This window comes from Carassius auratus, chromosome 3 (assembly GCF_003368295.1).
Source record: "Carassius auratus strain Wakin chromosome 3, ASM336829v1, whole genome shotgun sequence".
In the NCBI taxonomy this organism is placed as follows: Eukaryota; Metazoa; Chordata; class Actinopteri; order Cypriniformes; family Cyprinidae; genus Carassius; species Carassius auratus.
Window position 1 is genome coordinate 7652814 of NC_039245.1, and position 144179 is coordinate 7796992.

At 37.3% G+C, this 144179-nt stretch overlaps 7 protein-coding genes across 10 annotated transcripts in view; 5 read left to right on the forward strand and 2 right to left on the reverse strand.

The window, feature by feature from the left end:
- The window catches only part of limd2 (LIM domain containing 2), a 14000-nt gene extending 1297 nt beyond the window's left edge, over positions 1-12703 (forward strand). Inside the window, exons 2-4 of the mRNA XM_026206852.1 lie at positions 7847-7891; positions 8266-8402; positions 8878-12703. Coding sequence (XP_026062637.1) covers positions 7847-7891; positions 8266-8402; positions 8878-9037 — 342 coding nt within the window. The 3' untranslated portion in view covers positions 9038-12703. The remainder of the gene's footprint in view (positions 1-7846; positions 7892-8265; positions 8403-8877) is intronic.
- A 505-nt stretch (positions 12704-13208) lies between these two features.
- map3k3 (mitogen-activated protein kinase kinase kinase 3) lies at positions 13209-38051 on the forward strand. Its single transcript, XM_026206865.1, has 17 exons — positions 13209-14709; positions 21826-21920; positions 23211-23341; positions 23426-23466; positions 23871-23970; positions 25536-25649; positions 25874-25994; positions 28279-28412; positions 29437-29510; positions 29613-29680; positions 29770-29865; positions 29951-30112; positions 30222-30370; positions 30823-30954; positions 31770-31899; positions 32109-32286; positions 35281-38051. The coding sequence occupies exons 2-17, from the start codon at positions 21917-21919 to the stop codon at positions 35507-35509; spliced, it is 1863 nt and encodes a 620-aa protein (XP_026062650.1). The 5' UTR covers positions 13209-14709; positions 21826-21916; the 3' UTR covers positions 35510-38051.
- An 8707-nt stretch (positions 38052-46758) lies between these two features.
- LOC113046040 (glial fibrillary acidic protein-like) lies at positions 46759-52814 on the forward strand. Of its 2 annotated transcripts, none has more exons than XM_026206885.1 (9): positions 46759-47380; positions 49766-49826; positions 49900-49995; positions 50239-50400; positions 50537-50662; positions 50806-51026; positions 51116-51159; positions 51252-51332; positions 51656-52814. In XM_026206885.1, the coding sequence occupies exons 1-9, from the start codon at positions 46884-46886 to the stop codon at positions 51661-51663; spliced, it is 1296 nt and encodes a 431-aa protein (XP_026062670.1). In that variant the 5' UTR covers positions 46759-46883; the 3' UTR covers positions 51664-52814. The 2 variants fall into 2 exon arrangements, with proteins under 2 accessions (XP_026062670.1, XP_026062662.1); XM_026206877.1 differs by having other exon boundaries at positions 46763-47380; positions 51252-51337.
- An 8364-nt stretch (positions 52815-61178) lies between these two features.
- kcnh6a (potassium voltage-gated channel, subfamily H (eag-related), member 6a) lies at positions 61179-101220 on the forward strand. Its single transcript, XM_026206896.1, has 16 exons — positions 61179-61793; positions 68862-69092; positions 72344-72496; positions 73369-73472; positions 73558-73807; positions 75719-75921; positions 89629-90054; positions 90883-91300; positions 91957-92156; positions 92441-92693; positions 94115-94308; positions 94434-94530; positions 94614-94907; positions 97283-97466; positions 97555-97753; positions 100013-101220. The coding sequence occupies exons 1-16, from the start codon at positions 61718-61720 to the stop codon at positions 100295-100297; spliced, it is 3567 nt and encodes a 1188-aa protein (XP_026062681.1). The 5' UTR covers positions 61179-61717; the 3' UTR covers positions 100298-101220.
- Positions 101221-101775: 555 nt separating this feature from the next.
- LOC113046065 (DDB1- and CUL4-associated factor 7-like) lies at positions 101776-105825 on the reverse strand. 2 transcript variants are annotated; one of them, XM_026206916.1, is made up of 7 exons: positions 105313-105825; positions 104884-105042; positions 104341-104452; positions 103958-104076; positions 103660-103869; positions 103439-103556; positions 101776-102819 (listed from the first exon to the last, which is right to left on the reverse strand). In XM_026206916.1, the coding sequence occupies exons 1-7, from the start codon at positions 105448-105450 to the stop codon at positions 102647-102649; spliced, it is 1029 nt and encodes a 342-aa protein (XP_026062701.1). In that variant the 5' UTR covers positions 105451-105825; the 3' UTR covers positions 101776-102646. The 2 variants fall into 2 exon arrangements, with proteins under 2 accessions (XP_026062701.1, XP_026062693.1); XM_026206908.1 differs by having other exon boundaries at positions 101776-102822.
- A 795-nt stretch (positions 105826-106620) lies between these two features.
- Positions 106621-115973, forward strand: LOC113046077 (coiled-coil domain-containing protein 47-like). Its single transcript, XM_026206929.1, has 13 exons — positions 106621-106725; positions 112285-112577; positions 112652-112744; positions 112821-112995; positions 113069-113190; positions 113280-113345; positions 113440-113541; positions 113823-113933; positions 114240-114325; positions 114435-114493; positions 114593-114702; positions 114782-114949; positions 115045-115973. Exons 2-13 carry the CDS (start codon positions 112293-112295, stop codon positions 115123-115125), a joined length of 1458 nt encoding a protein of 485 aa, XP_026062714.1. The 5' UTR covers positions 106621-106725; positions 112285-112292; the 3' UTR covers positions 115126-115973.
- A 3652-nt stretch (positions 115974-119625) lies between these two features.
- mylk5 (myosin, light chain kinase 5) lies at positions 119626-134154 on the reverse strand. Of its 2 annotated transcripts, none has more exons than XM_026206942.1 (17): positions 133803-134154; positions 131229-131378; positions 130681-130833; positions 130201-130398; positions 129693-129728; positions 128052-128179; positions 127814-127967; positions 126735-127043; positions 124413-124512; positions 123818-124021; positions 123469-123686; positions 122884-123007; positions 122637-122789; positions 122444-122564; positions 121608-121692; positions 121300-121422; positions 119626-121199 (listed from the first exon to the last, which is right to left on the reverse strand). In XM_026206942.1, exons 1-17 carry the CDS (start codon positions 133996-133998, stop codon positions 120988-120990), a joined length of 2664 nt encoding a protein of 887 aa, XP_026062727.1. In that variant the 5' UTR covers positions 133999-134154; the 3' UTR covers positions 119626-120987. The 2 variants fall into 2 exon arrangements, with proteins under 2 accessions (XP_026062727.1, XP_026062738.1); XM_026206953.1 differs by having other exon boundaries at positions 119628-121199; positions 133842-134154.
- Between the last annotated feature and the right edge of the window lie 10025 nt (positions 134155-144179).

Consider the following 144179-nt stretch of genomic DNA (forward strand, 5'->3'; position numbering starts at 1 on the left):
TGAATCAAAGTTGAAGAGCATCTTTAGTTTTTTTTTTTTGGACTCTTGGTTGCTGTCATTAGTGATAGTGGCACTGTGTTTTGTGGTTAGGGATCACCATCTGGCAGTGGATTGTCTTATCAAACATATGTACGTTCTCAGTTAAATTGGGTCCATTGGGCATTCAGCAGCACAAGGAAAATGCGTTTCAGCAAACGATATGCTTGAGAGATTGCGAATGCTTAAGAAGATGAGATAAAATTAAATGTGATCTCTTTTGGAGTGTTGCTTTTTAATGATGCCTTCTTTAATTAGAGGTGTCAATCTTTTTTGCTGGAGTTCCTCAGGGTTTTTGGGTGAAACTAAGCCCCAAAGATAGTATACACGGAATATTTATGTGGAGATGACAGCCTGCGGCGTCAACGTTCATATATATATATATATATATACACACATATACAAACACACACACACACACACACACACACCGTGTAGGCATTTCAGACCGTTGTAAATTGCAGGAGCTTAAAGGTATTTTTGTGAGATGCTGCAAGAAAACATCCGGAGTTTTTCTTTTTTTCCTTTTCAAAATCTCATTCATAAAAACATCAGATTATTTAATCATGGGCATAGGTGTGTTGATTCATTCAAGTCTGTTCAAGTCTAGCATCAAATGCAGTGTTTTCTTTTGTACAGTGTTTTTGCATGCTGGGCATCAGTAATTGTTCATGTTTGAGCTGAGTCACACACTGAGGTTCTAGTCCATGGTCTCCTCTTAGTCTCTTGACTATTCTTAGATCTTCATGCTAATGAAATTATGCCAACAAGGACTCTGGGACAGCCTCTGCAGAGTGATAATGGAACCCGTTTTTACTCACAAAAAAATATCTCCTTATATGGAGAAAAATAAGAAATTAGGCTCGATCCAAAGGCCTAAATAGAACTTTCCACTGAGTGACTAGCTGTAGTCAGGGTAGTGGTTATCTGTGGTGTCCCAGCAGAACTTCTTTGACTTCAATATTGGTTCATGTATGTGAAATTTGTAAAATGTATTTTTTATGTAAATGCCGGGATTTTAGTGTCAGTTATTACTATATGTTTGGCCTGTCAAGCTCTTACTGGCATTTAGTTTGACGCAACATGAGACAAGTCACGTTAGACACCTCTAGGGCTCTTTTGTAGCAGTTTTTTTCCATTGGTAAAATAGCTTTCCAGTGTGAAAATGAGTGTGTGAAATGTCCTATGAAAAGGCAAAAGACAAGAGGTTGGCCACCCCTCATTGTTTGTCAAATCCCATTGAACAGAGCAGTGTCTCTTGGCAATTCTGTCGGGTATGTTTCATGATTTCTGATTGCAAAAGGCACTCCATTTAGTGTGATGAGATCACGGTATGTTAGATGTTGATGGCTGTGTTTTGTGATGTATGACAAAGTGCCTAGATCAAGTTTCGAACTCCGTCTGAACTGGTTTGAAAGGCTTAAAAAAAGGGATGTGTCCTAGCAGTACCAATCTAAGTAAAGACTTTTTGCAGCTGTGTTCTAGAGGCGCCACTTCAGCTTTAACAGGTGAAATTGTACACCGTGCACTCTCTCTTGGTCAGAGGTGTGCTCTGGAGTCAAATGAAGCATTAGACTGTTTCTCTTCAACCCTACCCATAAACAATCTCTTTAAAACATACTGAGCAGGTGTCTTCAGATTGTTTTTCTGCCTCAACACATTTAAAGTTTCACATCCATTTGTAGAGTCCAGTATCAGCTCCTGTCTGCAGCTCAACACATTATTTCAGATTCTTCTTTAGAAGTGTTTAAACACTAGTGTTTTCTGCACACTTAGGCAACTCCTTTCACAGTCTGACACAAGGTCTTTCTGATCTCAGCAAGTGTTCAGTCAGTTCTGACTTACGAAAATGAGAAATATATTGGTTGTAGAAGCAGTTAAAGCCCAGGAAATAGGCCTAATGATGGGACAAAACAAAACATGAGGTAGAAATTTGACTAAGCCAAACTGAAGCCTTCATTTAAAACAAATGCAACATGTCATACATCTGTAGATCCAAAGAGTAATTGGCAGGCGAAGGCTATGAGTATTTGCATTTTGTTTGTATCTTGTGTGACTTATCTATCTAAACTGAATGCAGTATAGGCACTAGTGGAGGAAGTCTAACTCTAATTAATTAATGTATGTGTTTTGGTGCCTGAAGGTTAATTTCATTTTCAGTCATAGCTTGACGTTTGCAAAAATGGGCGCTCCAGCATCTTTTACAACATTTCTTCTCATTCATGGAGGCCAGCCAAACTCCCTCAGGGTTGCTTGAATGTCTTGAAATCTGTTTTGCCAGGAGTTTTGTCTTGTAAACACGACTCTGTTCTCTTGTTCTTTTGGGAATTGTTAACATGGCAAATTGTGGCAAAAAGGACATCAGCCAAAAGGTTCACTTTTTAGGTTGCCCTGTTTTTACCTAGTATTCCAGAGGATCCATCCACAAGTGGTCGCCCAAATTAGATTGGCTTTTACACCTAATATTAACTGTCATCTAATAGGCATGTCACCGCATGTTGGTCAGGCATACTGACGATATTCTGTGGGATTTTGCAGTTGTACTACAAATGCAATTTGGTCCTGTGCATCCCAGATCACATCTGAAAGTTGTTTGAATGATCACAGGATGCATTAGACACAAGGCGAACAGAGGTTGTGTGAGTTGATGACCACATGATGGTTGTTGCCTCCTCAGTCGACTGAACTTCTGCAGCTGATGGGATTTTGTCCAGTTAATAAGATTAAAAGACAGTCTGCGGTCAGGTACCAGAAAGGAAGAGTAATGGAGAGGGAATGTTGTGTTTGCACCGCTTGTGGCTGTGGGAGAGAAAGTAAAATACTGACTTTTGGTAACGGCAGGGCATCACAAATCTGTCAGTGTCTGAGGAAGGAGCAAAGGTTCAAATATGTATATGAACTGGGCCATATTAGGGGTGGAACTGTTCAACATTTTCACGGTTCGGTTTGTTTCATGGTTTTAGAGTCACCGTTTCACTACAGTTCAGTATGTGCTATGTTTATGGAAAAAACGAATAAAAAAAAAGAAGAATATTCTATCCAACTACAAGCAACAGCACAAATAAATACATATTATGTAAATACATGCTATGTCTGCTGTAGTATACTTACCAAGACAAGCATTTTGACCATATTTTTGTCTGAATTTGTCCATTTAAACGCAATACTTAAGACAGAGCTTAATATTTGTGTGCGTTCTGAGGCGCAGGTTTGCGCACTTTGGATGAGCGCACGCACAAATCTTCTCACTGCGTGCAAGCACAAATGCGTTTCAATGTTTAAACTGACAAAGCTTAAATTAGTTTAGTTTAAACCTATATTAACATGTGCTGTTCAGATCTCTTCTGTGAACGCGTGATATCACCACCCGGGTTATGACGGATTAAATGACTGCTCATATTCCAGAATACGGGATTTGCGTTGAACAAAGGTGAATGATTTGTGCAGGATTTTTTTTTCTCCCTTCATCGCTGTTGTTGTAATGTTTGGGAAGCCAGAGTACACATCCATCAACAGAAACCCATATTAGCTGAACCCTGTTTGTTTTAGGCCTACATGTTATTTATAGCAAACCATATTACAGATGCTTTGTCAGATTTAGGTTGAACCGCGGTCCCAGCGTGTGCCAAACCGTGTGTGGTGAACCGAACGTTTTTATTTTTATTTATTTTTTTATTTTTTATCAGTGAACCGTGCCACCCCTAGGTCATAATGTTGTAATTTTAAATATTCTAAATACTGTTCAAATTTTTTTAATAATTATATTTTTATTTTATTTTATAATGTCCAAAACACCCGTCCTACTACAAATATATATATATATATATATATATTATTCCACACCTCAATGATTACTTTATATCTAATGGCGTGGTTGCATTTATTTCTTTTAAATGACATTTACACGCAATGCAGTATTTTGAAACAAGGGAGAACATGGTGTTTTTTTTCTTTTCTGAGAGTGTTATTGTGAAACACAGAGATTCTGTAAACTGTAATGCAGTGATCTTCAGGGTCTTATGACTGCATATATGGCATACTGTACATACAGCACTCAAGCTGTGTCTCAGTTTGCAGGTCAGCTGATGACTGACTTTTGAGGGTCTCTAGGGAAGGTGGATTGGACCCCATCATCATAAAGTGCATCAGAGTAGAGCACAGGAAGAAGATGTGTCATCACTCCTTCCTGCTACAGTGCAGACGGTTGGGCAGCAGTGCTATCTGTATGTGTGTGCTGAGAGAGTGCGTTTTTCTCCATCTTATGTACAAATAAGGCAATAAGGGACAGATGGCACACGCTGAGATAGTACCCTGCTCCATTACTTTGTGTGCTTCTATTATGTGTGTAATAACACACTCACACATCTCTAATCCCGTTTTTGACACCATTTCAACTGTGACTGACATGAGCATCTTTGTTTTGGATTTATTAGTTTGTGGCATTATTTTATTGCACTTTTGCTAACTAGAAGACAGAAAGTGCCTAAAACTTTTTTTTTTTTTTTGTAGTAATAGAAATAGAGTAACAGAAAATGGCTCCTTTTGCACCATTTTCTTTAAATGTAAATGGTGTTTTTGATTTTCTTTGATTTTAAATACAGTTCACACAAATATGTAAATGGCTCGTAAACAAAAATGTTACACAAACGTTCTGAAACAGGAAGTGGGCTGAGGGTTGTCTTGCACTCAGGGTGTGTTGTGACTTTATCAGATCTGAAGTTGAATCATGTTGGCTTCTCGTTTTACTGCTAAGCACTGGCCAATACATAGTAAATGGTTCTTTCTTTATTGACTTCTAGGGGATGACCACATTATATAATGTATAATAATACACTTCACAAGCCAGTGCATATACACATTGCACTTCCCTTTGTGACACATGCTTTGAAACTGCATTGCAGATCTATTGAAAGCATCTTTTTCACAGCAAAACTGGAATGAAATCAAAAATGTTGTTGGTATTATTGCGTGTGATCTAAAGAGTTACGAAAAACGGGAGAAAAAAAGTGCTTATTTTGGCTTTTCATTTTACTGCACACACACACATACATACATGCATGCATACATGCAATAAATATTTGATACTTTTTTTTCTCAAAATGGAATAAATCCATTGAATCAATATGAAAGTTTTTCAACATTTTTCATGTTGAAACTGATGAAAATACATAACATAGTAAGTTGATCCACATATGAAGCCTCTGAACTTGGTCAATACTAATCTCATATACAGGTACTGGACTAAAAATACATTTATCAGTCATCGCTTCCAACATGAATTCAACGGGTCATCTTGTTAATGCTATCAATTAATTACAGCAATAAAATTTAATCATGAACATGAACAACATTATTACATTAGACCACATAAATTCCAAAATTAAATTTCCCTTACATTCAACCTTCAAAAGTGCATTCATCTTTGCCATTTTACATTGATTTAGTTGACTGGTGCTATGTACTTTATTAACAAAGACATAAATGGCATTAATAAAAAGACTGACAAGCTTCACAATATCGCATTCATAATCAAATGTGATTAATCTAATGAACGCGATATTGAGTAGCTTGTCACTGATCTACAGCTCTGTGTAGTAAATGCATCTGAATAATTTCCATCTGAAAGCACGTGATGGAGATTTTCTGGTACTATTACTCCAGAACCAGCTTTACTGACGAGATGCGCATGACAATCACATGCGATTTATCGTGAAGCCCTTATTTGTTGATCACAAAGTACAAAGTAAATGAGGAAAACTAGGATGCCAGGTGGATTCAAAGCGTCGCCATTACGGTTTACAATGCGTGGAATTGTGCTATGTGAGTGTTTGTTACCGTCACAGTGCGTGGAATGCACTCTGTTGCAATGCTAAACAAATCGTGATTCATTTAGGGGTAGGAGTTTAAATGAATGCATGTTTGAGGGGAACTTACTGTCTTTACAAAAATTTAGATGGTATTTTTTCTCTTCATCTTTCCTTTGTACAGTATAATGCAGATTAGACTTCATAAGTACAGGATCACTACGTTTACAGCAGAAACCAAGGAAACACTTTAAGCGCCACCTGCTGGCAGAGTGAATCCGCATCTCATGTAGATATTTTTATGTATGGTTTCACAAAACCGAAGTCAAACCATTTCAAAATTATTTAATTTAGATTAAAAACTGCTCATGTTGCATGTGTGCAGCATCTTTGTTTGTATTATGATTTAAATGCAGTGGTTGCCTTTAATTTTAAATGGAAAAAGCACAGGCAAAGCCTTATTTTGTTTATATGAAGAGATTTATTTTATTTGTGTTACTTTTTTTTATTTGATTTGGGGCTTGTTTTAAAATTTCAGTTTAGTTTTGTTATTTACATTTTCATTCTATTTAAATTTTGCCATTTAGCAGGTGGTTTTATCCAAAGCGATTTAAATCGAATCATGAAATCAAAATCAAGAATCGAATCGTGAGTTGAGTGAATCGTTTCATTCCTAATATAAATTATTGTTTTACAAAAACTTGTTTTTGAGTGTTAAAAACAAAAGTAAAATTTTTTAAATCAGTGGTTGTTTGACTAAATCAAATCAGATTTGCCCATAAACTATTTGTTTTTAATATGATCCTTTTTCCGTGTGTGTTATTTTGATCAGTAACTGTCCGACAAAATAGTTTGAACTTTTACTACACTTTGCAGCCAATGAATCACAAATTAGCTCACTTTCGCATTGAAAAATGAAGTGGATGATCCTAAGCAAATAATTAATGAAAAGATGCAGTATTTCAAGAGCATTTGTTAGTAGCTGATACTGATAATGTTTTTTCTCTGATTCTGTTTTTAAGCAAATATTATCATGTTGAGGCTGAGAGGTTGTAATCTCATTTCCGGGCTTTGATAGTATAGGAGTTGAGAGCCTGAAGTCCGTCTCGATAATGGCTGTTATTTGTGAAAAGTGGTGTTAATGCATGTCTGGTGTGTTATAATGGTCATTACTGATACTTGCTCTGCCTGTCTGAGACAAGAAAATAATATTACTCCTTCTTTTATTTATTTTTTACTACTAGAGAATACACCAACAGTGGGCATAAGTGTGTGCCGTTATACCAGCAGATTTGTTTGCTGTTCAAGCTTTCCATGAAAGAGATGAGTATAGATGCTGTAGTGGAGGTGGAGAGCTGCTCTTGGCTTACTGACAGACCTGAGCAGTTACATAAAAACCTGTCGGTTCAGCAGATGATTCTTAGACTGCACTGCATTAACATTTTAGACTGTTTTCAGAGTATTTTGTTGCTGCTTCAGTATTATGCAGGTGTGTCCCAAACCCGGACCCTGTCAATAGCATTTAGTCTGAAATCCATCATAAAGGCTTGGTTCTTAAGTTTCCTATCTCTCCTGTGCATAATTTGGTGCCCTGTTCAGGCTGGCAGCTGTTTTGATTTTAAGCGCTACCAAATATTTGGTGCAGAGTTGACCGTGGGACATGGGCTTGTGTTATGTAATGTCATTTTGTAGCTTTAGACTGGCTGAAACTGAAAGCATGTGTGTGAGCAGGGTCTTTATTTCAAAGGTTGATTGAGTTCGAAACGTTCACCAGGCTTCATTGATTCCTTTTCATGCATTTATGTGTGTGGATACACAGAAAAAAAGTGCTTGTAAGAGCATACAGCCAGATGGAGGGCTATAGAAGAGACTGGAGGAAGTGGTTGGAAAGGAACATTTTTGGAGTTAGTCAGGTGAAAAGAACAGTAGTGATGTTGGATGGATAATGTGACAATCTTAGGACCACTGGCTTCATTTTTCTTTTCTTTTTTGCTTTTTGTTTGCAGGATAACAGGAAGACATCTGATGACAAGCCCGTTCAGCGTTCTAAGGTATGCCACTTTATGTTCAAATCCTTCTCGTCTCTTCTTCTTTTTTTTCAATCCTATCTTAACACTCTTTTTTTGTGCAGTAAATCAATCCGTTTTGTTCCTCCATGGGGTTTTGAACTAAATTCAATGTGCAAAACCATTTATTATCTTATACATATTATTTTATAATAAATCTAATGATTAAAACATGAAATGTATGCATAATAAAACGGAAATATGTGGTGATAGAGTATTTACTTTATAAAACATTAAGATAGGACCGATGAAGCTCCAAAAATGAAGTACCTTAATGTAAGTATTTCTGAAGTCATTAAGTGATATTTTGAGCTGTTCTTCGATTGAAAAACCAGTGTTTTACCTGTGCTTCCTACCAGTCTTTCAGTTTCAAGACACAGAAGGAGACGTGTGCATCATGTGAGAAGACTGTTTATCCGATGGAGAGATTGGTGGCCAACAACCTCATCTTCCATAACTCGTGCTTCTGCTGCAAGCATTGCAACACCAAACTCAGGTTAGTCACTTCCTCACCAGCATAGCCTGTGGAAACACCAAAAACGAGAGCAGTTAAACGCGCCTTGTACAGTCTTCTTTCGAAAGAAATCCATTTTCTCACCAAGTGTGCATGTATCTGATCAAAAATACAGCACAAACAGTAAAATTGTGAAATCTTATTATCATTTTAAAACAACTGCTTTCTATTTGAATACGTTTTAAAATGATGATTTTTCCTGTTGATGGCAAAGCTGAATTTTCAGCAGCCGTTACTTCAGTCTTCAGTGTCACATAATCCTTCAGAAATCATTCTAATATGCTGATTTGGTGAGGAAAATATACTTTTTTTTTCTAATAGAAAGTTCAAAAGAACAGCTTTGAGACATTTATAATGTCACAAAAGATTTGTCGCTTGACTGTCAATTTAATGCAGTAAAGCATTTATTATTTTTCCTGTATTTCTAACGTTATCTCTTGGCTTCTGCGCTCTGTAGTCTGGGGTCCTATGCAGCGCTGGCGGGGGAGTTCTACTGCAAACCACACTTCCAGCAGCTATTCAAGAGTAAAGGGAACTACGACGAGGGCTTCGGACGCAAGCAGCACAAGGAGCTCTGGGCCTCCAAGGATGCAGAGAGCATCACCAAGACGGCATAATCCTCAGTGATTTCCAAAGCACATATCCCCTCCTCTGGCCAGTGATGACGACCCTTTATATACTCTGCCCTCGTCAACAAACACACACATCCACACAAACACACTTACACAGCCAACAAGCAGTTGAGCCAGGCTTTCTTGATATAACACCACAATCACAGATATACCACCATGTGATAGGGTCGAATAGCTTCCCTTTTTTGTTTGATGTTCTTTATTTTTTCTTTTTTTCTTTATCCCACCCTTTTCCTTCTCTGTTTAGTTTATTTAGCATTTTGTGTTTGTCTTTTTTTTTTTTTTGTGTTATGGAGTGAACAGTTAGTTGATTGTGACCAAAATCTTTGTATCCTTATAGGTGGGTTGATTCACTTACTAGCATGATTACGATCCTGTCTGGCAGCACTAGTATCAGTTGATTTTCTGTCATAAGAGCTTTCAAGATGGTTTAGATTATACACTCAGGTAAAGATTTTGGGTTGTTGCATCAATATTATACAGCAGTCTTTTATGTACATGGTGAACTTAAATGTTTTGTTTTATGATTGATTTTTGTCCCTCACTTCAGTTACAGCAGTTGGTACTGTTTTCAGACTTAATGGCTTAACAGCCTTAGTCTTTTATTTTGTCTGCTTTGCTAGCGCAGGGTATTTTATCTGAGAATCTACAGGGTACACATTACTGTAAAGAACTCCCTTTTTCATTCATTTTTTCATCCCTTTTTTTATATTCTTTGAACATTAAGAATTGGTATTTGACAGATACTGTAAGACAGGCCTCTGTGATCTAATTGGACAATATCGTTCTTGTTAAAGGTATAGTTCACGCAAAATTGAATATTCTGTCATTAATTACTTACCCTCATTTTGCTCCAAACCCGCAAAACCTTCATTCAAGGAAACTACCACATTAAGGCACAGAAACATCGTGGGAAAAAAAATGCAACATTTGAACCACATATGTCACATGGACTGTTTTAACAATGTTTTTACTACGTTTCTGGGCCTTGAATGTGGTAGTTCCCTTGCTGTCTGCAGGGTCAGAAAGCTCTCGGATTCATCAGAAATATCTTAATTTGTGTTTGAAGATGAATGAAGGTCTTATGAAGGTCTTATGTGACATGAGGGTGAGTAATTAATGACAGAATTTTCATTTTTGGGTGAACTATCCCTTTAAGAATCGGTATCTTTTACCAAATGTAGTTGTGTAAACAATATTTGCTTATAGTATTTGAGTTTATATTCCCTTTACCGAATATTAATCACTCTGAGTTAATCTGATTACAAATTAAGATTTAAACTTTTTAAATTTAGTCTTATATCAGCCATCTTTCTGGCGCCATCTAGTGTTTTGGATGATATTTCTTATTTTACCTAATGTTGTTTATTCTTGGCCATCTTTTAATGCCATATAGTAATATCTATGCTAATTTTATCAAAATAAATATACCTTATGTGTTATTTTAGTCAAATTTTTAAGCAGACTGCACTGCAAATGTTTTTTTTTTTTTTTCATATTGTTGCTCCGTGATTTCTTGCAAAGGCATTTGTACATAAGTACCACTTAGCAGAGTGAATGTACTGTGATGCACTGTACTTTATACTTGCTGCATGGGACCAAGCTTGTTTAACAAATTAAGATATTCACAGGGAACTAGATCTCAGAGGAAATTACATATCTGATGCTTTGCACCGTTGTCTCCCCCCACCCTCCACCACTTCCTGTCATCACATAGATTTTCAGCTGTTTCCTGTGGGCTTCTCTGTGTCTGTGATGGGGTTTCGTGGGACTTTGAGTACATAAGTAACTGTGTGGCTCCGAAGCATTGCTCAGGAATATGGATGTGTTATGATACAACAGTGTCACCCCTAGCCAGTTTATCATTAATCACTTTTAACTCTAAATTGACAAACAGTTAGCAAGAGGTTGAGTAAAAAGGGGGTACTGTACATCTAAATGAACACTTTCATGCCAGGTTTTATATGCACATGTCAGCGTGAAACTGTGACTTGTGAATTGTCACTGTGGCCATAAGCTGTGACCTCTCCGGTGGTTAATGTATTTGTGTACAAACATCATTAATGCCATCATGTTGTTTCTTTTAATGAATGAAATGCCTCTGTGTTTTAATATTGCTTTTTGCTTTTATAGTGTAACATGGTAAAGCTATTCTGATATTTCTGTATTTGTTAAAGGGGTCATGAACTGCCATTTCTGACGTACAAGCATTCGCGCCGATTCTGACATGAAAGAGAAACTGATTCACGGCATAACGCAACAGCCCTCCCACTCGATCTAGATAAGTTAGGATTGCAAAGAAGGCTATTTTTCTTGTAATCTTGTAATGTCATCAGTAATCCTCTGTTTGGTTCTCTCTAGTAGGCAATTTTTTCTCCTTCAACAACAAGTGTGAGTAACAGTGGGCGTGGCTAAAGAGGTAGTGATGTTGAAGCAGGCGTTGATGATCTTTTGCGGAGGCGGTGCTTAGCCACACTATTACATCATAAAGTGGCACATTCCACAACGAGTTGTTTTCTGGCCTTGGTTTAAGTAAAAGCTGTTTTTAAACTAACAAGACATTTTTGAGTTTTGAAACTTAAAGGACGTTTTTATAGTACAGTGACCTGTTATATGTCAAAAGATCAAGGGAAATTGGATTTCTCAGTTCATGATCCCTTTATTAAATGCCATAAAGAAGTGATTTGTAAATAGTTTTGCCTTTAGTTTTATTGCTATGATAGTAGCTTGTGTTTGTTGTGTCTGCCTTCCAGTGCAATGGCCTTTTGTTTTTTATGTCTGAGGAGATTCTCCATTAAGACTTGCTAAGCCATTGAAAATCATCCAAAAATTTTCAACAACTTGAACGTCACAAAAGTCCCTGTGTATGCATGGATTTAAGATGACAGTGAAATCAAAATGCATTGCGAGGTTTAGATGAATCAATGAAAGCTCTTGGCAGGAACAGAAATTATTTTTTTCATATTAAGCCTTATCATTTTTGTTGCATTTTTGCTTCAGATCCTTGAACAAGTTCTTTCCAGCTTATGAGTTTCCCCCCCAAATTCATCAGCTTTTTAAAATTTCATAATCAATATCGTTACTTTCTGAAAATGTTGCACCTGTAAATGATTTGGACTTATTTACAATGCATTTTCTTTTCTGACCAAATGTGATTTTAAATTTGGAACAAACTTTCCACAGACACAAATCACTGTGTTTTACGTTAGTTGTGTTTGCACACAGTAAGACAAGGTACAAATGACACAATATCCTGCAAACACTTGCTGTCTTTTATAAACTACAGAACAAACAGGTAAAAGGTACACTCTTCTTTGCTCTTTTCCAATGGATTTGTAGTTCTTGAAATGTGAGTGTGTCTTTGTAAATGTATGGATATTTAAGGTTCGAAAAGATTATTTTTAAATGCTGTTGACACTGTCTGCATACTTAGAGTGAGAAAAGATGTAAACAAATGTACGCAAAGTGTATTACTCTATATCTAAAACTTGATCAGTGGAACAAGGTGGCCTTAAAGCAGAAGGAGGTCTTGGCTCTTTACTTGTCTTTTCTGTCCCCCATCAGGTTTATTTTTGTCTTAAATACTTTTATCAGCCCTCTAGTTCAACTGCTACAACAGTTTATAATAAAATGTAATTTTGCTTTCTTTCACTTTCCACGTTGTTGACTCGTCCTTTTCTCCTCATATTTCTTGATTTTTTTTACACACCTTTGGAGTAAAAAAATAAATATGTTGGTGTTTCCTTACAGTGAATAAAATAAAATGAAAATGTTATATAAAAGTTAACTTTTCTTTTTTATAATTGATTTACGAAAATAACTAACCTTTTTTTTTTTTTTTTTTTTTTTTTTTTTACATATTTAGAAAAATAAAAATTACAAACACGGACAGCAAAAACTTCCAAAAAACTGTACGGAAAACAATTCTCAATGGTTTTATTAAGTGATGATAAAAAAAGACTAAAATATGTTCTTTAAAATGTCAAGAAAATCCAGCAAATAGATATAACAGACGGCAGAGAGAAACGAATATGTGGATAATTTAGTTTGTCTCGCGACTGTCAGCGCTTTCATTGTTGTTAAAAAAGTCACGTGAATGTTGTAAATAAATGCTGGACCCATAAGCCCCAAAACAAATCACACTAAGAAATATTCGGCATGAAGAGTTATGGTGTGCATGTGTTAAATACTGTCTATGGTTAAATGCATCACCTCACCTTTGCTAGCTCACGTCTGACTCCCACGTCATGAATGTGTGCGCGGCACGTCACCGAGCAAGAGCTAAAGAGAGGAACAGCGCGCCCCCGAGCGTACGCAAAGTCCGTGTGCTCTCCACAGTTGTCATTTCGAACACGTTACGGAAACTACAGATGCTGTGCAATGCACTGTTTTTCACCGAAGACGATGGAAAAATCGTGAACGCAATTCCATCCGTGCACGAGCAAATTAACACGAAGAACTTTCGCTTGGCTTTGAAGGAAAAGCGAGCTCATGGGTTCCGGTGACGAACTGCTTTTTCGCTGTCAGGAAACTCGCTGCGCTAAAGATTCATTCTGGCATCTGCTGTTTATCATCATCAACATCATGAGAATGCTTGGACTAATGTCGCCTAAAGGTCCCATCCCCTGCTTATTATCACCAAATTTGCTTGCACGGCCATCTGGGAGCGCATTTTCGCACTTTCTCTTGAGTTTTCACTGAGTTTAACCGTCATCAGCGGAAAGGGGAATTTGTTCTCGAAGTTCAAGTAGCCGCTGACTGTAACGCGCACGCTCTTTTGTCCAGATCTTCGACAGAGCGATTCCTGTGCAGTTATCCTCACGCGTTTTTCGCTTTTACTTCGGTAAAGTGGATACACGAAGGCTGATTACACAGTTCCATGCCTTCATTCATAATAATTTGTCTCATAATAATGCGGAGATTGTCCAAGCATCGAGCTGAGGGCTCCTTTTCTTCTTTATTTGGCTTTACAAAGTTGTTACGCACAGAATCCATTAACGCGTACGGACTGTTACCGATTCGCCTTTCAATAGAAAAGTGAAAACTGTACGTTCGTGCATTGAGCTGGCCATCACATCCACATCGACGGAGGGGGAAAATACGCAAACCTTAGCAGGAAAAGAAGCCATCAAAATTACGGAAATCCTTTTTTTCCCTCCAGTCGGCTATTACAAATGCATTCTGTGTGAGCAACTCGCTTATATTTGCACGATTTGGGTTAACGTTACTTTAATAAATTTTTATCCCTTGGACGTTAAGTTTATTATTCAGATTTATTATGAACTCCATGCATTAGTTATTATGTCTACACAAAGCTATACCGATGTGTCGCGTGACGAAACGTCAATATTTCCTTCCTAGTCACTAGGTCGCTACATTCTCTCAGCATAAACTGGAAATTACGTATTTTTTGTGTGTTTAAGAGGTATTTTCTCTTTACTGGTCTGAGGAATACGTTTGATGGATGTTGTGGGAGACCCTCAGGGGTCCGCGCGCCTGAATGCGCGTTAGCAATGGCAGCGGCCTGGATATATGTGGACAGGAATAGTGTATTAACTGTACCTGTAACGGTTGTCTTCACGATATACATCGACTTTCCGAAAACAGGACAGAAAGTGACTCTGTGAAGAGCCCTCCATCACCTGCGTGCAGTTCGGGTAAGTATTTTAATTTGGGGTTCAGTATGTAATAACATAAACATGCTTGAATGTTTGCAAAGTGTGTTAAGCTTAGAAACAGTTTTTGATATCGTGTTTTGGGCGTATGACAGTCTTGACCAAAGAAACTAACATCCCCTCTTGTCATTCATAATGTGTTCACCAAATCTGCACACAAATAGCTGGTGTCTGTATGGCAGATGTGTGACTAACAGCAGGTGTAAACTGCATAGCAGTTTAGATGATTCACTACAACTGAAAATCATAGAACAACATCCATTATTTGCCATGGACCTAAATGAAGGTCTTCATGCTCATATGTCAAGTCAAGACAAGTCACCTTTATTTCTACTGTGCTTTATACAGGACAAATTGTTTCAAAGGAGCTTCACAGTAATGAACAGGAAGATAGCAGAATCAGTTATGGAAACTTGTCTATGGAGATCATTCAGATTTTGCTGTAAAGCAGCCCTTTAAGACAGTAGTTTCATTATTTAGCTTATTTACAGTGAGGAAAGAAAAAAAAGCATTTAAAAAAAGTTATAAATTGATTTGCATTTTAATGAAGGAAATAGGTATTTGATCCCCTATCAGTCAGCAAGATTGGTGTCTTTTATACAGGTAATGAGCTGAAATAAGGAGTACGCTTTTAAACTCCTAATCTCAGTTTTTTAACTGTAAAGACACCTGTCCACAGAAGCAATCAATCAATCAGACTCCAAACTCTCCACCATGGCCAAGTCCAAGGATGTCAGGGACAAGATTGTAGACATCCACAAGGCTGGAATGGGCTTCGAGACCATCGCCAATCAGCTTGGTGAAAACATGATAACAGTTGGTGTGATTATTCGCAAATGGAAGAAACATAAAATAACTGTCAGTCACCCTCGGTCTGGGGCTCCATGCAAGATCTCACCTTGTGGCGTTTCAGTGAACATGAGAACGGTGCGGAATCAGCCCTGAACTACATGGGAGGATCTTGTCAATGATCTCAAGGCATCTGGGACCACAGTCACCAAGCAAACCATTGGAAACCCACTACGCCGTGAAGGACTAAAATCCTGCAGCGCCCGCAAGGTCCCCCTGATCAAGAAAACACATGTACAGCCCCGTTCTGAAGTTTGCCATTGAACATCTGAATGATTCAGAGGGGAACTGGGTGAAAGTGTTGTGGTCAGATGAGACCAAAATCAACTCAACTCGCCGTGTTTGGAGGAGGAGGAATGCTGCCTATGACCCCAAGAGCACCATCCCCACCGTCAAACATGGAGGTGGAAACATTGTATTTTGGGGCTGTTTTTCTGCAAAGGGGAAAGGACAACTGCACCATATTAAAGGGATGAAGGACGGGGCCATGTACCATCAAATCTTGGGTGAGAACGTCCTACCCTCAGCCAGGGCATTGAAAATGGGTCGTGGATGGCTATTCCAGCATGACAATGACCCAAAACACACGGCCAAGGCAATGAAGGAGTGGCTCGAGAAGAAGGTCCTGGAGTGGCCTAGCAGTCTCCAGACCTAAATCCCATAGAAAATCTGTGGAGGGAGCTGCAAAGAGGAGTGGGACAAAATCCCTCCTGAAATGAGTGCAAACCTGGCGGCCAACTACAAGAAATGTCTGACCTCTGAGATTGCCAACAAGGATTTTACCACCAAGTACTAAGTCAAGTTTTGCAAAGGGGTCGGATACCTATTTCACTCATTAAAATGTAAATCAACTTATACATTTTTCTTTTCAAATTTGTTTTTATGGATTTTTTTTGTTGTTGTTCTCTCACTGTTCAAATAAACCTACCACTAAAATTATAGTGGTTCAGTGTTGGTTCAGTTCAGTAACAATGTCAAATTAATCTATATCGAAACAAGTAGCTACAATTCATCTAAAAGTGGTTCTACAAAAGCCAGCAATATTGTTTTTCAGCTTGAGTTTTTATGATGATTCAGTTCAGTTGGATAACAGTGTCAATGCTGCAAGATGTGATTTCAGCTATAAATCACGTGTGTGTGTCTGTACAACATATTTATATTGTATTATACATTAACATTCAAAAGTTTATTGTCAGTAAGATTTTTAGTGTTTTTAAAAAAAGTCTCAAGTGCTCACCAAGTCTGCATTTATTTGATCAAAAATACAGTAAAAGCAGTAATATTATTAAATATTATTGCATTTTTAAATGCAGCTGTTTTTATATGAACATATTTTTAAATATAGTTTATTCCTGTGATGGCAAAGCTCAGTTTTTTTTAGCAGCCATTAATCCAGTTATCAATGTAACATGGTCCTTCTTATGTCAGATTCTTTCATTTATAACATTATAGATCTCTTTACAGTCACTCCTGATCAATTTTGATGTAATTCATTTCAGTATTCATTTCTTTAAAATTAATACAATTTTACTGACTCCAAATGTCTTAATGGTGTGTATATTAGTATTATCATGGCCAGTCTACTTTCTAGATACTAGTGTCTGCCATGGAAAAAAGCAATATCGATTAACCACTAGTGATTCACATAACTGAAATATTTCCAATGCCAAGTGCCCCTGGAAGCTGGTAATCACTGTTATAGATGAATAGACCATATTTGCCCACACATCTGTTAACATTTCTACAGGAACACTGGTCTACATTTTATGATTTCCCAACCTTAGAGAACACTTCAGAATTAGAATTGATGATTGAAAACAATCAATATGACTATCAAGTCAAGTCAATTTAGGAAGTGCCTCATGACGAAAGGACTCGGAGACCAAAGTAGCTTTGTTTAGAGTAGATACAAGAAGTGGTATGGTACAGAACTGAGAGTCAGTCTATTTTCTGTGCTGAGAAAATCCTTTACAGCTCTTAAGTGTCAATATGTTTTGTCACAACTTTGACTTGAAAACACTGCATGGACCGATGGTGTAAGATCTGTTTATGTATGATGTAACAAGAGCTTTTTGCCTTCTCATGACCTAGTGATAAAACATCCTTTTTCCACCATCTAGAAAAATTTGTCATGTCTATCCCAAAGGAGACAAGAACTGTTTTAGTCCGGTCTCTCTAGAGCGTTGGGAATCCTAGGAGGGTTTGTGCCATAAGCCTCTGAATCTCTTGTACGGTGCGCCCCTACATGAGCAAAAGCCAACAGCCTTTGCTCCAGAGCCACGGCTGGGAAAACCAGCCACAGACTAAACAGCTGAAAATCAGGCGAGAGGTGATTGGGGGCAGGAACGGTCAGGGAAATTTTTTGCGATTCTGGCAAGTACTGAAAAGGGATACAAGCAAAACAAAGCAGGTCCAGCTGACAGGGCCCATGGACTGCCTTCTTCCCTCTCCAGATTCCACACATACTTACCACAAGGTAATTAAGAACAGGAGAAACCGAAAATGAGACCATGAAGGGGCCAGAGACTCAGTAAAGACTGGATGAGAAGGAGACCGTTTTACTAACCTTTGTACAGGAGCTCTAAATCATTTTTTTTTATGGTTTAATATTTTTTTGACCCCCTGCACCAACACCACAACTGTCATATCCAACTTTTATAATACTAACTTAAACACTGCATCAAACTGGCAAACTAGCAAACAATACTGGCAATGTGCTCTGTCAGTTTCTGTGAATGCATCCAAGTTGTGAAAAATCACAATACAACAAAAACGATGAGCAAACACAGCAGTGTTTCCACCAGATAGCTGCATCTGAAATCACATGCTCTTTTGATTAGGTACTTGACTAGGTGACCAATTAGTATGTGTTAGTTGCATCACTTCAGCGTCTTTCACAAATCCTCTCAAGTGGCCCTGTTGAATAGTAAAGTGTCTATCACATGCACAGGCAATGTTTGATAACACTCTTATGAGTACTGTGAATTCAGACATACTTATTCCCGACCCGTACCTCTCATGAAGTTTTTCGCCAACTATGTAGTAGGGGGGTATGCAATTTCGGGCACAGCCTATGTATTCAAGAGAACAAAATAGTCTCTCCAGGAGAAACTGGTAAAAAATATTAATCGAAATTGAAGTTGGAGCCTCTTTGGAAACCACTGCACAGCTTATGGAATAAGCGAGTTTATGCTTTTTTTGTGATTATTTCCAAAATGTACTTTTCCCAGTATTTTATATTTGCTGTCGCAAAATTTTCTTTAACGTACATAGATAAAAAACCAGAAAAGTGTCTTTTCTGCGTATTCAGCCTTTGCAACATTTCCTCATTACAATGTGTTGTAATTTAAAAAATATGCTATAGATAAGAAACAGTTGATAGTCTCAATGTATTGTGTGTGTGTGTGTGTGTGTATATATAATTGTACATAAAAAAATAATACATTTGTTTTGATAATATAATGAAATTATAATAAATTGAAAGCAAGTAAGGGTTAAAATTATTGCACCTTGGAGTTTAGAGAGAATTGAAAGTGGTTTGATAGGACAGACATAAGGAGATTCTAAAGTCAGGTAGGTCACTGAGATGGTGTTTTACAAACTAAGATTTCCCGTGGTGTAGCAACACCCAAGCATGAATCCATTCTGACCTTGCATAAAGGAAAAGCATGCCCTCTCTCACCAAACCCTCTGTGGAGCATTCTGGTGAGGGTCTGTTTAACTTCGACTTGGATTTATGTATAGCGAGACGTCAGATGGGTCCGTACTCGCTCGCTGCTCATTGAGTGTGTTCATACAGTCAGTCAGGCCACCTGGGTGCCACTCAGGATATTTGGCTGAATGAGTGAAAATTAATGATGTCTGACCTCTAATTTCCCATGGTTCAGTTGAAGCTGAATGGCTGGAGGTGCTGAAACAAACGCACACACGCTCCTTACCTCATCTGTTTGGTTAATCATTTCAGCACTGACTGTAAGCTTGGAAGGATGAGCAACTCTCAGCAATGTCTAGTTAGTCCTCTCGCCTCCGGTCTGATGTAATTAGATCAAAAGGTCTGGTGAAGCCCGGCAGTGAAGCACAGGAAGGTAATGCCATTAGGAATGATGCAGATCGATTTGGAGCTCTGCTTTTAAAGGTCAGGATATGCTGATGGAAGCAATCTAATGAGTCTGTGCTGAATTTGTAGAGCGGCCATTGGTCGGTTTGCCCCTCAACAGCTCACCTGGTCTAGGAAGTTAAACTTATTTAAAAAGAATGTTAAGTTTTAAATTGGTAAAGGAATTTATATCACATCTTTACATGTCTTTCATGTTGTGTTTCAGTAAAAGTAACTAAGGCTTATTCATACATATTTCATGATTTGTTGTCAATTTAATCTTTATTTGATTTTGATTCTGATTAATTTGAGTACATTTTATTTATAATGTCCATTTTACTAAAATTTGAGAGAAATTCTCAGCTAATGCTTTAAATTATGTAGGGAGATGTTTTCAACATATTCAATTAGTCTTTTTGAAATATTCATAAACTTATTGACTCATAACAAGGATTTTATGGAATAATTTAGGCTACACTGGTCGCCCTTTGTTTTTGATTCATTAAGGAGAACTGTTCATTAGAGTCATTGGTTTGGGATTCTCTCTACACTGGTCGTGCTATACAGTATATTTGTTTTTGCATCCAACCTGCAAGGAGAACTCAATGAAAAGTCATTTCTTAACATTGTTTTATGATGCATGGCCTTTTGCATCACTATAAAAATAGACCGCAAACTCACATTCACAGATGGAATAAATTATTTATTTGTTGGACTGGTGGCACTAACTGTTCAGCAGGATGGAATGACAGTGCTGTACAAATACATTTTCATGCAGCCCCTGAACATAGACATGGATCAAAAGATTCAGCTTTGGATTCCAGGAATCAATATCAGGTTCATTTGAATTAAGATCTGTATTTTGAACCCAGTTTTGAATTAAAATAGATTTTGTTCATCAAATACATTAGAATATGCTATAATTCATCAAATGTACTAGCCAAACACTGAAATATACTGAAACATGTTTATTAAGACAGTCATAGCTGAAAATCACACTGCTTGGTAAATGAATGCCGACACTATACATTCCATCCAGAGTTTAGCTGTTGTTAAATAGTTTTCTCCAAAGAAGTGGCTTACATATTATGTGAAAATCATTGACACATTTGGGGAATTTGTCCCCCCCTTTCCAGTAAGAACAGATAACGTCTTTTAAGCACACCACAAGGTTACTAAGTAATTTTTTTATTATTTCTATAAAATAGCTAAGTACAGTGATCATGGCCAGTGATATTATTATGGACTATATGATCTGTCATGTATTTGAGCCTTGAAAAATCGGTCAAAATTTCAGAACATTCGATGTAAATTCCAGCCAGTTTCGCAGTCGTGGCCTAATGGTTAGACATTCAGACCCGCAATCCAAAAGTTGTGAGTTCGAGTCTCGGGCCAGCTCTCTCCAGACTTAGGTGTCCTTGAGCAAGGCACTGAACCCCCAACTGCTCCCTGGGCGCCGCATCATAAATGTCTGCCCACTGCTCTGGGTGTGTGTTCACAGTGTGTGTGTGCACTTTGGATGGGTTAAATGCAGAGCACGAATTCTGAGTATGGCTCACCATACTTGGCTGTATGTCACCTTCATTCACATTCTTTTTATAATGTGAGCCGCCTGTATTCATGGACAAAAGAAGTACGAAAAATTACAGTCATAGTGTTTATTTATTAGAGCATTGTTGAGAGGGGCCGTTATGGCTGGAATGAAGCTTGGAGCTGAAAATCTGGCATGTTTTAAATGGTAAATATTTTCCTCTGCTTTTTACCCTTGGCTTGAAGGTTTGTGCCAGGTTCCCCAGTGCCAGCAGGGATCAGGTTACAGTCCTTCAGGTTTCACATGCGTGCACAGACGGCACACATTCTCTCCATCCTGTCACACACGCAGAACATTCCATATTTAGCTTATTGCCTGTGATATAGGTGGAGTTTTTGAGCATCTAGCATCAGTAAATTTTAACATGTCAACTGAACACTGAGGTGGTAAACAGTTTGCTATTAAAATATGCTCACAAACGAAAGCCCCTTGAAAGATGATGATATAATATATAAGTATCTGTCTTGTTGTTGACTGCTGTTGGCTTTGGAATCATCAATCAATGTTTGTTGGCTTAGCTGATGACAATATGACATAATGATGTGTCCACTCTGATTTTTAGGCCATTGATGGGTGACACTAGAGGACAGTGTGTGTGAGGACCTTCAACCCTGAACTCCGATCAAGAGCACACACACATTCATATCGCCAACATGAGTAAGTCCTCATTTCCCCCCACCCCCATATATCAAGTGTCTTCAACGTGTTAACAATTGTGGTTTGATCTCAAACATTTTTATGAAAAAAGTAAACTATACAATATTAGGATGATTTCAACCAAAGCTTCATAAAAATGTACACTGCCATTCAAAAACTGCTTACAAGCTGGAAGCAACTTTAAGGCCTGGAATGAAAAGGATGTTTTGAGTTGTTTGTTTCTTAAGAGCGAAAGAGTGAAACCTGGAGACAGACAGTGGTTTATGTTCTCACTGGTCACATGAAGGCACAGATATTCAACATTTGAGTGCTTGAGTCTGTTGCTTGGGTTGATCTGCCATGTTCCCAGTATTGGTGGGTAGACGAGGCTTCTCTGTTTCTCTCCCTGTCTGGAGATGTGTGAAGTCCGTCCAAACAACACACTGCGAATATTTTCCCTCCGTAAGTGAGCTTAGCCAAGACACATCCCGTCCTTACATCAAACATGAGAACAGAGTTCTCGAAAAACACGGTCATCTCACTCTCACAGCTCTCACTGCGTTGACGCAGGTCTAGTCGTCTGGCTGTGAGTGTGTTTATTCATGAAGGAGAGCAGAACATCCTCTCAGTTCCTCTGCACCTGTGCTGTAACTGTATAGCAAGTTCATAGTTTCTGCAACTTAAGCTCTGTTTAGTTTAAAGTAAAGTAATAAGCCACTCAAGGACATTCATTATAATAATTACCCACAATTAAGGCTTGGCAGGAGAGAGGGTGCACAAATAATGTCAGAATGAATACATTGAAAAAAGTATCTACTGAATTAAGAAATATATTTATAATCAAATTAATAATTTGAAGCCAAACAGAGTAGTTCATTAGCCTTTTTCTGACCAAAAGCTGCCAGCTATAACTTTTACAGGAAGAGAGTCTTTGACCGACATATAAATGACCAATGATAGATTGTTTCATTTAATTTGAAATACATTTTACAGCAAAAATAAATTTTAGTAATGGAACAGTAGTCTCCTCAAAAAAGTTAGAAAAATTTGTGGAAAATGAATATTGACAAAGTAAAAAATACTGATTATATGAAAGGATGCACAATATATCCATATCATATAGGTTATCGTCCAATATTATGGATTTTTTTGTAATCTGTATTGACTAATATTGGACATTCCAAAATAAATATCTATTGTTCGTACTGTACAATATAATATTATGATGTCTAAATTAGCCAAAATAGTTTTGAATGTTAATATTGGGCATTTTTAGCTCTGCGGCCATAACATCCCTGTCTTTCTCCTCAGATGAGAGACAGGCTCTCCATTCAATTATGAAGGATCTGGTGGCCCTGCAGATGACCAGGCGCCAGCCGGCATCAACTTATGACACAGCAAAACCTAAACCAGTCAGCACTGCCAGCTCTTCCAAAAGAATGGTAATAGACTTACTTACAGGAGAACATACCTTGTGACTCCTGTATGACCCTGTCGAGGCCTAACCACGGTTTCTTTTTCTTCAGGAGGATGTCAGGATTAAGTTTGAGTTCTGTGGTGAACGAAGGTGAGTTGGAGTTGCTTTGTACTGGAATGTGAGTGTCTGTGTGTCTGAATGTGTGCGTTAAAACAATGTTCAAATAGTAATGCAAACACACATACAACAACATGTACACCAGACATTTTGAGTGTGTGGCATTTTCAGACAGATGCACAGGCGTCCTGTCTCTCGGCGCTCAGACTTGTATCACAGTGGAAAGGGAAAGGACTGTGGTTAGTCTGTGGATGCCAGCACAGACCACAGCTATGCTAGGTGTGCTTGCAGGAATGTGTGCACTCTGCAGATCCAACTGTGTGTCTGACTTGACTTGACTGGCTCCGATTACACATCTAAAGAAATCTCAGCTTCCTGTTTAATGTCCCCCCCTCTGTGTGCGTGGCGTGTGTGTATGTTTGTATATGTTTGTGTAGGATTCTGATGTTTGGGCGGCCTGTGCAGTTTGAGGAAGTCCAGCAGAAAGTCAAAACATTCTTCGGTCAGCAGTTAGACCTGCATTATATGAATAATGAGGTATTGATTCACATTCAAATGCACTCACTGACACTCACTTATGTCTGATCGCTGCAATCTTAACAGAAATACTCAAGACTTTAGTATCCACTATTTTAGTACTATTATGCTGAATTACTCATTTTATAAACTTCAAAGTCCACACAAAGGTTAACAATGATGCATAAATTATAAGCTTAATTTAATTTTTTTGGTAATACTTTATTTTAGAGTCCTGTTCCACATGTACATACAATGTACTTTACTTATTATAGTATTTACTATAATTGTGTAATAACTAGGTATTAACCCTGAACCTACCACTAAATCGAACCGTAACCAATGTAGTTGCCTTTTATTGCCCATTACTTTCTTAGGTAAGTACACTGTAAGTACAGGTAAGTGCACATACTGTAAAATAAAGTGCAACCCATTTTGTTATTGTAAAATATGTAATAATTACACAAATATATTAGCAACCTTTAAGTAATAATACTGATGTACACAAAACTTGCTTCACTGTAAGATGGGAAAATAACAAGCTAAATTTAACTTAAAATTTTTCGGTTTTGTAATTAATTGTACTTTAATAAATGAAATAAAATGAGCACAATAAAATAACAACATAAATTAGCAACCATTTAGTAATAATACTGATGTACACAAAAAACTTACCTCACTTTCAGATGGACATCACTGAATGCAGTTCAGTAAGGGGCCGTTCACACAGAATCTGTCTTTGCATTTAAAAACGTGAGACACTGCTCTCCGGAATGTTTTTTTTATAAACCGATCAAAACGCAACAGTCTTGAGATGTGCTTTTGAGTGATATCACCGTGATATCACAAGATGTATTCAGTGACAGAGACATTTCTCTCCAGACTCTTTTTTAAAGAAACGGGTTGTGTTCATTTTAAAAATTATTTAATTCAGGGTATCCAGACACAGCAACTCCTCCTCCATGTTGCCGTCAAATAAAACAGCTGCCATGTCAACTTGCTTTTGTAAACAAAAGCTTGCAACGCTTGCCCTGCCTCTGCTGTCTTCTGATTGGTTCACTCTTTTGAAACTGACATTGATGAGCGGCACTGTGTGTAAAAGTTTACATTCTTTTAACTTGACAGGCGTTCATGTTCAAGATGCTGCGAAAACACAAGACATGAGTGCAACGTTCATGCATGTCCGTATAGTGCTTGTACATAGAAAAACTATGGAAAAGAAGAACGTGTTAACTAAGTGCGTCAGATGTTGATTCAGTAACTCATTTAGTGTTATTCATTGAATGATTCATCAGACTCATTCAAACCAGCAACTCCTGAGTTTGTAAGTCTCTTGAATGATTCATTAAAACAACCTGCGTATACAAATCTGTTGCTGTGAATCAGACTACACTGCAATGGTTGAGCAATGAACACAGATGATAACACAGATCGCTTGTTGTATTCCTCATTTGTAAGTTGCTTTGAATAAACCATTTTTTTTTTTTTTACAAATTGACAAAAGATAGGTTTATTTCTTTGTTTAACTAAGGGCTAAAAATACTGAGTGACAGCTCTTCTTAATGCGTTTGTGTTTGTGCACACAGCTGTCCATCCCTCTGCGCAATCAGGACGACTTGGATAAAGCCATTGATCTGTTGGACCGCAGCTCAAACATGAAGAGCATCAAGATCATGCTGCTGACACAGGAACAAAGCAATGTGAGACTTACAATTAATATTTTAGGTCACTGAGAACCAGTTCAGTTTAGAAAGTAGTCTAAGAATCTGTCTTTTTTTTTTAATGTGTAGTGCAAATTCTAATAAATCTGTTCACTAGAAAGAGGTTTGAATGCTGAAAGAGCAGAGATGTGTTGAGTCATTATAATGTGTTGTTTCTACACATAAAATGATGCTTTTGTACGTGTGTGTGTTTGTGTATGCAGGCCTCTTCTCCGTCTCATCACACAGTGTGTAAGCAGGTTCGCATCAAAACCTCACAGTCCACCGGTGATGTCAGTACTGCCTACCAATCCTCCGAATCGAGAGGACGCCACCACTCCACCAGTGAGTTCATACACACACACACGCATGCACACACTGCAGCGCTTAATCAAAAACCCCTCTGTATTTCTTATCAATCTTCTTGTCCTGGTCTTTTTCTCTCTCATACTCTTTCATTTTCTCTCCCTCTCCCTCTGTTGTTTCTCCTGACTTCCTCTGTGAACAGTGGGTCCTCTTCCTTTTCCTGTCCACCATCACTGGCTGCTGCACAATGGCTTGCTGGCTCCCAGCCAATCAGATTGCGAGACACTATTAGCATGGTGGGCCAATGGCCTGTAGTAGAGATAGTGTGTATTTTAGGGGGAAGGGAGATTGCTACAGCTTTAAAGGCATCTGGAGAAAAGTGTGAGCTCTTTGAGCTCTGTAACTGAATTTTTTTTTTTTTTTGTGATTTATTTTGTTTCAGTCTCATGATTCATCTTTTAGTTCTGCTTTTAGATTATGCTCTTGTCATAGTGTAACAGTGCAGGGGTGGGACTTTTTCTTCATTTGTATTGTGAATGCAGTATTTTTCTTTGAGCTCGACATACTCTAAATAAATGCAGATGGAATCGTGAAATGTGGTCATAAAAATGTGTATAAAATCATAAATCCTGAAAAATCCAGAAACCCTCGTATTGTAAAAAATATTAATAAATGACTTTATTGTTAGTGTTTTTAATTAAATCGATTAACCATGCTTTTCTATTATTAAAATTAAATTAAACCGATTAAACAGAATCCAGAAAATTTCAAACAGAAAACACTGAATTTGGCTGGATAAATAAATCTTATATTTTTAAATAAATATAAATATATGTATTATAGAAATATATATTTATTATTAAATCATAAGTTATTTAATTTCATTATTTTAATTAATAAGTTTTTTGATTAGTACAATTGTAATCATTAAAACACAATCAAGAAAAATTTGAATGGAATAGGGGTGTCCCCGACTAAGAACATTCAACAGTCACAATTACATTAACAAACAAGGAAAACGTGTAATGGATGCCTTGCAGATATAAATGGGGTAAATAATGTTTTATGTTTTGATTAAAATATAGTGAACATTAAACATCAGCAAAACCCTAAGACTTCACAACATTTTTCAGTAGTGCTGTCATTATAACGTTATGTATATGACAGTAGTTATTAATGTTCTGTATTTCTGATTTAATATAGAATAAGCTTCGTTATTTATAAAAATAATGTTAATATTGCAACTTATACTAGATTGGTAGTCGAATCAGACTCCTTCTATCAAAGCATCAAATCTTCAACTATTCGCGGTCACCCCTAGAATGGAATAAACACAAGGTGTGAAAAGATTAAAAAATTTTGGAAAAAAATACATCCGATTTCATAGTTCGCTAAATCTACTGTCTGATTACATCATGCAAACCTGTATAAGCATGTAAATCTAACAGAAAGGCCATATTTGAAAAAGAGTTATTCAGATGTTTTATTTGACAGAAGCATTAATGACTATTAGCAGTGCAATTGATTAAATATGTGCAAATTTGTACCTTTTATATTTTTTTAAATATAAATATCATATATAAGTACTCACTGTACTGATTGAAAGAAATCAAAAATACAAATAGACAAAATGGTGAAGTACAAGATGTGAATATGTGAACAAATTTTTGCATGTTTATACTCTCAATCTCATACCAAAGTGATGTAAATAACTGACAGAGATCTAGTGGTAGACAGATATGTGTTTTTTGACAGCCGATGCTGATATCTTGGAAAGCAGGGGGGCTGACAGCCGATGTAAAACTGATATAATTTTTTTTATTTATTATTATTAATATTTAAGAAATTTGAAATCATTTGACAATGAATTAAAATGTAATGTGCAAAATAAACATATACTTTAGATGACAAAGTATTTTACACAAATAAATATTTAAGAAAAATATAATTAAAAAGGAAGTAAACACTGTAACCAACAGGGCACTCAGTGTTCTTGGAAGTTTGTCTGCACTGGGAATCATATTTTTCAAATAAAGCCAGGGTAACACACATTTTACATACAGCACACATATGTTTTCACACAGCTGCTCTCAGCGCTGTCAAAATAAATGTCCTGCCTCGAACACGGCGGCCAAGAATTTATCGGCCGATGCCGATATTCAAAAAATTGCAAGTATCGGCCAATATATCGTCTCTGGCGATATATCATTCTACCACTACATGTTTGCCACCATAACCGTATTTCTAGAAAAAAAAAAGATTCTTGCAGATGTTGAAAATTATTAGTTGTAACATTAATGTCCATTGTCTTGTCCTTCCATAGGCTCTCAGAACACTGGCCGAAGTTCTCCACCCCCCGGTTACGTTCCAGAGTGCCAACAGCGAATCGCACGTCAGGGGTCGTATACCAGCATCAATAGCGAGGGGGAGTTCATACCTGAAACCAGTGAACAGTGTGTGAGTTTAAAATCACAGACTTTAACAGATTTTTAACAGATAGCAGATTTTTTTATGTATTCATTGTATTGTAAATCAGAATTAAATTGATATATCAGTTGATATTTATATACAATACTGAGATTTTTTTTTTTAAACGAAGTCTGAAAGGCTGAGTTTATTTGACCGAAATACAGTAAAACAATAATATTTGGAAACATAATAATAGTGGAAAGTAACATCTTTATACTTTATATATATATATATATATATTTTTTTTTTATGCAATTTATTCCTGTGCTGCCAACACTGAATTTTCTGCATCCATTACTTCAGTCTTCAGTGTCACATGATCTTTCTGAAATCATTCTCATTTAAATGTTGAAAACAGTTTTTGTGGAAACAGAAACTTTTAAATAACAGCAATTGTTTGAAATATAATGTATTAACTGGTACTTTTGTTCAATTTAATGCATCCATGCTGAATAAAAGTATTAATTTTCAAAACAATCTTTCTCACCCCAAACTTTTGAACAGTAGTGTACTTATAATTTATTTTTCTATTCTATTCTATTCTATTCTATTCTATTCTATTCTATTCTATTCTATTGTGCTCTTTTCTGTTCTGTTCTGTTCTGTTCTGTTCTATGTACATGCAATATGCTGTGTCAGTGCTTATAAGTGTTATTTATAATGCTCCAAAGCAGAAGTGAATGATCAAAATAATAGCAATTTGTAATTTGGCAACATGCTGCTATCATTTGAGGTTCCTGTATTTCCTTCAATTCATATATACATTGCTAACTTGGATATTCTCGCAGCCAGTGTGTAAAAAGAGCCACATGTTTAGAATAGACTTCAAGTACAGAATAGGTGTCAGGGTTATCTCAGAATGGTGAGATGTTCCCATAGAAATGCCACATGTTCTGTGAGAGAATTCAAGTATTTGCCACATTATATACCACTGCTAAAATGAAATACAGTCACCTAATCACCTGCAGTGCCGCCTGAATCCATTAAACTCATAATTCACCTGTATGTAAAGGTGCTGGATCCTTGGAGCAGTGCAGAAAACTCAGTGTCCGGCAGCTGTCAGTCACTTGACAGCAACTCTGACAGGTGAGGAGACAGATACTGTATGAAATGTATTTGAATGATACTGTAATTGTAAGCACCTTTCACTGTGTTATTTTGCATTTATTGGTGTCTCTTGTTTCGTAGTCCCTCACTCAGGAAACCTCGTACACACAGGGTTAAGAGTTACCCTGACAACAGACAGGACTGTGCAGGTGCACCTCAACAAACATTGCTAAAGTTTTCAAATCTGCTTTTTCATTGAGCCCAATATCCATCCCCTCTGTGTGCTCCCCTCTTTTAGACCGGGAAAACCATGTATATGATAAGATTGTAGGGAAGGGAGGGACATACCCTCGCAGGTATCACGTATCGCTGCATCATAAAGACCACAGTGAAGGTACGAAGCTCTCAAAACTTAGTATACTCACACACACTCCAGTCCATCCACTGTCAGGATTTATAGAAATAATGCTGCTCCTCAGGTCGACGGACCTTTCCACGGATCCGTCGTGCCCAGGGAAACTTATTCACGTTGGTGCCATCCCGGCGCTCACTGAACGGCAGTGAGGAGAGTTTGGGGAGCTGGCAGCTGGTTGATACTCAAACCAGACTCCGCCCACAGGAGCGCACGGTCCCACATAAGTGTGAGTGTGAGATAGATCCTGATGATGTATTTAAATGTTTGTATTTGTGTGAAATAGTTGGTCCGTTTGATTCAGATAGCCAATCATTGTTGTATCTTGATGTATGCAGCCCCTACAGCTCCAGTGACGTGGCGTAGGGGGAAGCTGCTGGGCCAGGGTGCGTTCGGAAGCGTTTATCTGTGCTATGATGTGGACACCGGCAGGGAACTTGCAGCAAAACAGGTTCATTTTGACCCTTCCAGTCCAGAGACCAGCAAGGTAAAGTTTTTGATTTGTTTTGTTATCTTTTGTTGCCTTTTTTTCTTGCACTTTTCTTTCTAGTTCTTTTTCTCTTTGTGTTTGCCAGCATGTTTTTTTTTTCTTCCATCTGAAACTTTTCCCCAACTCTTTAAATTCCTTCCTGTCTGCCATTGCAAAAACATGCGCAGTCACTTCCTGTATCTGTGTGTGATTGTGTGGGTCAGCCAGAGGGGGGTTTTGAGGCGAGGGCAGATGTGGTAGTCTAACAACGCATTTCTCATTGATCATGCCCTCACTTGACACGAACACACACATATGCTTACACACTAAAAGCAAAAGGCCTCTTAACCACACAGAGGAATGTTTGGCATTAGTGTGTTGTGGTTTTTCTTCTCACTCATACCCCCCTCTGGTCACAGCCAGCTGGCTCAGCTGTGGTCGTGTCATGACTCTTGCCCCTCTTTCTGCAGGAGGTGAGTGCTTTAGAGTGTGAGATACAGCTGTTGAAGAACCTGCATCACGAACGAATCGTTCAGTACTACGGTTGCCTTAAAGACCATAATGAGAAGACCCTCACCATTTTCATGGAGTATATGCCCGGAGTGAGTTTGCCAGAGCACTGGCTCATGTAGTGTTAGGAATAATAACCAAAAATGAAAATTCTGTCATGATTTACTAATCCTCATGTTGTTTCAAACCTGTATACTGTAAAATAAATTTAATGCACAAAAATAATCTCACATTGATTTTTTTTTCACAGTGACCACTGGCTGTTAAGACATTTTTGTCAAAAAAAAAACAAAAGCCAACCATAACATACAAAAGTTGTGCACATGACTTGCCCACTGTATTTTGAATATATACACTACTGTTAAATAGTTTGAGGTCTGTAAGTTAGTTTTAAATTTTTTCTCATGTTTTTGAAAAAAGTCTCGAATGCATTTATTGAATTTTAATTTTAAATTTGAATTTGTTCCTATTTACTTTTTTTGTGGAATAAGCTTTTCTTTAATGGATGATTAAATTATAGTTATATAATTATTATAATTATAATTATAAATAATTAATATTATAATTAATTATAATTATAGTCTTTATTAAAAATAATCTTTGAATGAGACTTTTGTAGACTCCTCTGTAACTCTTGAATCAAATATCAAATATGATTACAGTTCATATCAATACAAATTATTGTTTTATGTAAAAGATCTATGGAAACTACTTTAGTGTTCCAGTGAAAAAATAAAAAAAGAAAGGGTTGAAATGACATGAGGGAGAGGAAATGATGCTTTCTTACAAATATATATTTTTTTATTATAGGGGTTGTAATGTGTCGTCACACACCTGTTTTTTAGCAATACTGTGGTTGTGCTGTAGAGTTCAGTGTGACACTGGTGCTGTGCTCTTTGACCCTCAGGGTTCAGTCAAAGACCAGCTGAAGGCTTATGGGGCTTTGACGGAGAATGTGACACGCAAGTACACCAGACAAATTTTGGAGGGCATGTCCTACTTACACAGCAACATGATCGTCCACAGAGACATCAAAGGTACCGTCTGGCATTAGACCTCACATAGTCAAACACTATCTCTTGTGGCTATTTGAGGACAGCTTTCTTATGTTCTAATAGTTTTGGAGCACCTATTATAGCTTGTAAATCTTTTTGTAGTCATATAACAAGAAGAAAATTGGATCAAAGATCTTTCAGTCCGTTGCATGCTAACTGCTCTCCCTGGTCACTTCCTCCGGTGCGTTCAGGTGCCAACATCCTGCGAGATTCAGCCGGCAATGTGAAGCTGGGAGATTTTGGCGCCAGTAAGCGGCTTCAGACCATCTGCATGTCCAGCACTGGGGTGCGCTCTGTTACTGGAACGCCGTACTGGATGAGCCCAGAGGTCATCAGTGGAGAGGGGTACGGCCGGAAGGCAGATGTCTGGTGAGAGCATTTTTTGGGTTTATAAATAAAAAACAAAGAAGTGTAAGTGGTAACTATATTTCACGATATAGTTATTTTAACGTGTGTGTGTGTGTGTGTGTGTGTGTATATATATATATATGTAGTAGTTATTCTAAAAACCTGCAAACGGGTTTTATATAATAAGTAAACTCAAATACTTAATACAAATATCAATACAAACCTTGATGTTGTCGGATTGATACCAGCCTGGTTTTTTTTTTATACTCCGTACATTGCTCCCTCTTCATCAAAGAGAATAAATGTCTGCAGAGATGGGCAGTATTTTAATTAAATGTATTTAAAATAAGTGTTTAACTACTTTTGAGCATTTTGTCATTTGTATTTTGCTGGATTAAAAAAAAACAAATGTAATTTGTAGTTAACTACTTTGAGAGACAGTAGTTGGTATCTGAAATACTAAAAACACTCAATCAAGGAGGTAATTGTATTCTCAGTTAATACAATATCTTTCTTCACCTGTGTTAATAGGGTTAATAGGGATAGTTGACCCAAAACTGAACATTCTATCATTAATTACTCACCTTAATGTCGTTCCACTCCTGTAAATGCTTTAAAAACCTTTATAACATTTTACTGTAAACAGGGTTCATCTTTGGAACACAAATGAAAATATTTTTTTATGAAATCCCAGGGCCCAATATCCCAATATTTTTTTCTGTCCCCCCATAAGGTTCAAAGTCCAGAGGGTAGGAAAGACATCAAGTACTCCATGTTACTCCAGTGGTTATAATAATAATGAATTATGCATAAATACATGCAAGTAACCCTAAACCAAACCCTAATCCTAACCCTAACCATATAGTAAGTACATGTAGTTAATTAATATTACTCACTACTTAAGTGTATAATTACAGTGTAACAAAGACATCTTAAAATAAAGTGTAACGATAGAAGCTGTTTGATTATGAAACTGGCTGATTATGTACTAAAATATATACTATCAGATATTGTTTAATGAATGTCATTACAGGATAGAAGAAAAAGCTGTGCTGCTCTAGAACTTTGCTTGCTTGCTGACAAGTGATGTTAGCTTTCTAGCTAAATTTAGCTACTTGACAGCTGCACCGTTGTTGCGACAACATCGTGTTAACAACCCTTTAGAAAACTGAATAATTTGTGGATCCTCCTGATCTTTTTATTTGTCTTTCACCAAGTGTCTCAGTCTCATTCGTTCTGCATGTAAATTAACCACACCCAGTTATTAACATGTCACCATATACATGGAATAAAAATAAAAAAAAATCTGTTATAGTTGACATTTTATACTGCGGTAACAATATATACCATCATACCGCCCAGCCCTACACACATTTTTATGGGGTGAAATTCTAAGACATTGAGAGAAGGTGATTCTGGCTTTTTTTGCCACAGAAAATAAATGCTTTGGAACAGGATTTTCCATCTTCATCTTCACCGTGGGAACCTTAAATACCTTTAAAACATTACAAATATTTTCAAAATCTCATCTTACTACAGTGAAGAAAGCAGCTAGGATTTGTGGAAGTGAATGATAGATGGTATGATGCTCTTGTTATCGGTGTTGCAGACTCTAAAAAAAAAAACATCCTCTAAATTTGAAGAACCTATTTAAAAAATAAATAAAATGAAATACCAACAAATGCATGGGAGAAAAAGAACAGGGTTATGTTTATATCCTTTAGAAGTGCAGCTTCTTAATCAGTGGGACTGGCTTAGTTGCTTCTCTGGGATTTTCGACAAACTGATTGTCAGGTCAGGAGAGCATTATGGTTGGCTGAAAGTCAGCTCATTATGAGTGAGTCGGAGAATGTGTTGTTCTCTGGGTCACCCAGATAGTCTGTTAGTGTTTTTTTTGAATCAGGATTTTCATCTTATTTTGCAATTACTGTCAGGGATCTGGGAAGGGGGACCCAATTACAGTGAGAGATAACAAGGTTTTATTGACAAGACAGACTGATACAAGAGGTAGTGAAGTGCACAATAGATACCACAACCGGGACACAATAAACCGGAACAGCTAGGGAAGGCCACTGGGAAGGCTTCAGGAAACAACTGGCAGAACACTTGGGCAACAGAGGGGGCAGCAAGACCAGACTGATAGAGAAGGCCACACAGAGCAGAGCTCAGAAACTTGTTGACCACTGACTTTGGAGACAGACCAGATGCCAGGCCGGTAGAACCAGGGCAGGACTTATGGGGACAGGTCAGGGACTCAAAACACAAGACTAGACAGGACAAAGCTCCACAAAAACATAAAACTCAAGACAAGGAAAAACCAATATAAAAAGGTTAAGTAACAAAGAAAGAAATGACAAATTTAACCAACTCAGAAAAATCAAACAAAACCAAGTCTCAAGGATAGAAAAAATAAAATTACAAATAAAAGCAAAAGGCAAGAACAAACAAATTACTAAAACAAGGAGCAAGACAAGACCATGGAATTACAAGGACTAGAAAAAAAAGGGCACAAGACCAACCAGACACAGACATAAATTCAACCACATCCAGAGACAGAGGGGGTGAGAATGACCACGGACCAGCAAACACAAAAGGGAAAAAGGTCCACTATAAATAGGGAGGAAAATACATGAGGAACAGGTGAGCACAATTAGACCAACTAGGCTAACAAGAGGGTGGGGTAAAGAGGAACAAGGAGGAGGGGCTAAGGAAGCACATGGACAAGGAAAACAAGGCCATGTGCTGAAACAAGACAGACACAAGAAAGAAAAAACACAAGACAAGACAAACAGTGTCAGTGCAAAACCCTGGCACTTACTTACTTGTAGCAAAATTACAAAACATTAAGATTATTATAACAATTTAAACAAAAATCAATCAAAAGGTAATACATTTCAGATGTATACTCTGAAACACCTGGAATCTATAACCTTACTGAAAAATATACAAGCTGTTAAATAAACAAAATCATGTAACCTAACATGTCCTTTTTCCTTAATTGTGTTGTGTGAACAGGAGTCTAGGCTGCACTGTGGTGGAGATGTTGACAGAAAAGCCCCCGTGGGCTGAATTCGAGGCCATGGCAGCCATATTTAAGATCGCCACTCAGCCCACCAACCCCCAGCTGCCCTCTCACATCTCCGAGCACACGCGGGACTTCCTCCGCTGCATCTTCGTGGAGGCCAAGCACCGGCCGAGTGCAGAGGAGTTGCTCAGACATCCCTTCTCCCAGATCTTGTGCTGAGGAGACCCACTGTCCATCTAGCTGCTTCCACAGATTAAAACCCCTCAGTTCCTTATTCAAAGAGTGATAAGCTCAGTTTCAAAGGCAATCTGCGTTTCCAGAGCATGTGACCTGCCAGCACCCAATCCTCTGTTGCCTGGATTAGGTCACAGAACTGGTTTATTCACTAATGGTTTGTAATATGATGTCTTCGGGACAGCAGTGGGCGCTGCGGGACTTGAGGATGTCATAAGAGGAGGTTAGGGCCACTGAACTGCTTCAAACCGGACTTTTTCTTGCAACAACTGCCAAATGTGCCTTCTAAAGCCAGCAGGGGTCAATAAGTTTCACCAAGAAAATCTAGTAATGTTTCATACAGTCCACAGCAGAGTTATGAAGTCAGTGTTTTTATGTACTATTTCCCTTTCCACACAGATTCTCGTGTGCACCCGTTGTCTCTATGACTTCAGGCATTAAGTGTTAAAGGAAATATCATAAGTGCGTCTCAGTTTGTTTCTGCCTCAGATGAATGAGGGTCTTGCGCACGTCAGCTTTGAATGGTTTGCATTCATGATTAATCTTATATATTGATTAATCTTCATAGAATTGCACTTCAGTAAGAACTGTTTTGGTCTGTTACAGAAAGCAGTTTATATTCGTTTTTTTGACTGAGGTATGATGCCGAGAATCAGGATGTGAGGTTATAGTGTTAAAGTCAGAATGTTCTTTGGTTAAAGTGTAATGTGTTGTTTTGTACCGCAGTAGTGCCTTATAATGTCCTGCAGAGAGCAGCAGTGCAGTACTTAAGATGCAGCTAATCTCACTAATGCTATTCCCATAATGATGAGATGTTAAATTGGGAATCTCGTAAGTTTTATCGGTTATTTTGGGTGTGGCGAGACATTGAGAGCACAATAGGATTTATAATTGTTTTCGTTCCAGCCCAGCCAAAGAAAATGTATTAAGCAAGTGTTGTGCCTTAAGTTTAGTATGGCAGTATATTGGACTTATTTGGATCAGATGCACTTTTGAATATGAATGTTGAATATACCAAATTGTTAATTTTTTTTTTACACAGAATGTGAAGCCTTTTTCACTTTTATTTATATCCCAATGTTCAGCCATTTTTATATACGAGTATATATGTGTATGTATAAATCTATTTTTATATAGTGACTCTGAACCGAGTTGTGCTTTTAGGAACAGAAGATGAGTTAGAAACAAGAATTGTAACAGCAGCTGGTTTTGCAGAGACTACAACATGATTTTACATGTTTATTACTGGCTGGAAATTGAGCTCTGGAGATTTATGCCATGCCTGATCTGTGCAAGTCATGCTTGTTTAGTGTTTATTGTGCGTCTGTGTCTGTCTGTTTTTCTGTGTGTTTTTACACCCGAGGATGTCGTGGAGAATCTCATGCAGACAGGATTTTGATGCAGGTTGTCACAGGAAGTGAGCAGTGCCTTGAATCATTCTCAGAAATGCATGAACACAGATGATTCACATTAGCAGCCACTTAGGAAGGACTTACATAGATATTTGCCTTTACGTATTCAGGGGTGCTGTGTTTGAAAGAAAATTAAGAAAAAGTGTAAAAGTAAGATTTAGTTTTTATGTTAAGGAAAAAAACATGGTTTGAGGGTTGATGTGCACTGCCATAGATAGGTTAGGGTCAGAAAGATTTTTGTGAAAGAAAGTGTGTTTATTCAGTAAGCAGCTCAACTGCTTTCATCACTGATAAGAATAATGGGAAATGTTTCTTGAGCAAAGCATTATATTAGAGTGATTTCTGAAGAATCTCTGAAGAATCCATCTTTTCCATTATAGTGATAAATAACATTTTAAAGCATTAAAAAAAAGTTTATTTTAAATGGAAATCTTTTTTTTATAGTATTACTGTTCTTAGTCTATTTTTATTTTTTTATCCAGTGCGCACACACACACACACACACACAAAAGTCTTACTAACCTCTAACGTCTGAATGGTAGGGTATTTCAGAACTTATTCGAAATGCAGGAAGTTGTATTATACACATGCAGACTTGCCATGTTTATGAGGAACTGAGAAAAGTGTGTGAAAAGGCACTACGCTTTCTTTGGAAATGTGTCATAGGGTATTTTGCTCAAGTGAAAGGGTAGGTGGATGCCGGGGCGAATTTCCACTCAGCTTGACGACTTTGTTTAGCTCAGGGTTTGAATGACAGGTGTCCATCATACGGACACACCAACACTGACCAAAGGACCAGTTGTCCTCTTCTTATATTGTTTCGAAAGCATTTTGGCCTCCTCAAAACAGTTGAATGGCTCAAATATGATTTCAAATAGCTGCTAGTTTTTTGTTTAGGCAGCTAAGAATCTGTATTGTACCAAAGACTGAGAAATGTCTCAGAGAAATGTCACAGTAAGTCTTGTTGAGAACCCTGGGATAAGCAAAAGAATACAAGCCAATAGGATAGATACACAGTATATGATTTATGTATCTTGACGTGGGACTTGCAGTGCAAAGTCCAGTGTATCAAATATTTTCAAATAAAAAAAATATACACAAAACCTTGTATTTAATTCAAATTGTGCTTGTTTTTAATCTTATATATATGTTCTCTAATACCTATTGTTTGTGCTTGTTCATGATTCTTGCTAACAGTGTGTTTCTCACCATCTGTCTTTGTCTGTTTGGAGTCAGTCTAAGCCAGTCTCAGTACTAACTGCGTTTCTCTGTGAATACACACCATTGTGGTATCAAGGAAAGGATTGACTGATTTTATAGTGCGTCCTCCCCCTCTTCTCTCTGTGCAGTGAAATATAGTGCAAAGTGAAACGTTATGTTCAGACAGGAATGAGACCCACATAAAGAAGTGACTTAAGTGAAGTCTAAGATTTCAGTTTATTTCTTCAGTGTTCCCCAGGTCTTTTGACCTTCAAGAATAATAATGTTTTTCTTGTGTATGTTGTTATACCAGCTGTGAGCGAGAAGGAATGCATTTATTTGATTCCACGTGATAAACTTGTATTTTTAGTGCTTTAATTCTGCAGGCAAAGACACCAAAAGTGTTGATTAGAATGACAGAAATATTATTTGTATTTCTTCATCAGTTTTTCCATTAAAATGAACAAGATTAACATGATTAAAAATATGAGTGAATATTACATTTTATTTTAAATTTTTGTTTCAAAATACCATGGATATTACACATTCATAATGTAGTAAGATGTGTAATGTAGCAGGTTAGTTATAGTTTTTAATTTAATTTTTACGTTTATTTTTAATTTGTCATTTCAGTAGCTTAGTTTTAATAGAGTTCTGTAGTCGCTGTGTGACTAGTTTAAATTTAGTTTACCTAGTTTAAGTTTAGTTTTACGTGTCATTTTTATTCTAGTTTAAGTATTTTCATGGCTATTAAGTTCATACATAATAATACTGATAACATTTCAAATATTTTTCAGTTAAGAAGCCTTGTGCTTGAAACATTTGCACAGCAGCATTAGAAGCACAATGAATGTCTCTTGTCAGCACCTGGCTGGAATTTTTGGCAAATTTGTGTCCTGGACTTGCTTGTTGTTGTGTCAGCCATGATTGCCACATCATTTAAATATATATTCAAAGATTGATTCAAAATCAACACACACAAACACATAAATAAGTGTAAGAGTTTGGCAGATTAGTGCAGTCTCAGAGTCTGGTTGTGGCTTTGTCTTGGCTGATGATCAGTCAGTGGAAACGGCATTAGGATTCTGCTGTTCACTCCTGCCTCGTTACACTGGAGACATGAATCAGCTGTTTGACGCCCCTCAAACCAAGCGTGCCAATAAACAGAAGAGACTGACTAACACAAAACATGAAGAATATTTGAAGAGAGAACGACTGGACATCTCTGTGAAAAAGCTTCTGGTACAGTAACAGACTTTCCTCTTTGAACTTTTCACCTCTCTTGAATGTTTTGTCTCAGACAGGCATTCCCCCAGTTACTTTTACATACCCCCTGTTACTTTTCCCAATGGAAACACTATTTCAGAAACAGTGAGATAAAAGGGTCATTTGTATTCTAGTTGCCCTGTCAAGTCCAACCCCCCATCTTGATCATTAGTGAAAATCCACAAGTTTTATCTGATGCCTAGTTTTTTTCACAGTTATTATCCGAACTTTTCTTTCAAACTTTCTAGTCTGAATCTTTCTGATATATATATTTTTGTAACACTTTAGTTAAGGGACCAGTTCTCGAAATTAACTAGATGCTTATTAACATACATAAGGTGGTAGAAAAGAATCACCCCCCTTAAATATAATCACATTTTGTTGCTTTAGCGCCTGAAATAAAGATGGACACTATTTTTATTTTATCAAACTGTATTTACAGCTGATAACATCCAAGTGAAAGATATGACACCAACATGTCGGAGAGAAAAAATTAAATAAAATTCAGGATCACCCCCTCCTAAAAATGACTTGTAAACTCAATTAGGTGTAGATAATCACCTTCTCAAGTACACACAAAGCCATTAGACTTTCAGCTGTGATCAGCTGTGTTCATTTTGATCAGCTCAGCATGAAAAGAGTTTTCCTGGAGCATTTTAGTCCTTGGTAGTGCAGCTGAAGCAAACAATCTATGTTTGACAAGGCACTGTCAAAAGATCTCCAGGATAAAGTTAAGGACATGTGTTTGTTACAACACATACCCTCCCTGGACCAGGATGTCACTCCAAACTGGATGAAAGAGCAGGAGGAAACTGGTCAGAGAGGCGATGAAGAGGCCTGCAGCAACTCTTGAAGAGTGGTCATTGTGTGCATGTGACAACAATATCACAAATTCTGCACAAATGTGGTTTGTATGGAAGGGTTGAAAGAAAAAAGTGATTCCTTCAGAAAGATCACATGCAGTCACAACTGAGCACCTCGAAGAATGATTTGGCCTCAACAACAAATGATATGACTGACAGAAATCCAATACAGCTCATCATCCAAATAACAGCATTCTTACAGTAAAGCATGGGGAATGCTTGCATGGCCTAGTCAGAGCCATGGAGTCGAGTAAAGGGGGTGATCCATTATATATATCATTTTTTTATTTTTGTTTCTGACATGTTGTTGCTATATCTTTCACTTGGATGTTCTACGTTGCACTGAGTAAATACAGCTGGATAAAACAAATAAACTGTGTCCATATTCATTTCAGGCTGCAAAGCAACAAAACGTGATTCTTTGAAAGGGGGTGATTCTTTTCTATACACTGTATTACTATTGGCAGTTTACTTATAAAGCACATATTAATGCCTTATTCTGCATGATCAATTTTTAGATCCGTTAAGCCTACATCATACTGTACGTAAACTCAACAACTACCTTATTAACTACTATTAACAGAAAACTAGGAGTTTCTTGAGGCAAAAGTCATGAATTGATGCTCAAACTAAACTGTGACTGTTTTCTTTTATTACAGATTTTTTTGTTTCACACACCTGATCAAATACATTTAACTGTCCTTAAACTGAAAATAAGTAGTACATTAAGTGTAAATCATTCATGCAAACAAAAATGTATATTTTTATATTTTTATATTTTTTTATTTTTTATTGAGTTTTTCAATGCCTTATTAAATTTTCTCTATATACTGAGTGTTTACACTTTAAATTTACTGATTAATAACGGATAAATGATTCTTCAGGCATAACAAGTCTCAGATGTTCAGCCGCACAAGTCCTGATCGCAGCAGTGGACGTTCTCCCCTGGAGTGCAGGACTCCTCACATGTGCGGGACAAAAAATTTGCTGAAAAAAGAAATTCATATTTTAAATACATCATTTATATATACACACACAAATAAGGTACAAAAACTGTCACCTTGTTTAGTGCCTTATCTAAGTGTTCCAAACAACTGACATACACCTTTATCTATTGTAGTCAAGGTGGCCATATTAAATACTTTTTCATATAATATGTCATAATGTTTTTGACATTTAATAATATTTTTAGGTTACTTTACATTTTTAACCACATATACAGTATGTGGCATGCCATTTTCTTAAACTACCAATAATATGCCTCTGTATCTTAACAAGCCTGACTTCTTTTACAGAGGTGCAAAGCTGAAGTTTTGCATAAAAGTGAGAGGATACGCACCGGTAGCCTCCGTCTTGCAGAAGTTGGCAGATGGGGGGCATTCGGTCCTGACCTTGCAGTCGTCGCCCTCACAGGTGAAGCACTGGAGGGAGTGCACTGGACAGCGAATGAGAGACAAACCACCACAAACAAACCATGAGCTACTGTGAGATATATATGGTCACTGTTGATAGTTTCTAACTTGTTCAGTACAGTTGTGTTTATCACAGTCATTACAGGCAACACTTCCATTCTTACTTCTCTGCTCATAGAAAAGATTTCCAATCCAATCACCAGTAGCTCAAATCTCAGACAGGCCTAATATTAAGCGGTACCTGATATTCATCAGTTATAGATGGTTAACACACCGGTAGTGCTGCACACGAGCATCAGAACAAGAATGCAGACCAGAGCCTTCATGGTTTCAGCTTTAGCAAACAGCTTTTGAAGCAACAATACACAGAGTCTAGTGAGTGTCTGGAAAACTGCAATAGTGTCTTCGATTATATAGTCTGCTTGCTAAAATGAAACGGTTTATGTTGCAAGTATGGCATGGTGGGTATGCTGCAGTACAGGTTGGGTTATTAAACACCTTGGGGCTAAAATATTGTCATTTTTCTAGAAACTACATGAAGTATCTGGTACCTAAACTCTAATTTTTCATAGATTCAAGTTTTGGTTACTCTTTATTTTAAGGTACAATACTCACTATTAACAAACCATTAAGTACAACTTTTGCCTCAGTTAACTCCTAATTTGCTGCTTATACAGAGTTAATAAGGTCATTGTTAAGTGAAGGTATTGGGTCGGATTAGGAATGTAGATTATGGTCATGCAGAATATGTGCTTTATAAGTACTAATAAACAGCCAATATATTAATAATATGCATACTAATAAGAAACTTTTTAATAGTGGGAACTGGTTGTGTCACCCGAGTAAGTAAATATTTTTATTCAAAATCGGAAAAAAAAAAAGGAAAAAAAGTGAGACAGTCTTCTACAATATTTTAATAAATAAAATATACTGTAGATGTTAGGTAAAAAATGTTAGCCTGAATGCACTGTAAGTCGCTTTGGATAAAAGCGTCTGCTAAATGCATAAATGTAAATGTAATGTTCTTTTAGATAAGGACAGATTCAGAACCTCTTAGATACAATAAGTACAGTATTTTCCCAGGGCAAAATTACAGTGAATATGAATCTTCAGCCCTGTAGGAAAACGTGTCATAAAAAAAAAAAAGCTGTTTTGGAAGCACAGCTGCAGCTTGAGGAGAAAATATTTCCAGTCCAACAACGTATTTGTATCTGCTGTACCACTTGTGAAAATGGCACTTCAATTCAAATATCTAAAAAAATTATAATTGAAAAGCCTTTTAACTAAGATGATTAAAACTTTCTACATGTACTATATTTGGTGAAACATTTAATATTACAATGTTGGTATCAATCTTAACTGTCAGCAGATTTGGAAAAGATCCCAGGTAAACTGAACCTGGGAGGGAACCTACTTTTGAGGAAGGGCTTGGAGCCCGGAGAATAGAGTTTCGGCTGAGCAGAAGGGGTCACCAGGTGCCTCAGCACAGGCCACCTGTCCCTCCACAGCAGCCCGCACCACCTCACCTCCAGCCCTTTCACCCAGTCCACTTCGTGCCTGCACCTGGGCGGGGAGTGGCTGGACTTCTCTGTGGACTCTATGGGTCAAAATGATAGATTTTTCTTCTATGCCAAAACTCATTAGGATATTAAGTAAAGATCTTGTTCCATGAAGATATTTTGTAAATTTCCTATATACTGTATATATTTAAAACTTAATTTTTGATTAATAATATGCATTGCTAAGAACTTAAATTGGACAAATTTAAAGGTGACCCTCAGATTTCTATTTCGGCCAAATATTGTCAGAGCCAAACAAACCATACGTCAATAGAAAACTTCATTTGTTCAAAAAAAAAAAAAAAAATTGACCCTAATGATTGTTTTTGTGGTCCAGGGTCACACACATGCACGCACGCACACCCACACACACACACCCACACACACACACAGACAAAGATAGATAGATAGATAGATAGATAGATAGATAGATAGATAGATAGATAGATAGATAGATAGATAGATAGATAGATAGATAGATAGATAGATAGATAGATAGATAGATAGAGAGTAAAAGTAAAATGCTTTCAATTTCACATGTTCAGTCACTTTGAGAGTAAACAGGTTTGGCTTGCTATGGAACTCAAGGAAAGAATGATGAAAAAGAAATATGTATAAGTACATTCTTACATTCCAACTCTTAATGTTGCAGGGAAATATGACACGTTGCTCTGTCCTCGCAGTTTTTTTTAAATGTCTTTAAATATGTAAAATATATGAATTAAATATTTAACATATTTAAAAGATACTTAAAAAATATATTATTATTATTATTTTGGTAAAACTTTATTTTAAGGGCCAATTCTCACTAATGGAGGCAAAAATCATAGTTCATGGTTAGTTAATAATGAGAATTGAGGCCAAACTAAAGTGTTTTTATAATTGATTTTTGTTTCACCCACCTGAAGCAATAGAAACGTTTTTAAATGTAAAAAATAAGCAACATTAAGTGGAAATCATTAATCCAGACAAATATTTACTGAGATTTTTATGGAGTTTTTATGTGCCCATACTTAAATTTTCTCTATATACTGATCAGATTTTACATTTAAAATTTGTTGATTAATAACGGATACATGATTCTTCAAGCATAACAAGGCTCATTGTAGACTGGACAAAGAGACTTTCAGCCGCACAAGTCCTGATCGCAGCAGTGGACGTTCTCCCCTGGTGTGCAGGACTCCTCACATGTGCGGGACAAAAAGTTCGCTGGAAAAAGAAATTCATATTTTTAAAGAAATTCATAATTTAAGTATGTAATATTATGCAAGAAACTATCCTAGGGTCAGAGAATGAAAATATACTGAAATGAAAATGACCTGTCAGATAAAGTTGGATTCAGAACCTGTTAGATGAGGTAGCTTTGTTCCACTTACTGTAAAAGTACAGTATTTTCCTGGGGCAAAATTACAATGTCTATGAGTCTTGAGCTCTACAGGAAAATATAATATTTAAACAATAATATTTAAAAATAAAAATTCAGCTGCAGCTTGAGGAGGAAATCATATTTCCAGTCCAACATCTATGATATTTGTATTCGCGGCTCTGCTTGGTTAAATGGCACTTCAATTCAAATATCGCAAATAAAATTTAACTGAAGAGCCTTTTCACATTTAAGTTGATTAAAACTTTTCTCCTTGCTCTTATCAATCTTAATTGACAACAGATTTGGAACAGATTTTTAATATAATGTAGTTATATATATTTATATATTTGCCATGACAGGACTAAATTACATTTTAAAATATAACTTTTTATATAACATTTAGTTTAAACTATAATAATTATTCTCAGTAAATATTACAAATAGTATAGTAAATACGACAGTATTTCTCAATACTATTTACTGTATTTTTGATCAAATTAATGCAACCCTAGCATCAGAGTGAGCATAAGATACTTTAAAAAATATTTTAAAAAGTTACTGATTCAAAAATGTTGTAATGTAGTATACAAACAACAACAAGAACAACAACAAAACAGTATACTCCCTCACATATCATGCTGATATAATAATATAATGCTTTCTAAAATATGTTTGCTTGGCAAAAATAACTAAGGGGAGGCACAATTGACCCACTGACACATCTTACCCTACTCTTCTCTTTGTGAATTTATGCCCCACAATTAACTTGTAATAAATTTGATACTTTTCCTAATATCCAACATAGCATTTTCTCACTGGATCTGACCATCCATCCATTACAATCCTGCAGTCTGCTGGTCATCAGTGCTGGCTGATGATGAGCTCATCTCCTAACAATCTGATTGGTGGGTGTGTTGTTTTCTGTCTGGCTGTGAGTCTAGTGCCCCAGGGTCTCTCGGGCCTTGATACACTCCTCTACTCCTTTGTAGACTGCTGATGGGGTATGAACCAAACCATTTATCAAAGCCATTTGTACTTTATCTCTTGCCCTCCAGCAATATATTGTATAAATATATTTATACTTATTTATTTATTTATTCATAAATGAATTATATATTTTTTTGTCATTCATAATTATTTATTATAAATTAGTTAGCAAAATGTCCGAGCTACACTCCCATTCAGTAAAATTTTTTCCACATCTGACAAGATTTTCTGTAAATATTGACTTAATTTCTTTGTATTTTCAGATTCATTGTATGACGACTTGGAATACATCAGACAAGACGTACAGTACAGTCTACTTTACTGTTATTTTAGTATGATGTACACTTATAGTATATATAAATGATTTGAAATAGCTTTTTTCAGTTTTTGTAATTTTCTTTAATTGACCTTTTTATTTATGAATTTTATTTGCTTCTAAATATTACTATTTAGCTTAAATGTATTTTTATTTAATTTTTTATAGTTTTATGAAACATGTTTTATACATAATTTAAAAATATTTATATTATTTTATTTTATTTTAGCTTTATTTCAATTAATAGCATTTGTTTTAGTTAACAACTTGACAATTTACATTGTGTGGCCGAGAGCAGCTCAGGTAGTGTTCATGACATGAGGGTGAGTAAATGATGACTTATATTGTACAATTGTGTGTGTGTGTGTGTGTGTGTGTAAACTGTTCCTTTAATAGTTGTATAAAGTTAAAAGAGTCAAATCTTCTGGTAACTTGATTTGTCTGGTAAACAGATATGAATCAGTGGTGCTGAAAAGCATGTGTGTGATGTTCCCAGTTCAGCACAAAAGAGAGCGGTAGACACTTTTTATAACTAAGAATTAGGCAATCACCCCAGTGTTCTGTGACATCATTAAAATCCCTCTTGGAACGACTCTGACCAAGTAGCAGAGGAACTCCAAATTAACTCAGAAAAGGTACAAAGCATAAAGCACCACTTCTTTATGGGGTGAGACAGAACAGTCAAATAGCAGTGCCATTACAGTCTGTCTCTGGGTGTATGTGTTCCAGCAGTGGCATGAATAGGATTTTCTCTGACTGACTGTGTCCCCTCCCCACACACGGTGCACCCAACACCAGAGACACAGACAGAATAGAGTGAAAAGAGGCAGTCAGGAGATTGGGTGGACAAGCACAAACAATTCTGGGCTCACATACTCTCCCCCTGGCCTTTGCCCTCCCCATCGGGTCCCCCTCTCTCCCCCACCTTCTCTATAAAACCCTCAAGTTTACCCACACTCGATCTCATTTTCCTCTGGTATGGAGCCCCAGCGAGTTTTCTCATCCTACCGAAAGCGCTTTGGGACTTCGGGTGGCTCCCCATCTATGGGGGTCACCAGCCGCCTCAGCACCGGCCGGCTGTCCCTTCACAGCAGCCCGCGCCACCTGACCTCCAGCCCCATCACCCTGTCCACCTCGCGCCTGTCCCTGGGCGGGGAGCGGCTGGACTTCCCTGCAGACTCCCTGCTGAAGGCCCAGTACCGGGAGACACGCACCAACGAGAAGGTGGAGATGATGGGGCTGAACGACCGCTTCGCAAGCTACATCGAGAAAGTGCGCTTCCTGGAGCAGCAGAACAAGATGCTGGTGGCAGAACTGAACCAGCTGAGGGGGAAGGAGCCCAGCCGTCTGGGGGACATCTACCAGGAGGAGCTGAGGGAGCTCCGCAGGCAGGTGGACGGCCTTAACACTGGTAAAGCCAGACTGGAGATTGAAAGAGACAACCTGGCCTCAGACCTGGCCATTCTTAAACAGAGGTAAGGACAGATGTGTTATGCTCATTTAAAGTGTCCTCCCAGAGTTTTGAACCAGGTGGATTTTAAATGCAACTTAATAATATAATATAATATAATATAATATAATATAATATAATATAATATAATATAATATAATATAATATAATATAATATAATATAATATAATATAATATAATATAAAACATTATTAACTTAAGGGTTAGGGTTCAGGTACCCCAAGGGTCTGCAGAAAAGACAAAAAAAATGTATTTTAACAGTAAAACTTAAAAATCACACACACACACACACACACACACACACACACACACATAACAGGATAGAAAGATTTTCAAAAACATGCATAGACTTTTATTAATATATATATATATATATATATATATATATATATATATATATATATATATATATATATATATATATATATATAATTTTTCAAAAAGGAAAAATATACAGAGCAAGAATGTGCGCATACATATAGAAGGAAAGGAATGTTTTTTTTTTCTTTACAGAATGTAATAAACTTTGATCTTCAAGGTAACTTCTGTTGACATTACATTTACATGTATACAATTGGCAGACAAGTGACTTGCACTGCATTCAAGTCAGTCAGGTCGTTTATTATTTTACTTTCAAAGATGAAAAGGAGCACAGTGAGAAACCAAAGCTACTTTGATTTATTAGTGTCATGATGAAAACAACTGGCAACACAAAGCTAGCATCCGTCTAACCAGCGTGTAAAAGTAAAACAGCCTAAAAAATGGTTTTCTTGCGTATGAATAGTTGTGCCTAGCTGGAGTCGAGATATCACACATTCCAGGACACACCAAGAACAATGCTAAGAGCAACAGGGGAACAATGTCCCAAAAAAGCTCAATACCCATGTCCAAGAAATGCCATCCATTAACCTGCCCTTTAGAACAGCTCTCATATAGGCAAAGAATCCTTTAAGAAAGGACAACTGCAGTACCTCTATCAATTTTTTCCACATAAGTACAAAATTGCCACAATCACAATGTTACCATGTGAATTTATAGCACCCCAACTCTGTTTTCAATGAGAGGCTCCCCATTTCTTACACTCATTTATTCCCATGCTGCCTCTCTTTTCAAACTAAAGCCTGATTGGCTGAGGGGTGTGGGGGCAGGGAGGGGCACAATGCTTCAGCAAGGCTTGCACAAAGGCTGAACACTCCCAGCGCAGATGTCCCGTTGTTAGAGAAGAACCACGTTTTTAATCGAATTCCAAACCTCATACCTTTAAACTCACTAGAATCTGTAACCACCGGCGTGTTTCCCATACCAGATCACTCAGAGACCAAATGTGATTTAAGATACAAAGTGAAAACATTTATAAGTATCTCTTCAAAACAGAACTGACAGGAAAATGTATATATTTTTTTCAACAACTAGAAACTTTATTTTATATAATGTATGCATCACTTGCAATTATCTATTTAATTCCCTGTTAAAATCTGAGAAACATCAGTAACATTTATGTGAAATAAAATGAATTCAGAAACCATGGCAACAGAGTCAGTAAACAAAAATAAAAGTTGCATTGTGACTAAGCTGTGCTTGTGCTTATTTTGGATGTACATGCATGACTTTTATTTGAATGGGGGTGCATCTACTCCACCCCGTGGGAAAGAGCAGTAGCTGCAGTGTGTGTGAGCAGTTAATGATGCATGAGTGATCCACTGACCCCTGTCCAGCCCCCTGCTGCAGGACTCAACACAATATCATGGGTCACCTCCACTGTGAGCCTTTCATTACAGATGTCACCGATTTATCATAAATAACTATTCAGGATAGACTTTGAGGGTAGGGGAATTTCACAGACCATATAGTATATATTGTGATGTTTAATGCAGATTATGGAGAGTCTATTAGTCAGGACTAAACCTTTACAGTAAGAGTCTCTTATGCTTACCATCTTATGGGATCTTATTATTTCTTATGCTTTAAACTAGTTCTAATTTCTATTGTAATATACTTTACAATGTAATTTATTCCTGTGTTGACAGATTTTCAGCAATCATTACTCCAGTCTTCAGTGTCACGTGATCCTTCAGAAATCGTGTCATATGAAAAATTATATAGTTTTAAAAGAAAATAAAAAAGTCCCAGTATGAGACAACAAGTGGCTGTCTTTATGAGTTAGTCTTTAGGTTTTAAATGTAAAAAAAAAAAAAAAAAAAGAAAAAAAAAAAAGAATAAATATTTCTTCCAAAAAAAAAAACTTTCAAGGGGAAAATAATAAAATACACAATCAGTATCACTGCTTGGTTCTCTGGGGGTAATTTGTGTCCCATCAATTTTGAATATGTGGCCTACTAATTGTTTGTAGAAAGCTTTTTTTAGATATGTTCTCTTATCCGCCCTCCAGACTTCAAGATGAAACTGCCTTACGGCAAGAAGCAGAAAACAACCTCAACACCTTCAGACAAGTAAGGAACGCTCCATTCGTCTCACTCATATATCATGAATAAGTTAGCAAATTGCTATCACTTTGGATTGCAGGATGTGGATGAAGCGGCTCTGAACCGTGTGCAGCTGGAGAGGAAGATTGATGCTCTGCAGGATGAGATCAATTTCCTGAAGAAGGTCCATGACGAGGTGTGTTATCTGTCCCGCTCTCTCCACACTACCTCCCTCTGTTCACTTCATCCCCGTCTCCTTTGATCTTACTCCAGCTGGCATATCTGTCTCAAAACTGTTGATTTAATCAGGCTATTTGTAGCTACATCAGATTTGGACAACTTTATCAGACTTGGTCCTAAAGATCAGATTAGATCAGACACCATTATATTCACATGTAAACTTCTCTCACTCTTTCCCCCTCTTCCTTGCTCGGTGTAGGAGATGAGGGAGCTGCAGGAGCAGCTGATGGCACAACAGGTTCATGTGGATCTGGATGTGTCCAAGCCAGACCTAACCACTGCCCTGAAGGAGATCAGAGCTCAGTTTGAGGCCATGGCCACTTCCAATATGCAGGAGACGGAGGAGTGGTATCGCTCAAAGGTTACATGAGGGGGTTCTCTTTAATAGAAGATTTTTATTTGTAATATAATATAATAAATACAATATAATGACATTTTGTTTCTACACCATTTTAATATATAACTAAATAATGTATTATTATAATTGATTTCATTAGTTTGCTGATCTGACTGATGCAGCCAACCGTAACGCAGAGGCTCTGAGACAAGCTAAGCAAGAGGCCAATGAGTATCGTCGACAGATTCAGGGCCTGACCTGTGACCTGGAATCTCTTCGAGGAACTGTAAGTATTCACCAATCTTGTCACCAGACTTATTCAGAACAACAACAAAGACAAATTCACCCATCGAGTGTAGAGCACAGTACTCGACAGCAAAGTCATCATTCTCTATAAAACCATTGCAAACTTCTCACGCTGTCCTTAAGAACGAGTCTCTGGAGCGTCAGCTGCGAGAGATGGAGGAGCGATTCACCATAGAGACGGTCGGGTACCAGGACACTGTGGCCCGTCTGGAGGATGAGATCCAGATGCTGAAGGAGGAGATGGCCAGACACTTGCAGGAGTACCAGGATCTGCTCAATGTCAAACTGGCTCTGGACATTGAAATTGCCACCTACAGGAAGCTGCTTGAAGGAGAGGAAAGCAGGTGAGGAGGGTAGAGAAATGGCATCAACCACAATAACTGGATGAAATTAATTCAAATATGATTTAGTGAATATCTTCCTGCTCTTCTAGAATCACTGTTCCGGTGCAGAACTTCACCAACTTACAGTTTAGAGGCGAGTCATTTCTTCATCCAATTGATGATTCCTGCATAAATCAAATTGTATTATTTAATCAGGTGTGTGTGTGTGTGTGTTTGTTTTTTTAGACACCAGCTTGGACACTAAGTTGACTCCTGAGGCACATGTGAAGAGGAGCATAGTTGTGCGAACTGTTGAGACTCGTGATGGTGAGGTAAACACTAGGAGGCGCTCTTCATCAACTTAAACGTTTTTCACATCCACTTTACATGAATACACACCTACTTCATCATCAACTGATGGTAAAATCAATTATAAATGAAGATATGCTTCAGTATAATGCTTTCCCCCCCCCCCCCCACGACAATGGCATGGTGGGCCAAATGAAAGGTCATTAACTGATTTATACTTAAATCAGCCAACTTTAGCCCTAGGCATCTCTGCATTACAGAATGGTTCATTTATCTTTTTTTTATGCATGCATTGTTTTCTATTTGAACTCAAATTAACCTATGCAATCTCTCTTTCAAAGATCATTAAAGAGTCCACTACGGAGAGGAAGGATCTTCCATAATCAGTCTCAGACACGGGGTTGGACACAACTGAAGAGTTCATCACTAATGTTTCTGTATGCTGTGATCAAATATGTGATTTCTTGCCAACTTTCTGTGCTCATTCTGTTCTAGGTGTCTATAGTTCCTGGGAACTATATTCAGTTATATTAGCCACTATAAGCAATAAGCAACTACATTTTGATCTCTTCCTTTTCCTGGGATTCTTTCTTTATCTGTTCTTTTGTGGCAAAGTGTCTTTGCATGATATTAGACTAGTTTTCACTGATTGTGCCATAAAAAGTCATGGTTGGACAGATGAAAGTAGAAGGTAGAACAAGATGTAGTTGGTGGTCAGAGCGGGTGCACGGGGAATCTAGTTTCTTTGTCAAGCACAAACTGTTTTAGAATAAATTCTGAAATGTACTGTAGTCTTTAAGTACTAGATGAAGAAGAACAGGATTGGACCTGGTAGATTTTGAATCTGGATGGTTAGTTTTAAGGTTAGGCAAAAGGAAACTGTAACAGCAGGATCTTTGTGAGAGTTTTAAAGGGATGATGGGTTTTGTCAGCGGTGCTATATGAACATTTTACCCCACATTTTCCCACTTTCACTGTGTATGCACAATGTTTTTGAACTAAAGCATCTCATTGGACCCAGGTTAAAATGCTTTAAAATGCTTGTTGACTGCTAATTGACCTGTAGAAAACATTATCTTACTGAACTCATTGTTATGTGAACATCTGACTGTTGTCAGATTGATTGTCTTAAGGTACAGTCATATTTTACCACTGAATAGCAACATTTCTATGAATTCCACTCATTTGTTTAGGAATTTGTGAGGAGTTCACTTACGATTGTGAGACTGTGCTTACGTTTGTAACATGAATACACTACACTGACCAACAGGAAGCTGCTTGGTTTGAAAGTGACTTCTGTGAAACTTCTTCATACTTTATATGCAAAATTTAGCTGCAGTTTGAATAATGTGGTCATACCTTTACTAAAAAATCATATTCATATGATCATATTGCCGGGTAACTATGACACTGAACAAACTATTATTGCATATTGAATTGGACATCATTTTAATGTAATGGCTAATACTGATACTAATAAAAATATTGTTTTATTTGGTAGCATGTGTTTTGTTTCTAAGCTTATTTTGCAATGTGGAAGCAAGCTATTTTCTGTGAATATGCGAGATGTACGATTAGAAGGACAACAACTAAAAGAATAGCAAAGTGCAAACAGTTTATGATTACGGTAATAAATTAAATTATATGACAACAAATACCAGTTTGTAATATGAAGCAGCATAACTGACTGTTCGCCAGATGACACACGAAGTCTCACACGTTCAAGTTACAAATGGCCACATCTGCTCTTACGTTAAAAATAAGGTGGATAAAAGAAGACTACTCAACAAAACCACATCCGCATTGCAGCTGATGCATTCTGCCTGACTAATGATGGCTTAAAACTGAACAAAGCAGGAAGTGACAGTGATCTTCTGTCACTTGTGAACATGTTAAGGGGGCAGAAGGTTTGAGTGACAGGTATGTGTGACAGTCACTGATAAAGTGCGGATCCCACACTTTGTTAGATGAGGATTGCAGGTGCTGTCTTTGTAAGGGTTTGTTGACAGGGCATTTAAGTTACTAGGTTTGCTCTTATAGAAGGTTTCTATGCCCTGGATATCAAGATCATGAAGAGCAAGCGTAATGAATTTCAAAGACAAAGAACATCCTCACCCTGATATCTTTTCACAGGTTTACAAAAGTGAAATATCTCACTCTCAAGTACATAACGGCATCTATTTTGGGCCCTTGTAAAGTCACATACTCATTCTAGGTCTAAAAAGGTTAATATAGAATTTGTATAATAAATACAGAACTCGTTTCATTACTTGCAATATCAGTGAATTATTGGTGGGAAATCAAATTAAAATGCATAAATTCAAGGTGAGATCAATCTGAATAAAGCATTCTGGACAGAAATCGGTCTTCTTCTGATATGAAAAAAGAACAATCTTTACATTAACATTGCAATTTCCTTGTTAAATTGCATTTAGGGAGGCTAACTTATCTAATAGTAACCTATAAAAATGAGGCTTAAAACGGAATAAAGACATGACTGGGGAATTCAGATAAAGAGAGAATATATATATATTTTTTCCTTATTGGCACAGCAAGTAAGAGCAGCGTTTTTATGGATGTAAAGACGCACTGCCATCGAACATGAAGTTCAGTATGTGGGTCAATGGCATGCTGATTCATTAGCCGATCTAAAAGGTTTGTCAGATGGATTCCATCTAAGTTTGTCTGGCCACACTGTTTGTTTTTGCAAGCCATTTTTGGACAGTCATGGAAACGCAATTGTTGGAGCAAATTAAAATGGAAAAATAAAATACTATTTGCTGTCAATCAATCAATCAATCAATCAATCAATCACCTTTATTTATATAGTGTTTTAAACAAAATACATTGCGTCAAAGCACTGAACAACATTCATTTGGAAAACAGTGTCTCAATAATGCAAAATGATAGTTAAAGGCAGTTCATCATTGAATTCAGTTATGTCATCTCTGTTCAGTTGAAAATAGTGTCTGTTTTTACTTGCAATCAAGTCAATGATATCGCTGTAGATGAAGTGACCCCAACTAAGCAAGCCAGAGGCGACATGGGCAAGGAACCGAAACTCCATCGGTGACAGAATGGAGAAAAAAACCTTGGGAGAAACCAGGCTCAGTTGGGGGGTCAGTTCTCCTCTGACCAGACGAAACCAGTAGTTCAATTCCAGGCTGCAGCAAAGTCAGATTGTGCAGAAGAATCATCTGTTTCCTGTGGTCTTGTCCCGGTGGTCATCTGAGACAAGGTCTTTACAGGGGATCTGTATCTGGGGCTCTAGTTGTCCTGGTCTCCACTGTCTTTCAGGGCAGTAGAGGTCCTTTCTAGGTGCTGATCCACCATCTGGTCTAGATACGTACTGGATCCTGGTGACTGCAGTGACCCTCTGATCTGGACACAGACTGGATCTCGTGGCCACGGTGACCTCGGAACAAGAGAGAAACAGACAAATATTAGTGTAGATGCCATTCTTCTAATGATGTAGAAAGTACGGTGTTTTGTGAAGTGTTTCCGGTTCCGGTTTACCTAATTTATGCAGCCTAAAAATCCTTTAACGGATTTGGATATTAAAAGCATATTAGTATGTTATGTGTATGCCAGGTTAAAGAGATGGGTCTTTAATCTAGATTTAAACTGCAAGAGTGTGTCTGCCTCCCGAACAATGTTAGGTAGGTTATTCCAGAGTTTAGGCGCCAAATAGGAAAAGGATCTGCCGCCCGCAGTTGATTTTGATATTCTAGGTATTATCAAATTGCCTGAGTTTTGAGAACGTAGCGGACGTAGAGGAGTATAATGTAAAAGGAGCTCATTCAAATACTGAGGTGCTAAACCATTCAGGGCTTTATAAGTAATAAGCAATATTTTAAAATCTATACGATGTTTGATAGGGAGCCAGTGCAGTGTGGACAGGACCGGGCTAATATGGTCATACTTCCTGGTTCTAGTAAGAACTCTTGCTGCTGCATTTTGGACTAGCTGTAGTTTGTTTACCAAGCGTGCAGAACAACCACCCAATAAAGCATTACAATAGTCTAACCTTGAAGTCATAAATGCATGGATTAACATTTCTGCATTTGACATTGAGAGCATAGGCCGTAATTTAGATATATTTTTGAGATGGAAAAATGCAGTTTTACAAATGCTAGAAACGTGGCTTTCTAAGGAAAGATTGCGATCAAGTAGCACACCTAGGTTCCTAACTCATGACGAAGAATTGACAGAGCAACCATCAAGTCTTAGACAGTGTTCTAGGTTATTAAAAGCAGAGTTTTTAGGCCCTATGATTAACACCTCTGTTTTTTCTGAATTTAGCAGTAAGAAATTACTCGTCATCCAATTTTTTATATCGACTATGCATTCCATTAGTTTTTCAAATTGGTGTGTTTCACCAGGCTGCGAGGAAATATAGAGCTGCGTATCATCAGCATAACAGTGAAAGCTAACACCATGTTTCCTGATGATATCTCCCAAGGGTAACATATAAAGCGTGAAGAGTAGCGGCCCTAGTACTGAGCCTTGAGGTACTCCATACTGCACTTGTGATCGATATGATACATCTTCATTCACTGCTACGAACTGATGGCGGTCATATAAGTACGATTTAAACCATGCTAATGCACTTCCACTGATGCCAACAAAGTGTTCAAGTCTATGCAAAAGAATGTTGTGGTCAATTGTGTCAAACGCAGCACTAAGATCCAATAAAACTAATAGAGAGATACACCCACGATCAGATGATAAGAGCAGATCATTTGTAACTCTAAGGAGAACAGTCTCAGTACTATGATACAGTCTAAATCCTGACTGGAAATCCTCACATATACCATTATTCTCTAAGAAGGAATATAATTGTGAGGATACCCCCTTTTCTAGTATCTTGGACAGAAAAGGGAGATTCGAGATTGGTCTATAATTAACAAGTTCTCTGGGGTCAAGTTGTGGCTTTTTTATGAGAGGCTTAATAACAGCCAGTTTGAAGGTTTTGGGGACATATCCTAATGACAATGAGGAATTAATAATAGTCAGAAGAGGACCTATGACTTCTGGAAGCACCTCTTTTAAGAGCTTAGATGGTATAGGGTCTAACATACATGTTGTTGGTTTAGATGATTTAACAAGTTTATACAATTCTTCCTGTCCTATAGTAGAGAATGAGTGGAACTGTTCCTCAGGGGGTCTATAGTGCACGGTCTGATATGATACTGTAGCTGACGGCTGAATGGTTGAAATTTTATCTCTAATAGTATCGATTTTAGAAGTAAAGTAGTTCATAAAGTCATTACTGTTGTGGTGTTGGGAAATGTCAACACTTGTTGAGGCTTTATTTTTCGTTAATTTAGCCACTGTATTGAATAAATACCTGGGGTTATGTTTGTTTTCTTCTAAAAGAGAAGAAAAGTAATCAGATCTAGCAGTTTTTAATGCTTTTCTATAGGATATGCTACTTTCCCGCCAAGCAATACGAAATACCTCTAGTTTTGTTTTCCTCCAGCTGCGCTCCATTTTTCGGGCTGCTCTCTTTAGGGTGCGAGTATGCTCATTATACCATGGTGTCAAACTGTTTTCCTTAACCTTCCTTAAGCGTAAAGGAGCAACTGTATTTAAAGTGCTAGAAAAGAGAGAGTCCATAGTTTCTGTTACATCATCAAGTTGTTCTGAGGTTTTGGATATGCTAAGGAATTCGGATACATCAGGAAGATAACTTAAAAAGCAGTCTTTTGTGGTAGAAGTGATGGTTCTTCGATACTTGTAACAAGAAGTAGAATTTACAATTTTGGCTATATGAAGTTTACACAGAACTAAATAATGATCTGAGATATCATCACTTGGCTGAATAATTTCAACACTATCAACATCAATTCCATGTGACAGTATTAAATCTAGAGTATGATTTCGACAATGAGTAGGTCCTGAAACATGTTGTCTAACACCAATAGAGTTCAGAATGTCTATAAATGCTGATCCCAATGCATCTTTTTCATTATCGACATGGATATTAAAATCACCAACTATTAAGACTTTATCTGCAGCCAGAACTAACTCGGATGTAAAATCACCAAACTCTTTAATAAAGTCTGTATGGTGCCCTGGTGGCCTGTATACAGTAGCCAGTACAAACATAACAGGGGATTTATCATTAACATTGGTTTCTCTGGATAATGTTATATGAAGCACCATTACTTCAAACGAGTTATACTTGAAGCCTGCCCTCTGAGAAATCCTGAAAACGTTGTTATAAATTGAAGCAACTCCTCCCCCTTTGCCTTTTAGACGCGGCTCGTGTTTATAACAATAATCTTGGGGGGTGGACTCATTTAAAATAATGTAATCATCAGGTTTTAGCCAAGTTTCTGTCAAACAGAGCACATCTATATTATGATCAGTTATCATATTATTTACAAAAAGTGTTTTCGTAGAAATGGATCTGATATTCAATAAGCCAATCTTTATCATTTGTTTATCCATATTGCATTTGTTTTTTATTTGTTGAACCTCAATTAAATTGTCAACCTTAACTTGGTTTGGACGTTTTTTGTATTTTCTAGTTCGGGGAACATGTACCTGTCCTGCTATGTACCTCTTTGGAAGTTAACCACACTATAATTCACTGCATTCCAAACACAGAAACGTAACTAGGGTCCACTCTCACACTTTCTGTGAACCACTCTTCTAATGGAATGGACAGAAAGTGAATTTTATGGTCAAGATCCCATGTGTATATAGAAAACCTCTTATACTGAGAAATATGGCTTTTCAAAACATGTCCCTAGCGCAATCTGGGAACATTTATTTCCCAGCTTGGTAGATATCCTCAAAAACACTGTGCCAATAAATGTCCTAATCAAATCTCATTAAAGAAAATTTAATTTCAGAACATCAAACTTTGAGGTCACTAAAACATTTCACAGCGATGCTTGACATTCACAGAGGTGGGCACTGAGTTGACAGAACTTGACTTGAGTTGAGTCCTATGTGAAGAAATTGGGAAATATTGGATGATTATTTTTGGAGCGAGGCAACTCTGGAACAAGGGCATTGAAAGGCATAATTACATGCTGTCCTCACTGATGTACTTTAAAGAAGTGTTAACGGCAAACAACATCTTAGATATCTGGAAGGGAGTACTTAGAACAATGTGTGACACATAGTCTGATAGCATCTGGATGTTTCACAGGTTCCAAGTTAAACACTGCACTAAGAAATAAATCATTAGGCAGCTTGACTTATTTCTGGATCCAAGGATATTATGGGCATGAGAAACTCAGTAGAAAGTCCCTGCAGTCTTTAGGGTATTTAAATAATCTGAAGAACCTTTTTTGCGCTATAAAGAACCTTTTGCGCAATGGAAAGGTTCCATGGATGTTAAATGTTCTTCAGGGAACCCAAGATGCCAATAAAGAACTAAGAGTGTGGGGACAGGATCACTATCCCACTAATATCAAAAATTTGTGAACATCTGTTCGCAACATACCAGTCTGAATCTGGTCTGTAAGATGACAAGATAAAAACTAATTTCCCAGGATCCATGAAAAGTGAAGATAAGAGTGTTGGAAGACACATCTCTGCCGTGCCCATCAGACACCAACAGCACCACTGAAGGCTCTGGACAGATATCAGGGAGGTTCTTCGGGCTGTTATCAAACATCTCCTCCTATTTAACCTCAGTCTGACCCTCCAGCGCCGCCATCTCTTTACTCAGGCACCCGGAGAATCTGTGCAAAGCACATCACAATCAGCTAAGCCCGTCACAGTGTGTCAGACCACTCCAGGACCGCCACATTTCAGTCGGTGCATTCGCACACAGCTTAGACTGCTGTTGCCAGGAGTGAAACATTTATCTCCTGTTAAAAATGAGAATCACTTAAGTTAGCTTAGTGTGGAAGGTGAGAGAGACAGAATATAACTGGATGTATGTATGTGGAACATATTTCATGTGAGACAAAACGTAGCTGTCATTATGATCAAACAGATCTTTTCATGGGATAATGCTGTGAGACCAGATGTTTTTCTCCAAGTCTGTCCTCACCGGTGTGTACGTGCATGGTTAGGAAGAAATCAGTTTTGGGATACTGGAAGTATGTGGGACTGATAAAACACTTCTGTAGCGGTGTTCTCATTTAGCTAGACACCGACAGGAGATTTTCCATTCTGGGATCTTACTGAAACCACTAGAGAGGTGACAGAGAGAGATCACACTGTTATTTATGCTGATGAAGAGACTAATGATGTGTTTTTCTAATACTTCACATAACTGATTCATTTAAATTGAAAGAGTGGTGCATTTGACTTTAGTGAGTTCATTAAACTCAATCAACCGTGGATGCACAAAAATGTGTTAAAAAAAACTATATATATATATATATATATATATATATATATATATGCATTTCTTTAAAGATACATATCACCATATAGAAAACCAATGAGTGATACTGATTAATAAATAAATGCTTTTTATGTGTAATGAGCACTAACAAATAGGTCGTTTTTTAATTTAGTGCCCTGCATCCAAAACCTGTTCTGGAGGACCGCCTGCCCTGCACATTTTGAATGTCTCTCTAATCAGACACACACAATTTAGTTCGTGCAGTCTCTACTAACGAGCTGATGAGTGGAATCAGGTGTGTTAGATAAGAGAGACAAATACAAAAAGTGCAGGACAGGGGGGCCTCCAGGACAGCTTTGGGAACCACTGAATATTTATTCTTTATGTATGCACGTGATTGAAAGATTAACTGTAAAGTTTTATTTTAAACCATAAAGTATTTTATATCAAAATTACCTCACTGAAAAAAGTGTTTCATTCATCGAATTAAATAAATATAGGGTAATGAGTCACATCTATATTTTTTAATTCGAGCCAAGGAAAAATAAACGACCTGTCCTTAGGCAAAGTTATTTATTTTTCATTGGCTCCAGTTAAAAAAATATATAGATGTGAGTAATTACACAAAAAAATTTCATTGGATGAATGAAACACTTTTTCCAGTGCTGTTTATGCAGGCTTGTTTAGAATTTAAAACAAATGACATTATATTATAAAGATTCCTATAAATTAATATGGAAATCCATTATGCGTTGTATTTAAAAAAAAAATCCACGTATATTTATCTTTCCAGAAAAGGGAGGTGTTGTCAGTTTTATCTATTCGTATCTTATCTTTGAACCTCTTCAGTTTTCTTTTATCTAACTTTAGGGCTGTACCGTGTACCATATGCAATGTTTTCCACTACATGTGATATCGCATGTCTATCTGTCATTTCCAGTAAGAGTTTTGGAATGGTTTTCCTTCACATTTCTAAAACGCCATATAATATATTCAGTAACAAAATCATACTGTGCCAAACACATTTATTTATGGCCTAATGAGTTAGTGAGGTCCATTCCTCTGTTTGATTGGCCGAGTGGACGTTTTACCGGATCACAGATCGCTTGTCTGTGTTCGTGGGCACTTCACGAGCGGTAGTGGGGTTTACCTGCAGCACGGAGCTGAATATCAACACAGAAAACACCTGTGTTGACCCCTGCGAAGTTGTATGATGACGCAGATTTCTCTTTCAGGGCAGAGTTGTATGCTTTTTCTTTTAATAACTAACGGGGGTTTGAAGTTAGTGAGCAGGCAGAGAAAAACAGAAAGCCCGGAGTGGAGCTCGAGTGGAGTGATTACATAACGCCTTCGATCTAATTGAACATCGGCATAGACATATTTGCAGACTCAGTAGTTATTTATACTTATGTATTTCCCCACTGCTATAAAATACCTTTAAAGGTTGCCTACTCTACTGCTGTGTTTAGTGGAAATGTTGTGCTCGTTTATGGACTGTATCCCACTAGGACATGCCTTTCAGAGCGATAAACGCTCTCTGAGAGAGAAAGAGAGAGAGAGAGAGAGAGAGAGGAGCATGAGCGCGCATCTGTCTTCTGTCAAACGTGACAGCTGTGTCCACTGCCTCCCTGTGAACGCATCGTACCATGTTTCCACAATGAGCTTCATCAGCCAAGCCGCACGTTGCGTCTCAGGTGTCGAGCGTCAGTTGTGCTGTTTTCTGTCTGTTCTTCTATTTTCGGTTCAGAGTATAAGTCTTATTTCTGGGAGCGCTTTGGTGCGTTACTATTGCGCGCAGCGACATTTCATCTGACGGCGCGAGAGTTTCGAGTCCCAAAACTGCAAGCCATTTGCTTTCATTCAAACGCGCTTTCTTTTTATTTGCATTTCAACTCGGCGACTTTTCACTTTCTCGAGGATCGCACTGGATTTCTGTGTCATTTTTGTTGATTTCCTGGACTATAAAGACTTGTTTCCTTCGCTATGCGTTCGACTTTTAGATTATCTTCGTCTGTCTTGCTCGCTCGTTCTTGAAAAAGAGAGAAAACCAGAATAACAGGGCTCTTGAATCTGTCCACGCGTGAAAATGCCTATACGCCGGGGACACGTCGCTCTCCAGAACACTTATCTGGACACCATCATCAGGAAATTCGACGGCCAAAGTGAGTTTCAAAACTTTTCATTTTCTTCCATTAGGTTGGAAGATATTTTATAGCCCGGAAACATGTAATTTTAGCCTAAAACATTAGATATAGGATTGTTTGTTGATGTAATTTTTTATTGATCATTGGGGGTCATAATGGGTAAAGAGAGTAGCCTACCCATTGGAAGTGTGGAGGTCAGTCATGTAAAGTGGCCTATTGCCTTGAGATTTGATTTGCATTGCACTGTTGATCATCAGGTAAGAGCACAAAACAAAAAAAACAACAAAAAAACGCCTTATTTTATCTACATTATGCAAATGCAGTTGAAAAAAACCCTCATCTTTCATATGGAAAATTGCTAACAACCATCTGTCATCTGTTTTTCCATTCTTTTCTGTATGTGTGCGCCTGCACGCTTGTGTTTATTATCTCGTGCACCTGCCCTGTTTATTTAATGATGTTTCCTGATTTTATGTTTTGGAGAAATGTGTCATCACACATAATTACATAACCTTAAGATCAGTAATATCAGATTTGATCAATCATTAGTTATATAAACATTTCCAAAGTGTAGCTACTATTTGACCACATTTGTCCTGTATGCATGAACGTTCACACTCTCTGTTTAAAAGTCTACAGGAGGAAGCATGCAGAGCGTGATTTCACCAAGTACAACATGTTCCTGGAGCAACAGTCCAATCAACCAATCAGAAAAGAGATATTAGTATTCAGGAAATATCTGTTTTAGGCTTACAATCAGGGTTCGGTGCTTCTACACTCTGGTTAATCAGCTATCACTGATTTTAGGAATAAATTATGGGTAGGGTTAGGTTTAGGGGTAGGGATTGGGTTAAGTCTATATTTTTGACAATAATGTTGATCCAGGATCATCAAAATATGTTTATCCAGGAACATGTCTTACTTGGCAAAATCATAGCGACCAATGCATATTAACCCAAGGTTTCAAGTTTTATGTGCAAGAGCTCTTTGACATTATCCAAATCCTAACCTTTACTCACAAGCTAAATTTATCTAGTCTTACTAAACCCAGAACCTGGCCCATGCCTGCTTTATAAGACCCTCAACGAGGGTACTTCCAAATAACAAAGGTTATGTTATCTTAGTAAAAGTTTCTCCATGTTTCATACAACTGTAAATACAGGTTTTTAGCATGGGGCTTCAAAAATGTTACAAATAAGCCAGTGTGTGTTTTTCGGCAAACAGCTGCAAACTAACTTCTAGCTGTGAGGAGGTAACCATAGCAACAGTAGACTGCTCGAGCGCTTTTGATTGGGAGGGTGGTCTGTCCATACATCATAACAGATAGATTAGTATTGTCATTATGTGCCAGTTTGTTATAGGTTTTTAAATCAAAAATATGTGAGATAAATCTTTAGTGTTTTGTTTAAAAAGTCTCACATGAATTGCATTTCATAATTGATGGTGCTATTGGCAACAAATTGCAGTCCTATAATTTCCATTTAATGAAACGAACAGATTTGGTCCTGGAAATTAACTTTACATTTACATATTATACATATTAATTTTTTAAAATTTTAAAAACATCTAGTTATCATTACACCTATTAATCATGGTCTTTGTTCACACTAATCACACACTTTGTATACACTAATCATGAATCCCAGTAGTTGCACACACACTTTTGAACTCTTTGAATTCTTTTATTTGTTTTCTTTAGCCTGCTTTTGCTCTACGTTAGCTGTTATTTGTGAGCACGTCTAATCATTTATGTCATAGTTTCTTCTTCTTCTGGATTAGTTATGTTTGTATTGCTTTTTGCTATGCCTTTTCATCTTTTAAGTACACATGCATGTATATATATGTGAACGTGACCCTGCCGCTCCTCCCTTCACTCCCTATCAGTTAAGGCTAAGTGTCATTTTGTGACTGCTAGGCAACCATCTCGTTTCGTTGTGTTCTGTTCCTGAAGTAAAAAGGCGATAATGAGTTTGATGCAGGGGGGCATTAACGTTTGTGTCACCAAACACAATTATCATTCAGAGATGGAGAAACAGTATTAAAGGGGCCATGAACTGCCTTTGTTTTTTGTTTTATAGGCTACTGTTTATGGTAAACTTATAATGTTATGAAGATTTTTTACATAAAAACTATCATAATTTAGAAGTAATAGGCTATTTTCTGTCCTGTTTTGACCCCCCTCATCATGACGCTCTGTTTGTGTGATGGATTGTAGACTCGCCCACTGCTATGTTGAAATTGTCACATCATTGTCTTTTAGTTTTAGTTTGTATGCCTTGTTTGTAAAGGAATATGTGGTAAAATGAAGTGAACAAAGGACCAAGTTCTTACAGACATGGCACCACACAGTGTCTTGTTGTCTTCGGAGCAATCTCTATTGTTTGGTTTTTGCGACGACCTGCATTTGCCTCTCTCATTATTTACACTAGCCTATGTGTGAATTGGTGGGCGGGGCTAAACAGGCAGTGATGTAGAAGCAGGTGTTGATCTTCTCCTGTGGAGAAATCCGTCGAAACACGGAAGTAAAGCAGCGCCGCCATTACTGCGTGCCTTTGCTGCTGAGGAAGTATCAGAAGTAGCGTGTTGGTCCCGTAGGTGGCTGTAGCAGATGTTAGCTCAAGCTGTATGTGAAGTTTTTTTTATTTAGTTTTTTTAGTACGTATGCTGTCCAGTGATGCCGGGAAGCGTGAGCGTGTTGTGTGGTTGGCGGTTTTAACAACAGCACAAAACTACAGACCAGGAATAAAACCGTTTTTTTGAAATTCACAAACCTTTGTAGCACATTGACTGCCCATGTTCATGGCCATACGGATTACAAACGGATTAGTTCCTGGTCGAGCGGAGGAGTATTTATTGTTTGAATTTCATAATAAAATTGACAGAATCTGAGAGCTGAGTATTTTTTCTTCTATCATAAGTAACCTGCTCTGTCTAGTCTGTCGGTCTCCGTGTCCTCTTTGCTTCTCGATTTTTCTGTGCGTGAGAAAAGGGGTGTGTGGCGTGACAGCACGTGAAAAGCATCAATTGCGTTTGTCTCACATTTTATTGCATTTGTATTAGTTGTTTGAAGAGTAAAAATAAATCTCTGGGTCTTAACGCAATAACAATCGGCAAGTCGGTCGGACTAATAGGGGAAAAAATAATTAATTGGGTCGGTCGGGTTATTGGCAAACAAGAATATTTTTAATGATGGCCTAATAGTTATTTGAAGCTTGTGAAAATATTAGCAACACAGCTGTTAATGACAGTGTTCGGTTTTACTGTTGTCATCAATTAATACATTTCTTAATTACATTACATATTTTTACATTATGTTGTCAATAAATTACCTTTATCAGTAAGTTTTAGTCACTGCCTGACATCATCTACCCAATGTTCCCTTTCACCAGACATTTTCTTTAATGAGCAGGATCCGCTTTCATTGAAATGTCATTAGAGGGCAACGGCAACTGTCACACCGTCAGACTTCGCAGGCACGCAGTAATGGCAGCAGGCAAGATGGCGGCGCCCATAGAGTTTGCGGCGGATTTGTGTATTACATCATAAAGCGGAACATTCCACAAGCTGTCTTTTTGGCAGATTGGCTTCAATATAAGCTGTTTTTAGACTAATGAGAAGGTTTTGAGTTCTGAAACTCTAAATTTTGGTTTCTCAGTTCATGACCCCTTTAAAATTCAGAGATAAAAGAAGGCAGTCTGTGTGTCCTTAAAGGCTTATGCCCTTTAATACATAGAATATTTAATTTGCTGTATTTTCAGTTCAAAGCATAACCTCAAACCAGGTTAAGAGCAAACTGTGTTGCCTTCCATCTGTTGAAGCTGATGTGTGAAGCTCTTGTTGCAAAATATAGCTCCACTGTCAGCAGATTTCCTGTTTAAATAAAAGCAGTTGTTGTAAATACAGAAAATTTGTTGTAGTAATGTAAAAGCAAATTAAGTAGAAGGTAAGAAAAGAAAGTCATAAAACAGACAAAGTATATGGATATGTGTTCAAGTTTTTTTTATTCGTCTTTTAAACCTTGAAACTAGTAACTCTTAATAAGAAAGTTCAGTTACACAAATGTCTTCTTTAGCAGTTGTTTTGTTTGTTAGTTTCAAACATCAAACTTTAAATATATAGTTCACAACCCTCTTGAAAATTGATAATAATAATAAAAATGAATTTGAATGTTTTGGTCAACAAATAATAATATTAATAATAATTTATAATCATCTTCTTCTTCTTCTTCTTCTTATTATTATTATTATACATTTTCAGTAGGGTATTTGTATAACTGAACTTTCTTATTAAGAGCTACTAATTTCCAGGTTTAAAAGATGAAACAAACAAACAAACAAACAAACAATCAAAAAAAAATATAGGCTTGTTCAGTGGCATGTTCCATTTTGACAACTTCACAAAATCACCACCAAAGTAGGGCTACCATAATTTATCACCGGTCTTGAATAGTGATATTAAATTCCTAACTTGTTTCATGTTGTTCACTCGCTTGTAGGGGTGAAACGGATCGCAGTTGCTCATTTGCACTTATTTGCCGATTTAAACATTCAAGCATTATAAAACATTCGCGCACATTCATATCTAGTGAGAGAGCCGTGATTCAGACAATGCGCGTACGCAGAATTGATACCTTTTTCGCGTATCCTTGCTACTTAATGAAGAAAATAAACACAAAATGATATATAAATAATTTTTCTCTGCAAGTATTCTTGTAAACACAGTCGGTTATATCTTAAGTGAACATAAAAAGTGGAGAAATAAATCTCCCTTTGCATCATTATATTGGATCCATGCATTCAGTCCTAAAGGGGCAGCAGCCTGTAAATACCTGCTGTTCCATTAGTGCCATCTGCTGTTAGAGAGTGACATTTGTGTCTCATTCACAAAGCTCAAATCAGACCATTCTGTTTTTGCTTCAAATTTTGAAATTATGCAATCCAAATAATGTATATGTAGCATCTTTTTTGGATAATAATTTGAATGCAGTAGTTGCCTCTGATTTTAAATAGAGGACAGGCAAGGCCTTTCTTTATAAGAATATATTTCTTTTAGTTTTATAAAAAAAAAATTATTCGATTTGGGAGTTTTATTTAACATTTGAATTTCACAAATAAATATGCAGCATTTTGTATGAGAAATAATAAAAAGACACATTTTCATTTATAATTTGTCTTAAATCTCATTTTGTAAAAATAAATAAATATATAAATAAATTGTAAGAAAATTGTGTGGTGTAATCTGGTCCGTGTATCTTTTGGTCATTCGATTTTCTATTTAAAAATGAATAAAGATAAATGAGAAACGGTTTGATTTTCGTTTTTTCGTTTTGTTTAAGAAACGGAAAACGAAAATTTAGCTGGATTTTTCGTATTTTTGTTTGTGGGTAAAAAATGAGATTATGCTTTAATATTTGTTTGAATGTGTGGGCGGCGCTGAAACGCCCCTTTCATCCCTTCTGTACTGCACCGACAAGCGGCAACCGCAAGCTCAGTTCATTTTCACCAGGAGAGAAGCGGCAGACAGCAGAGTTTATTAATCCTGTGAATTCTTTGCTAGTGGTGCTTGCAAGATAAAATAATAATAATAATAATAATAATAATAATTAATTAAATTAATAATAAAATAAAAAATAATATTATATTTTTCCAGCTGCTGCATGTTATTGACAAAGCAGACTTGACAACTTTATTCATAAAACACCATTTGAATTTTACTTTAGCCTGTGATCTACAACGACATGGAATAAAATATAGGCCTACTACTAATGTTTTGCCTACTTATTTTAGGCCATTCATGAAAAAAAAGAAAAAAAGGGAAAAACCCAACCCCACATTTATAATGAAATGTATATTAAAATAAGTTAAGTTTTCCAATTAGCCTACTTTAAATGTTTTAATTATAAGCTATAGGCTACTTAGAATTATGAACTGAATGTCGTCTGATGTAAGAGCCTGGTTCATTTCTGACGTTTCATTGAGTTTTGTAAGGTTTTCATGTTATTTAGGGTGCCTTACGACCCAAACTGATGGAGCTGAATCTCTTTCCTCTTGTTATCGGGATAGAAGCTGTGGATCGGGATCCGCCGATCGGAGAAGTGCAGCAGACTACACTCTACAAGATAAAGCTTCAGTTGCTGTTGTTTGTAGCCTATAGCAAATGAAAACATTTTAGGCTACCTGTGAGGTTTTTCTTAAATAGGCATAGAATAAAATTAGTAGGCTAAAAATCTGCATATTTCATGTCATTGTAGCTCATACAGTAAAATTCAAATGTCACTGAATAAATTAATTCCTGTTTGGTCAAATATATATTTGGTATAGGCTATGTTTGATATATATATATATATATATATATATATATATATATATATATATATATATATATATATATATATATATATATATATATATATATAAAAAGCCTGCAAGCACCACTAGCAAAGAATTCACAGGATTAATAAACTCTGCTGTCTGCCGCTTCTCTCCTGGTGAAAATGAACTGAGCTTGCGGTTGCCGCTTGTCGGTGCAGTACAGAAGGGATGAAAGGGGCGTTTCAGCGCCGCCCACACATTCAAACAAATATTAAAGTTTAATCTCATTTTTTACCCACAAACAAAAATACGAAAAATCCAGCTAAATTTGCGTTTTCCGTTTCTTAAACAAAACGAAAAAACGAAAATCAAACCGTTTCTCATTTATCTGTATTCATTTTTAAATAGAAAATCGAATGACCAAAAGATACACGGACCTGTAATCTGTATTGTGAATTTTGCATCTAAATTTTAGTGATTCATTACATCCCTATATGCTACTAGTTTTTGCTGATCATGCTGATTTGTCCACAGGTAAGTTCAGCCGATGTCTTTTTTAAATTCTGGCTAGTTAAATTCATTTTGGGCTACCAAAATCTGAAGAATACCTGCCAGAAGGGATACCAGCGATTTATAAATTTTGTGAGCCCTTCCATAGACCTACAACATGCCCCTCAAAATGTCTCTGTGTGTTAAATTATCTATTTTCCTCAATAACGGTGGAACTGTTTATTTTAATTCGTTTTTCTTAACCCTTCTTCCCTTAACTGACCAGATCGTAAATTCCTGATCGCCAACGCCCAGGTGAAGAACTGCGGGATCATCTACTGCAATGAGGGCTTCTGTCAGATGTTTGGTTTCTCACGGGCGGAGATCATGCAGCAGTCCTGCATGTGTCAGTTTCTGGTGGGGCCCGGCACTATGAAGAGTGCCCTGGCACAGCTGGCACAGGCCCTGCTCGGGTCAGAGGAGCGCAAGGTGGAGATCCTGTACTACTCTAAGGAAGGTATGCTAGGCTTAGCAAGGATTTCACTCACTTTTTTAATATACATCAAAATGTAGAACTTGATATTTGTGCCGGATGTTTTGATGGGCACGAGCAGATAAAAACTTAGTTTTTTACCCTCTACTTTCACACTGACAGGTACTATTAGTTGTATGAGATAATCTTTTGGCAGTGTGCTGATAATCACATCATTACTATAGCAACCGACGCAAATTCACCAGATACTGATGACACTGTCTGAACGGTGCATTTCATTTCATCAATCATAAACATTGGTATGAACAACCAGATAGGAATTGTGCAGTGTGAATAAAGCCTAAATGGAGTTTGGGTCTATTGAGTACCCATGCAGTCTTTTTCAATAGGAAATGCATCAACACAGGAAAGGAATCTGTGTCTAAAGAGTTTAACATTACAGTTCAAAAGGTTGGTGTTAGTAAGATTTTTTTAATTTAAGAACGTAATTCTTTAATTCACCAAAGATGCATTAAATTGATTTATAAATGTTGTTCTAAAATTTATATTCATGAAAGGATCCTAAAAAAAAAAGTATCACGGTTTCCACAAAAATATTAAGCAGCATAACTATTTTCAACATTGATAAGAAATGTTTTCAGTGTTGATATAAATAAGAAATATGTTTTTTTTTTTTTTTTTAATAAAGCAAATTGGCATATTACAGTTTCTGAAGGATTATGTTACACTGAAGACCGGAGTAACGATGCAATTTATTTAAATAAATTGAAAACATAATATAATATATCACAATAGATTTTTATTCAATTTGATCAAATAATTGCAGCTTTCGTTGATCATAAGAGACTTCTTTCAAAAACATAAAAACATTTTTTACCAGCCCTGAACTTTTTATCTATGTAGAGATGTAGGGATGAGATGTTACCAATAGGACTTGCCTTTCAAGAACTTAGGAACAGGTTTTTATGATGAACTTTTGAATAGTTACCAGCATTTCACTCTGTACACACCTATAGCGACCTTATCTACATGAAGACATTTCTAAAATTAGTAATCTCCATCTGTATCATCACATCGTTGGTGGAGTGGCTTAATACAGAGACCAGCTGAGGCCTGTCTGTCTGCCAGAGCTCTGTTGTCATGTCTTTAGTCTCCTCAGACAGGAAATGATGAATGGAGTCGCTGGCTGCATGTTGCTAAGGCATTGTGTGTACTGTATGTGCGTGTGTAACTCAGATAGAAAGTAGACAGGTGTTCTTTCGGCCCAGGAAACGGTGCACTGATAACATTACCATGACAACAAGACTCACACCCATATCACAATGAGTGCATTGAGATCAGATGCACACATAGGCCAACATTCACACACGCACATGTGCCAGTGTCCCTATCCATTACATATTTTTTTAGTGGATACAGTGTCTTGATCTGTGTCACAGTTGAGCTGGAGACTGAACAACACCTTTGAGTGTGTGTACGTGTGTGTGTGTGTGTGTGTGTGAGGGCAGGGTCTATATTTAGAGTGGTTGATGGCCTGCTTCAGTCAAGAGCTGAGGGGGGTCTGGCTGACTTTAATCATGCTGTTCTTTCTCTGTTTTTTCTGTCCTCCTTCTCCATCACTCTCTCGCTGCTCTGCAGTCTCATTACTTTGGTTTCACGCTCTCTTCTGTCTCCTTTATTGTCTTTCTGTTCATCGTCGTGTCTGGGTTAGAAGTACTACACATAACGTTTTGATTTCTCTTGAGCAGTGTGCCATAAAGAGAGTTTACAGATCATTAAAGCCTCATTGCCAAAGTATAAGTGACCTCTGAATGTTCTCGTGCATCAGTGTGTTTGTCTGTCTGGGAGCTTTGGAGATCACAGAGTTTAAACAATTAGAAATGATCCTCAGGGCTGAAATCACTTTCACATACATGAACCAGGTGTGGATGTTAAAAGACAGAACTACTGTCACCTGAATGAGCAGATTTGCTTTATTTTGAAATAAAACGTTAATCTACACTTCTCTTCAAAAGTTTGGGGTTGGTAAGATTTTTGAAAGAAACCTCTTATGTTCACCAGGGCTGGATTTATTTGATCAAAAAAAAAAAAAAGCATTTATTAGTTTTTTGTTTCTGTTTTTGTAACATTATAAATGTCTTAACTGCAATTGGGTTTTCAATTTAGTGCATCCTCACAAAATAAAAGAAATAATTTCTCACAAAGGGAATGCTTTAACAAGACTGTCCAAAGTACTTCTACAAGGCCAACATACATGCTTAAAAGGAAAGTTTGTGAAGAACCAGAATTTAAAAGGATATTAAGCTATCTTTAATACTCCTTGAGTTACAGGCATGCAAACCTGAGGCAAAAAACAACAACAAAAAGTGCTTTTTTCCATTTCTGAACTGTCACCATTGGCATAAAATGAAACAATGATTGCTAAAGTCAAAAGATTTTACTAACAGACCTACCAATTTATTTTAATTTGAATTTATTTATTGAAAAATAAAATCAAGATGCTGCCAGATTTCTAAAGTTGTTTTTACACCACTGAGAACTGGCTACAAATCTCAGGTGAAAAGTGTCATTATTACTCTGGAGAGTTACTAGTAAATGTACATCTGTGACATTTAATATTCTGGCTTTCTTCTCTATATATGTTTCTTTCAACAGAAAAAATATTAACAAAATCAATCATTTGACTTGGGGACCTCTGGTTGAGTTGACACATAATGACCCAATAAGCCTTTTGGAGAATGGATGGATAAATAGATGTTGTTTTTTCTTTGCTTCTTGTATGCTTAACCTTTTGAATTAAAATGTTTTAAAATGAAATGAGGGTGAAGATGGGGAATGGCATTATGATTTTTATTTCAATTAGTGCTACCCCACTGTGGGGTAATGAAAGCGATCTGTATACTTGAAATTAATTTGAACAGTTTCAGAATGAGTTTTAATAGGCTATGTAATAAATATGGGAAAGTTTCCAAGACCAAACACAAAAATTACACCAAAACTGAAAGTACGTGTTACAGCAACCACTCCTCTATTTAATAGATTTATGTTTCCTCATAATCATAGATTTGAGACCTGCCTGTGTGTGGGAGTGTGTGTGTTTGTGTAAGTGTGAGTGTGTTTGGGCTACTCACAGCCCTCACACTGGTATTTATAACAGCTCTTCATGAAAACTAAACTATACTTGTGATGTATTTTGTACTTAAATGTGTCTCCTTGACATCCCTGTCACTCTCTGTTCATTTTCTTTCTCTTCTGTGTGTGTCTGTGACTTTCAGGGACATGTAGGCCATGCTTGGTTGATGTGGTTCCAGTAAAGAATGAGGAAGGAGTCGTAATCATGTTCATCCTAAACTTCCAGGAGCTTTTAGACTTGTCCATGAAAAAAGGTGGCATCAAACAGCGAATGACAGACAGTTGGCTACGGGCAGGTGCGTGTCCCCCTTTCTCTGTGTGTGGGAGAGATTCTGGCCCTTTCTGTAAAAGCCTTTTAAGGTTAACACATTGACTGCTGTGCTCGGTGTGACGGCCGGTGTGTAGGTGTAGCCAGAGGCAGAGTTTGATAAAGGTGGTGTCAAATTTGGGTTTCAGAGTGTTTTATGTATGTGTGTGTGTGTGTGTGTGTGTGTGTGTCTATGTGTCTATGCCTGGCCCATCATTTCTGTTCACAGTGTTGCTTTAACTTTTATATTAGAAAATTGACATAAATTATTTTGTTTTTAAATATATAAATGATTATTATTATATTATATGTGGACTATATATGGTATAATACAATTTTTAGATTTAATAATTAAAAATGCATATGCATATATTAATAATAAACAAATGAATAGTAATAATAATAATGATTATTAAAATAAATTGACTAGTAATGTATATAATGTTTTTTTGTTATTGTTAACAGTACTTTTTTAGTATTAATATACATAATTCAGTCGTTATTAATTCTAAACTATTTATTTTAAAATAAAATATAAAAATAGAATATATGAAAATGAATAAATATAGTTAATTTTTTAAATTATTATTAGTAGTAGTATGTTTATTTATCCAACAAATCTTTTATCAAATCTTTTTACAAGGCTTTTATCGAAAGTGACACTAAATTTATTACAGGGAGCATCCCCTGTATATCATAATGGTTTCTCCTAGACAGCAGTGTATTTAAATGGAGAGAAAATGTCTTCTCCCCTTATTAGTGTCTTTCCTAATGTTTTAAAAGAGACCTCATCTGTATCACACACCGAGCTCATATTTGTCAGAACCTCTTAGGTTACGGAACCTTATGTTTGTGTATCAGATCAGAAACGTAAGAAGAGGCTGCGAATGCCCTCTCTCCGTGTCAAGCGGCAGCCGTCCATCCCTACGGACCACTTTGAGGGAGTGGTGGTGGACTTCCTACAGGTACATGTGTGCATATGCGAAACACATCCGAGTTCATATTGCCACAGACACATGATCTACAACTCCCCCTCTGTGTGTCCCGCAGCCTCCTTGTGAGGAGGTGGCCCTGAAAGACCTCCAGATGTCTCCAGACAGCTGCTTGAAATCAGAGACTCAGGCCTTGATTCAGCAGACCCCCTCCACATACAGCTTCTCATCCCCACTCACTCGTCCCTCAGACCGGCTAGACCCCAGCGGACCCCCTCTCAAACACAGCCACTCCAGAGAGAGCGTGCACAGCCTTCGGCGGGCCTCCTCGCTGCACGACATCGACGGCATGAGGGACCAGTGGAGCGGTATGAGTGTTTGTGTTTGCACTTCTCTAGCTCCTACTGTAAACAACATACTGTCACAAACATCGACTGTGCGCAAAACTTCATTATTTATACATTATCAGACAGTACCAGGGTAAAAAAGACCTCAAGGCAAGTTTGAATCTAGTGTCGGTGTGACATCCTGCCTTTGTGTGGTCTGCTGGTTGATTGAAAAAATAAAGATGATATCTCATATCACAGATTCACAGTTTGATTTAGGTTTTCAATACAACGTATGAATCTGTTTACCAAGCAATATTCATTATATATACTCTTGTATCTCTAAAACTCACTCACATTTGTTCTGGATTATCAGACGTGACGTAATGGGGATATAAAACACTTAACGTGGGTTAATGTACTAAAAAATACCAAAAGAAAAACCCATTTCTCTCAGACAGTACTTGTAATAAACATTCAATGAAAACAACACCATAATACACTAAAAAAACTTTTTAATAACCCTAACCCTAACCCTAACTTTAAAATTGCAACTAAAAAACACAGAATTTCTCCTAAACCTTAATTTGTCTACACATTTTCATTAATAAAAATCCATTATAAAGTAAGGGCTTGAAATAGAAATATTGTAGGATTAGCTTTTTGGCATAAAATATTCATTAAAAGGAAATTTTAAATTAAAATTTTCTAGGACATTTAGGCACATTTTCATACTGTAAATAAAGAAAACGATATTTTTTCTTCAGCAAGGATGCATCATTGATTGATCTAAAGTGACTGTGTGACAGTAAGTGTTACTGTTTCTGATTATCAAAGAATCCTGAAGAAGTTCATCACATTATTATCAATGTGTTCAGCATTGATAATAATGAGAAATGTTTCTTGAGCGCCTAGAATGATTTTCGAAAGATCATGTTACACTGATGACCAGACTAATGGCTGCTAAAATTCAGATTTTTTTTTTTTTTTTTACATATTAAAATATATTCAAAGAAAACATTATTTTAAATATAATAATATAATATTATATTATAATATAATATAATAATATAGATATAAGAGATATAAAGCCATATTGTGATATATAAACTAGCAATTCAGATATAAGCTTAAAAATAAAACTAAAGCCATAGTTTTGATGGATACCAGCTTCCATACTTTGACTTTCCAATAAGGTGCAAAACATTTGATCTTCCAAAGCCACTGTGTCAGTATATTAACCAGCTTGAAGCTGTTTCCCTAACGGAAAAGATACTTGTCGGCTTAATCCTGTATAAAGCTCTATGCTCTTTGCTGTAACTAAACTCTTCCATTAGCATTGAACAGGAGTAACATTACCGAGTAGAGGATGTGCTTTCAATAGAAATGAAGTGTTACATTTGAATTTATCCTTGACTACATAAGACTGATCAAAACAAATTAGCCTAAAATAGCTAGTATATGAGCTAGTATCCATTTCTAATGGAGTTCATGGAACCACTCCAAAAAAGCAGCACAAAGCATAATGAGCATAACAAAGCGGTTCCTTTGAACATGTTTAATTGTAACATTTAATTCTCTGGAAGTCCAGAAAGAGTCTTGGTAGCTCCCCAGTGAAATGGGCACATGTGGTGGCCTGACAGGCCTATTCCTGTAGCTGTAGTCCTAATCAATGCCTTTGTGTGACTGTGATTTCCCACAGCCGCCCGATGTGCCAGCCGCTATGCATGTGTGTGTGCATGTGCTCTAAATAATTTATCTTGACACAATGTTTCTGTTTGATCCTGGATCCACATAACTGTCCAGAAATATAGATCTAACCCAATCCCTACCCCTAAACCGAACCCTTCCCATAATTTATTCCTAAATTCAGTGTGAAATGATAGCTGCTAAAATGCAGTGATGGAGGCGTGACACTAAACTGTGTGTTTGGTTTGCTGTTTTCTTTTTCAGATCTGAAGCCCAATAACTTGAACTCCACCTCAGACTCTGATTTGATGCGGCACCGTGCTATTGGCCGAATCCCTCAGGTGACGATATCCTTCAGCTCAGACCGTGTCAGACCACCCTCCCCCACCGAGATCGAGATCATAGCACCCAGCAAGATTAAAGACCGCACACAGAACGTCTCTGAAAAGGTCACTCAAGTCACGCAGGTAATATAAAAAGTACTTGACAGTTCATCTACATATTTCATGCAGGTGTATATATACCAGATTCAGGATATTGTTCCTTATCTTTCTGTTCATTTTAGTGAGGCCTTGAGATTTTATATTCTAACTCTATTTATTTATGGCGTTGTCGATATACAGTTTGTGATTTAATAAAAAAAAAATATTAATAATAATTGTAGATTGTAGAAAACTAATTAAGGTAAAAATTAAAGCTTTCAATCAAGTAACATTTTTAATGAAATTAAATACACAATGTGCCAAAAAAAACGTATCTAATTATTTTCCAATTATCATACAGTTTTTGATATTTGCACTACTGTTCAAATTTATGGGGTTGGTAAGATTTTTTTCGAGATTTTTTTTTAAATAAATCTGTTATGCTCACCAAGATTGTATTATTTGCTCAAAAATACAGTAAAACTGTTATATTGGTAAATATTATAACAATGTAAAACAATAGATTGTTTTCTATTTTAATATATTTTCAAATTAATAATTTATTATTAAGTGATTTATTACTGTGATGCAAAGCTGAATTTTCTGCAATGTTGCGCTAATCTTCAGTGTCACATGATCCTTCAGAAATCATTAAGATATGCTGATTTGTTGCTCAAGAAGCATTTCTGGTTTTTTTAAATGTTGAAATGAATGTAACAATCTAATAGAACTCTTTTGTAACAATATACAAACCTTTACTGTCACTTTTGATCATTTTTATGAATCCACACTGAATAAAAAATCTCCAAACTTTTAAACAGTAGCTTATGTCAGTATAGCTGTGAAAAGTTTACAAAATAAAAATAAAGACATTATTATGGCAGAGGAGTAAAAATGTAATAAATATTTTGAGTATTGCATATATTATACACACACACACACACACACAGTGGGTATTGAAAAGAATCACCCCTCTTTAAAATAATCACATTTTGTTGATCTGCAGCCTAAAATGAAGATGGACACAGTTTTTGTTTTATCCAGCTGTATTTACTCAGTGCAACTTCTGACGTCCAGGTGAAAGATATAATACCACCATGTCAGGAAAAAAATTTAACCCAAATTACTGAGTTGGAAAAAGGATCACCCTAATCCTAAAAATAACGCATAAACTAAACCAGGTATAGACAATAACCTTCTCAATGACACAAAAAGACTTTTGACTTTTAACTTTGATCAGCTGTGTTCATTTTGATCAGCTCAGCATGAAAAGTGCTTTCCTGGAGCATTTCAGTCCTTAGTAGTGCAACTGAAGCAATGTTTGACAAGGCACTGTCAAAAGATCTCTGGGATCATGTTGTGGACAGGCACAAGTCAGGAGATGGATAAAAAAAAGAAAGAAAAAAAATCTGAGGCTTTATCAATGCCCAGAGGCACAGTGAAGACTTCATTAAGAATTAAGTATTACACTTATTAAAATGTGGAAGCTGTTTGGGACAACTTAGACCCTCCCTGGATCAGGACGTCGCTAAAACTGGATGAAAGAGCCAGGATGTGGCTCTTCTCCATGCGATATGACAATTGATATGCTGGAAACAAATATCAATATTTTAAATAATAAAATAAGGAGCTCTAAATAGATTTTTCTGCTCTCAGCGTCACTACTTCGTGGCTCCTCGAGGTGGCACTCAAAACGTGAATGAGGGAAACATGAACATAAGTTAAAGCTGCAGTAGGTAACTTTTGTAAAAATATTTTTTTTACATATTTGTTAAACCTGTCATTATGTCCTGACAGTAGAATATGAGACAGATAATCTGTGAAAAAAATCAAGCTCCTCTGGCTCCTCCCAGTGGTCCTTTTGCCATTTGTAGAAACTCCATCGCTCCCGTTAAGAAACAACCAATCAGAGCTGCGGTCCGTAACTTTGTTTGTGTTCAAAATGTAGAAAAATGAACATAATAAGCGAGTACACCATGAATCCATTTTCCAAACCGTGTTTTTGGCTTGTCCTGAATCACTAGGGTGCACCTATAATAAGTGTTTGTATTCGGACTATTTTAGATTGCTTCGGGGGTACCGCGGCGGAGTAACCCAGTACCTTTGTGATTCTTCATAGACATAAACAGAGAGAAGTAGTGTTCTTCCGCAAGACACAAGCAGTTCTGTTTATTAACCGCTAGAGCGTCAAAAGTAACCAACTGCTGCTTTAACTAGCTTAAGAAAAATAGGTTGTTAATAGGATGGTGGACAGAAGTGTGAGTAAAATGATAGATGCCCCAGCCCTGTTTAACTCCAAAGAGTACACGATATGCAAGAACTGCAATATTTGCATGTGCTTTAAAGACTTGCCAATTTAAACATTTCATTTGTGTGCTGTTCTGAGCCTCATGTTGTATCAAACCTGTATTAATTTATTTCTTGTGCTAAACTCAAAAGAAAATATTTAAGGTAACCAAACAGTTGCTGGTCCACACTCTGTGATTTCCCACCCCTATTCCCATTGCACACAAACTTCCCAGATTCTTGAGTGCCCTGTTGTCCCCTCAACTGTATCGTAAAATGGTTCATTACCTCAAAGCACTGCACACTGTTGACATGTTGTGGTCAAAGTTGACAAAAGGTGCCTTTGTGTCCCAGACGTCCCAGCCATTTTTGGACTGTTTTATATAAAAAAATCAATTAGTGCAACGAAAATCATATAAAGGAATAAAAAGTTAAAATGACATTGTACTTGGCCAAAGTACAAATAAATGAGTCAGAGAATAAATTAACGAAAAAAAAATCATGGCTCAAAATAAATTAGTCGGTTGAAGTGCTTATGAGGTGAGCATTAATACAAGCTGAACATGCACAAAACCTTACTTGTAAATATTTATCCATATTCGGATTTTTTCTTATCAAAGAAGTGAATGACACTTGAAACCTGTGCAATGGGTTTGCGTTGTTTGATTTAGAATACAAAGCAGTCACATGGTTGTGTGTGAAAACGAAGCTTTAGAGGTCACAGATCAAGAGGTTATGACAAAACGAATTAAGCTCTGATACAGTGCTTCATTGGGAGATATTTTAGTTTTTTTGACGCAAGCGTCGAAGCCTTGGTGCTGAATGTCACATCACTCCTGTTGTTTGGTAGCTTTACAGTATATCGACCATCGGCCACCCTGCCATCTAAGACATCCGCGTCGGCTGTCACTAAACTGAATCTTTTTAAATGTAGACACAGTCACACACATACGATCTGCACAAGCATCATCAATCCTCATCAGCCAATGAAAAGGTTGGTGACATTATTTACATGATTTACTATTTCGTAACATCTCCGCACAGGTCAGCTAAGTGACCTATATACAGAGACCACTGAGTCCTGTGCCGATGAGGGCAGTGCTTATTTGGTTGTTGTGTAGGGAACGACACATTCTGACACATTTTTCTACCCCCGTGTTCTGTGTGATTATTGCAGTGTACTGTCTATACTGGAATGCCTGCCTATGTGTTCAATTTACTCCACTTTATGTCTTTTACAAAGATTGTGTGGGCCCTTTATACAAGACCAATTCTTTCTATTAATTAGTTGCTTATTAACATGTATATTACTATGATATTAGCTGTTTATTAGTACTTATAAAGCACATATTATTGCCTTATTCTGCATGACAATATTTTAGATCCCTTAATCCACCCCTAAATTTAACAAATACCTTATTAACTATTAATAAGCAGCAAATTAGGAGTTTGTTCATAGTTAATAGTGAACATGTGTTCCTTCTTCTAAAGTGTTACCATATAAAAGCCTGAAAGATGATCGGAACAGTCTGCAATTGACTTCAAAGTTATAGAGATGAAGTAATACAAAGTACGAAAGTACAAAAACGAAGGGTGCAGTACAGCAGAGAGAGAAGAAGAATCAGAAAGACATTGAAAATGACGGAGAGAAAGAGATGGTATTGGTGACGTCTCTCTCCATGGACACACGTGGGAGACTGTGTTGTACTACCAGTGGAAAAATCAATCATGCTGACAAATCTACTGCCAGCTTGCACATTCCTATCATAAAGCCCCTGTGTCTGTCATTAGCTTTTAATGCAGCTTATGACACATTTCCACACAAGAACTGAATGTTTTGCTCCCTTCTTCCTAATTACAACTGAGTAAATGCAGTGTTTTATATATATATTTAATGAAAAGTCTTGATACATTCGATTACGTTCACAAACAATTGTATTCAATTGTATGGACCAAATACACATATGATCACAAATATCTGCTTTTTTGTTCCACAGAAGAAAGTAAGTCATAGAGGTTTAGACTGACATGTATGGCCTCAGATTTGTTGATCCGGCTGTTGTTTCAACTGTATTTTGAGAATATTAACAGCATTCTCATTTGCGTGATCCGTGAGCTGTGTGAATGTGACTGTCACTGTGGATGTGTGTGTGTGTGTGTGTGTGTGTGTGGTTGCTCTCTGCTGCTGACCTTGGCTTCTAGGGCTAATGGAAGTAGAGGGCAGTGGTAGCAGAGGCCAAAGAGACACTGACTGTCCGTTTCTCTACTCGCACACAAACACATCTGTGATAAATCTGCATGCAAACACACTGTCTTTCTCTGACCCTCTCTACTTGCTCTCCTGTTCTCAGTCTGTCTTACTCTTGCTCGCTCTTTGTCTTTCTGTCATTTTATGCTAAAATTCATTCGTTTGTTTGTATAACATTGTTTCTTTTATTTGTATGTTTAGATACAATCCCCATAACCCTCACTCAAACCTTTTCAAATTTTAGCTTTCTTTTAATGCATTTAGTATTTATTAAGCCATTTTGAAGCTGGCGGTGTAAGTAATTAGTGTAAAGCTTGTGTATGACCAGTTGAAGATTTGCTTGATGTTGTGGTATTAAGGCATATGTACAGTCTGTTGTTTAGTATTACATCCTGAGGTAGAGCTGTAACAGGCAGTTCCTGGCTTGATAATTGCACTTCGATTTGACACTGGGCAAGAAGGGAAATGATTATCTGCATTGATCTTTGTCACTACTGATTTGTCTACATAACATGACGTACCTAGTTATGTGACAAGCTGCACTGTTTTTAGTGGACCGGTCTGCAATCTTTGAATGAAGTATGAGGATGAATTACATTGATATTTGGGTTCCTAGAATCACAGATAAATATTAGGGAGGTCATGGAAAAGTCAAGAACAGTTCTCCTCTCTCGTTGTTTCCTGTCTCATGCTGTCCTGTCCATTAAATATAAGGAAAAAAAGCTCCAAAAATATACACTACCACTCAGCAGATTGATGTCGGTAAGAATGTTTATGAAATAAGTCACAAAAGTGTGCTCAAAATGGCTGCTTATATATATATTTGAAGAATAGGATGAAACAATACAAAGTTTATTAAAAGACTCCCCAGTTTATTAAGGATATTCACATTCAAAACTATGCTTAGCACAAACAACAACTGACAACAGAAGAGTGAAACAGAGCAACATAAATACAAGGCAAATCAGGAAACGAATGAATAACACCTGTGATGATTGATTAATGTCCACGACAACCAATAAATCCAAAGGAATTACAGAATGCAGACTAAAAAGTACATGAAAATGAAACTAAAACAACATAATGGTGAAATTGCACCCCCTCCCTTCCAAAAGGTGTGACTTAGTGCCATGACAACAGAGCTAAACAAATGAGGGAGGGATGGTGGGGGCTCTGGAGGAGGACAAGGAGTGGGTGAAGGACAGATGACAGGCTGGAGAGCAGATGGGAATGGCCAGATGAAGGGAGGAGCATTGATAAGTGGTGGATGACGACGAGACCCTAGTGGCAAAGATGGTGAGTGTCCGATGGCACAGACCCAGAGCAGAGCAGAGATGAAAGTCCCCAGCGCCGTCGATGAAGGGAGGAGCCATGGTGGAAGTAATGCTGAAGACACCAGGGGGCCGACTTACAGAGATGAAGCCAGTGGAAGAGAAGCCCCAGGGCAGAGACGGAGAGCCAAATTGCCAGGGTGACATCAATGGTCCTGAGGGCCAAGGCGGAGTCGGGGACCCGGGAGATTGTAGCGAAGCCTGAGCGAGTGAGGACCAAGGTGGAGACGGAGAATAGGAGGAGCCTACTGGAGCCATCGGGTGGAGGGATGAGGTGAAACTGGAGGACGACGACTGATCAAGGTGGAGCCAGTGGGTTGATGGGCCAAGGTGGAATCCAGGCCTTGGAGCCTGGAGGTAAAGACGGGATCTTCACTCCAAGGCAGTGCTGGAGACTGGAAGACCTGCAGCGAGACAAAGCTCCAGGATGGCACTGACTGAGGGTGAGCTGAGGGGCAATGGTAATTAGCCCCGATCCGGAACAGTGACTTTATGATCTCATCGTCAAAAGGACTGGTGACAGCAGGAAGCAAGCAGATGTCTTTGGTTTGGAAAATTAAGAAAGTTCCAGTTCTCACAAGCAATAGCGGCGAATTGAGCAGAATAATCTATTTAGTTGGTCGGTTGTTCCATAACATATAGTTCGAAGGAAGGTGAAGAATAGGATGAAACAATGTGAAGTTTAATTAATGACTCATTCACATTGGAAACAGTGTGCATAGCACAAACAACAACCGACAACAGAAGAGTGAAGCAGAGCAACATAAATACATGGCAAGTGAGGGAACTAATGACTAACACCTGTGATAATTTATGAACATCCGTGACAACAAACGAGAAGCTGGAATCTGAAATCGAGGAACACAGGAATTACCGAATATAAAATAAGTACTGACTCCAAAGGTTAATTATGAAGGATGGGAAATTATGAAAAGGGTGTTGTCATGCACACTAAGTAAAACTGCTAAAAAAGAAATCATCTGTAATTTCTCTAATAATTATGCAGGTTTCTGCAGTAAATATGCAGAATAATCTGAATAATTACGCCTGTGACATATGCAGGCCACAGTGCAGCTACATAGTGAAAATGTCGTGAATCCAAGAATATCAGAGCCAAGCATATAAAGTATAGATAACAGTAACAGTGTTCAACACATGAGCATTATTTACAGTCTCCACCAATTCACTTTCTTTAAACAGTTTCTTTACTGAACTGGAGATTTTCGTTATTTTACTATTACTTGTTTAACACTAGATATTATAGTTAATAATAGTAATTTAAAAAAAGGTTCTTTTGTCAGTTTACAGAAATATGTTTTGTAGTATTGTTAATTCACTGTGTATGTGATAAAAGGATTTCACACACTACATGTAATGTAACTAATGTAACATGATAAAAGGCACACAAAATGATAGTCATACAGTGTGAGAAGTGCATCTCTTGCAGTGCATGCATCAGATCCATATTCTGTCTACATAGTCTAATCATTTCACAAATGGGATGGCCGTGTCCATTCCACACCTTTATCAGTATGCGTGTGCATGTGTGTGTTTGTGTGCGTGCGTGAGGGAAAAGAGCGAGTGTGAAAGGGCGGTGTTTCCCCGTGTCAGTGCTCTGTGTGTCTGTCTCAGCACGGCTCAGAGAATGCCACCATGAGCTTGAAAGAGAAACTTAAGCCTGTGAGTACCATCCTTGTCTTGACCTCTATTTATCTCCTCTTCATCTGCTCTCTCTTTTCTTACCTTTGCTGCTTTGTTTCTCCTTCACTCTGTTTGATTTTCACCTCTCACACCTGGTTAGGAAAAAAAATAGGTCAGGACCAGGATGGATTTGACTGACAGCTGATGCCACCCACATAGATCAGTGTTAATAGTGTTGTTTCAGTGTCAGACTCTGTTGACGTTTTCTGACTTGTGAGACATATGCAAACCGAGACGTGTTTTTGCCTGAGGTCACATCCCTTTATTTTGTCTTTATTTCTTTGTTTTGTCTTGCTGCCGTTCACCATGTGTTTGTTTTATTTGTGGTAGTGGTGTGTAACTACATGTCTTTATTTGACTTTTGTTTGTTTTTCCATGCTTGTCTTTTATTCCCATTTTACTATGTGTTTGTTTTATTTGTTATGGTTGCATTAACATGTTTTGTTTTGTTCTTTTTTTGTTGTTTTCTCTTATCGCCCCTCCTTTTTTTTTGTTTAGTCTATTTTATAAGCATTTGAACACATCCTTCCAAGCACCATGCTTTTGTTTTGCATTGTGAAGTGCAATGTTGCGTGTTAAAAGCTGTTTTTTCAGAGAGTGGTGGATTTTTAATTTTTTTTTTATTTAGAAACAACATATAGTATTGTCATGGAAATGTTACACTGACCTTAGCCTTACAAGATAAAGCTGTTGGTGAAGTTTTGCACAGTGCATGTTTTAATTATGTGTATCTTTGTCTGTGTGTGTGTCGCTGAGTTTGTGACTGTAGTCAGCGTGCAGACAGTGAGAATGGATTTGCCAGGTTCCATCATTATGAAACGGAGTGTTAGATTATATCAATAAGCACAGATATCTCGCTCCAGTGAATTCGTGTGTGTGCATGTGAGCGCCTTCTGTCATCAGGAGCTCTCCAGCACATGGATTTGAATGTGTGCTCACACAGTGGATTTGTGTGTGTGTTCACAGACACGGGCAGACTGATAAGAAAGGACTGTGACTTCACATGATTAGTAAATGTTGAGAGTGTTACAAAATATGTATAATATGCAGCGCTTTAAATATGAATAAGACACTTAAAGTGGAAGAATTGTTTTGTCCTTCACTGGAAATTGATGCTGTTTTGCCTGTGAGCTGTGAATAACACTTTTCAAGGTTGTGGACTTCTTGTCACTCTGCTTGTGTGTGTGGGAAAGGTTTTGCCTAATATGGGGACCAAATGCCTCCCAACTGATAGCAAAATTCCACTGATTACAAAAAGTGAAATCACTTGCCAATACTTCATACGAAGAAGAAAAAAGATTAATAAACACAAAGTAAGGTCTGAATGGATATAAAAGTTTATGTGCAGTGCAGGGGTAGAGTTAGAACATAGGAAATAATGAGTAGCTCACTATGAAAACAGTAGAAGTCTAATCCATTAACTAGCATGTGCATGTGTGGAATCATGTGATGCCAGATGAGACTTTCTGAACAACTTACAACTTTTTGGCAATGGCTATTTACACTGTGTAAAAAGGGTAGATGCTGTTAACACTGTGTGTAAATAGTGGCATAAAGAGCAACACACATGTTTGAAGCATCTTGCTTGCATCAGGTGCTAATACTCATGTATTATATATTTAGTAATATCCATCTATTATCTCATACATGTATGTGCTTGTTAGAGAAATGCATTTCTGTAATCTGTCTTCCTTACTGTCTTAAGAGTTAGAACACACTTTGAACACTTTCCATATTCAACAACAAAGGAATGATGGTTGATAGTTCTTTTGTCATTTTATTCACTAGTGATTAATCTGAAAAGATGTAGATCTATAATAAATGATCTCCTTCGGGGTGTGAGAGAATCTGATTTATTTTTTACTAATCATTTGACTTCTAAAGTTGATAAGCAAATACTGTATTTTGCTTAATACTATTGTTGCATTGATCAAATCATCCCAATAAGAAGCTATATTTGTTATTTATTTTATTTTAAACTACAGATATTATTCAGGAACAATGGATGTTTTATAAAGGCTGGGTTATTGAGTAAGAAATAACAGAAATAAGCTATTGCTACATTTTCATTTCCTATCTACTTTTTTGGTGCTTCTGGAATAAATGTCTGGAAAAAAAAAGCACAAATAATTTCACATTTCACATGCAAAAAACTAATATTTTGAACTGGCTTTTATTTTTAGATTTTTATAATATATTTATTTATATTTATTTTTCAGAATTCTGTTGTGTACTTTTTTTATCATTGTTATTAGTTTTTGATTTGATTTATTTTTCGGTCTTAGTTTTAGTGATTTTAGTGCTTGAACTTAAAACAACATGGCAAAATTCATAATTTTCATTTAAAATGTTCATCTAATATTTATATTATTTATATAATATAACTAGTGGATGTGGTTGGATTCGATTTTATATCAGCTTTAGTAGTTTCAGTTAACAATACAAAAAATTTAGAACTTTTTGTTAACTAATACTGATTGAAATAACACTGCAGTTGTTTTTTTCTCAATGCTAGTCTAAAATAAAAATACAAATATTTTTGATGAACCTGCGTGTATTTTGAGTTTTCTTTCACCATGCACCTGTGGATGTGATAATCTTCTGAAAGAGAAGAATTCTTTCTATATTAATGTATTGATTTAAACAAGCAAGGGCAACAGCAATAACCATTCATGCCGTACTTTGACAACTGATCAGTAGGAGACTCTTTCAGCCGTTTTGGGTCTGATTTGGTTTGACCTGTTGGAAATGTTCCACACCCTCCCTCACCACTCCCTTTCCTGTCGATTTCTTTTTCCTGTAAATTGGTGCATTTAGGCAGTTAAGACTGTTTGTTCAGCAATCCAGCTTGTTGTCCTCTTGGATTCAGAAAGCTGGCGTCATCCATCTACAGTATGCTGTACTGCTTTCTTTATTACTTTAGATCAATGTGTTTGTGGTAAAGATGACTGCATCAAAGTGTCTGTTTTTAAGTAGTGACTGTAAAGTTTCTTCGGTTTCAAAAGAAACTATTTTTCTGTGGATGTTGTAAGTCAGCACGACACCTTGGAGAACATGGACAAGGAGCCTCTCATTGTCATACCGGTCAGTACAGACTGCAGTTTATGCAGGATGCACATTAATGATGTATTCAGAAATATTTGATGAATGCATTTGCAAATGTTATAGAGATGTTTTCTTACTTGCGTATGATATGACAAATAGAGAGAAACATTCATCATAAACACTTTCTTTGATGTCAGCTTGAATAGTTGGAAAGTGGTGGCAGGGAAATAGCTTATTTACTTAAATGAAGCCATCCATCTACTTAAACAAAGGCAATTCTGAGGCCTAAAGTGCTAAAGAAAAACGCCCTGTTTTATATTCATGCAACCTTAAAAGAAAAAGGAAAGCTGCATGCCGTATCACATCACTTGACAGTCAAACTGCATAAGGCTGTGATTTGCATGAACTCGTCATGTGTTCTAAAATTTGTATAAAAGTAAAAGGAAAGAAGACTGAAAAGCAAGTAACACTGCGTTCATACTAGTTCATCAGAAGAAGAAAAAAAACGTGCATTAGGTTTGAGATTTTATTATTATTATTTGAACATATCTTTGAATGCCATGGCATCTGTTATAGTCATTTATATTTTTATGCTCTTTATTGTTTTGCTTAAAAAATAGTTTTTTTCCATCCCAAAAGAACTCTTTCAGATCGACCAACTTTTTCCACATGGCTGATGTTCAATGACCAACTTGTAGTTTCCATGGCAGCCAGTGGTTGCCATGGTCGTCTGTGTGAGCAGTAATCATGGGCTGCTAATGGTGTATTAAAGGAGTGAGTTTCTATTGGGCAGAAGCTCTAGCAGAAAATAGGTCTCAGTGTGAAATAGTTCAGCGGATACATATATAGCCCACTGCTTGCTTGCTGCATACTTACTGACTTAAAAAATACTTGTTGCATAATACAGTATGTGCTTCCCTTTTATTTTGGTTCCGTTTATTTGGTCATTTATTTTTTGGGGGCTTTTGTCTCTTTATTAGACAAATGGTACAGTGAAGTTTTTCTTTCTTTCTTTCTTTTAAAAATTAAGGTTCTTTGGTTCATGAAGAAACTTCAACATTCATGGAATCGGTCCATTGACCAAAAGGTTCAGTATAGTAGAATACAGATTCGTTTTTAAGAACTGTTTTCTGAAAGGTACTTTTGTGGACCCAAAATTGTTCTTCTATGGCTTTGCTTTAAAAAAACAAAAACAACTTGAATCCATTGTTTTTAAGAGCCATGGCCAGTGATTGATCTTTGATCAGAGTAGAGAGAGATAATAGAAAGCTGGAGTGACGTGACAGTGGAGGCATAAGTATTGATGAACACAATTTAAAATCTAGCTCTTAATGTCTGAGAGTGTGTGAATTCGTAATAACTGTGAATTGTTTTTTGAGTGTCTTTTAGCCAAACATCATGTTGTCAAACCTTGTGCCATGTTAACTGATAAAAATGATTTACAGGTACACTATACTTTTATTTGTTACAATTTTACAAAGATTGAGAACTGAGAGAAGTAGCTCCGACTACAGTGTTCTTCCATTGGATGCATGCATTATTGTTTATTAACCGCTAGAACCCCAAAAGTTGCATAGTGCACATTAAATTCTTTCCTCATATGTTCTACAGTTATGATATATTTGTTGTGTGTTTAGATCATTCTTTTTTTGTGACTTATGAATGAAAGAATATGATACAGGTTTGGGACATCTTGAGGGAGAATAAATAGTAACATAATCAAGACTTCAAGGTTTGATTATTTTTCCTGTTTATATCTTAGTAATTTTTCCTATAGAATGACATTTGCAACACTTGAAGCAGGGTGGTCGATCAACAGAGACAGACCCCCTGTGGCGTGTTTCTTCAGTCCATGCCCTTTAAGATTTGATCTGGTCTGTAGGACGTGGCTGGTGTCCTTCTGTTTAATAATGGCACATGTCAAGAGCGAGAGGACACTTAAACATAGAAGAGCAAAGCATGAAAGATGAGCAGATATCTGCATTTCTCACAGTGACATTACATCTCATCTCAGTTCAGAGCATTGAGTGAAATGTCTGGTTCTTTAAAATGCCATCAAGATATCATCTAGTGTGCATTGTGTATGTTTGTTTGGGTCTATTGAGGTATCTTCTGACATTTTACACTCATAGATTTCACCTTGTAGTGGGCATGTTTGTTTGTATAATTGAATTTGTTTTGGGGACTGGATAGTTGTGCTGAATCATTCTGGTTCCACAACACTGCACAAATGTGCAAAATTACTACGAGCGTTGAATAAAACATTTGGGAATAAAGCACTGTTTCCATCCTATGTGTTTAACAGATAAAATAGTCAATACCTGTGAAACTGGTCAAAAGTACTCATAAGTTTCTATTTTCCCTGCATAATAAATGACTCACTTGCACCTCAGAACACAGTCGTATGAGACAGTTAGGGGAGGTGATCTTATGGACTTTGGTGCAGGCATTTAAAAATTCATTTGTCATTATGAGATTGGTGCACTTGTCAGTTCACTTATCCAATCAAAAGATCTGCTGAGGCAAAGTCACATGACTGTTTTCGATAAATGTATTGCTTAAATGTGTTTCCTTTGTAGTTTATACACGTCTTTTTATTGGACAAAAATGTAGCACATACGTTTTTTTATGCTCATCTTGGCACTTCAGTCCATTGTTTTTTTTAGGGCAATATCCCAAAATGTAAATAACAACTGGTGAATTGGAATGTAGCTATTGTCACTAAATGTGATTTATTAATAAGATTCGGGAGGAGCGCGTCAGATACTTAGCCTAATCATCACAGGTGGAACATAATCAAGTAATCAATCTCATAGTATAAATATCGCTGACTACTATTAAACTTTTATTCAATTTCAGTTCTTAAACTTCAGCAGATTTTTTTTTTAATCTATTATTGTAACATATTATTTCAGCTTTATTTCAAAACTTTTTTTTTTTAGTTTTTCATTTAGTTCTTGTGAACAATAGTAACAATCTTGTTAATGTTGTAACAATCAGATGGTGCAGTTATAATATCTGCCAGCGAACTGTCCATGCTAACCTTGACCGTTTGCATCCAGTGAAATGTAATAAAAACACACACATTGACATCTTCTGATAATGTTGTTTGTTAACCTCTCTCTTTCATTCTCTCCCCAGGTACTGTCACTTGGGGCAGATGTGCTTCCTGAGTACAAGCTTCAAGCTCCACGCGTCCACAAGTGGACCATCCTCCACTACAGCCCGTTCAAGGCAGTATGGGACTGGATCATCCTGCTCCTGGTGCTCTACACGGCCGTCTTCACGCCCTACTCTGCGGCGTTCCTCCTCAACGAGCAGGAGGACGAGAGGAGGCGCACCTGCGGCTACACCTGCAACCCCCTCAACGTGGTGGACCTGGTGGTGGATGTCATGTTCATAATCGACATCCTCATCAATTTCAGGACTACTTATGTCAACCACAACGACGAGGTGGTCAGCAATCCCACTCGCATCGCTCAGCACTACTTCAAGGGCTGGTTCCTCATAGACATTGTGGCTGCTGTTCCCTTCGACCTGCTCATTTTCAGATCAGGTTCAGATGAGGTGAGGGCTGTGACATGCTAGGTGCTATAGTAATCAATCCTATATTTTAAATGCACAGCTAGAACAGAGCGTTTTAGAAGAACAACTCTGAGTAATCAGTGAATGATCTAGAATATCGATCGCAGTGTGATCATGTTGATTGTTATTCTGAATGTGCTATTGACCTGTAGATACTGCTATACTGATGATGTGTACAGTAAAGGTGAAGGTCAAAATCGGGTTGGTCTGTTTGGAACATATTATCTTATAACGGTTCTTACTGCTTAACGATTACAGTAACGACCCCCAGAAGTACAGTATGTGATTTGAAATCTGCCATTTTAGCACATGAAAACCAGAATCTGATTATAGTCATTTATTTTTCTTTTATATAGTACATAACTCTTAATATATGGCAAGGGTGTTTTAAGGACTAACCAGGACTTGTTATTTAGTGAGCCTTGTTTAGTTTCAAACCTGTATGACTTTCTTTTTTCGGTGAAACACAAGGAGAAATTGTAAATAACTAAATGCTAATCACTATTTTTTGAAAGAAAGTTAAGAAAAATGACAAAAAAGCACTATGAAAGTGTCTTTAAAGTGGTCCATCTGATTTGTGACCTTTATGATTTTAATCTTCTTAAAGGGATAGCTCACCCATTAATGAAAATTCTGTCATGATTTATTCAGCTTGACTTTTTTAATAGTCTTAATGGTGCTCAATGGTTCCCTTTTGTGTGTTATGGAAGAAAAGAGATCATAAATATCATTCTGTCGCAATCATGCAGACTAAATAAAAATAAGAGTGATTCTGCAAACTAATTGATCCTTTTAAACCCGTCCTTCCAGCCTCAAACCACGACTCTGATTGGTCTTCTGAAGACTGCGCGGCTGCTGAGATTGGTGCGAGTAGCGAGGAAACTGGACCGTTACTCTGAGTACGGCGCGGCAGTGCTCTTCCTCCTCATGTGCACCTTTGCCCTCATCGCTCACTGGCTGGCATGCATCTGGTACGCCATTGGCAATGTGGAGCGCACCAGCTCTGCCCGTATTGGAGGCATGAAGATCGGCTGGCTGGACAACCTGGCTGACCAGATCGGCAAACAGTACAATGACAGTGATTCCTTCTCCGGCCCCTCCATTAAGGATAAATATGTTACTGCACTGTACTTCACCTTCAGTAGTTTGACCAGTGTGGGATTTGGAAACGTCTCTCCTAACACCAACCCTGAGAAGATTTTTTCCATTTGTGTCATGCTCATTGGCTGTAAGTGCACTACATTCATTATCTATCTTAGGCATGACAACTAAGGCTTCATTAGGAACTTCAACGACTTCAACGACTTAAACATTAATATACATAACCATACAAAGGTTTGGGGTCAGTAAGATTGTTTTGATTGCAAATTGGATTGAAAGATTGGCTTATTTCAGTGAAAAATCATTATTAATTTCATTTTAATTAAATTAAAATTTATTTAGTTTTCTCCGCTGATATTGACAAACAATGAAAAATGTATCACTGTTTCTGCAAAATATCAAGCAACTTTTATTTCGACATTGATAAGAAATGTTTCCTGAGCATATTGGATTAATTTCTGAAGTATTATGTGATCGTGAAGTCTGGAGTGAAAAATAAGCTTTGGCAACACAAGATTAAATTACATTTTAAAACAGAGATATTAAAATAGTTATTTTATGTTGTAATAATATATCTCAGTATTACTGTTTTTACTTTATTTTGATCAAATAAATGCAGCCTTGGTAAGCATAAGCGACTTCTTTCAAAAACATAAAAAAATCCTTCAGACCCCAATCTTTTAAATGAGAGTATACATTTTAAATCAATTTAATTTGAACAGAAATCTTTTGTTTGCACCATGCCTTTGGCTGATGATAATCTTTGCTCTTCTTTCTTTCCAGCCCTGATGTATGCCAGTATCTTTGGCAATGTGTCAGCTATAATTCAGAGGTTGTATTCAGGCACAGCTCGCTATCACACTCAGATGCTGCGTGTGAAAGAGTTCATCAGGTTCCATCAGATCCCAGGAGGCCTTCGGCAACGACTAGAAGAGTACTTCCAGCACGCCTGGTCCTACACTAACGGCATTGACATGAACGCTGTGAGTTACAAACACACACACAAAATTCAATACCTGCAGTATTACACGAATATACTAGATTTTTATAGTGCCCTGTATAATGTTCAAGTAAAGTGAGAGGGCTTCTGGACCTCCATATGTGTTATAAAGATACCAAAAAAAATTAATAATTAAAAAATATATTTTTTAATGTTTTGATTTATTTTTGATATGCGACTTTTTTTAACCCCTGGTCAATTTCTGGGGTTTAATTCAAGTGTGAAAAATATTATACGCTTTTAATGTTGCATAATGTCGTGCTCCAGGTTTTGAAGGGTTTTCCGGAGTGTCTGCAGGCTGACATCTGTCTGCATTTGAACCGCAGTCTGCTGCAGAACTGTAAAGCATTCCGGGGGGCGAGCAAGGGCTGTCTGCGGGCTCTGGCCATGCGTTTTAAGACCACCCATGCCCCACCCGGAGACACTCTGGTGCACAGTGGAGATGTGTTGACCGCATTGTATTTCATCTCCCGCGGCTCCATAGAGATCGTCAGAGAGGATGTGGTCGTGGCCATTTTAGGTTTGAATACTTTTTAGTTCTGTTTTATTTTTTTTATTTTTTTTTTTCCCACCTTTCATTTATTTCAACCCACTTCAGCTTGAAAATTAAAACTTGCTGCCCTAACTTAAGCAAATACAAAGAGATTTTATTTGTGGTTTGAGCTTGATACAATTATTGTTTTGCTCAGAAAACTGCATCTTGTTGAGTTGTTTTACTCTCTGTTATATATATATATATATATATATATATATATATATATATATATATATATATATATATATATATATATGAAAGAAGTTTCTTATGCTCAACAAGGCTGAATTTATTTGACAAAATATATAGTAAAATCAGTAATAGGGTTACACATTGTTGTAATTGAAAATTACTTTTAAAATGTAGTTTATGAAATGTAAATTATTTGTATCACATGATTATTCAGAAATTGTTTTAATATACAGATTCTCTGTTCACAACATATTTCTTATTGTTATCAATGTTGTGCTGCCTAATATATACATATATACAGGATTCACTGAAGAATAGAAATTTCAATTTCAAAAGAACGGCATTTAGAAAATACAGAATTGTCATTTTAAAGGTCTTCACTGTCACTTTTGTTCAATTAATGCATCCTTACTGAGTAAAAGTATTAATCATTTTTTTCAAAAATTTACTGACTCTAATCTGGAATTGTAGTGTACATATTAGGGGTGTGCCTGAAGCAGAATACCTTATTTGAATAATGGCTTCAAAATGAATAACAATTAATTATGCTGAATAATATTCAGCTAACACAGACACTTCTAGTGTTTGCTGGATAACACATGATCCAGGGGAAAGCATGATATTATACATAAGCTGTAAAATCACTACGCAATAATGAGTGTAAACATGAATAAAGCAGACTTGACTTGAATGAAATGAGCAAAAACTAAATAGCCATGTTGCTGTTGCCTCTCTGTGCATCTCTCAGAAATCAGAGCTTGGCAAGAGTAAATCAAAATTTCCTACAATTTGATACTTAATCTTGTATGATATGATGAATGAATGAAGGAAGGATGTTATAATCATAATAAAAAAAATGTATCAGTTAATACTATGAATAACTATGAAGAAAAATGATAGTCTGTAAAATCATAGACATAGTGGTTTACGGTTTTCTCAAGTAATTGAAAGAACTTCCTGTGTAAAGCCCCGCCCACTTCATATCATAGAGGATTATTTCTGAAGTTCATGCCGCTGCTCATGATTGTTTTCTAGGGTGGTCCATCATGTCAGCAGTGTATGGTCCCAACATACAGTAGCCAGACTAAAGTGCAGCTTTATAGTGCCTCTTAGTGGCTGAACTCTTTTTATATGAAGCCCATTTGGCACCCAAACGTAATGCTATTCTTTCTGTATCTCTATATTTCTCTTATAACTCCTGCCTCTCTTTCCAGGTAAAAATGATATTTTTGGGGAGCCCATCAGTCTATATGCCAGGCCGGGGAAATCAAGCGCAGACGTGAGGGCTCTGACATACTGTGACCTGCACAAGATCATCAGAGACGACCTGCTGGAAGTGTTGGACATGTACCCCGATTTCACCGACTGCTTCTGGAGTAACCTGGAGATCACATTCAACCTTCGAGATGTAAGCCCCTCAAACTCTCACACAATACGGAAGGAAATCATTGTGTGTTTTGGACAATAACAAGTTATTAAATGCGTTTCAGCATGTGTAATTATGTGAGTTACTGAAGCTTGAATGTGTATCAGGCAGACAGAAACATGCATCCAACCCCAAGCGAGGACTCAGACTGTGGGTACCGTCGACCCAGACATCGAAGGAAACCCTTACAGCGGAATCGACCTGGTAAGAGTGCCCATCTAGTCCAGGAGAACCACAAAAAATGATTTCGCTGCAGCAATCTCTCTCTTCTCTCTTGCATCACTCAGATGGGATGGACCGAGATGGGATAGACACATACCCAGTCCAGTCCTGTTCGCCTGTGGGGAACCACCGGGGAGCAATACCGCTCTCACACTGGGATGAGTTATGTAGCAATGCCAGTGCTGATTCCTTGTCCAGTGAGGAGGACATGAAGCCCCTGGTTTCTGGCCGAGGGGATATGTACTCACCAGGGACAGAGATGCAAGAATACTCCCCTTCTGTAGTCAGCCTCATGCCACCCAGCAACAGCACAGCTTCTGCCACTGGAGGACCACTGGGAGGGACACAGCCATACACAGGTAGCGGGATTAGGTTTGGTGCTTCCTGAATCATAGTCCTCTGAACATTATATCAGCGCAAATTCCTGAAAAATATGTGCTTGTGGGGACCTTTTTGCAAAAAAAATTTTTTGTGTGTGGTTTGCAGCAGACTAAAAGTGAATTGTCCAGTGAGTGCTGCTAAAAAAAGTATTTAGTTTTGTAACATAAATGTACTTTTTTTTTTTTTTTACGTTGGTTCATGCACTTACTGAACCTTTGATCTTTGTTAAACTGTTTTTTATGGGATATGTACGCAAACGCTCTGCATCACAATTTCAGCATTGTGCCAGGTGTGCTACTGAGCAAGTCAGAAAAGCCATATACAGTATATTGAGCTAGGTAAGCAGTGCAAATGTTACAATGTATCACAAATCATGTATTACAAATCAAGTTTTTTGTAGCTGATATCACAGTACTGTGCAAGGAGCCATGCGAAAATGAACATTTGACCTTCATTAATTGACAATTTGCCCCTTAAGCATAACATATACAGATTATTGGTGCTTTACTGCCACAAGAGTTCATTTCAAGTGCAACTGCAGCAAACTGTATGTATAGTATAGGTACGTTTTTGGAGTTTTGCAGAAATGACTGGAAAAGTCTGGCATATACATCACCAAAGAAGAGCCTCTAATTTCACCAGAAAGATACAGTCATAACATTTTTTATAAAAAATTGCAATGTTAAAAACGTTTATTCTTATAAACATATAAAAATAAAGATGTGACATGCATTTAGAACATCGACAGGATGAATTTGAACTTCATGCCAACTTAAAGGAAAACTCCACCGTTTTTTGAAATAGGGCTTATTCACATTATTTCCTACATCTAGATAGGTGGGCAAATGCATTTTTGTGTCAGTGCATGCATTGTTTTAGTTTGACCGGGTCGGCGTTAGCTTAGCTTAGCACAATGAATGGAATCCTTTGTTGCCAGCTAGCATGGCCTGAGTAAAAGTGATCAAAAAATAAAAAAAAACCCACCTAATTACTTCTTGTGGCCTGCGTATTCACAACGAGTACAAATAGCGATCCAGATTAACACTAGGCAATTTCTTAGGCAGATATTGACTTGGGACTATATTATGGGGAAGCACAGGCGAAGCACTGCTGCTTAGGCGAAGCACTGCTACTTCGGCGCAGAGATATCACGCAACACATGAAAACATCAACTCTATGTGAATACAGGTATAATATGGGTCGATCTATACATGCGTCATGATTAAAATAATCACTTACTCTGTGGACAGCTGTCCATTTGGTCCATTCGGCGTGGGGCGTTTTTTCCAGTTCACTTTGTCACACCGGAAAAAAAAATCGGGTACTGCAGAATGGATCAGCGCCGTGAAATCCTCTGTAGATGTGACACGACTTCGGGCAAGCTCATCTTGATCTGACGTGTTGAGCCTGGTCATCAATGGCAAAAACATGTCCCACTCTCTACAGCACAGACACTCTATTTCCGTCGGCATAGATTGGCATATTCCCCCACATTCACACCACCAGTTCATGTTGGCTCTCATCCTCACGTCCTCAGGCTGTTGAGCGATCTCAACCTCCTCCTCCTGTCGTTCTATTTTCAAAGCACGCAGGTCGTCTTCTGTAAACTCTGGTTCAAATAGGTATGGTTCTGGTTCTTGACTGTCTGAGAAGTCACCCTCTTCGTCTCTCTCAAAATCAGCCATGTTCATCGCCATTCGTGTACTGTAAGGAAAATAGCCAGGCTGCTACTATTCACGCCGGTATGTTGACGGAAGTCGTGGGATTTCATGTGTTGCGTGATATCTCTGCGCCGAAGTAGCAGTGCTTCGCCTAAGCAGCAGTGCTTCGCCTGTGCTTCCCCATAATATAGTCCCAAGTCAATATCTGCCAAGGAAATCGCCTAGTGTTAATCTGGATCGCTATTTGTACTCGCTGTGAATACGCAGGCCACAAGAAGTAATTAGGTGGGTTTTTTTTATTTTTTTGATCACTTTTACTCAGGCCATGCTAGCTGGCAACAAAGGATTCCATTCATTGTGCTAAGCTAAGCTAACGCCGACCCAGTCAAACTGAAACAATGCATGCACTGACACAAAAATGCATTTGCCCACCTATCTAGATGTAGGAAATAATGTGAATAAGCCCTATTTCAAAAAACGGTGGAGTGTTCCTTTAAAAGTATAGCCAGCCAGTACTGGTATGTACATTTGTAATCGGGGGAAGTATGCATATTGGTGTCAGCTACTATTTATGTTTTATCTGCATGTTTGTGATATTTTAGAATCATTTAGTCTCCTCCATCTTTAACCTGTCGATTATTCTGTATCTTTCTGTTCCTCTGGATCTTTCCACTCCTTCTCCATCCATACAGCGACTCCTCTGAACGTTTCGGGGTTGTACAGCTATTTGCCTGACCACAGGGCCAGTGAGTACTCAGAGGGTCAGAGACGTTCCTCTGCAGTGCAGGCCTGCTACCACCATCACAGCCCCTGTGTTGAGGACAGAGCGACTCAACTGCAAGCACGTCTGGAGCTGCTGCAGTCGCAACTCAACAGGTCTGATATCCAGAGGGAAAAAAGCAAGCTTTTAATAGTGCAAAGTCTGCATTTGCTTTATAACTCTACTCTCTTTCTCTCTTTAAAGACTGGAGACCAGGATAACATCTGATATAAATGTGATCCTGCAGTTGCTGCAGAGGCAGGTGGTACCTGTGCCCCCTGCCTACAGCGCTGTTTCCCCTGAAACACTGGCCCACCACACTCATCCTACAAGCCTGTACACCACACCAACGCACAGCACTGTGCCATCTTTACAGATCAATGGCAGTTCATCACCTGGTATGGTAGGTCGTCATGTTTGCAATTAAAGAAGAAGGGTGTGATAATTCCACGTGGGTTTGTAAACCACACATTACACAGATGAACAGTAGATGTGTAATACCAGAAGAAATATGAGGAGTCGAAAACAGACCACTTATGTAAAAATTAAGATGAATACTGACTTATTCATGTACAAATATATGACAGTACTTTTTCAAAGGGAACTAAGCAGGCTAAGACAGTTGTTACTATAAACACAATGTTTTTCCAAATGTAAAAAAGCATTTAAATCCTTCTAAAGCTGAAATAAATTATTATGAATACAGTAGGGGTGCTCCGATCACGATTGGCCGATCGTTAATGCGCATCTCATCAGTAAAGCCGGTTTTCTAATCAGCGGTTAATTCCATCAGGTGCGTGATTTCACATAGAGCAGCTGTTACTACACAGAGCCATTGTTAATAGAGAAGATGCGCAAATCACGTTAATTTTCAGCGTTTATTGGCCCATCTTCTCAGTTAACAACGGCTCTGTGTAGTAACAGCTGCTCTATGTGAAATCACGCACCTGATGGAATTAACCGCTGATTAGAAAACCGGCTTTACTGATGAGATGCGCATTAACGATCGGCCAATCGTGATCGGAGCACCCCTAGAATACAGTGATTATGAATACACTATTAGAGATATGTTAGATTTATAAACCTCTGGGGGTGTATTACAGAAAGATCCTAAATTTAAAATCTTATCTTGTCTGTTTGGTAGCCATGGTCATTTTAGTTAGAACCACATTTAGGACAAAAGCTATTACAGAACAGCACTCCGGAGGGCGTTATCTTAACCTCCTAACTTGAAAAATCCAAAAAAACTGTCCTTAAGACAACCCCAGAGCTGTCCTAACTTCAAAAGTATTTGAAAGCTAATGGAAAAAACGCTTACAACTGCACTGTCCAACAATGGAATTACATTTATTATTATTTGAAAATGAACCCCACCCACAAACAAGTCAAGTTCGATGCAGGATTCACAAAATGCTTGCTGTTGAAAGATGGATCAGTATCCTGTTTGCTTGAATCAACTGCTCCACTGAATCACAACCAGTATGTATGATAAATAGCCGTGTAACTTGCTAACTTGATGGCAGCAAAGATTCATAAAAAAAACCTTATACTCACTTCTGCTGTAAGTGTAAAATGCTTGTAAAAGTGAATTTAGCATCCAATGACCCCTATAACATTTCCTAACTAGAGTTAAAATACGATTTTACAAGATATGATAAGAATCCCAAATCTAGTTAAGATTTGCTTGTGTAATACGAGTTTCTGAAAAATCTTAATTTAACATATCACATCTTAAGTTAAGACCTAAGATAAGAAACTTTCTGTTATACGCCCAAAAGGTTAAAATGAATAACTTATATTATATTATATTATATTTGTGACGAGTGAGGCGGGGTCGAGAGACGTGGGCACGAGGAGTGAGGCCAGGTGTAGTGATTGGAGATGAGCTGCACCTGCGCCCCACCGCTGGTCTCGAGTCCCACATAGGAGATGGAAGGATATAAAACTGGAGCGACTATAGTGAAGGACGAGAGAGGACCAGGCCTGGGCCATATTTTATGTTTTGGTTTTTATTTATGCGCACCAGTCGTCCGTGAGGGGCTGGTGCGCTGTTTTGTGTTTATTTTGTGATTATTAAAGTTTCGTTTTGATTGTGCGCCAGTTCCCGCCTCCTTCTTCCCGATGAGTATGGAGATTTTATTATTACAGTGGTGCCGAAACCCGGGAGAAGGAGGCGGGAACCGCCTAAATAAAAACCAAAACATAAAATATGGCCCAGGCCTGGTCCTCTCTCGTCCTTCACAGTCGTCGCTCCAGTTTTTTATCCTTCCATCTCCTGCGTGGGACTCGAGACCAGCGGTGGGGCGCAGGTGCAGCGCATCTCCAATCACTACACCTGGCCTCACTCCTTGTGCCCACGTCTCTCGGCCCCGCCCCACTCGTCACAATATTATATTAATTTCATTACCCCCCCCCCCCTGCTGAACAACCTCAGTCTTGTAGAGAATAATTTTATTTTTTGGGGATGTTTTAGATTTCCATGCTGAAGTATATAAGAGCTATAATTGCATGACTAATGTTACTGACATAGGTAACATAGTGATTGTCACCGAGTAAGATTCTCGCCAGTTAGACTGATCTCTGTGTTCTTACATGATCAGCTGGCTAGACAAATCTTTGTAGTGATCATGTCTTTACTGAACTGGACCTGTTTTATCCACAGATCCCTGACTTGGACAGCTTCAAAGAGAAGTCTCCAGACTCTTTGTCCAGTGGGATCCATCTAACAGTTGCCTCCAATGACACCATGTCCATGTCCCCAGAGACAGAGCTGGCTGTGCCCACAGGACTGAATCCCCCCAGAGAGCCTCATCCACAGACCCCGGGACTGCTGTGTAGAAGCCTGCGCTTCCCGTCGCTCCCGGACAGTCTGGAGAGTCCCAGCACGTTGCATGGTTCAACAGAAATCCAGAGGCACGTGTCTAATCCAGTCTTACCTGGAAGCTAGAGGCCAAAAACAGACTACTGTCCGTTCTGAGACCCAAATATGGTTTCTCTTTTCCAACAGCTCAATACTGCTCTTCTGCAATAAAATGTCTTTATGTTACTCATTAGTTAAAAGTGCGTCCAGTAGAGAAAGCGGTGTCTGCAGATTTCTTTGAATCTCGGAGGTGTTTTGTCTCATATCCCTTCTCATTCAGAGCAGGAATTTTTCCTCTGATGCGAGAGTATTTGGTAACACCTCTCAGCTTTTGTGTTATTGAATATGAAGAGAAGCTCAGTGAGCAATAAAGACAAGGTCAAAGAGTCAGAGATTATGATCATCTGCCACCATCATGTACATTATACACTTTTGTGTGTCTGAGATTTGTCATTACATACTAAACCTCATCTTGTCTTCTTACGTCATCATATATATATATATTATGTGTGTCAGGTTAGGTGTTTGACCCAAATTTATTGTATTACTACATCAAATGATGTTATGACTGGCACAAAAATTAAGCTTTGTATATTTGTATTCATTAGTAACCAAATAAGCATCAATTCAGGGTTATGAAATGATATTTCTCACTGAAGCGGTTATTTTAACTGCTGATGGGTGGTGTGTCTGTGTGTTAAGACGTATGTGTGGTCTTTTGGAAATATAATCACTGAATTTGAAAGAGGAAACTATTCAGTCTCGACATTCTGATAGGAGAAAGTTGAAGGACTGTTTTTTTTTGTTTGTTTTTTTGTAAATCACTTTTTGAGATGAAATCAGTGTAAAGTTTGTTTTACCTCTGCAATGTAAGCAGATGAATGTATGTAAAATGATCGGAATCCTTCATTGGACTGTGAAGGTTTCCAAAAGCACACAATTATATTATTCTTTTTTAGATGAAATGTTATTTATAAAGGTCTGCTAATGCTGCACTGGCTTTAAGATTCCAATATTTGTGGTCTCTTTTTCTTCATTTTTTTGTCTTACTATGGATGCACTAATATTAAAATGGTTTTAATAATAAAAAAAGCTTACAATTATTATGTTATACACTGTTATTTAAGTATTTTTATATGTTAATGTAATGTTAATTTATAGCATCACTCCTTAATGAAAACTAGCTAATATAAAAAAAGTTTTTCATACAATACAGATAGTTGTCATTCATAGAGTGATGCTAACATTTAAAAACTTTCATGCATTTATATGTTTGCAAAAGTTTACATTTAAAAGTGTTATTAAACAGTTATATACATATACACACACACACACACACATACATAGACAATATATATATATATACATATATATATATATATATAAACTTAGTGTGGAGCATTAGATGGCAAATTTCATTGGAACACAAAAATAAAGAAAATGAGCATGCAGAGTTGAATATTTAACATCTTACCAATCAAATGATTAAAATATCTGTACTGATAAATTGCACATCCCTAAATATTAGTGGACTGGCCTTTCCATGATTAATGAACACAGAAAGCTTTCTGAAAGAACAAGAGTTTATTAATAGAAAAGCATCGTGGCTGGACACACAGAACTACTTACATCTAAGAGTGTGAGGTGAGGATCAGGATCCCACACAGCCTTGCAAATGCACTTTTGATTTGACCGTAAAGTGTGGCGTTACTACTACATCAAATTAGCGTAACAGAATTTCATGGACCAACCAAATGACTCGCAATGCGAAGTTATTCTGGAAAAGTGATGCTTTTTTCCTACCTTGTACATAATATTTATATCTGTATACAGTACACATTTCACTCTGAGCACAAGCATGCTGAAAGGGGACTAACTTTTTTTTAAATGAAAAACAACATGGAGAATTTTTTTTTATCTCCACATTATCAAGTATTTAACCATTTCCAAGGATACAAAAAAAATGGCACCTTCCTGAAAAGAAAAAAAAACAGGATCTAAAGTTCAGAACCATTAAAACTATTCATCTTTGAAGTTAGCAATTAAATCTTCATAAAATGGTAGTTTTGCATTGTCCATGTTGGCAGATTTGCATCTTTATGATCCTAGTTTTCAAAAATGTTTTTTACCGGTCAAACAGAATAACCGCACACCTCTCCCTACACAAATTACAGTTGTGTTTAAGATCCCTTTATGAGGACTCTGGGACACCAGCAAGTAGGAAAACAGACAAATAGAATATATTGTGCAGAAACACAGGTACCCTTACATACGGCTTCATTCTCCCAGACAAACGTTGCAAACACATTGTTCAGACTGCTGTTCCCAAAGGCCTGTTCAATATCGTTTCCCACTTGAAACCCCCAGACCTCGGGAACTTTAGAAAACTAGTCTCTGCTCCATGAAAGCCTCTCTTCCAGTGATTCTGCCTCGGCTCTACACCCGCAGGATCTCCAGACAGTTGTTGTAACAAATGGCAATCCAGTCGGGCTGAGTGGAGGCCCACTGCACGTTATTGATCTCTCCCTCGGCCGTGTAAGCCAGGATGGGGTCCTCGATGGCCCGTGGCATCTGCTGGATGTCCCAGATCAGAGCCTGGTGATCGTCCGCTACAGTGGGGTTTAAAAGAAAAAGGGGGCCAGGTAAAGAAGACTTGTATGAAACGCCACTGTCACTGCTGTTATAGTCTAATAACAGAACTCAAACAATCAGACCGTTCAAGAATCCAAAAAATATCATTAAGTTAAGATCTAATGAACTAAGATTAACAAATGTTTTGGAAGTATTTTTTAGTTAGCTCATGTTACTTAATGTTGTAACTTAACAAATGGAAAAGTGTCACATGATCCTTTAGAAATTATTCTAATATCCTGATTTGTTGCTCAAGAATCGTTTATTATTATTACTATTACTGATGAAAGCAGTTCTGCTTAACATTTATATGACAATTTTTTTTATGATTCTTTGATGAACAAAGTTAATTTGATCAATTTAATGCATTTTGGCTACATAAAAGCATTAATAGCTATACCCCACCCCCACCAAAAAAAACAATTTTGACCCCACATATACACATTATATATACACATATATGTATGCATGTATGTGTGTGTGTGTGTGTGTGTGTGTATATATATATATATACACACACACACACACACATACACATACACACACACAAATAAACATTTTTTGTTGTGTGTGTATTTAACCGGGCTGGTTTCTAACCTGCTGTACATATGTGACAAGAGGAGTGGGGCGCCCATGCAATGCCGTTCACACAGGCACGATGATTATTAAGACGAGCCACTGGTGTGCACGGCACACGCACATCCAGAATCACCACCTGACAAAAATAAAACAATATCAGAATATCAGCCAAAAGTGAGGGACATGAAGAAGGATGAGGACCGATATGCTAAAACAGTAAAAGGAACTAAAAGAGAGACCTCCATGCCATCCATGGCCATAGTGGCCAGGTAGTTGGGGTCCTGTTTGTTCCAGCACAGGCGCAGCAGCGGGTGATGTTGAGGGTCCTCGTAGATGATGGTGCTGTGCTCCAGGTGCCGCAGATCAAACATGCGCACGGATCCGTCTGCTCCCACAGACGCAAACATATCCCGACCACCACCCGCACGGCTGAATGCGATGTCATACACCTGAAAGACAATTTAAAAAAAAAAACATTTTTACAGAGAACTTTACAAGCTACACAAATCTGAAGTACTATGGTGAGTTTTTCTCTACCTCCTTGTCATGAGCAATTAGCTGTGTTTTGACATGGCCTGACACCAGGTTGATCCTTCCCAGGACCTGTCCGGTCTCTAAACCCCAGATCGTGCAAGTGGTATCAATGCTAGAAGTGCCTGAAAAACAGAAAATACACATACATGAATGAAACCCTGATGATCTTTTGAGAGCCAAACATTCAAATGAATAAAACATTAATTTTCCTTCCAAACAGGTGTTATTTTAGCATTTTTTTTGTATTATCAGTTATTTATTCAACATTTAAAACAAATTAGTTTATTTATTTTAGCTTTATTTCAATTAACAAAATAGCTTTAAATAGCTTTAGTTAACAAATCCCAACACTGCCACACAAACAGGCTGACTACATGGGCTCTCACCCAGAAGATTGGGGTCCACTTCATTCCAGTCAAAAGAGGTCAGAGGTGCACAGAAATCAGAGTTCTTGTTATTATTCAGGAGACACTCCAGACGCGTCTCTGTGTCATTCACCTGAAAACAAGATACATCCAGTTCAATTACTCCATTTATATTTACTGAATATGCAGGTTTACAGTTCTCTCACAGTATTTAAGCTAGAGAGTCCCTATCATTTAAAGTTACATCAAAATTTACCCCATTAACTTTCTTAAAAACACATATTTCTGGTCTTCTTTTGAACCATTGTTAAGAGACATTTCATCAGGAATCAGATACAGATGGATTCAATCAAGTCCTATTTGGCCATTGTTTAACAAGTGACATGAGTGTAAAAGGAAAACCGCATCAGAGGAACAGCATATTAATAAGCATTTTATTAAGGTATTAGGTTTTAATAAAACTGATTCATTTAGATTTTTTGGGGAATGCACCAACAAATCTTTATAGTGAGACCAAGAACTCGTGTTGAATACAGTCTGATGCGCAACAGAAAGTGTACGTACCCTCCAAATGCGCAGGTAGTCTCCACTGGTGGCCAGAAGGTCCGGATAGACGCCCTTGGTGTCAGGGATCCACATGATCTTGGTGGTGGGGTACGGATGATCGAAGGTGTTCCTGCACACAAACTCTGAGCTCTCCTCCTCAAGACCCACCAGCTGGACCTAACATCACAAACAAACAGCTGATGTGACAATGTCCATCTACTGGATCCATAAAGATGATGACTTTCTGACAGCTGTCAAACTATAATCCACAAATAACAAATAATTCAGAACCACACTACAGAGTTCCACATTTGTGTTTTTACCAACACTCTTATTACTCTTTTCATTTGCATCTAACATGTTACTTTACATTTTTAAGCCTACTTCTTTATATGGTAGGTTGACAGCAGGCAGAGGAACAAGAAACAAAGTCGCACAGCTGTTTACCTTGTTGTTGTATTCCTCGACGAAGCTGCCGAGCGCCAGCCGAAAGCGCTTGTCTGGTCTGACGCTCCAGTTCATGGCATAGACCGTCCATGGCGCCTCGTATTTGTAGATCTCTTTTCGTTTACCGTGCAACGACATGTTTAAATCCCTCGAGCGGATCGATGAGAACTAGATAGAATTGGGTCGTTAAGAATACCTATAAATGTACCAATCGCCAAAAAGGGCTTTTTCAGCAGGAAAGACGGTCTCGAGTTCGTGCAGCGCGAGACAAAGAGAATAATGTCATAACAATCCCCTCCGCAACGGCCGCGAAAACGAAGAGGGCGCTCTGCGACGACAAAAAACCTACTCAGTGAAGCTCACAGACAACCATCCAATAATTAAGACTGTCTGTCGCTAAACGCCCATGTTTTGGTCAGTCCCAACGGTTTTAATTCTAACTTTAGAAGCCCTAAACAGGCCCGACCGCTCAACGGCGCATTTAGTCTGAGGATGTGCGTGTGCTTCATAATAAAAGTCCTTGATTGGAGATGGGTGCTGAGCGCTGAGGTTATTTATAGATCTCTGTTGCTACCATAGACTGGTTATAAACAGGTTATAAAAAAAGGTTGCTAACGTTACTTGATTAACGTTAGTTTACTTTATCATCACTTGACCCAATAAATATCAAATGTGGCTCAATATGTAAATAAATAATAGTAGTAAAAAATAATAATAATAATAATCAGCCACATCAGTCCTGAAAACGTAAGATAAAGAACAGATTTCAGAATTCATTGTAAGAAAAAATTTAAAACAAGGGTCATTAATAAATATTGTTTAATAAAAAACAAAACAACAACAACCTAGAAAAAAAAAGTTCAAACGCTTGTGCCGAGTCGTTAGAAATGTAGTATTTGTTTATATTGGCATCAGGGAGTATCAGCGTTTATACAGTTTTCAGTATTAATAAATATTGTTTCTTGTAATTACTCTATATGACATTAATTAACCATGCTTTTTCACAAAACAACGTAAAAATATCCAATGTTTAAAATATATTAAAAACTGTATATTTAAATTATGTTTTAATTTAAATATAATAAATTGTATAAACATTTGTATTGCATATACCGGTATGTATAATATGTATATTTAATTTAAATTATTTTATTTAAACATAACATTTACATTTATTCTATTATTTAATCAATTAGGTAACTGCGATATCTAAATATGGCTATCACGCCTAGTTACTGCAACCGCGGTTAATTATAATAAAGGGTTAATCATTTATCAGAGCGCTTTTAAACGCCCAGATCTTTTTTTTATCCTTATCAGGGTTCGCACAGCATTGTGGGTAGAACAGGTCAGATGACCATCCTGTGAGGGGTACAGCTGCTTTCACACACTGTTAGCCACCGATATTTACAGGTACGTCTACGTGTTTCTTGACGTTATCGTTGACCTGTATTAAAGCAGTGAGGTAAAATGATCGACGCAGAAATGGGGTTTCTAGGGTTGATGGTTTAGTGGCCGCAGTTAGCGAGCTAAGTTAACTAGCTATCATCAATGTGACTGTCTGTACGGGAACAGGACTCATGGGGGGTTGGGGTGGACAGGACGGTAGCTCTTTACGTCAAATTGGCGATTTGTTTGATTTGCCTGACACGACTCGCACGAAACATCTGTGTGCTTTGTTTCATAGTAGTGTAACAATAAAGTTTTACTTTAGCGAGGCACTGTCGCTTGCACGACGAGTCTTTCCGAGATTACAGGATAAACCGGGTTATAGTCTAACAACAATCACGTCTCTCTGACTTTACGGTTAGCTGTTTCGAGTAGTAATTCAGTTAACAGCCTCGTAACGTGGAGTATAAACTGACACCCGGCTGTGTGACATTACGAGCTGCATGTAATGAGTGTTAAAGTATGAGCCATCTGCTTCACTCTCTGGATTAGATGCTTAATCTACTGTTATTATTCTATATTATATTGTATAAGAATAAGGGACAGAAATTAACAGGGGGAAGAGCCCTGTAATTCAAAAGATGTGCTGCCCAAAAAAAATAATTATAATAAATTCCTCAGTGTTTTTTATTTGTAACATCTGATAATTTTCGTTTGCATCTTGAATCTTTTAATTAGTATTTTGGGCCTAAATACAGGAATGTTCCATCAGATATGAGTCAGATATGACTTGATTTTATTTATATGGCTGTAAATGACTAACTAGTAGTAAAGTTGAAATATTTAGCATGTATGGATCACTATAAAAATGTAAGATATGTGCCCTCAGATGTATTATGTTCCAAAATATTTGGCTTCAGATGGCAAATACCCATTTATGAAAAATATTTCTAAATGGCTGATTCTGATTTAACCCATTAAAGATGCAGTAGGTAACTTTTGTAAATATATACTTTTTACATATTTGTTAAACCTGTCATTATGTCCTGACAGTAGAATATGAGACAGATAATCTGTGAAAAAAATCAAGCTCCTCTGACTTCTCCCAGTGGTCCTATTCAGGGGGCAAGGAACTCTACCGGAAGTTGAAGTCGGGCGGGGGCTGCCATCTTTTAGCAGAACTTCACTTGCGTTAGCATTCCCATTGACTCCCATTCATTTTGGCGTCACTTTGACAGCGAATAACTTTACATCTGAGGTGTTTAAAGACTCTGTTTGTCCATTATTTATTTCTAAAGATACACGACAATGTATAAAGGGCTCCTTTACCTTCTTTGTTACATTATGGCCCCGTATAAACCGTTTTTGTAAAAAATAGGCTAACGATTGTGTCATAACCACTCGGCTCTCTGTCGCATTACCGTACAGACAGGAGGAGAAGCTCGCAGGCAATTAACTTAATATGGCGTACTGGCGTTACATTTTAAAATACTATACAAAATAATTAATCAGAATACTTACTCCTGCTCACTCACGACAAAGAACTCCCCGCTCAAGCTCGCCGTCTCTGCAAGATTAACGATGACAGTTTGCACGCACAGCCACTTAGAAGATTTACATCTGGCAGACAGGTTGCTGATGTCGTCAAGCTTCGTTTGAGTCTGCGCGTCAGAAACGGAAGTGCTAAAAAACGCTAAAAATGGGCTTCACTTGTCTCAATTGAGTTCCAATGGGGTCGCTGTGTCCCTTTCTTTTACTGTCTATGGTCCTATTGCCATTTGCAGTTACCGACTGCTCTCGGTAAGAAATCAACCAATCAGAGCTGCGGTCCGTTACTTTGTTTGTGTTCAAAATGTAGAAAAATGTATATAATAAGCGAGTACACCATGAATCCATTTTCCAAACTGTGTTTTTAGCTTGTCCTGAATCACTACGGTGCACCTATAGTAAGTGTTTATATTCAGACTATTTTAGATTGCTTCGGGGGTACCGCGGCGGAGTAACCCAGTACCTTTGTGATTCTTCATAGACATAAACAGAGAGAAGTAGTTCCAGCTACAATGTTCTTCCGCAAGACGCAAGCAGTTCTGTTTATTAACCGCTAGAGCGTCAAAAGTTCCCTACCGCAGCTTTAATTAGCACTGATTTCAAGTGTAAATTTCTTTCATTTTTTTTTTCAACTGATGCACATGAAAAGTGGAACTGAATGTATTATGTGTAATAAAATGAAGTATTTTACTTAATGTGTGTCTGTATTAAGTGAATTAGCCTGTCGCATACTTGCTTTGTCCACAGGATAAGAGCAAATCAGCTTAGTGTATTGCCATGTGATTAATAAAGACATTCAGCTAATTAGAAGGCAGTCCTTTCAGTGAACATTTAAAGGGCTTAGGCTCTCGTGATCAGACTCTGAAAACACTTCATGACCTCCTCCTCCTTTTCTCTTTCATTTGTTGCTATTCCACTATTGAAAAGAGTGAACCTAAATAGAAATTACAGGAAAGAGTGTTTTAGGCTTTACTGGTTTGCATAGTAAACATTAGTTCTTGGTTTTAAATGAGAATACCCGACAGTTAAGTTGTGTGTCTGTACTACAGCTGAGTGGAGTATAAAGTACAATAGGCATGTACTATAGTGAATGTTTTTGATTTATACACCAAATCATGCATAGGGCTGCTTATCACCTACGTATTTAGTCATTAGTCATGCTATTGTCAAACATTTACTCTGTGTTGTTTGTTTACACCAGGGGTGTCAAAGTCAATTCCTGGAGGGACGTTCCCTTTAGAGTTAACCCTAATTAAACGCATCCGATCCAGTTAATCAAGTGTTTCAGGCATATTTGAAATCTAAATAGTATGTATGCTGGAGCAGGGTTGGAATAGGGGTGTGACTGTTAGTATATAACCGTGAGACCGGCGGTTATAGTTGAACACCGTCATTAGAACTCTATAACCGCCAAAACCGTGTCATTAAAATATTTTTGTACAAACATTTTTTAGCAAAAATTATTTTCATTTTTTAGATAGGATCATAAGATGCGCAATATATTGGGAGACATGGTTTTTTCCACTTAATGAAGTTTTGTAAATCGTCAGACATGATATTTACCACTTCATAAAATTTTGCTTTGTAGAAAACTTTTCTTAAAAACGAATTTCGTTTGGAAAAATCTTATCTTAATTTTAATAAATGTTTCATCAACCAATTGCATGTATTTTAATAAATAAAAAGCTAATATAGCAGACAATGATAACCGTGACATGGAAGCACCACCGGCGTTCACTTGCACTGCACTGTGAACTAGAGCGCATCTCATCGTAATGAAACTCAGCGTAGGCCTATGCCTCATACATTAGCATTAAATATCTTTGCTGCATCCTTTCTAGAACAGACAATGGCTTTTTTTTGCGGCTCGCATCAGCAAAGCATTGCATCGCCATAGACCGCAAAATAATCAGCGGATGGCGGGCGGGTGCGGCTTTGAAATTTGCTCTATGATTTCCGCGAAGCAGAAAACGAGGACGGAATCTCGAAATCCAGTCATGAAAATGAAAGTTGCATTTTAATCTGGACAGTCATGGAATTTGCCAAAGTTAGCATAAAATAATCAAATCAAATCTCCATATGGACCAGTATTTGTAAATGTTAAGCCGCAAAAGTTGTTTAAACTATAAATCCGTGTTCTGCGCGTCTCTGTGTGAATTAATGAATGGCAGAGACGTGCAGGTTTGTTTACTACATAGACTGAAGCGCATGACGCTTGCATTAATTTCAGCATCTGAGCTTCAGAGTTCTCTCTCCATCAAGCGATCTGAACTTTTCAGTTCATCTCAATGGACGCACAGCGCACCTGTATTTGATGCTCTGTAAACTCTGTGTGAAGGCGCACGACTCACCGTCGCTTTACTAATAGCGCTGTTTCTCACACATGCAAAGAGAGAGAGAGAGCGAGAGTCTTACCACGCTTAAACAACACGCTATATGTAAACTATTCTTTGTTGTCTTCTACTGTCAAAATAGAGTTCATTTAGAATTATTCATATTCATTTTCGAAGAAGCAGAAGACATACCAGTTTCTCCGGTAGTGGGCGGAGCTAATGCTCAAATGGCAATGGATTTTTTTGCAGCTCGCATCAGCAAAGCATTGCATCGGATGGCGGGCGGGTGCAGCTTTGAAATTTGCTCAAAAAACGTTGGCGCGGATGATTTGTGTTTTGTGAAGTTTTGTGACAGATCTCCTTAATAAACGGAGGTCTGAAATCTCTGCCTCTTTACCGATCAGAGCGCACGCTGACACGGAGTTAACCCGCTATCTCCAAGAACAACCCCCATCCACCCCCCGACGGTTATGTTATAAACCGTCACATTTGACTCACGTCATAACCGTCATCACCAATTCTGAAACCGGCACACCCCTAGGTTGGAACTAAACCCTCTTCCAGGAATTGAGTTTAACACCACTGGGGCCTGTACCATGAAGCTAGATTAGCTGGCTAGCCAGGTAAATTTCAGGTTAGTTTGCACCAATCCTGGGTTTTAGGTACCACCAGAAGATGTCTAATCTGGCGAGAAGTTTCATTCTCTCTACACTTCCGGCTTCTGAACTGGTTGCAGTTCCACTCTGATTCCATATGAGGGCACTCACAGGACGAGTGCAAAATGAATGGAGGTCAATGGCGGTATACCCCCCAAAATCCTCTTTTCTGATGATATAATTTTTTTGTCTAGTATTTTGAATGTTGTATCCGAAAGGAGATGCAAAGAAATTACACATTGCTGGGTGTTAGATTTTTTAGAGTCACTTATTTGCTTTAAAAAGTCTTTAAAAATGTCAATGACGTCATAAAGATTCACATTCATTAGCAGAATGCTAACGTGTTATGGGCAACAACAACTCAACCTGTAAGAAATCGAAAGCACATAAGTACTCGTTCATTCAACTTTCGACCTATAACCCATGTTGAACTTGCAAAACCTACAATCAGATCTGAGATTTCTCAACGGCAATCGGGTGAAAGGGACAAATTTAGCCGTCTAGCCCCATAGACTCCCATTCATTTTGAACTCATGGCCATCGCCTCCAGTGGAACTCTGGTGGTACTGCAACCAAAATTCGGTACAATAGGACTTAATAGGGAATGGGAAGGCTCTCCGTAGACGGGCTCTGGTACCATGTAAATGGCTTGGCTTTTAGTGGCATTCATTGCCATAGTAACTTACACTCCACGGCTAACCTGCTCCGGGGCAGGTTATGTTCTGGGTTAGAGATCTCAAACTGAAGCTGGACCAATCAGATGTGAAAGTGACTTTAGAGTATGCACTCCGGTTCAAATGTTTGAGATCAGTACAAGGAAAAAAAAATTCAGCTAGAACACATACAATTTATCAAAAGTTACATCAGAGACCTGTATTGTTACAAATCATTTTAATTTCAAATAAATGCTGTTCAAAGTGTTTTCAAAATTCTAATAATATTTCATGGTATTACAGTTTTCCCTGTATTTTGAAAGCAAATCTATGTCATTTTGGAGAGAATGAGACTTTTGAGTTAAGTTCATTTGTCATTGTCTGTTTGTGCAGGTGGAGTCATGAGGCACCTGGTCTTCCTCCTCCCAGCCCTGCTGCTGCTGCTGGCTCTCCCGGACACCAGGGGGCGCTACAACGATGACTTCGATGACGGTGAGGACATCGCTGAGTTTGATGACAATGACTTCGCTGAGTTTGAAGATGTCAGCGAGGACCCAGCAGTCGATGTGGAGAAAGAGCCGCCCCCCCGAGCAGCCCCCTCATCTCCACCCATAGTGGACGACGAAGACGAGGCCATGGTGGAGGACGAAGACGCTCAGGATGAGTTTGAAGATGCTGATGCCCAGGTAAAGACCCGTGAAAATGTTCTGTTTCTCTGCAAGTCAAAGTTAATCTGAATTCAATCTGATCGATGTTACAGGATCAAGACATGTACAGCAAGTATGACAACGAGGAGTTTGAGGGCTATAAGAAGACCAACCCTTCATTCAAAGACACTCTTAAATACAGCGAGGTAGAAATTAATTACAAAAGGCTTTTACAGGCACTTCATTGGCCTGCTTAGATGACTGTTTGTATGTGTGTAACAGGTCCCAGCACACCTTCAGAACAGCTGGGAGAGTTACTACATGGAGATCCTGATGGTCACGGGTCTGCTTGCCTATATTATGAACTACTTAATTGGCAAAAACAAGAACAGCAGACTTGCCCAGGCTTGGTTTAATTCCCATAGAGAACTTCTCGAGAGCAACTTTGCCCTCGTGGGTAAGTGTTCCTCTCTCTTCACTTTCCTCGGACCCGGTTTTTGTCTGACTCTCAAATGTGTGTTTGTTTTTAGGGGATGATGGCACCAGTAAGGAGGCCACCAGTACGGGGCAACTGAACCAGGAGAATGAGCACATCTACAACCTGTGGTGCTCAGGACGTGTCTGCTGTGAGGGGATGTTGATTCAGCTTAAGGTAGCGTGTTTATGTCAATCAGAGAAGGAAAGATATTTGATCGATATCCGTGTATTCACCATGGTGTCGTTTTCTTTTGTCAATTACAGTTTTTGAAGAGACAGGACCTGCTGAATGTGTTGGCCAGGATGATGAGACCAGTCTGTGATCAAGTGGTGGGCACACACAAACTGATGTATTAACGTAGACTGATTACAAATAATATCTCAGAAGTTTGTTCTCAGAAATCTCACTCTTCCTTTTCCAAAGCAAGTCAAAGTGACTTTGAATGATGAGGACATGGACACGTTTGTGTTTGCCGTGGGGAGTCGGAAGACCATAGCACGGCTGCAGAAAGAGATGCAGGACCTGGTTAGTTAACATTTTACATAAAAGAGAATATTTTAGTGAAGGGTTTGATTTAGTCATACTGATGGAAACCAACATCTCTTAGATTTTTTTTTGTGCAATTCATTACGCACACAGTTTGTTTGTTAGCAAACTGAACTGTGCTAGTCTCACTGTATGTTTGTGTTTAAGTGCAGTCTGAGAGGCAATAGAAAGATGTGATCTCTAATTATTTGTTCTGGTAGTTTTAATGTGATCAGGAACTGCTCTGTGCTAACTTATTTTTTTTCTTGGTCTCTTTATAGAGTGAGTTCTGTGGTGATAAGCCCAAATCAGGGGCAAAATATGGCATCCCTGAATCTCTGTCCATTTTATCAGAAATGGGAGAGGTCACGGATGGAGTGATGGACAACAAGGTAAGAGCGGAACATCCCTGTCTCCCAGATAATTATTGAGATTATTGTCATAATACTGTGGAGAGAAAATGGACTCCCTTATGAAACTAAAACTATTAAAAAAGATTTTCGTTATTTGAAGTAAATCTAAAACCTTAAAAATGTAAAATGTTGACTTGCCAACTACCTGAAATAGTTTACACTGAAGTACTAAAATCTAAAAGAAAATATAAAATAATTGAAATGTATATATAATTGGTGTTGTAAATGTATATTTATCCTTCTTCCCAATGTCATGGGTCCTTGTTTTTATTTTTCTGTTTTCAGATGGTGCATTACCTCACCTCTCATGCCGACAAGATTGAGTCCATCCATTTTTCGGACCAATTCTCTGGTCCAAAAGTTATGCAAGAGTACGTTTTGTTTTTCTCTCCTTGTACTCGTAGTAGTTCTTATTCTTCCACTGTGTTGGAGGAGCTTGTACTGGTTAATAAATGTTAATGGTTTCTAAACTATTTTTAGGGAGGGTCAGCCCTTAAAGCTGCCCGAGACTAAGAAAACCCTTCTGTTTACATTTAACGGTGAGAGAAATTCATAATCCACAAATGACGATTCTCTGTACTTGCATGACACTGAAACATTCCTCGTTCATCAGTGTATTAATGTGCTGTATTTTCCAGTGCCTGGGATGGGGAACACATCTCCCAAAGATATGGACGGTCTGCTGCCTCTGATGAACATGGTGATCTACAGCATCGACAAGCTCAAGAAGCTTCGCCTCAACAGAGAGGTGAGTGCACAAGCACAACGTGCATCACATGTTAAATCAGTAACAGAAGATTAATGCATAGCTTTATATGGCTGTTTAGGGGAAGCAGAAAGCTGATCGAAACCGTGCTCGCGTGGAGGAGAACTTCCTGAAGCAGACTCACGCTCAACGGCAGGAGGCCGCTCAGACACGCCGCGAAGAGAAGAAGAGAGCGGAGAAGGAGAAGATCATGAGCGAGGAGGATCCTGATAGACAGCGCCGCCTAGAGGTGTGTGTTTGTACAACTAAAAACCACATCTTCTCTCTTATTGTGCCATTGTCTGCATCTATACAGAGTTTTCTCCTTGCTCCTTTTTCATTCAGGAAGCCGCCCAGCGTCGGGAGCAGAAGAAGCTGGAGAAGAAGCAGATGAAAATGAAGCAGATCAAAGTGAAAGCCATGTGAGACACACGCTCGTAGACATTAGAGAAAGAATCGAACACTTCTACACCTGCTAATGTAAACTCTTCTACATGAATGTGCATGCCATTTGATTGGCTGCTATTGCACCCATCGAAACGCTCAGTCCAATCAGGAGAAAGCAGCTGGTCAAGGAGTAAATCTGATCTTTAAAAGACAACTGGAATGGAGATGGTCTGTTTGAACTATTTGAACGTGTTTTACTGTAGCAGTCGTTTAAAGCATGAGTTGTCTGCCTAATTGCATGGCAGTTTTTACTTGCAAGAATATTGCTTTTTGTGAACTTTGCCATAATAAACTTGACCTTTTTGGCTCTCTTCAAACCAACTTGCCACTTTAGCCAACCTTTTCCAGTTCAGTTGTCTCCTGGAGTTCAGTATGGGCCCTCCAAAACTTTGTCAAGAGGACCTATGGTTTTATTTCTATTCCCAGAGATTTAAGTTTCAGCTATGCTTCTTTTAAAGGTGAAATGCGGGAGTGTTTTTAAAAGGAACTGGGTGGGTAAGAAAGCTTCCTTTTTTGTACTACAGTGCTTCCTTAACCCTGTTTCTAAAAGTTCATGATTGCAAGCGTTTTATAGATGAGTAATAGGCACATCATCATTGTTTTCTTAATCTTTCTTTTGTTTTTTATGAGCAAAGGCCCACTGTGAATTGTCACTGTCAAGGCAGCACAAACTCCTTTTATATGTATTTAACAGAGGTGAAATTTTTATTTAGCATTAAGTTAATAGTCGATCTGAGCATCCATGAGTAAACCTTGACTGTAACCCTTTTTTCTGTAACATTTGTTAATGAGACACTTAACTAAATAAAACATTCACTGAAAATATCTTTCTTTTTATTGTCATGGTCTTTGATTTTCAGCTGGTTTTTTTTTTAATCTTATTTAATTATATGTATTTGAAAAGTAGCAATGGGTAGTTCACCCCTGCAGTGTAATATGCTATGTTTCCTATAAAGCTATTTTTAACATTTTGATTAAATTTTTTTTTAGGGAATGCTATTTTGACAGTTAATTTATTAAGAGACCATATTATATCTGTAGATTTGAACTCACTAATTGATTCGTTTTTGTCATGCATTTCATTTGTGGCACTAATGAACTTATTAAAATGTGAACTTAACTTTTTTTTTTTTTTTTTAATGGTATTGTTTAAAAAGGCATCTGGAAATACAAAGTTTTATTTATCGAAGAGAAAAAAAAGTAACTGGTCACAGTTTCCACATGGTGTTGCTGTGGCTCAGTGGTAAAGCATTGTGTTAACAATGTAAAAGGTTGTGTGTTCGATTCCCAGGGGAACACGTGTTAGGTAAAAATGTTAGCCTGAAGTTGCTTTGGATAAAAGTGTCTGCTAAATGCATAAAATCTAAAAAATCTGATGTGTCCACAAAAGTATTAAGCAACTGTTTTCAACATTTATAATAGTAAGAAATGTTTCCCGATCAGCAAATCAGTAGTTGTATTATTCTAATGATTTCTGAAAGATCACGTGACACAGAAGACTGGAGAAATGATGCTGAAAATTCAGCTTTGACATTACAATAAATTTGAAAATATATTAAATTAGAAAAGGTATTTTAAATTGAGTATGTCATATTATCACTGTTTTTACTGTATTGTTTAAATAAACGCAGCCTGGGCGAGCATAAAAGCTTTCTTTCAAAACATTTTGAAAGTCTTACCAAACCTAAGAACAGCAGTGTAATTTAGATATCTTTTCATGTGTAAACCATCAAGATCTATGTGTTAACAAGACATCACAATTTTATTTATTATTTTTCACATGTAGAGTCAATGAAAAATGGCGTTCCTCTGATATTTATTAAGTCGTTTAACAATTTTCACATGCTGTGCAATATACACATGACAACAAATATTGTAGCAGATATGATAGGTCTACGTGCAAAGTGTTTAAGATGAAACTTTCATCTGTTTACAGCCAGTTTTAATATTTTTCAAGTTGCATCTAATGTAAATCTACTTATTTTCTTCCTTCTGTTGCTGCGGATGAAGGCGTGCAAGAGTTTCACAGTTCTACTTCAGCTGCCTGTATTGCGACATACAGTTGAACAACGTTTAGCTAATGCTTGCAGTTTTCCTGTGTTTTGAAAGAAGATCAGCGGTGTCACAAACTCAAAAATCTGGACTACTAGCAGTAGAGGTAGAACCTGACATGGCAGATGTAGCCAGTCAGCCTTACTAACTGAGAAGTAGATTAATACACAGATGTGAGGCAGAAAGTATATTGCTAATATAACCAAGCTGTTCAAAATGAACCGAATGGCGGTCCGTTTGATTTTGTCAGGTCTTGACGTCTGACTGCCCGTTCCCGATCCAGCAGGGTGTAAGATAAACAGCAAACCCACACAAAAGATGAAACTCACAGGCACTGTGGCACAAAAGCAAGCCATGGTCAGTGGATGGTACATGGGGACATTCAGAACAACTGTGAGTATTCCTACGGTGGCGGTGTACATCCAAACCAGTGTACAGAATATATGTGCCTGTATTTGCTTTGTGGAAGCTTTTTGGTTCACATACATTACAGGATGAGCCACCGCAATATACAAGTCTAGAGTCATGCCAGTAAAGAATAGAGATCCTCCAGTCAAACTGCAGCTGTGGAAGGCTGTAATGTATTCCTGTCTGATTGAGGTCACTCCACCCAGATTCTGGAAGATGCTTAGCAAAACCCGGATGTAAATTAAGGAATAACAGCAGGCTAGATGAAGAAAGAGGAGGTCGCTCTGGGAAGAGGAAGACGAGTTTCCTGGGCTTGAAGGTGTCCCACATTGTTTTTGAAGTAGGTCCGTCACCACATAGAGGCTTATTGGAAGATTGACAACAAGCATTAGGATATCAAGGATTGGGCTGTATGATCCTTTGCAGAGCTGCTCGTGGGATGAAATGTTGGAGAAATTCCCATCCAAGCCTTGGGAAGTTGAGATGTTTGTCGTCCACATCTCCATTCTTCATCCACATGGGAGCAGGACAGTCTGGTGTCCTTAATATGGGAGGGGGGGCAGATTTTTATAGTGCCGATGTCTGGCTGTGATTGATGCGACTGTCATCCATTATCTGTGATACATTTGCATTAAGATGGTCAAATGACTATTTGCAAAACCAGCTTATTTCCCACTTTCTTTCTTTTTTTTTTTTTTGCCTCATGACATACACCTGTTTCAGACAAAACCATTCGATGTAAAGATATAAGCCCCACACACGTCACTCTCGGTTTAGTTCAGTCATGGTCATGTTGTGCTAATTTGTACCTTCATTTTAATTTTAATTAATTTTTATTTATTTAAATTATTAATTGAATCTCAGCCGTGATTTAAAGGCATAGTTCACCCGATGAAAACATCGTCATCATTTACTCTCCCTTGTGACATTCCAAACCTATTAGACTTTGGTTAATCTTTGAAACACAAATTAAGAAATGTTCATGAAAATCTGAGAGGCTTCCATCCCTCCAGTGAATGTCCAGGTAACCAAAACTTTGAAGATTCAAAAATGTTGTAAATCAAATCCATGTGAATTGCATAGTTTGGCCCAAGTCTCCTGAAGAGTTATGATCACTTTTTATTATGAACATATTTCATTTAAGATTTCATTCTCATATAAACATGCAAAAATTATCAGAGTGCATCACATATCTCTCAGGTTTCCTTAAATATATATTCATTTGCGTTTTGAAGATTATCCAAAGTCAAACATGTTTGAAACAATTTGAGGGTGACTAAACGATGATGAACGGTTGTGCTGATAAATTCTTAATTTTGTGTATGCCATGTGCGGGGCTCATTCAAACTGAAAAGACCAGCATGAATTATGTGAATTATGGTTAGGGAGCTGACTGGTCATGTAAACTTCACTGGCTGAACTAGTTAAAGCCTGATTGGGCCACCAGCAATTCAAACATTACATATGCTGGTTCTTTTTGGTAGAATGATAATTTGATCATTTCACTAACATTAGCTTTTACTACGAATATATTGGTTAATAGCCTATACTATATACTTGGTAAATCTGGGGTTAGTGTGGCTTTACTGCAATTCGCAAACCAGGAAATCCACCTGCATGCATTCAATTTACTCACATTTTAGTTAAGAATCTGGAATGTCCAGAATTTACCTTTTTTGCTTTTATTTACTTCATGCTTATTGTGCAGTTGAACATTGACCTGAGGTCTGATTAAGAACATGGTCCTTGGCATAAAACAATATATGGCACTGAAAGGCTTTCTTCTGTGTTTTGTTCTTGTCTACTTATCCTTTTAGATGACCCCACACTGTGCTACTGAGTTCAACATGAAAATAAGCTGTTTCATACTCTGACAGACCATGTTGTTGATTTCTTTCTGTACAATCCAGATGCAAATTGTAGGAAAACTACCATGACATAGCAAATGAGAGGCACAATTCAGTTTATTGCTGGATCATGTTTAGATGGAAATGCGACTTAACAGGAACAAATGATAACATATCACGTGTAGGATTGGTTATTTTGACATGTGGCCTGTTGAAAACCCATAAATCATGCATAAAATAAGCATCAAATAACCACATAAATGCAAATAAATGGTGTCATTTGTTTATTGTCTGATACCTATTGAACAACCAGAATTGTCTAAAAGTGTGGCTTTTAAAAGCCTAGTAGATGTGCTCTTCCATTCTCAAACAAATACTGTGGTCACAAATGACTGCAACATGTAGTGTTACTGATATGGACACGTCAGATGTCACGTCAAATGGCTGGTGGCAAATGACCACAACATGGAATTACTTTGTCAAAATGGCACGTACAGCATCAGTAACAGATATCATCAAACCTGCAAATGTGTCTTAGGAGGTTTCCTTTACATTGAAATCAGCATATGAACATTTGGTTACCAAATTTGCGATCAAAGCATAATGCAGATTTGAGGATTCCAATGAAGTTCATAACATCATATAATTCAAATCAATAGAATGACTCTTTACAGATGAAACAAGCACATGTGCAGGTTAGTTTGTAAGATAATTTATTATTATCAAATCTGCATTTTTATTGTCAAATGTGTCTGTAAAGTGTGTCTTCAAACAGCCTGTTTGGACATTAATAACAGCATGATGCTTGACATGTTGACATTTTAATGAGTGGTCTCAGTTCATTGGGAATGTATTTCGAGCAAGCTGTCACAAGTCAGACCTTTTCTGAACTCTTCTGGAACTTGGTCCTACTCATCTGTTGATTTTAACGAGGGAATTGCACTCAAAATATAGCCAGATCTGAATATAGCTTGCAGTTGGTTGTGTGCTCATTTAAGTGCATTAAATGAATGAAGAAGTTTGATGTTTTGAAAAGTTGAGAGTTATGACATTTTTATTGAATATTATAAGAAAGAAATTGAAAAAAAGAAAATTATGCAGGCATGAAATGTTCACAACAATATTAATATATAATATAATAATGCATTTTGAAAATAGGTGAATTTCCATTTCATGCTGACTTTAATCAGTTAATTAAACATACAGGTATTTAGACTCCCATTTCCCATCAGACACCAAGCCGTGTGTAAATAAATGAGAATTTAAACGTTTTTAAAAATCAAGACTGTGTTGAAAAGTCATACAGTGCTAAAAATTGCTCACAGTTAATGATATTGAACCAAAGTCCAATAATAATCTAAAAATAAGCATGAATCACAAACATAATAATAAGCATAATAGCATCAATTAGATATTTATTACAGTTTTAACACTGAATTCACAATTGTATCGGCAATAGCTGCATCAGTATATTTTAATCTGTCAGGTGTGTGTATTTATGTGTTTTTTATGCCATTATGAATTCATGTGCTTGTCATTTCTCCTCTACAGTAAGAGTAGCGGAGCACAGTGCCTCCCCGAGTACATTAGTGGCTTTGCAGGAATACAGGCTGCTGTGGTGCGGAGAGACGTTCTCTAGGGTGAGAGTACAGCTGCCGTCCTCCTCATAGTCCACCTTCACACACTCCTCCTGCAGCTCCAGCAGCTCCCCGTCCTTCAGCCACACCACCTCAGGGTCAGGGTAACCTGAAACACAGAAAGAAGAAGCTGTGAGAGACTGCAGCGAGAGACTGGCTCGAAAAGGAACTATGGAGGAGGTCAGTGACATCCATCGGTGTGTCCTAACCTGTGATGAGACAGGAGAGTTGGGCGCTGGAGCCCTGCGGGACAGTCAGGTCAGACGGAGTCCTCGTGAACTCAGGTTTACATTGAAGCTTCAGCTCCAGAGACTGCAGTGCCTGCTCGGTCTCTGTAACAGCAAAGTTATTGAACTGTAAAAACATCTATCACTATGTGTATAAAATGTGTTTGACACCTTCAGTCAGACATATCACAAGCCACAGTTGTCAGATGCCACGTCACAATCGATTTTGGTGACATTCTGCAGTATACGCATCACATTGATTTTCCTTTTATGACTGATTTCTTTCTTACCATCTACAGGGCTCAAGCTTGCGGAAGCCTCTGGTTTAGACAATATAGCCATCCTCTTCAGAGCCAGCAAAGCTTTGCCTGTTTTCTAAAAAAAATAGAGAAACACAACAATCATAAAAGAAGAGAAGAGGGTGTTGTTATGTGCACAACAGTGGAGTATGATAAATGAATGTATGACTCTTATGAGTCAGTTGTTCAAATTAGTTGACTAGTAAGTGAAAAACATGGTGGAGAATATAGTGACAAAATGCAATTTGTTATAGCAGACTGCTTACATAAAATGCATAGCCTATAAATATAAGTTGTCACTGTACAGTATATCTCCTAATAATACGTCTTAGTAAGATGTTATTTAAATACTTAGATTAATGATCAAAGCTCTATAGTGGTAATTGCATTATATAATGAAATACAATACAATGATAATAGGTGATAAACAAATAAACCTTCATCAAATCCTTTGATACATACATTTGTCATTTGTATGTACTTATTTACATACAGCAAAAACACATGGTTGACAACCTCAAGGTGGACACTTTTAGAATTAAACTAAATGGCTTTTACTTGATAATAAGAATGAACTATCAATAAGAGCGCAGAATGTAGAAGATTGAGTATAATTTTTTTTTTTTTTTTTTTTTTTTTTGCAGAGTTTTGTTGATAATTTAGAGGCCTTATAAATGTATTAAATCTGATACAATAGGCTTCACAGGTTAATACAGAGATCTCTCTAATCAATCTCGTGTCTTTAAGAGCATGCACATATATATTTTAATTTGCATCAATTAATTTAATTATTATTATATATATTTTTTGCATCACATGTGGATTACCTTCCACTTCTGCCTAGTCAGGAATTTCTTCATCTTGTCTTTGGAAAGGTTTTTGGTGGTGTCTACACAAGTATATGCCAGCCAGGAATGAGCCAAGGCTTCATCACACGCCATCCTGCGCCTGTCAGAAAGATCAGCGCAGAGTTATGGATCTGTGTGGACGGAAAATATATGAATAAGCATATGAACGGACCTGGCATCTTTGCTGAGCAGAGATCTAATGAAATCCTTTGCCAGGTCGGTGATATCTTCAAAGCTCTCCTCATCAAACTCCCACTGCGCTGCTGTCACGAGAGCCAGAGTCTCTGCGTCACTTTCACCCTGGAACGGAGATTCACCGCTCAACCTACAAATGAACAATCAGATTCAGGTAATGTAATAGCATTTTTCAGCACAAGGGGGCAGCGAGAGCTTAAGTGACCGGCAGTGTTTGAGCTCACAGGATGTAGCAGATGACCCCGATGCTCCACATGTCCGTGTTCAGACAGACCGGCTCAAAGTTGATCACCTCAGGAGCAACAAACTCCGGAGTGCCGTGCATCACCTTCAGAGGTGTGTTGGGATCTAAGGTGCACAACAAACATTCACTCTTATTTTAGTCATATTTCTATATCTTTATAGTTTTGTTAACGTTTTGTAATCGCTTTAATATTAATATTTTCAGTTTTCATTTTAATTTAATTTTTATATTAATTTAATTAATTGAGTTTGTTGTTTTTGCTGTTGTTTTGTTCTTTTAAATATTACTATTTAGGTATAGTTGATTTTACTTTCACTTTTAGTTATTATCTATTTCAATTAGTTAACAAGGCATCATTTGTCATTTTTATTAAGTTTAAGCACTCAACTAGTATTTGTATTTAACTTTATTTAAATTAACTGTGTGGATATATTTAAGTGTGATAATGTTTTCTATTTTATTCAAAGTTAACATTTTGTATCATAATTGTTTTATTTTATTTTCATTATACACAGTTTTATCAGAAACATATTTTGTTATGACAATATTGTCAGTACAATCGCACCCAGCTTGCTAGCGAGTCCAAAGTCAATGATTTTGATCTGACTCCCAGTCCTGTCCACACAGACGATGTTCTCAGGTTTGAGGTCCAGGTGGATAATATTTTGCTGGTGCATGTACTGAATCCCCTCCAGAATCTGACGCACGTAGCCCACACTGGACACTTCGGTGTGCTCAAAACTCTCATCTACAATGCGCTCAAACAGCTCTCCACCAGCAACACTGCACATACAGATATGGATTCAGCGGTGTTATAATGACAGAATTATTGAACCTGTTGGCATTTCTCTAATTTCTGTGTGTTTTTCTAAAAACATTGCACCCGTCAAAATGCCGACATGCAAGATACTCACTATTCCATCACCATGACCATCTCATCCTTGTTATCATATGCGGCAAGACACTGGACAAGCTTTTGATGGTGTAAGAAATTCATCAGCCCTATTTCTTTCCTCGCGGCCTCTCTCTCCTTTATCCGACGACTTTTGTAGAACTTTCCAGCACAAACTCGGCCCGTCTCCTTATGGGTCATCCGAAACACCTGGCCGAACTTCCCTCTGGGAAAGATTCAGAATTGAACATGAAATCATGCTTACAAACCCAAAGTATGTGAAATTGAAGGAATCGTTATGTCTCAACATCCTAACTTCCCATTTATCCAGTTCTTGAGAATTAAGTGAATTTGACACTTAGCCTTAAGCCAGTATTTTCACGACTCAGTTCAGGAAAACATTCCTTTTAACACGAGTCATTTTCTGAGAAATCGACAAAACCTTCCTTGAAACCTAACCTGTCTTATTTTGCTTTTTTCTGGGAATCAGAATCAAGTGTAGGGGTTGTTTTCACATTTTGAGGCAAGTATGCCTGTTGGAACATGTACTCATGCAAGTTGTGTTATCCTTGACGGGTCCTTTGAGCAGGAGCTATGTGTTTGATAAGCATACTTACACTCCGAGTTTTTCCAGGACATTGTAGTGGTCAGTAAGTTTATCCACAGTGTTGATGGTCACAGTCACATACTCCACTGGTTTCTCATCACAGGGCTCTCCTTTGAAAGACAGCATGCTTTCATTCACAGTGGGACCTCAACACAAAGCTGAATTCTCTTAGACTGCATAGCCTTTGCTAATGACTTTAATGTTCTTCTTGTTTAAAATTTGTTTGCTGAATCTTGTTCCCATAAATTGTGGGAAGAGATAAGCTTTAAAGAGGGGGTGAAATGCTATTTCATGCATACTGAGTTTTTTACACTGTTAAAGAGTTGGATTCCCATGCTAAACATGGACAAAGTTTCAAAAATTAAGTTTTACGTTTGAAGGAGTATTTCTGTTCCCAAAATACTCCTTCTGGTTTGTCACAAGTTTCGGAAAGTTTTTTTCAAGTATGGCTCTGTGTGACGTTAGATGGAGCGGAATTTCCTTATATAGGTCCTGAGGGCACGTGTTCTGGAAGAGCGCGCGCTCCCGTAGAGCACAGCACTGAGAGCACAACAGACTTCACTGATCAGAGCGTCGCAAGATGTCACAAAAGGAGTGTGTTTTTGGTTGCCAGGGCAAGACAACCCTGCACAGATTAACAAAAAACAGCATTAAGGGACCAGTGGATGGAGTTTATTTTTACAGAGCATCAACAGAGTTGTGCAAGTGTTTTTGTTTGTTCCCTGCATTTCGAAGATGCTTGCTTTACAAACAAGGCACAGTTTGACGCCGGATTTGCACATCGTTTATTTCTTAAGGATAATGCAGCGAAAAAGGGTCATGATCGTGTGTTGGAACCACATGCGGTGAGTAAAACTGCTTCAAATATCTCTGTGTTGTTAACTTAGCTATCGGCGCGTAAGCACATCAAGTAAACAACATGCGATGTTGTCATCAAACTGCACTTTCCACATGTACAGCTTAAAAAAAAGAAAAAAAGACGACAAAGTGGAACTTAGTCATTTTCCAAAAGCGCTAAGCAAATATATACAGTTTCAGTACATACCACATAGAGACGTCCTGCTGTAGTCGTTGCTGATGCTGCTCTTGTTCAATTTCAGCCTCTGGATCTGATTCTGGATCATAAATATACGCTGAATCTGACTGTTAGCCATGGTTTGTTTTGGTTGGTTTTGTCCTCACGGTAATGTCACAGCTTCCAAACACTCACAACGCAAAAGCCTACTCGCGCTCGTGATTCTTTAGCTCCGCCCACACGTCACGCCTCAAGTCAGTCGTGTTTTTCCGGGAAAAATCGGTACAGACTATCTTTCTCTTATGAATATAATAAAACTAAAGACTTTATGGAGTTATGAAGGATGCAGTACTACTCTATAGGTACTCAAGATTAACAGGATATTGAGTGAAAACGAGCATTTCACCCCCCCTTTAAATCAAGCCAATAGAGGGCTGTGTTAAGAAAATATAACACAGAGTAATTAATCGAGCATAAAAGATACATTGAAGATACACTATACATTACAGGAATAGTTCACCAAAAAATGAAAACTTGCTGAACAAGATGTAGATGAGTCTGTTTCTTTATCGTAACATATTTGGAGAAATACAGCATTACACTTGCTCACCATTGGATCCTCTGAGGTGAATGGGTGCCGTCAGAATGACAGTTGAAACCGATGATAAAAACATCACAGTAATCCAAAAGTATTTGGCATAACTCGATTCATCAGTGAACATGTTGTGAAGTGAAAAGCTGTGTGCTTATATGAAACAAATCCATCATTAACCATAATTCATAATAATGCTTCCATCAGTGACAAAACATCCCCTGTTGTCCTCTCCACTGATATATTTGTTCAGAAATATTATCTGTGCATATTTCTTTCCAGATTCGGACAAGATGACTTTTTCATTGGAGAAAGCAATCTTAGAAGTAGACGACTCGTCTTTAAGCTAGAAGCAATTGATGAGCTTAATAATTGATTTGTTTCTTACAAAGATGCAGCCTTTTGCTTCACATGAGATTACTGATTGACTGGAGTCATGTGGATTACTTGTGGATTATTTAGATGTTTTGTATCAGCTGTTTGGACTTTGATTCTGACGGCACCCATTCACTGCAGAGGATCCACTGATGAGCAAGTGAAGTCATGCTAAATTTATTCAAATCTTTTGTTGTTGTTGAAGAAACAAATTTATCTTCATCTCGGATGACGGGAGAGTGAATACATTTTTTATGCAATTTTTTTTGGGGGTGATTTCAATTAATTTTTGGATTATTTCTTAAAGTGAATGTGTATATAATTGCAGAAAAGTTTCAAAACAACCTCACCTGTGTTGTCCATCCTGATTGGCTGGGACTCTTGGCTGGGTTCGCTAACCCCCACAGCGTTACAGGCCCTGACCCGGAAGCAGTATTCTCCTTGAGGCTGGAGTCCTGAGGTCACCCTGAGCGAGGTGCTCTTGCACTGGGATGTGAGCTCTCTCCACTGATCAGTTGCCCCGGGGTTTTCACAAACCTCCACCACGTATCCAGTCACAGCACTGCCACCATCATAAGACGGCCCAGACCAGGACAAAACCAGAGCGTGAGGGGAGAGGACGTACACCACAGGACAGGAGGCAGGAGGCTGAGGCAGGTCTGGATAAAACACACAAACATACAATAATCAAATGGTTACACATATTTCATTCAAAAATATATGTAATAATTCCCAAAATGTTAAATGAGTGTACACATGGTATTTACTTATTTATTTAAGGTTTTCAACACTTATGCTTTTACAAATATGTTTTTTTGAGTCATGAATATCAGGAATACTTATTATATAGGGTTACTTCACGTGACACAAAATTACTACTTTAAAGTAAAACAATATATATATATTGTTACAGTCATGTGTATGCTAGCGTGGAGATCAAGCGCACGAGGAGGGTATAAATCAAAAGAGGAGTTTAATGAACATTAATAAAGATAACATAGATAATCCAAACAGAGAGGAACTAAACAGACAGGGTTTTAAACACAAGGAAGGTAATCAGGTGAATGGAGACAGGTGGGGATTAATCAATTAACTAAACAAGAAACGGGACATGACTAAAATAGGGAAACAGAAAGTCCATGAATGTTTCCTCAAGTCCATCCACACCAATGCAACTACAAAAAAAAAAATATATATATATATATATAAAATATTTTAAGTTGCATTGGTGTGGATGCTAATATAGTTATTGTTTTAGTTATCTTTAAAGTTATCATTCTTTAAATGTAGTAATTGAAAACATGCTAATCAATAAAATGAGTTTTCATGTCATTGTGTATATAAATAGCATTTTTGAATAACTTAATAGATCTCAGCATAGAAGTGAGCATCATGACCCAAATAACAACTGAGGATTGTCTGAGCTTACCAATGACATTAAGGGTCACTGTGTGTTGGGCTGAACTTTTGCGATCTCGTACAAATATCGTGTAACGTCCAGAGTCCTCAGGAACGGCTTCGGAAATCACCAGAGAACTGCTTTCATCACAGGACTCAATACGAAACCTGGAGCTTTCCACCACCTTCAGAAAAACACATCATTGTAGACACAAACAGAAGGACCAACAGAATGCCACGTGTCTGGATTGTGTTGTGTTCTTATGTACCTCTTTTTTTTTACAGACCCAGCAAGAAGCTACAGGAGAGCTGCCTTTGAACACACACTTCAAACAGGCCGTCTCTCCAACATGCACCTCCAGGCGATCTAACGGATCCACAAACTGCAGAGGAGGTGCTGTAAACACAAAAACACAGAATCACAAATGAGACCTCTTTAATGTCTCAGTTATTTAGTCTAGACAACAAAGAGTTTAAATGGAGAGAAAAGAGAGACTTTTGCTTCACAGATTTTAATATTAAGTTATTATGAATTTCTCAGAATTTTACAAGAGATTGCATTTTTAAAATGGTCTCATTTGTGTATATTTTTTATTAATGATGTATTATTATATTATATTATATTTTTCATAATGAGGAATAGACATTCTAGAAAATAAGACATTATGAACAATTGTCTTTGTAATTATTTGTTATATATAGTATATTTGTAGTATTTGTATTATATGCATTGTTTATTTATTTATAAATAATTATAGCGTACATTCAAACTATTCTGGCTTTTACACAAAACATTATTCTAAGAGAAAACCAATTTAATTTTCCCTCTCTTATACAGTACAGATATAAAAAATGATCCCTGGGGCAATATTTACATTTACATTTTATGCATTTGGCAGACACTTTTATCCAGTGCAATTTACATAACATTCAAGATATCATTTTTTATCAGTTCTTGCCTTCCCTGGGAATTGATCCCATGACCCTGGCATTGTCAACATGCTCTGTTCAAGATTCTTGGAGGCTGTAGCATAAACTGTGTATGTAAGCAAACTGAAGTGCAATTATTCAAATCAATATACTCAGCTGAACTTGACTGGCTTGATAAAAGTCTGATCTGCTAATGACCTCACGGTCTTTAAACAGACCAATTATTAATATAGACTGACCACAGATAGCAGGGTGTTTTACATGAACGATAAAAAGAATGCTTAAGTGTCCAACCCAAATACAAACAGAAGTACCAAAGAAAAATATAATAACATCTTAAAGTGACTTTGAGTGTTCTGAAGCTTACAATCTGAGAAATTCCTATTTTTATACCAGAGTCTGGTCAGTATGTGGGCAGATTAAACAGTCTTTCTATCTTTAAGCTATAAATACACAAACAGAGGATTTAAACGAAAACAGAATTGAATGTCAAATGTTAAGTTTTTCTAAGAAGGGGATGTTTTTCTAAGAATATTGCTTTGGAAAACAAGGATTACAGTGTTTAAAAAGAACAAAAGCCTGCTTCCTGTTTTACTGTATACAACGCTAACAGACTCTGAAGGAGCCGGACAAACAGGAAGCTAAGATCAGTAAAACACAAGCAAATGACTCCTTTTTGAAGCAGGTCACAGTGGTTATACTTTGACTCACAATTCCTGACAAAATGCATAAAAAACGTGATGTTATTACAATATTAAGAAAAGCAGGTGTGGGAGGCTGTAGATCACATGGCCTTCAAGAAATGAGGAAGGATCTTCACTGAAATCCAGAAAGATGTTACAGAAATCTGCGATTCAGCTGTTAAGTTACAGTATGAAAAGTAGGAAAAGAATAAGAACGAGCTAATCTTTGAGTCAAGGTGCTAAAAAAAGAGCAAAAGTAGAAGTGTTAGTGGAAGAGAGACATGGTGATGGTCTTACCTGGACCTGAGCTGCTCCTTCTCTTGACAAGCACCTCTGTAACACACAAATATGTGAAGAATCAGCTGTCTGTGTGGGTGTTTTTGTGTTAAAGAGCATGCAAGAGATATATATGCTTTGCTTATTATATAAGGGAGGAGTCAAGTGAACAGGTGTGTGTGTGTGTCTAAGAAAAATATTCAACAGATTAAAGAGGAAATTCTCAACATATCAAAACCATTAGTATGCCAACCGGTCAGGAAATACTTGTTTTATATGTGTATTTATTATTTTTTATATATTTTTGTACAGGGTTTATTACATAGAGCTTATTTAATAATGCATAAACCATGTATAATAATTACATGGATTTGATTTTTAATAAAACTGTATTTGTATGTGACACCACCCTAATCACAATGATATGGGAGCTTTGGAGGAACAAAAATGTTCCATGTATCAACTGACATTTCCTTTAATTAAATCCATGAGATTATTTTTGTGGTTAGGGCCATTGTCTGTGACATACCTCTCTTGAGTGCTGGGGAGCTTGTTATAGGACTTCCTGTCTGAGGCGTCTGTGGTGACTGTGGGCCTTTAGAAACACGGATGTCATCTGGGACGTTCTGAGAGGAGTTTAAGACCCCGCTTAGCATGTCAGGAGTGTTAGGATGAGAGTGAAATGTGTCGGTAATGTCGTTACCGATCCCAACTATTGTTTCATAGTCTGCAATTGATCCAGGTGTGGTTGTATGTTAGTAAGAGGAGCAAAAGAAAAGTAAATAATTAAATGAGAGAGAGAGAGAGAGAGAGTGAGTGAGAGAATGACATAAGACAAGGTAGTTAACATTGATAACCCTGTCAATTCACACTTCTGTAAATGATGTAAACAGAAACACCTGCATTGTGCTATTAATGTAACTGCACCATATATAGACATTGATTGCTCATGTTAAATGGTTATACACTGCACACTTTAGACTGAGGTTCAATTTGCATTCAAACGTACCTCTCACACACACTGCTGCACTGCTGGATGTTTTTCCTGCTGTGTTTTCGGCCACACATGTATAAGCCCCAGCATCCTCTGGGAGACATTCCTTAATTACCAAAGTCACCACTCGTCCCACTAATGAAGATTTGCCAAACAGCACAGCCTCACCTGAAACAGTTGTGGTGCAAATAGACGGAAACAGGGAGACAAAGGCAGAGAAGGGGGGACATTGTGGCATTAAGAAGAGACAGAATTACCAAAGTTTTAAAAGCTTGAAAATAATGTCTTGTTTGTTTGTAATTAAAAAAAAATATCAAGGACTCATCTTTTATTTTTATTTTTTTAATAATTTATATATAATTCTTTTTTTTTTATTGAACAATTTAAATTACAAACTCCAAGAGGGAACAGAAACCTACATAAGGAAACATAACAAATGTTCACACAAACACATATTTATATATAGAGTATTTGAGTACTATATTTGATTACATTCCTACTCAGATTCATATGTTTCAAGCAGCAAAATCAATATAAAGAATAAAAAAGAAAAATGAACTCACCGTTATGAAGCCAGGAAATGCTGATTGGCTGGCTCCCTGTTATAGTCCCTTTCAGTGTGATGTCATTTCCTTCATCCACTATACAGTCCTGTAGGGGCTCAGTGAAATGGGGTGGATCCAGAACACTATTATGGCTGTGGTTACCCCTCACTAGCTTGCCAGAAGAAAGCAGAATGAGATTAGTTGTATGTTTATGCTATGATAGTGCTTCCAGCACTGATTCATTGAGGAATGGTTCTGTGTATAAGTAATTGAATTGTTTACTCCACCGATTCGTTCAAAAACACTGATGCATTCAGGAACAAATGTTGCTTCATTTGGTAGTATTTTCATTGGCAGAGAAAAAAATTGACAAAATAGTTGTCAATATTGTAGCTAAATTAAGTTTCTTGATATTACTGGTTTATTAAACTCTTGCATAAAACCAGTATCACATGTAAAGTTGTACTTATTCAGTCCCAAGGGAGATATTGCTTAAATATTACAAATCAATACACTTTTCTCTGCTCTGTTCTGTTACAGCTCACGTTGATGTCCGCATGTTTTATGCATTACCAATAATCATGTTCTTATGTTTAAACTATTGGAAAAGGAATAAGACAATGTTTACTAGGTATTTATTAATTTATTAAGTAAGTGAAATTAATTCATGGTTTACTTTATAAAGCTTATGCTATCTTGATGGACTGTACTTAAATTTTTTAGTCTGCAATTGATAATATTTAAGCAACGATGTTTAAGCAACGATGATCTCTGCAAAACAAGATCAAAATACTGATGATGAGGATTTTTGCAATAGCAAATAACATTCATAATGACTTGTGAATCATAGACTTGTATAGTGTTTAACAATAAGTTCACACAGGAAGAAACAAGGCTCATATAAATGAAGAGAGCCGCTGAATTGTGTTTGAGTAAATTGCTGCTGTATCTTTCAACATCCTCGCTATCACAACTTCTGTCTAGAAGCACCAGAAACAGAAGAACCACATAAATGAGAAAAAAAGCATTAAAAGTGAACTGATCAACAAAAGAACAGCATAACTAACATAACTGTGATCTCATCTGACACTCCTCCAACAAACCCGTTTCTGCTTAAAATACAGCAACTTAACTTTTATACGAGGCCGTGGGTGGAGCCTTGAATGATATAATTGATCTTTCATAGGCATTTGTGTTTAGTAACAGCCATCTTTTGTGATGCTAGATCTACAGCAGTGTCTCATGTACATGTCTGAGTAATTGATGTGGTCTTTTTAATCTCATTCAGTCGAGGGATATATGCCACGTAATTTCAGTTCAGTGAACAAGTCAAGTGGACCAAACACTGTTTTCACTGACCTGGTAGATCACATTATCTGCTGTCTTTTGACCTGGCCTAATGCAACCATGTTTGGTCATGCAAAAACTTTAAAAAAGTAAAAAAAAAATAAAAAAAAAATTCTGGCAACTCACTGCATCAGAAAAATAAAACGGTGACTCTAGTTCTGAGAAGAACAAACTAAAATGTTTTGAATTTCATTCTTTGTACTTCAGCTGTCTTGTATCAGGTGATAAGATCTAAGAAATGAAAGGAAGGAACTGCAGTGTTGTAATTGTACAGTTAGAGCTGAGCACTACCATCAAACACATGTCCAACACAAACTGCTGCATAGAAAACAAAACAAAAGCCTGCTGTTCAAATGAGCAAGGAAGGAACAGTGACCTTCTGCCTGGTCAGTAAACTGCATCCTGAGACAGATAAGATACAGTGGTGTTCCAAAGTCTGAGACCACTTGAAAAACACATGTTTTGTTCTCATTTAAACCTTGAAATACACAGGAAGCTTTAAGTTTAGGAAACATTTCCTTTTAAACAAAGTCAACTAATTATGTAAAATGAAGAAGAAATACATTTTTTTAAATGTGTAACCTAAATATGCTGAATGTCGCAACCTCATTAATATGATTAAATAAACCCTTAAAATTAGGTTACACCAACAAGTTTTTTATGGCTTAAATCAGTGGTCCCTATATATTTAATTATAACTTACAATGAAATTTTTTATTAATTTCGAAAAAAAAAAAAAATCTAAATAGAAGCATTTCAACTAGTGGTTTCAGAGTTTTGGACCCCACTGTATCTATAATAATATCATACATACTGGACTATGTAATATTTGTTGGAGGGAAGAATGCTACTAAGCAAATTTCTTTATCAGAAATCAGCCTCATAGTGAAAAACAAATCCATTCAGGGAGATAGTATGGAGTAAACAAACCACAGGGAAGTCAAACACAAGAATGTTTAGTCTGAATCTGGCTGAATGCAGTTCTCCATCACCTGATTATTATCCAAACGCAGTGAAAGTGAAAACAAAGTGCCTGTCATTATCTGATGTCTGCTGAATGAAAACCGATCATCAACCATGAAGAGGGCTTGCTTTAAGAACAATGCTCCTGGCAGAGAGCACACATTTAACCGCAAGTACAGATCATGTTAACCTCAACATGTTTTTAAAGACAAGAATCCAGCCGACCTGCATATACAAACACAAATAGGTTCTCTCAAGTATGCAAATACTGAACATACTCACAAATACTTGTGTGTAGCTGGAAGAAGTGTCCAGACTTGCCTGCATTGGATGTGTCTCCAGGCTTCCCCACGGTTGTGGGAATTATGGGAATGTGTGTGGATTGGGATACTTGTCCGTTGGCTCCCTTTGACTGGGAGCTTGACAGCTGTATCCTGAAAGCAGACACATAACGTGCATTCCCATCAGCAATACTCATTTCTCCTATCGGTGCAAACCAGTTTCATAGAATCCAAGTCATTTCCCAGCTTTCTTATCAGCTGGCTTGTATTTTCCTGTGTCTCTGAGTCCTCTGTTCGGAGCGGTTCTCTGCATCTCTTTAGGTTCTGGCTCCTCCCCGTGACTGAAGCTTCATTCATTTGGTTTCCAGATCACTGTACTCTTGCTCACACACCCCACCCGCAACTATCACACCATGTCAACACAGTCTTTTCACAGTGGTAAAAGAGAGAGAAGTGGTGATAAGAGAGTGCATGTTATATTTATTTGTCATTCTGAAAGCAAACTATGTCAATGATGTTTATTCGAATCTTTGTGTGAAAAGGGAGAAAAAGATACACAAAAATACAGATTAGAAACCGAATCAAAGGTCAGAGATTCCCCAGTCCTCTTCTTACTGTAATTGCTGTCATGTTATCAGTTGAACTTTGGTTGTCTTTGGTTGATTATTTGTTTCCAATAAAAATTATAATAAAAAAAAAACACCCCAAAACAAAACAGTGCTTGATTGTTTCAAGAGCGTGCAAGTTAAAGTGCATTTGGAGATAAAAACTGTTCAAAGGTTTGGGGTCGCTAAGATTTTTACTTATGTTTTTGACAGAAGTCTCTTATGCTCACCAATGTTGCATTTATTTGATTAATGCTTTAGTGTGTAACATATAATAACAATTATACATCAATTGTTTTCTATTTTGTATTTTCAGCATCATTACTCCAGTCTTCAGTGTCACATGATCCTTCAGAAATCATTCTAGTTTGCTGATTTTCTGCTCAAGAAACACTTTGTATTATCAATGTTAAAAACTGTTTAAAAATAAATATATATTTTTGAAAAATTCAAAAGAATGACACCTTAGACAGTTCAAAAGAATATAATTTATTTGAAATAAAAATCTTTTGGAACATTTTAAATGCCTTTGCTATAACTTGGTCAGATTAAGTTCATAAAAAACACTTTTAAACAGTAGTGTGGTTATTGGACTGATCTGGAGGTAGTTTCATTTGTAACAGTGATGGCATTTAAATGTGAGTTCATACTAACACACATGTCAGTGGTCAGTGTGTTTCCAAACAGGCAACTTAAGACAGATTGAACTATTGGGTCGATGTGAACTATGAGGTCAGAGAATCAAGAGATCCTAAAGAGTAAGTGTGTAGGTGTGAAATCAGTGTGGAAATCAGAACGTACCTCACACTCATCGTTGTGTGTGTGCAGTGGTGTGTGAGATGAAAAGCTGTTTAGTTTGGACATGCCAGTCCACAGAGAAACCCAAATATCCCACTAAAGACCTTGAACATGTGAACAGACTCAGATTCATTTGATTCATCAATACTGCAGAATAACAGTTTAACTTTGTGTGGAACTGAGACCCAAAAATAACTGTTTGCTAAAATGACTGAAATATCTGCCTGCCAGGAGCTAGAGGAAGTCCCACAGCTTTTTTGGGAGCAAGTGAAGTGATCCGTGAACTGTTTAAAGAGGTAGTGCACAATCAGCCCATCAGAGGTCTGTTAATGTTCTTACAGCTGGAATGTAGACAGGAAGATCCTGGTAAACAACCCATTAATAACTGGAAACAAAAAAAACAAAGCAGCTTCTTGACTCAGAAGTCACAAATGGAGGATTTCCTTTACATTTACTGCATTTGTTCATCCATTGAATTTTAAGGCATGTTGCTGGCGTTTTCCTGAATTTAAAAAAAGAGTGAGATTTTTGTGCACTCTGGTGGAAAGAATGAGGAATGAAGTTTGTTCGCTGAGAGAGCTGTGACCCGAATGAAAGCTCAGGTGACTCTGATATGCTTCTTCAGTGGAGTCATCTGCTCCCTTATTGTTATGGGCATCATTGTCTCTTGTAGCTTTTATTGACTTTTCAGGTGTATATGTGCTGAAAACCGGCTTATGTTTGGATAGCTGGGTATAGCCGCAGACTAAACAAAATAAAGATGAATAAAACAAATCTGTCAGAATCCATCCATGACCTAAGAACACAACAGTTCGGATGATGAATGATTCTGAAGGTCATTACATTTAAATGTAAATTAACTGAAATTTAATTTGTTAAAACTCTTTAGTATGGAAATTATTAAGTGATATGCTTTTATGCTGCAACCAAATGTATTTCTCCGGGAAATAAATAAAGATGAACTGAACTGAAGTGATTTTAAATGGTGACGTGACATGCAGTCATTATATTGAAGCGGATCTGTGTAGAAATAGTCAGTGATTGATAGTGGTTTATTTCATTTATGCATGAAGTTGTATTTTCACACGCTTCCTCAGATTCTGGGTAACATATAAAGCACTGTAATTCTCTACAGCTGCTGGCATGTGCTGAAAATGCTCCTATTGAAGTTTCTTTTATTCTTTCAAAGTTTCAAGACTTCAGTGACATATTCAACTCAAAGCAGTGCTGTATATTTACTTGAATGGGTTCCTGTGATAAATGGAATCCAGTACACAAAGATTTCCTGTTTGATCATTTTGATGTTGCTTTGATTTTCTTTAGATGGGTGGTTAAGACATGAAACACTTCTGGGAAATGGACATGACCTGATAAACTCGATCTAAAACTATTTCAAACAGCTTTTTGATATTTCTACAGCTCCTGTGGAGCTCTTATTGAGCTCTTATAATAATTTTAAGAGAAAATAGAGATAATTTGTACTTTTTTGTAAATGTTTATTTTTTTTCCATACTGAAAGACCAATGAACTAATAAAAAAAAAAAAAAAAAAATTTTTGTTTAATTCCATAAAAAACAAAAAACTAAAATCAGATTAATAGCAAATGATGGATGATGAATATGAACTTGCTAAGACATAATGACAGGTTTGCAATCTCATTTCAGTAATATTTATAATTTTTATAGTTTTATTATTATTATTTGTTTTTTCAGTTTTAATATTATATTTAATTTTAGTTTTCTCTCTCTCTCTCTCTCTCTCTCTCTTCTCTCTTTTGAAATAGTAATTTTGTTATATGCTTTTGCCATTTATTGTGATACATCTTTATATGATTTTTAAGGTTTAATTTTTTTTTTTTCAGTTTTAATTTTTATTTATTTACTGTTATTAATTTTGTTGCCAAGACAGATTAAGTCTAATTTAAGGCAAATTTAAGTCGAAGTCTAATTTAACATTAAGTTTAAGCCTTCCATCTAACATTTAATTTAATTTCATGTTTATGTCATTTAACTAAAATTTATTTCATAGTTTTGTTTGTATTTTTATTTAAAAATGGTTTGGTTCCTTTTTAAACTAAAATAGAGCGAGCAAGATAATAACAATGGCCAGCAGATGGCAGTGTGTCTAAGTTAACTCTACTGTAAGTACAGAAAGAGGGACCTTCATATCATTTTACATGTTTGCTACAGTTGTTTCATGGATGTCTTCTGGCAGTTGCACAGATTTTTTTTTCTTCCAGTGCTCACTTCCTGTTATGTGAACTTGCTTTTTCTTTTATCTTTCTTCCTCTTCTACTTAACTTGTAACTTGTCTTCTTGATTTTTAGTTCAAGCTTTTCCTACAACTAAAGCGTAAGCTCTCATTTAATCAAGTAGTCTTCCTAAACTAGTTTCACATTTCAGAGATCTGAGAGTAGAGATTGATCCTGTAATGTTGTGTATGGGAAACTAATTCTTACCTTCAATCTGGGGCCTCTCTTTGGGCAGGTCCCAGATGGAAGTGATTACTCTAGAAGGGAGAAATTACAGAGCAAATGTAGAGCCCATCAACTTTACACACAGACATACAGACGACGAAGGCAAAAACTACAAAACTCCCCCCTCCTCTCTGTTTTTCTCTTTCTCTGAGTCGTACTCACGCACGGCTCTCATTGCCGTCATTTTGCCTCCAGCAGTACATTTACGCAATTGTACGTTAGCCACCTTGTCTCTCCAGTTCTCCTCTCAACGAGTTTGTGTGGGTGGGAATGGGATTGTAAATTCCTAAGGATGAGCCATTTAAAGGCCTCTATTAAAGCCCTGACGCAATGTGACTCGCCTGTCAGGAGCCAGAGCTGTTACTCATTACCTGAAGAGACAGAGATAGGATTCCCATTACAGCTCCACCCTCAGCCCAAACCTCTGCTCTGCCCCGGGTCAGCTCACACCAGGCTATAGGCCGTACACCCACAATGCAATGTGATCACATCATGAAGAAGCTTCTCATACAAATACAGGCACTTCACACCAAATTGTTATCCAGCTTTCACAGCTTACTCTCACTGTGTGTGTAAAAGAGTATGATTATCACAACTTTAACAAAAAGATGAATGAAACAAACATTTCTGGAGGCACTATCCAGAAAATTGCATTTGTGCATAGTATGCTAACTTTTTAAAGCTGTTTTAAACTCTATTTTTGAACAGAGAGCTCATCCATCATCGTGAAAATTCTGTCATCATTTACTCATCCCCATCGTTGTTTCAAACCTGTATACATTTCTTTCTTCTGCAGAACACAAAAGAAGATCATTTCAGGGTTGGACTGTTTTTGAGTTTGCAGATCCACATTGGCTCTATTGACTATCATTGTATGAAAAACACACACACACACACACACACACACACATACACACACACACACACACACAAAAACGAGACATTAATAATAACATCCTTTTTTTGTGCAGAAGAAAGAAAGTCATACAAGTTTGGAATGACACAAGGGTGAGGGAATGATGACAGAATATTCATTTTTGGGTGGACTTTCCCTGCATAGCAAGTCACCTAAAGATGAATGCATTGTGCAAAAAAAAAAAAAATATTTGATTGACTTAATAATAATAATAATAACAAATAAATAAATAAAGTTTTTCAGTTGAAATAGGTGATTTTTTTTAGTGTAAATGTGCAATGGATTACTTGGTTGACACAAGTGGGATGCAATAATAAACAATATTGTAATTTCTTTACAAATTTGGCATCCATCGCTGAATCATCCACTGCAATCGCTCAATTTGTTGCCATTGCTGATCTTCAGCTCTTTAAGGTGCAAGCTCACACAGAAGGCCATCATTATCCTCTCTGGGTGTCCTGCTCTGTAAATAGCCATCACACACAACACACAGGCACAACAGTCATAACACAGCTGTCGTCACTTTTCTGAACAGCAGCTGGTAGCACAAGCCATTGTTGCAACACACACACACATACACACACACTCTTCAAGACTTCCCTTTGGCAGATCCATCCGCAGACTGAGGCTTACTTTAAGACAAAGATAAATATGCATGCAAGCAAACACACATGTACTAGACACAAACAGATACCATTTCTGTAATCTGTGAAATGTGTGAAAAGTGGAAATATTTCCACTTTTGCCGAGCATTTAATGTTTCACTGAAATTTCTATGTAGAAGTACACTAATATTATAAATGATTATAAAGTTTTATAATATATATAATATATACAGTATAAATATATTGTTGTGGAAACTGTGATACGTTTTGGAGGATTCTTTGATGATCAAATAACAGCATTTATTTGAAAAATGAATATTTTGGAACAATATGATTGTCTTTATTGACATCATTGCTTAAACAATTATTCACTTTCAAAATGAATGCTTCTTTCTTTTCTCTCTCTCTCTTTAGGACTGTCCCCACAAAAGAGGACATGTGCTATCACACTTACAGTTTACGCTGAACAGTGATGTCAGTGTCTCTGTCACAACAATTTCAATTCTGCATCGGAAGTAATTCTCGCAGAGGAAGATGGAAACAGGAAAACAGAATCTTCCCGTTTGTATATAAAGAGGCGAGTGGAAAGATGGAGGGATTCTGCTAGAAGGTTGGTCAAGCGTTCAGTGGTCGGGAAACAACACTGTACTTCCACCACATGCCTTCATACACTTAAAAATTCTTCAACAGGCGTGTGTGTGATATAATCAGTATGTGACCTGATGGTTAGCATTCCTTCGCCCACTATTTAGCTTGTCCCTTCATGTCCCTGCCGAGAAGATAAAGGCCATTTAATTCAACAAGCATAAAAAAAGAAATAGACACACACACACACATCATAAGATCTAAACCCATAGTTTTTTACTTTCTGTTAAGCTGATGAATGTTTGTTTTGTCCAGTTTCTCCTTTGCTATGTCTGCTCTCACATTTAGCGAGCTTCATAGCATAACATGTTTAAAAACCTGTTAGAGGGAAATACACAAGAAGATCTGAGAAAATGCTTTGATCTGCATGTGTCTCTTCCAGAAGCTGTGAGTGAAGACAGAGGAAGTCTGGGAAGAGTGAAGCTTAGCTCAGTATTAATTCTAAGGTAAAGCCTCTTTGGCAAACCATCAACATTTGTAACACATGCCAACAGCATGAAGCCAATCCCCTCACTACTCCTCCACACAAGTGGAAGTATCACTGCCATGAGATTTCATTCAAGAGATTGCATTTAAGTCTATGTCTTTTTTGCTTTGATGACATTTATATGCTATAATACTCCTAAAGTTTAATTTCAACATTTATTAATACATTAAAATAAAAGTTGTATTGGTTAATGTTATTTAATGGACCTGAACTAACATGAACTAACAATAAAAACACTTAAAGTTAATTACATTTTCATTATTTAATAATCCCATTTTAATTTAAATCTGTATCTGTTAATATTTAAAGGACCTGAGCTAACATGAAGAAAAAAGTGAACAGTTGTATTTCTATCAACCGATGTTAACACAGAAAGTGTTTGGTACAGTAGAACATCGGCTGCTGCTTTCATTATTGACCTGAAGGCTAAAGGCTAAATGTTCTGTTCAACGGTCTTCTGTTCTCCACGTTTTTGCTTTGCTTATTCCAGTATTGCTGAATTTCCCGCATTATCTTCTCAGCTGATCGCATAAAAGCATCATGGATAGCACACTTTACCCTCCACTCCAGCAGACATATCCAACTTTTTATTACTTCATTGTTTTGTTCTTACATTTATGCCTTCCTCCACCTCCCTCTTTGGTAGGAAAGGCAAACAGGGATTGCAATCAGCTTGGACTATAATCAAAAATCTACTTCTAGGCAAGTCAGCCATCACACACACACACACACACACACACACACACACACACACACACACACACACACACACACACACACACACACACACAGAATATAAGCTGTCACTGAGCCAGCCAAATTCATAGAGTACAGTCAGAGCAATGCTCTATACTTGGCCACTGGCTCACTGCATTCCCTACTTTCATCTGAGCAAAAGAGAGGGAGAGGGAGAGTGAGTTGGGTGTGTATAGTAATTTGAAGAAAACACGGAAAGCCATATAATACTAAAACCAAAATCACACTCAGAAATTCATTATTTTCTATCCACACCAACACATTACCGTTTATATCACCTATAAATATAATATGTCATAAAACACCCTTATATCACCTGTTACTAATCTAGTACATATGCTATATCTAACCTAAATCTCTCTTGTATCCTCCGAGGAATCAAAGCATCTGCCACAAGAAGAATGAAAGTGATGACAGACTCTGCAGGGAGAGACATGAATATCTTCTGCACAGATCTGAAGGCACTGTTAAGCTATCAGCAAAACAACAATCTCTGAGAAGTCAGCAAAAAAAATATTCAAAAAATATTCAGTACGATCATTAGAGAGAGGTGAGTTTTCAGCACAATTGCATGTTCTTACTCATAGACTTCAATGAAAGAGACAGAATTTACTTAAACCATAAGCAGTGCAGAAGTAAATAAATGTTATGTGTGTGTGTATATGTAAATAAATATAATTATTACACTTAAGAGGTAAAACATTCACTGTTTTCAGAAAGAAACAAACACACACACACACACATATATTTTTTTCTCTGTGTGTAAGATTATTAATAGTTTACTTTTTATAGATTTTCTTTAATGATTTATTTTTCATTGGAAAGTTTATTTATTTATTTGCTTGTTAAGCAAAAAAATTGTGAAGTTTATGGTTAAAAAACATTAACCCAAAATTAACCTAAAATCGATGATATATATTTTGTGTTTTTAATTAATGTGGTCAACCTTGACACATTTGTAGAATTTTTATTCTGATCTGAAACAAATGTTTTAACATTTAATTTTTTTTCCTTTACTTACAAATGAGCCAATAATAATCGTTAGTAAACAATGGCAAGTTTAAATTAGAATCTATAGTACACAAGCTAGAGCAAAGGTAAAATGCAGTTTATGTTTATTTTAACATTAACGCTAATTAACTGGTTTTACTCAAAAAAAAAAAAAAAAGAATTTTATATAATATTATAATAATATCACTAAATCAACCTAAATACATCAATTTTGGTTAAATCGGGTAAAATTGCTCTTTAATGTTACCACTTTTAATGTGTAATGAGCAAATTAATTTAATTAATTTACAATATGTAAAACTTCAACAAAAAAAAAAAAAAAAAAAAAAAGAATTATGAACTATGGTCTGTATCTTTCAGAAGGATTCCAGCGCTGCAAGTCTGTGTGTATGAGCATTTGCGCTTGACTAAATGTTTGGGAGATTATTCTGAAGGAGAGGACGTATCTCTCATATCTACAAAAACCTACACACAACATTTTCCATGAACACACAGTATGCTGGGCTTTCTAGTTTGGCACCGTACTATTTGAGGTATCTGTACCCTCTATCAGCTCTGCTACCAGGATTATGTGTGTGTGTTTATCAGATGTAATGGTGAGCGTGTGTGTGCAAAGCAGCGGTTCTCAGCTGGTGGGCTGTGACTAAACATGGCTTATGCTGATTACATTGTGCTTTGGATGTTGAATTGTAAGCTGTATTTCAGGGGTGATATAAATAAATACCAAAGTCTCATTTTTAGGACACTTTTCTTACTCTTATACAATACATCAAACAATTTTGGGTTGTATGCTATTTGATGTACATTGTAAAGTCTGGGTTCTGAGAATCGCTGATGCAAAGTACATTTTGTTGCAGACACCAAAAGTTTGTTTGATCAAACTAAAATATAAAAAAAGAAAAAGAAAACTCACATCACTGGCATTGTAAACATGCTGAGCTTGGAATGTACAGTACAGTATCATCATGGCTATTTATTCTTTCAAAACACAGATGATTTGAAGATAATGTAGACTAATGTAATTCTAGTTATTTTGAGATACTGGATTTGAGTTATTCTTAGTTGCTTTTGTAAGCAAGCATCTGCTGAGAACATGAATATAGTTGACATAAAAAACTATTATAACTCTGACCTGAAACGGCATTCAGCACTATCTAAAACTGCATTTAAAAAATAAAAATAAATTAAAACTTCTATTTAGCTAGGAGGTATTAAATTAATCAAAAGTAGTAAAGACATTTATAATGTTGTACAAGATTTCTATTGGAAACCAATGCTGTTCTTTTGAGCTTTCTGTTCATTAAAAAATCCAGAAAAAAATTATCATGGTTTACACAAAAATATTAAGCAACATGACTATTATAAGAAATTTTTCTTGAGCATCAAATTGGCATATTAATTTAGGAAGGATCATGTGACACTGGAGATTAAAAATAGAGCTTCGCCTTCACAGGAATATTTTCAAATAGAAAGCAGTTACTTTAAAATAATATTAATAATTCACAATATTACTGATTATACTGTACTTTTTGATCAAATACGTGCAACTTGAGCATATGAAACCTCTTCAAAAAGCCTTAAACATTTAAGGAAACTTTTGACAGCATATTTATATACACTTCCACAGAGAGTGGTGCATGTTAAATGAATAAGATTTGGTGTAAAGGGAGAAAGCAAACATTGTATGAGGGGCCGAGCATGAATTAGATTAGAAATCTGAGCTCACAAACATATGCTCACAGGCCAAAGCAAAGAAGACATGAAAATCAATCAGCCTTACATGGATTCAGAGAAAGTTACAACCTTAGAAAAGCTTTGTACTGATCACTAACAGACTACTACAATCCACCTTTTCAGTAAAGCACGTTGGTTTGTGACACACACACACACACACTTGCATTTGTGGTTTACAGGGACTCTCTATACTGTAGGTGTAATGGTTTTTATACTGTACAAACTGTATTTTCTATCACCCTACACCTAAACCTACCCCTTACAGAAAACTACTGGCAATTTTTGAATTTCATAAAACACCATTTTCTATGTTTTTTTTTAAGCCTTTTGTTTTACGGGGGGACA

Bases quoted from the DNA above. Each gene is read 5' to 3' on its own strand.
- LOC113046077 (XM_026206929.1), top strand. From the start codon at position 112,293: ATGAGGCACCTGGTCTTCCTCCTCCCAGCCCTGCTGCTGCTGCTGGCT. The intron at 113,934-114,239 runs GTAAGAGCGGAA...TTCTGTTTTCAG, and splicing joins ATGGAGTGATGGACAACAAG to ATGGTGCATTACCTCACCTC. The intron at 114,326-114,434 runs GTACGTTTTGTT...AACTATTTTTAG, and splicing joins GGTCCAAAAGTTATGCAAGA to GGAGGGTCAGCCCTTAAAGC.
- mylk5 (XM_026206942.1), bottom strand. From the start codon at position 133,998: ATGAGTATTGCTGATGGGAATGCACGTTATGTGTCTGCTTTCAGGATA. The intron at 127,044-127,813 runs GTAAGCTCAGAC...TGTTTTATCCAG, and splicing joins AGTGACCCTTAATGTCATTG to ACCTGCCTCAGCCTCCTGCC. The intron at 122,790-122,883 runs GTGAGCTCAAAC...GTTCATTTGTAG, and splicing joins GGGGTCATCTGCTACATCCT to GTTGAGCGGTGAATCTCCGT.
- kcnh6a (XM_026206896.1), top strand. From the start codon at position 61,718: ATGCCTATACGCCGGGGACACGTCGCTCTCCAGAACACTTATCTGGAC. The intron at 69,093-72,343 runs GTATGCTAGGCT...TGTGACTTTCAG, and splicing joins CCTGTACTACTCTAAGGAAG to GGACATGTAGGCCATGCTTG. The intron at 75,922-89,628 runs GTAATATAAAAA...TTCTCTCCCCAG, and splicing joins AGGTCACTCAAGTCACGCAG to GTACTGTCACTTGGGGCAGA.
- LOC113046065 (XM_026206908.1), bottom strand. From the start codon at position 105,450: ATGTCGTTGCACGGTAAACGAAAAGAGATCTACAAATACGAGGCGCCA. The intron at 105,043-105,312 runs GTAAACAGCTGT...TTGTGATGTTAG, and splicing joins TCGAGGAATACAACAACAAG to GTCCAGCTGGTGGGTCTTGA. The intron at 102,823-103,438 runs GTTAGAAACCAG...TAAACCCCACTG, and splicing joins TTGTCACATATGTACAGCAG to TAGCGGACGATCACCAGGCT.
- LOC113046040 (XM_026206877.1), top strand. From the start codon at position 46,884: ATGGAGCCCCAGCGAGTTTTCTCATCCTACCGAAAGCGCTTTGGGACT. The intron at 49,827-49,899 runs GTAAGGAACGCT...TTTGGATTGCAG, and splicing joins ACCTCAACACCTTCAGACAA to GATGTGGATGAAGCGGCTCT. The intron at 50,663-50,805 runs GTAAGTATTCAC...GCTGTCCTTAAG, and splicing joins TGGAATCTCTTCGAGGAACT to AACGAGTCTCTGGAGCGTCA.
- map3k3 (XM_026206865.1), top strand. The intron at 23,342-23,425 runs GTAATAGACTTA...CTTTTTCTTCAG, and splicing joins CCAGCTCTTCCAAAAGAATG to GAGGATGTCAGGATTAAGTT. The intron at 29,511-29,612 runs GTGAGGAGACAG...CTTGTTTCGTAG, and splicing joins CTTGACAGCAACTCTGACAG to TCCCTCACTCAGGAAACCTC.